Here is a 144179-nt window from a genome sequence, read left to right as displayed (position 1 = left end):
CCTTGCTTCATGAACCCCCATAGGCACGGTTGAGTGTCTTCATGACATAACAGCTGGCTTCCCCCAGAGTGGTTTGTTCTAGAGAAAGCAAAATGGTGGCTCTAATGTCTTTTAGACCCAACCTCAAAGTCACACTCCATCACTTCTGAAATATCAATTTACTACTGGCCAGTCCTAGTGCTTACTTTGAGAGAGAGAATTAGACAAGGAATCTATATCCACAGGGAGATTACACAATGCATACTGACAGGCAAGAATTATGAGGAGCCATCATGTAGGCTGGCTGCCACAGTCCACCCATTGGCCCCCAGTGATTTATACTACTTATGCTACTTTCAGGGACCCTCCCATATGCAAAATGCCCTGTCCTCTTCCAGAAGCTCCAAAACAGTTTTAGCCCATTACAATATCAGCTAGAAATTCAGAACACCTTCGTGTAAATGAGGCCCAGATGCAAGTGAAGCTCTTCAGGTCTGATTCTTTGCAGTTCTTTCCGATATGAACTAAAAAGACCAAACAGTAGTTAAATATGAGTCACTTGTCCAAAACAGTTCTAAAAACCAACAGTCACACATCGGCAAGTCCTTGTTTGGAAATTGAGGCCTAGGAACAATTTCTCTAGCCCTTGGTTTCACCATTTGGGCACTTGGTCATCTAAGCATTCTTCCTTTAATATAAAAGTAGCCCCTGTTTGAGAATGCCTAATTTTCTCAGCCTGTGCCCTGCCTCAAGAAGCTTAGGCATCCAAAGGCCTCTTTTCATTTTGTACTACCTCTGTTTCTTTCCGTTCCAGCCAATAGGGTTTCTGTCAGAACATCTCTCTTAAAAGTTTTGTGATTTTCCTGTGAATTTAATTGGGGTCCACACCATTAGACACAACACATGCTTAACAAATCTATTTGAGATAAACCTTTTTCTACCTTGGGCTCCTGCTGAGACTACTGGGAGATAAAACTTTTTAATATTCTTAGTGGCACTTTTTATTTACTAAATAGTTCTCTTAACCTAACCTCAGAATCTATGTCTGGAGCAGTCACATCCCACCATCCCCACTGAGAGTCTGGGATTTTCTACTTAGAATACAGTGGGTAGGCTGAGCCCTTAGAGTCAGATACATGGATTTAAATCCCAGCTCTACTTTTTATGAACTGTGAGGCTTCACTTCTCTGAACTTTTCTCTCTTCTGAGATAACAAGAGTTCTGCCAAATAGAGGTAAAAGCAGTTAATATACAAACATGGAGTTTAGCAGAGTACTTGGCACATAGTAAAGATTCAGTAAATGGCAACTCTAGTTGTTCTTTTGTCTGTCTGGTTTCTAAACCTCTGATTTGGCTGGCTTAGTTCAACAATCAAACCTTCTCTCAGTGCCACCTCATAGGGCTCTCTGATCCCAAGACCTCACACAAGCAGATGTCAGAAAACCCAGCCTGGACTGGTTATTTCATCTGCATGAAGCTCAACACCTGGCATGGATGCTTTCACTGTAAACCAACTTCTATCCAAATATTTTATGGCCCCTCATGGCCCCTCAGGAGGAGTGAAGCTCAAAAGACCTGTGGGGCTTGTTGACCTGGGGCCTTCAGCCCCCCTCCATCTGCCAGGCCAGCTGAGGACTCCCAGAACAGCCTGAGGTGCTCCACCCCTAAGCAGCTGTGGGGGGGTTGGCCTTTCTCTGCCCCAGCCCCCAGCAGCTGGGCCATCTGCTCACACTAGGGGACATAGCAGTTCATTTTGAGGGCAGCTTCCTCTGTTGTCCAGTTAATTCATTCATTCCACGTGCAATTATCAAACACCTACTAAGTGCCAGATTCTGATCAGTGCACTAAGAGTGCAAGTTTTGCTCTAAAGAAATGCATACTTTGATGGAGGAGACATTTTTAAAAGAAGAAATGATGAGCTAGTGTGATTAGTACCACTCCCATCCCAAGACCTGCCACACACATGCATCTGAGGGAACTGCCATGTGTCTAAAACATGTCATCTCCTTAGTCAGAGTTCACTGGACTTGGGTCTCTTCACACAGATGGGCCCAGGAATACCCACCTAGGGATTTTAACTTGAGATCAAAGGGTGGCTGAAACTGTAAGATGATGAACTCAATAATTATCACAAATCAGGTTCCCAACAACAAAATGTGGGGCTTTTCAAACACGATGCTCCTCACATCAAGAGGTGGATCTGGCCCTGGTTTAGCTCAGTAGATAGAGCATCAGCCTGCAGACTGAAGGGTCCAAAGTTCAATTCCAGTCAAGGGCATATGCCCAGGTTGCAGGCTCAGTCCCCAATGGGGGGCATGCAGGAGGCAGCAAATCAATGATTCTCTCATCATTAATGTTTCTATATCTCTCACCCTCTCTGAAATCAATAAAAGACTTTTTAAAAAAGTAGATCTGTGGCTCCCCCCCTAGAACTTAAGGGAGTCGTTTTTTATTAACTTAATGCATAGACTGTGACATAAGTATCTTCAAGATTATCTTTAAAAAGACCTTCCATCTTCCTTCAATCTCTTTTGGGACACCAACCTTTGAAACCCTGAACTATCACGTAAGAATTCTGGTTACCCTGAGGTTCCTATATTAGAGAGACCACATGAAGAGATCACAGAATAGTAGAGAGAAATGTCATAGGAGACCCAACTATTCTAGCCACCAGCCCAGGTGTTAGATATGCAAGTAAAGAAGATGACTTCAACTTCAACCAACATCACTCTGCAGCCACATGAAAGAACCTGAACATGAACCAACTAGTTGTGCCAAGTTCATGCTCAGAACCATGAGAGACAGCAATAACAAATGATTATTGTTGTTTGACATCACTATTAAGGTGGTTTGTTATGGAACAAAAGTTAAACAGAGATGAAGGGAGACCTTCCATAGTGAGAGAGGATGAAGCTGACATGCTGGAATAGATGGAGTGATGGAGATACTGCTTGAGTCCTGGGTCTACTTGTTTGGAGAACTCTTGTCTTTGCCCTTCCTGAAATGATTCCTTAGATTCTTTGGAACTCTTCTTATTAGCTAACTTAGTACATGTTAGACTTCGGTCATTTGCAACCAAATTAGTACATGTGATTTGGGATAAGCCAAAAGAGATTCACATGTTTAGAACACACATTGTGGGGGTGGAAGTAGTGAGGGATGAAGGAGAGAAGTTCAGGACTACGAGGATTTTTGTTGTATTCAATTTATATCCTACCTGTCTCCACAAATGATTTGGGAAGACTACCAAGGACTTTTGACTTTATTATAAAGACAATGAGGAGCCAGAGAACAATTTTAATCTAAAGAATGGCAGGCTGAGACATGCATTATGGAAAGGTCAACCTGCCAGTTTGGATGATGTGTTGGAAGAAAGTGAACTGGTCTATCGATGTGATACACAGAAGAAATGATGAGGAACTTAGTCCAGGTGGGGAAACAGGGTGGGGTGAAAAAGTATCAAGAAATAAAATGGAAAATCCTTTTTGGGAAGAAGGATGAGAAAAAAACAAACCTAAGATAATTTCCAAGTTTGTGTTTTGAATACCTGAAGAGGAGATGGTACCCTAGCCAAGATTTAAGAGAAGGACCAAGTCAGGATATAAAGGTGATGACTTGAGCTTGTATATGCACATCTCAAGGTGTTTATGGGTAATTAAGGGGGAAAGAGCATTCATTAATTTATCTATTTAACACATTTAACTCATGTTTTATATCAAGGTGTTAGTGAGCAAAATGGATATAGTGTTTTCCCTCATATATTTTACAGTCTAGAAGAACAGATAGAAATTAATTAAACATATGAATATAGAATTATAAACTCTTAAGGAAAAATATTAGAGTTATGATGGCACATTACAAGGAAACCAGATGAAGTCTGGAGATATATATCAGTTACTGTGGTTGCATAACAAATAACCCCAATACTTGGTGACATTTATTATCACTCATGGCTCCTGTAAGTCAGGAATGCCAAAGAGGTACAGTGGTAGCAACTTGTCTTTGCTGCTTGATGTCTGGTGCTTCAGCTAGAAGACTTGAGAACTGGGGGTTCGAATCACCTGAAGGCTCATTCACTCAGATGTTTGATGGGCACAGTTGGCTTTCCAAGTGAACTGTCTGAATGGGCTAATTGGGCTTTCTCACAAAATGAGCAAGTAGTAAGTGAGGGAGGGGGGAGAGAGAGAGGTTGCCTCATATGATTCAGCCTTAAAAGTCACACAGCACCACTTCTGCCACATTCTGTCAATCAAGGCAGTAACAGATCCATCCAAGCTCGAGATGAGGAAACACTTGACAGAGTGGTGTTAATACACAGTGGAAGAAGGGCATGTGGAATGGGGAAATACAACCTGCCACACTGAGGTCTCATTTGGGCTGAGATCTCAATGATGAACATGGGGAACGTAAGTCAAACAGTGATGGGATGAAGATGACAGATTAGGGGCAGTATTCCTAGCAGAAGGAACAGCATGTGCAGAGGCCCTGATGTATAAAAGAGTACGATGTATTTGAGAAATCTATGGAAGGCCAGAGCAGGTGGAGTGAGCTGGAAACACACATCTGAAGGGCCAGGAAAAGGTAAATGTTGAAAACAGAAGTGTGGAAGCCCAGGGTAGATGGCTGTGGAGGGAACCACAAGGGAGAGTGAGTAGAAAGTCAACAGCAAGTCTCATAAAAAACTGGAGTTTGCTTGAACATAATGCCCTCTGCCAACTTCCTACTGCTAAAATACGGTCAATCTCAGAATTTGTCTTCACTCTCGACCACTAGAAGCTGGCTTCTTTGCTTTGCTATCTGATTGCCTAGAGTAATAGCCAGCCTCCAAAATGGCCCCTGATGATCCTTGCCTCTTAGTATTTACCCCCTTTTGTAGTCTTCTTCAACACTGAATCAAGCTGACCTCTGTGACCAAAAGAATACCACAGAAATGACAGTGTGTGACTTCCAAACATAAGTTACTACACTACATCTTCTACCTTGGCTTGCTCACCCTGAAAAACCAGCCATCACGCCATGAAGTGTCAAACAGCCCTCTGGAGAGGCCCATGTGGTGAGAAACTAAGGCCTCCTGCCAATAGCCAGCACTAACTTGCCAGCCTTGTGGATGAACTCCTTTGGAAGTGGATCCTCTTCTCTAGTCAAACCTTCAGATGATTCCATCCCTCTAGTCTTTAAATCTCAGGCTGAGGCCTCAAACATCACGGAGCAGAGAAAAGGCATCCCTGATGTCTAAATTAATGACCAAAAACACCATGTGAGAAAATAAATTATTGTTGTTGTTGTTGTTTCAAGGCATTGACATGCTGAGGTAATCGGTTACACAGCAATAGATAACTACTGCACTAGCCCAGCCCTTTGATTATCCCACTTTACCTCACATTTTCCCTGAATATAACCAGTCCCAGGAGACTGGGCTAGAAGAAACCACTCAATTCAAAGCTTGGCTCCATTTAGGACTTGCCAAGCAGTTTATAAAACACCTTCTCCCTTTGCACACCTCTAGTGACAGAGAATTCACTACCTCCCAATGCAGCTCACTTCATTTGATGCCTGGCTTCCATCCTAATAGTGCCTACTTTCTCAGGAGCTGTCCCTGACCCAGTGCTGAACCCAGACCCCCTCAACCCTTCCCCAGCCAAAAGATCAAATTACAATTCCAAAAGGCATGCTTGACTTGGAAACATCAGCAAGAAAGTTCTGTTTCCCTGTATCTCTAAATGAAGAAAGACTCCTTGTCAGTTTGGAGCAATTAGCTGTGGGAGATGATGACAGAGTAGTGAGAGTTGCTGTGAGGGGGCAGAGTGACCCCGGAAACCCCAGCTCAGACAGACATGCCGCAGATGGCACAACGAGATAACGCCTTTCATGTTTCAGAAACCACATTGTCAACAATGTTTCCAGACTCGGAAATTAGCTGAAGTCATCAGGAGTGCCTGGCAGCAAGCAGCAGGCACCTTGGTGGGGGCCCCTCGTTTGACGTTTCGCATTGGTGCAAGGAGAAACTGGCAAGGTTCACAGAAAAGGTTCCTGGGCCTACCATCTCCAGAGGCTGTAGAAAGGGTAAGCCTGGGGCATGCGGAGGCATTTACAAGGGTCAACCTTTCAAAGCTCCCATCTTGTAGCTCCTGATTTAATAGCAGGAGATTAACTCCAAGACTCAGAATGCAACCTCCTACCCCTTGCCTTGTGCATTGATGTTTCCTCTTTAGAGGGTTACAGAAAGCAAAAGTGATTAATCCAATCAGCCATGTCTTAAAAAAAGATTGTATTATTTTTAAACAAAATTATCCTTGTTAAAATAAAAAAATGCTCTCTATGCTAAAGATAAGGCTCCATCTGAAGCAGTCTATGCCAACCATCTGACCTTTCCATTACAGCTGCCCTGCTTCTGGCATCCCCCACCCTTAGATGAGCCAGGAAACAGAATCAGAGGTTAGTACCCTACTGCCCAGGACACTCATAACTCCAGCCAATTGCAATGATTGGCGATGGGGAAGGTTGAGAGTTAGCTATTGTTGCAACCGCGGTTATGCCCTAAGCAAGCATAGATGCAACGTAGAGTTAAGATTACATATCTTATATAAAGGATAGATAGTTTGGGAGAAAATGCATCCCTGTCCCTTCTGCTGAAGCTTCTTCTTATGTTTGCTCAGGAGGGAATTGGAACTCTCACCCTAATTGCAAAGTCCCATTTACTAGAGCAAAGCAAACAAGTTATTCCCCCTAGGAATTCAAAAAGGACAAAAGCTAAACTTGAACCTGTGTCTCAGAAACAAGATTTGCAGAGGATGGCAGGTAGGAAGTAGTGCAGTGAATATTCTCTGGTGTTATGATAACTCGGGTCATTAAGACTCAGCCTGAAAATTCCAAGCAAATTTACACATTCAGCAGTGAAAGTTTGAGCCCCAGGAGGTATTTGTGACCTTTGCCTTTCCAGTCAGGGTCCTGGAAATTCTGTGGCTCCCTTTACCATTGCTGGACACCCAGCAGCTGGTAGACCACTCTGGACAGAGGGATGAAACCCCAGGAGGCAGGGTGAGAGGGAAAAGTGGAGCTGAGGATTTTGCCTGAAGAAAGTGGTGCGAGCAGCCTCAGGTCTTTATGAAGCTCAACCAGCTTGGACCCACTACAAGGCCAGCTCCGGGCATTAACAGAAGGTGAAAGGAACAAAATCCAAGAGAAGGCAGCCTGCCTCTGGGGGCATGCAGGGTTAAGGACCTGTTAGAGAAAGTCTATTTTATCCTCAGTCAACAGTGGCTACAAGAGGAAGAAAATGCTGTGAGTTATTTCCAAGACTCTCCCCTTTGCACAGTTGCTTTCAGGAGATAAATGTCAGCCAAACCAGTCTCTACTGATGAGTCAGAGATGGACAGGGGAAAACCAGCCTTGATTTCCCTCTATAAGCCAGATTGCTTGCATATATCATGTAAGGTTATCCTTTCAAACAACTTGTGGCCAAAGGGCAATTAAAACAACAGGCATCTGAATGGAATGACAGTCGTATTGCTCTGGTAGAAAGCACGCTTGAGCTGCCCCAAGCATCACCAAAGTCAGCTGGCCACGCCTTAAACGGTTCTTGTCAGTCACATTAGAGTTCAAATTAATTGCACCTTGATCTTGGGGAAGAGTTGTAGGCCCCTGGAGAAGGAACAGCCAGAGCCCTGTGAGTGTAGGCAAGCCCCCTCACACCTCACCTTCCATACAAATTCACACACTGGGCCACTGGGCCACACCCCAGCCCTGCCTGGCCAGCCCTCCAGCCTCATCTCAGCTGGATATGTGGAGACACTCCAGTCTCTAGACCTCCAAGGGTACGCTGAGAATGGTTGTGTCTTGGGGGTTCTTGCTCCTCCTAGAAGCTGACAGTGAGTTACAAGGCCTGGGTTCAAGAGATGCCTATACCCCAGCCTGGGGTTTCTTCCAAGGCCCCCCAAGAGTGGACGGCTCAGACAAAGCTCCCACCGGCCTCCAAAGCCATGCAAGAGGCAGACACACAGGCCTGGCCCAGCAGTTTCCAGCTGGGAGGCCTGTCACACCTGAGCAGACCCAGAGGTACCAGCTTGGCAGTTGGGCCTGGATGGCAGTGCCACTGCCGGCTGATGGATCACTTTCCGATGAGGGTGCTGCGCAGGCTGCCAGCTGTGCCAGCACAGGCTCCCGATCAGCATGGCTGCACTGCTCCCCGTCCCTCCCACAAGTGCCGGAACTGGGAAACAGCACAGCCCAGCGAGCAGCAATTAATCTGTGCAAGGAGACAGGCTGAAGACAGAAGACAGGATGGGGCCGCCAGTGAGCTGATGTGCCCTGTCTGCTTCCCCGAAGGTCAGCCAGGCCCTCAGACAGGCAGTCTGCCAGGCTCAGGTGTGCAGACCGCTCGCAGCTCCATGGGGAGGACACCTCAGGGATTCTGGCACACTGTGAAGAGCACTGAGGAGAGTCAGGAGATGCAGGTTGGAATCCCATCTCTGCCACTGACCAGCTGTGAAGCCTTAAGCAAAGTCTGTCACTTCTCTGGGCCTCCTTTACCACTTCAGGGAGCATAACTGCAACCTCTCAGAGCTATGGTGAGGAGCAAAGGAAATGACTGTGTCAAGTGCCTGACAGGCAACAAACTGTCCAGCTAAGACTCTGGGCTTCTCTCAGGAGAACCCCACATGTGATTACTAAGCAGGCACAGGGCACTTCCCTCAGGCCAATGAGGTCCCAAAGGGAAAAAGGGAAGGGTGGGAAAGAAATATTTTTCCATGATTCATCAATCTGGGAACAGCCAATGACTGCAAAGGAAGAAGGAGCCCCATGCAGGCACCTTGGGTCCAGCTGGTCTTTTGTCTCCTGCCTCACCCCATATAGTCCTCAAACCCCAGAGCCTCAAGAGGTAACCTTCAAAAGAGATGCCGGGCCACATCCCTGTCCTATTTTTAAAGCCCCAGGTGTCTCCTTCATGCTGACAGAGCAAAGTAAAAAGGCCTCAGTGTGGCATTCAATGTCAGTTCCAAATCTGCTGAGTCTCACTCCTCACCATGAACTCCCTCTTCCAGCCCACAAAAAAGCTCACCATTCCCAGAATGCACCAGGACGCTGCAAGACTGGGCCTTTGCATGTGCTGGCCCCTACCCAGAAAGCCCACCCTGTGCTCTTATCCCTCTAAATCACTGTCCCTCTAAGGCCCAGCTATAGGAAGACGTCCCCTGGTGCCCCTGGTCCAGGCATAGGTAGTTACAATCTACCCACTCAAAGTTTACATCATCTCCACAGTCTCCTTCCCATGTTTAGTGACAGGGAACTCACCATCTTCAAGGACATCTTATCATCAGCTTCTCGGATGTCTTCAAGTACTACAGTTCACCAGAGATCAATGGTTCCCATCTCCTCAGGCCTCCTGACTTCATAAAATAAGAAAACCAAACATCCTTCCCAAACTTTTTAAAGATTTTTGCAGGAAGTAAACAGGCTTATGTTTTACTTAAATATCTCTAGGTCTGACGTGCTCCTTCCACTGAATTCCCATTCTCTGCCCTGCATCTCAGCTCTTGTGATATTTCTATTAACATTCCCTGAGGGTGAACTGGTTTGGGGAGTTTACATCATCCTGTTCATTTATACAAAGTCAAGAGTCAACTAAAAGCCTAAACCTGCTGTGCTAAGCCAGGACACCTCCATCTGCACATGGGCTGCTGCTTCTGCCTCCCAGCACGGGACACTACACAAGGCCTCTGCTGTCCCCACACCAGTGGCCAAGATCTTTTGAGAAACTGATTTTTTCATTCAGCCTCTTCACACTTTTTTCTCTCTTCCACCTTTATTTTGTATGCAAATCTATTGCCTCATCTAAATCATTTATTAAAAATAGTCAATAGGTGAGAGTTGAGAAAGAACCTTTAGGCCCTCTAATAAAGACCTCCCTGAAGGATATCCACCCATTAATCTGCTCTCACTAGGAAATCTAGCTACCAATCAATTGGGATCCAGGTAAAAAATTACTAATAAATATTCAAGGAACAGAAAGGAGGCCACTTCTGATGAGAAACTGAGATGCCAAGGCACTCAGCATATTGCCTAAGATCGCTCTGCTGACAAATGGTGATGTCCAGGTCTGAACCCAGAAATTCTAATCTAAGAGCCTGCACTTGCCACAACCACACTGAGAGGTTCTTTTTACCTCCTTCCACACAGACACTGCTCACTTGCTAATAACAGTCATCATTGACCTTTTCCAAGGGAACTATGGGCCTCCAGAAGAGCCCCTGGAGATGCAGGGACCAGGAAGCAATGTTCACTGACCTGCCCAGACCCCAAAGGAGACAATCAAGAGGGAGTCACCATCCAGCTACAGCCACTCATCTGGGATGGGCCCAGACTAGGGTGAGGCACCCAGGGTGCAAAAATTAAGAAGACACCCACTCTTAATGCTACTCCTGCACTTGCACAGCTTGAGAGTGGGACCACCTGAAATTCTGCACCCTGAATACCTCATTTGCCTCACTCTAGTCCTAGCCCTGTGTTGTGTCAGAAGCAGAACATTGCCCAGAACCCTTTGAGGTGTGGGAGGTTGTCGTTTCAGTGGTCTCCCACTGGCTCCCACTCCATCTCTTGGCTACATCTATTAAGTTCAGGTAAACTGAGAACCAGCGAGGTGTTCCCTCCACCTGGGGCTGAGGTTCTGGCATACTCAATTGGGACTGTGTCCTAATGCAGCAAACTTCTCTATCCATGTGGCTTCCCCTGGCCATGAGCTCACAAGGTATGTGTGTCCCTCAGGACAAGAGCTCTTTTATCAGCAGATGCCACTGCATGAGCCAGAGAAGGAGGCAGATGACAAGACTGTAAAGTCATGTTTCCAAGAATGCCAACCAGCCTTATCTGACACCACATTTGGACTTCAGGCCCCTTTTCCAACTTCCCCATTGTTTAGTGTAATAAGCAACAAGCTCATTAATAACCCCTCCCCCTCTTTGAATCCCAGCCACAAGGGAAACCAGCAGGTGCAAGAGGCTCACAATTAGTCCTTTATAACGTGTGGTTGGCAACGAACCCACTCGGTGTCTGGAACAACAAGGACCTGGCTGCATGAAGTATCCGCAGCCACTGGAGTGATTAATGGCAGGGTCATAGAATGGAGACAGACTATGTTAACACTTATGAAGCCACTGAGCCCAGAATTCTTAGAAAATTGAAAACCTAAGAAGGGGAAGCACTTCACACACTCTAGAAGAAAATGGTAAACTTCTGTCTCAGTCTCCCCACCTGGGTCTCTGGTGTTTCTCCTCAATGGATCATACCCCTATTATCATCTCCATGAAGACACCCCAAATCTTTGTGTTCTACTTTGTTCTCTCACTTCTGCATTTCCAATTGGCCCTAGGATGTTCCATTGGCATCAGGCCACACTAAGGTCATCAGAACGTAGGCACCAGGACCTTTCCCAGATAAGGAAGCATGAGGTTCAAGGGGAAAACATGAAGTTAGAAGTATTGACTGTAGTGGAAAGGGGAGTTCTCAAACTACAGTTGAGCAGTGGGGATTCTCCAAGGACATTAAACAGGTGTAGAAATCATGAACCTATAATGAACCCAATCTCCACTGTTGTGTGATTTCCTCAATCAAAGAATGTTAAAGGTCAACTAGGACTTGCCAGGGAGTCTAGCATAAAGGTCATAGAATAGTAGATGACCATGTGGCCTCGATTTGATATGGAAGAGAGAAGATCCAGGAAGAGGTGGTAGAGTGATGAGAATATGAACATAAATGTTAGGGGGACAGAGTAAGACTAAAAAGGCAAGTCAATGAAAGTGAGGGAAAGCAAGAGATCCTTAGAACCTAAGATTTCACAGGCCAGTAGTTCAGACATACTGACTAGGTCCAGACTATAGCCATGGGCTTGGATGGCTGTCAACAGAGCCATTACATTGCATAACTCTGGGAATACCATCCATATAGAAATCAATAAAGCTGTGTAATATGGTGGCCCTCATAGCTGAAGAAGAGTCAGTGAAGGTCATTGGAGATGAAATGGCCAAGGATCTATAAGGCAAGGGCAGTAGATGGGAGGCTATATGAGCACAGAGGATGCCTGGATCAGAGAGGAAGACTGGGGTGCAGGGACAGCATGACTTTTGCCCCAAGTAAGCCTGATGGCTAATACAACTCTACCAATTACTTGTTGATGCCCCTACAGTAAATAAATCCCGCAGCTCCTCAGGCATGCCATTTTTGATGCCTCGTATTTAAAATAGAATTGAGAACTTAGATTTGGGACAGTAATAAGAATTTTAAAGGTTTGTTTATGTGCAGTAAGGGGCTGTCCTTGAGCTTGATTGCTATCAGATGTTTCCTCCCTCTTGCCCTGCTTTGCTCTTTAACATAAAGAGAGCTGACCTCTGACTCAGCTTCAAGGTCAGATGGTTTCCAGCAGGGTTGATAGCAAAAGTACCAATCTAGTGGGGTAGTTGTTAATGAGGAAAGCTATGCATGTGTGTGGGGTAAATGGGAAATCTCTGTACCTTCCTTTCAACTTCACAATGAACCTAATACTGCTCTTAAAAAAAAGTCAAAAAGACATAACAATTAAAATCATCTAATGTTCTGCTGCTTAGAAATAAACACTAATACTAAGTTAGTATTCAGCCTTTCAGACTTTCCCCATATATACTTAAAAAATGGTGATTACATTATGTATATATTGTTGTATAATCTTTTATCTCATTCATTTAACACATGGTGAATATCCTTCTGTTTTAAGTAAATATAGGGTCACATCATCATTTTAAATGGCCACATAGTATTTCATCATTTGCTACCTTTATTTATTTTGTAATGTTTCTTAATGGCAAAAGCAAGTCCAATACTTCTGGACCTTTAGGCTGTTTGCAAGCTCTTGCTGTTAAAAACACTATTGTGATGGAATATCCAGGAAGATACATCTTCTGGCACTTGCCTAATTATTTCCTTAGAATAAATTCTTCAAAGTGAGATTGCTCGGTCAAAAGAAATGTACTTTTCAAGGGCTTTTGTTACATATTGCCAAATTGCTTTCCAGAACCACTGTATTAATTTGCAGTCCTAGCAGTAATGCATTGGAATGCCCTTTTCTTGATTTCCACGTCAATACTGAGTATTGTCAATCTCTTAAATCTTAGCTAATTCTAGCAGTGAAAAATCACACTTCATTGTTTCAATGCACATTTCTTTGGTTCTTAGTGTGTTTAGACTTTTTTTCTTTTTTAAGGAGTATTGTTAGAATATCTTCTTGGAGCCGAAACCGGTTTGGCTCAGTGGATAGAGCGTCGGCGTGTGGACGGAAAGGTCCCAGGTTCGATTCCGGTCAAGGGCATATACCTTGGTTGTGGGCACATCCCCAGTGGGGGGGGTGCAAGAGGCAGTTAATCGATGATTCTCTCTCATCAATGTTTCTAACTCTCTATCCCTCTCTCTTCCTCTCTGTAAAAAATCAATAAAATATATATTTTTTAAAAACAATATCTGCTTGGAGACTCTGATGGGACCTCCAGAGTGAATAGGAGATGATTTGGTCATTTATTCATTAATTCAACACATATATATTTGTATCTAGCATGCGACAGACCTAGGTGTAGGTGATGAAATCACATCAGGGAACAAGACAGACACAGTCCCTGTTCTACAGCCCACAAGTCGTAGTGAGTGTGTGTTTGGTGGAGGGGTGTGGTTGGTGATGGAGACTTGGATCTTAATCCTGAGGACATCCAGTGCTGAAAGCAACAGCAAAGGAGTGACAGGAAACAGTGACTCAGTTATAGTAAGTGCTGCCCTAATGGAACCTGACTCAAAAGGAAAAATCAGTAACACAAATTCTGTCTTTATTCAAATTTTGATATTTTGTTCATCATGGATTTTTTCAGGAATTCTTTTGTTTTTTGAATCAGGTCAGAAAATACTGTGCAGATTATTCTCCACATAGGAGAGTCTTGGCCGAAACCCCATCACTCTCCAGAAATGTTTCTGAGTCACCATTCTTGTATATCAAGATCACACTTGTACCAAAGGTCCCAAATGTCACTTTTTTTAAATCCAAAGGCTTATCCTGTTTACTGACCTAAAATAAACCTTGAAGACCCCACACCTGTTTTGTCATTTGTGAAATAAAGATAAATATTCACTTTACAGATGGACTAAAAGACAAAACTGTGACGGGTTGGTTTCCATGTATATTCAGTGTATATTCAGGCAGGATAAGCTTGACAACAACAAGTCCAAAATATCTGAGTTAAAACAACAAAATGTTATTTCTTACTACACAACCCATATATCATAGTTCAGCTTGGGCCTCTTTCAAGGACCCCTTCACTCAAGGACCCTCATAATCCTCACTCAAGAACACAGCCTGAGAGAGAATCCAGGTCTGAGATTCACTTTGTCAAAGCTGGAAAGAAAACATGGCCTCTAATGCTCTAGCTCTTAAACCTCCCACCTAGGAATGGTCCGCATCACTTGGCTCTCACCTCATTGGCCAAAACAAGTCACCTGACTGCTCCTAAATTCAAAGGGGATAGAGAAATACAATTCCACTAAGTGTCTAGGAGGCGGAGATTCAGAAATACTGGTAAATAGCATTAGAAAATGTTTTGTTTTTTTTAATAAAAGTACTTGTCTGAAGCCCAGCTCTATGGCAGACAGGCTTAATGTGTCAGTCATTGTGCTAGGTAAAACTTACACTAGGAAATCAAGTTAAGTGATGTTACCAAAGCCCTGCAGCTAGTGAGGGGCTAGAGCCAGGATTTGACTCCACGGATTGTACGGTACCCATTATGTCCATAACTGCTCACGCCATTCTGTGGTTGCTTAACTTCTGAAAGCCTGTTGCCTTCTCATCTTCCAGAAGTAAATATTAACTCTTGGGATTCTTTTCCCAGGAGGGAGGGGTGTCCCTGCAATGGAGGCCTCGGGGCTCTGTGCGAGGAGGTGGATGTAGTTTCCAAAGCCTGGTCAATAATGGAACCTGGAGGGGCCCTGGAGCTTGTCTTGTGGTCACAAGTTGGGAGAGGAGTTGGTGAGAGACAAGATGCCCAGTGTATTCTGTAGGATACAGCTGCTCCCTGGGCCATTTGGGTATTGGAAGACACATGTTCCTTCACTCAGCTATTAAAGGTTATGCATGCTTATCTATGTGTGACAGACAAGCCCTCACACATTCATGCAGCTCCCCTCACCATAATACATGCATGCAGACACACGCACACACATACAGAATCACCTGGACCGGTCACTCCCACTTGCACTCACAGCATCACACTGAGTCTATGCCACATGCAGCATCATGTGTACTTCACCCCTTAACACATCCAAGTGTATTCTGCTGAACCCTACAAAATTGCCAATCTGTCAGCAACTTCCTTTGGCTCAAACTAACATACACACATCTACATAAAATCCCAGTTATCTCATACATGTGCACACAACCACACATGCACACATAACAGCCCATACCACAACATGCACACACACAGAGCAAGTATGCCTGAACCGCGCGTGCACAACTTGCTGCTGGTCCCCCACCCACTGCCTGACCCAGGCCATGTGCTCCAGGCAGTGAGTTCAATCACTGTCACTGCCAAGGCTGCTATTAGAGCACAGCTCTAACCATCCAGGAAATCGGTGATGGGCTTGGCCTCTGCAGCCTGGCTTGGCCCAGCAGCTGTGCTCAATGTCAGCCCCACCCCCGTTCCATCCACTTGGCTAGTCCTTAACCTCAAACCCCACTTTCCCGCTGCCCTCCTCCTGCAGGCCTGATGCTCACCAGCTGAATGGCTGCCTAGATGTCAGGCAATGGAGCCCAGCTCTCTGCCCTAAATACTCCGGCCCATCGTAAATCTTTGCACAAAAAGTGACTGCTACTGGGGCTTGGGGCCAATGTCGATGACAGAGAAGTCCCCTGGGGCTCAGAGGGGCTAAAGGCGTCTGTGGCAATATTTATTAAGCACTAACTCTGGGTCAGGCCCTGTGCTAGGCACTACAGATAAGATGGTAACGAAAAACAGGAGCAGTTTCTGATTATATAGGTCCACATTCTAGGGATATGGGGGTGCGAAGGTGGAAACAAATACTTTAAAAAAATAATAATAAATAAATAAATAAATAAGCACAAATAAACATAACGTTCCAGCTCTGTGAAGTGGCATGAAGCAAACATGGTTCAGAGCTGAAAAGCTGGTAGAAGGGGACTCTCAAGGTTCAGAAGAGGGAATCCAAGTATGCTGCCAGGCCAAGGGGACCAGAAGCAGACATCGCAAGGCTAGCTGGAAATAGGTACAGGATAGAGAAGAGAACAGAAGCCAGTGTGTCGGGGAAGAAGTGGGGGAGGGGGAGGAGCAGTTCTGGTGACCTCCTGAGAGAGACATGGCTTTCCTGGCTGGCTTTTACCTTCTTCCCCTTCCTCCTAGCTGAGACCGGCCTCATCCTCACCCTGGAATTCTGTCTGCCTCTCACGGCTTCTCTGAGGCAACATTCCATCAGCCCACCTGCCTCTCAGGATCGCCATCCTCTTCCACAGCACTGGCTCTTCCCTCTCAACCTACACAACAGATCAAGTCTCTCTCATTCCAAAGAAAGAAAGAAAGAAAGAGAGGGAGGGAGGAAGACATTCTTCCCTACCCGTGAATTTTCTTTGATCTACAGTAGCATCTCCTAAGATGTGGCAGATAGGTAAGGTGCATTCTATAGTAACACTGCCCAAAGTACAGTCCACAGACTAATGCTGTCCACAAATAGGTAAGGACAGAAATTGAGAGCAATTTGACAGAGTAACTACATATCCATTGAATCTAATAAAAAGCGGGCCTGTGTTTTATATGTCTTTTTTTTTTTCTTTTGTCTTAATTTTTCCACTAATCTATTTTCTTTGTGTTGCATAAAAGTATCAGTTTACAACAGGTTGAAAATAAGAAGAAAAAATACAGGCCCTCCTACACAGATGGTTTAAGGAACACTGTTCTATAGGAACTTGTTCTGTGATATGTTGCAGATAGAAATAAAATTAGGATGGGTGATATATGAGTAATAAAAGTTGGCACAAAGGGAAATTTTTTAAAATTCCATAACCCAAAAGAATCAGTGTATTCCTCTCTGAGATTTACAAATAACATTGACTTAGTAAAAGCATTTTCTACAATATTATCTCAGAATCCTAAGGTTTAAAAAGAATCATTTTAGGCCTCAAAACCAGCATCCACCAGCTTATTTTTCCCAGCTGTTTCCTGGCATTTAGTAGGTGTTCAATAAATATTGGTTTGGATAAACCCGCTGTACAAATTGACTTCCATTCCGGTTATCTATTGCTACATAGCAAGCCACCTCAAAACTCAGTAGTTTAAAATAGCAACGTTTCATGTTTTCATGGGTGGATTGGGTTCAGTGGGGTGGTTCTCACTTGGGGTCTTTCATTCTGTTGCAGTTACATGGAGGCTGGGACTGTGGTTACTAGTGTCTGAAAGCTTGACTGGGTATCCAAGGTAACTTCTTCACTCATATGTCTGGCACCTCAGCTGGGGTAGCTGGAAGAGGCAGGGACCAACCACCTGGGCATTTCTCACCCACATGGCTGCTCCAGGTAGCTAGCTTGGGCTTCCTCATAGCATGGCGGTCCTGAGATAACAGAACTTCTTGCATAGCAGATGGCTTTTCCCCAATGCGTGTATTTGGAGAAAAAGAAAGTAGAAGGGACCAGGTTTCTTAAAGGCTTGTCAGGACATCACTTCTTCTATATTCTATTTGTTGAAGGAGTTGTGAGTCTCATCACTTCACCTCTCAGTAGAAAAGTAACAGAGTAAATGAAACATGTTTAGAGAAGTTAAATAATTTGCTCATGATCATACAGCCAAAAAGTGACAGAAATAGGACACAAACCCAAGTCTACACGGATGCAGAGCTCAGGCTTGACCCAGCATCTCTGATCCATCTCAATTATCCCTCAACCCCAGATACTGTTTGTTCACACTTCACTCGTCCTCATAAGACACCTGGCCTTCATGGCTTTTCAGCATGAAGCAAATAGACTAATAGCTCCTCCAGGACTTTTTTTTTTCCTTAAAAACAATGCCTTGTTCACCTGCAGTGACTTGGGAATAACCTGGAAGCTCAAGAAATGCAAGTCATATTTCTGCAGGGAGCCCGGGAGGGACTGCCAAAGGACCAGGGTGAGCAGGTAATTAGATTGAATCCACTCTTTGGCTCGGTTTCCTTCGCAAGCAGACTAGCTAGTGAGCAATCCATTCTCCAGACATTAATACATCACCCGGAGCACCGAACCATGATGGACGAGCTGGGCCATCAGCAGGGCCCACGATGGATGGGTGTCATTCATCACTGCAGGGAGCCGATGGAGCCATGAGTTACTCGGGCCATGGCACCTTCCACCCCCATTGGGGCCAGAGCCAGGAGTAGGACAGAGCCTAGGGGAGGGTGGCACAGAGCTAAGAAGACTTCTCTGGGAGATGTGCCAGCAACCCTGGGCACATTTTGTCTGAGCCACTCCAAAGTAGGGAGATGTTTAATGGAGTTTGCAGCTGAGACAAGGAGCACATAAGGGAAGAGAAATGCAATAAATAAGATCACGAGTTTTAGAAATCCTGCTTGCCTGGTGGGTGTCTTTGTTCTCTCTTTTCCGTGCTCCATAAGCTCGAGCAAGGCATTCACCTCTCTGAAGCTCAGTTTCCTCATTTCATTCCAGGTGCTCCTTCACAATTCTCAGTTAAGGAGGGCCATGTGAAAGTTCAAGTTAATGAAATATACGTGCAAATAGCAAGAGCCACATTTGACTGAAGCAATGAAAGACCCCAGGCGATTCTCAGCCATTCTCTTCCCCTGCCATAACAGCCAAGAGGCCTCATGTTAAGATATCAGAACCACGGAATCAGAGTAGGCTAGACGGCTGGTAACCTGGAAGACAGATGCCCTGGAGGATTGCACAGACTCACAGCTGACTCTGAATCAGTGAGACATAAACATCTGTTCAGCTAGGACCTGGCCAATAGGTCACTGAGGATGTGGGATGTTTGTTACCCAGCACAAATTAGACTGTCCTGACAAATACTCTGCATCAGAGGGCTACAAAGAGCCAGATAGTAAATATTCTAGATCTTGTGGGCCATATGGTCTCTTATATTCTTCTTAGTTTTGTTTTGTGTACTCTTGAAAAACATAAAAACTCTTGTTAGTTTGTGGGCCTACAAAATAAGCCACAGGCTGGATTTGGCATACCGGCTAAAGTTTGCCAAGCCCTTGCCCTACAGTGTAAGGCTGCCATAGAGAATTAAATGAAATGTAAACCTAGCATTTTTTAATGTTAGCTGCTACTATTTTTAACACTAGTAATAGTAATTATCTGTAAGTAGTATATATTTATGCCAGGCTCTGCTCTGCATATTGATGATTCGCTATGAAGGCTTCCCTGGGGGCAAGTTGCTGCTGTTTATTGTGGTGGCACAGACATCTTTTCTGCCAGAATGACTGCGGCAGCCCCTCTGGTCTCCCACCTTTCCTCTTGCCCATCTCCAATCTGTCCGCCATGCTGTGTCCATGGGGTACTTTGCAAAATGAAAATAAAACCATGCTAGTCTCCAAAAAAAACTTCTCATTACTCTTAACAGAAACTCCAATGCCCTTCATCACCTGCCAGGCCCTGAATGGTCTGATCCCTGCCTACCTCACTCATTGCATAGGGTGCCACTTTACCTCTTCCCCCCCCAAAAAAAAAACCACACTGGTCTCCTCTCAGTCTCTGTCACACATGCCCTTCCCACCTTGAAGCTTCTGCCAGTGCCCAGAATGACCTTCCTTCATCCTTCATGCCCAGCCCCTTGGAGGTTGTTGGAGGAGCCTTCACTGACCTCCCTCCCAACCCCATTTAAAAAATTCTTCACTCCACATTGAGTCTCATCACCGTGTTTATTTCCTTCTTAGCACTTAGCACAAGTGAAAGAGTCTTTTAATTTACTTGCTTATCTTTTTGTTTTTTTACCCCTACAAGTGAGCTCCACAAGACCAGCATCTGTGTTTGTCCACATCATGACAGTACTCCCATTGTTCAACACAGTGCCTGCCACACAGAGTAGAAACTTAATAAATATTTGTTAAATGCATAACCCATAGCAAGAAAACCTCCCACGGAGGCCCACAAGCTCCCCGTGCCCCCATTAACATAACCCTGTCCCACTGCACATCACCACCCATCCAGTCATGTGCTCTCACCACCGACAACTTCACGGGGCCACTGTCACTCCAGCTGCAGCTCTCTCCCCACACTGACTCCTGAGAAAACTCCAGAAGCAGAGAAGGTGTCCTCTGCGCCTTTGTGTCCTCAAGGCTCAGGACGGCGTCCTGCACTGGGCAGGTGCACAGCACAGGTTGATGAGGATGCAAAAACTCCACTTCAAAGCAGTATTGCAGATAAGATTGGAGGGGGGGGGGGCGGGAAGCAGCAGAATCTCACTGATGTCATCTCAGAGTCACATGAAGGACTTTTAAGAAATCAAGAAGAATACTAGAGGAGCCAAAACATAAATAATGTATTGATTTTTCCAAGCATAAGAACGTCAGGTTCAATCTCGAGAAAAATTCTAGACCTTCCTGTTAACTGGTCAGTTGGCAACTAATTTACAAAGAATGAGGCAATTATCAAGATCTAATGTCCGTCCCTAGAGAACGTCAGATGAAATTATTCTAATTTTCTTTTTGACAAGGTGCCCATGCTTGACCTAATAACATCTGTATTTCAGACAAGTGTCTACTTAACAAATATTTATGGAAGGGACACCCGAGGCAGGCTCTGTGCTTGTACTTCAGACCCAGTGTGAATAAAATGGGCAGAACTCGTGTCCTGGTGGGGGCTGCATGTGGGGTGAGGCTCAGCCAGCACACAGCTAAGTAATATCAATGCCAATGAGCTCATGGAGGAAAACCAAGGCAAGCTAAGGAGACTGGCTGATGAGGAGGTCAGAGCATTGAGTAGGGTGGCTTGGGGAAGATGTCACAAAGGGAACGTTGAAAAAGGTAGAGGAGCCACGCAGATACCAGACTGAAGAAACAAGGGGTACGTATCAGGCTGTGTGAGGGGCAGCAGGCCCATGTAGCTGAAGCAGAGGCGGGGAGGGGAGGGGCAGTGGCAAGGTGAGGGAGAGGAAGGTGTAGAACAAGAATTTGGCTTTAATTAAGAATATGTAAGGCATGTAGCCTGGGTCTACCTAAGTGCAACAACTCGGAATCAAGCAAGACAGGAGAATGTGCCCCTTACATGTTTCTTGGAAACATGAATGAAGTAAATAAATGAATGAGAGACTATGGTAAAAGAGACAGCTTTAAAAATCAAAGACTTGAGTCCAACACACAACTCGTATGACCCAACAATTCTAGTCCTAGATATATACCCAACAGAGAAATGAACCAGACTCACCAAAAGGCATGGCAAAGAATATTCACAACAGCACCATTCACCATCGCCAGAAATGCCCATCGCCAGAAGAATGGTTAGGCACACTGTAGTGTATTCTGTAGAAAACGCCAGAGCAGAGAACGAATGCGGCACAATTTCATGCCATAATATGTATGCATCTCACAAAGATAATGTAAATGAAAGCAGCAGGAGTTTTATACCGTATGATTCCATTTACATAAAGGGGGGAGGGGGAAGGAAGCTGGGCCTGGGGAGGCACGAGGCTGATGACCTGGCTGTAGCTCTGGCCCCAGGAAGTGAGGGCCGCAGCCCAGTGTCCAATGCCCAATGAGGAAGAGCAAATTCAGCTCCACTCAGCCTAGATCAACATCCATATGGGTCTAACTCAGATCCAGACACCGGATATTGGCTGGGGATAGAGAGACAGGGTCCAGTGGGATGGGCAGGTGCCAAGTGAGGGCCAGGAGTCAGAGCCCAGCCAAGCAAAATGGAGTTAGAGCAGGATGCCAGCACTGGAGGTACCCTAAGAACTGATCCCTCCATCGACTAGTAAGTTGTGCATGATGCCACGGAGAGATGGTGCTGTCAGCATCCATCAACGATCCAGGGTAGTTGAGGAAGGCTAGGACCTGCAGACATTAGGTCACGCCGGGACTAAGGGCAGCAGGCTGGAGGCCAGGAAACAGAGACAGCGGTTCTCCTATTGGCCCTGTTCACATGGAGCCACGACCTGGATGAGACTTGCCAGTGACCCTGTCTCTGCTGGTGCCCACCACCCACCACCTAGTTATTGGAACATTACTCCAGGAAGCTGGCAGTTGCAGAGAAAAGCCGAGTCACATCCGTTTGCCAGGGGGAAGAATTCCTACAGCAGGAATCTTGGAAAGCCATCCTTGGTGGCTTAAGTGATGCAGGCCTTCCTACCCTGCTACAGAGCCACCTGCCGCGGCTCTCAGCGTCTGCTCCCCGCACCTGACTCTAGCTCTCTGGCACCTCAGCCAATGGTCATTCTGCAAGTGGTCCCAATGGAAACAGAACTCGCCAAATGGCGGTTCATTGAAACCGCTTCCGGTGTGTGTTTTCATCCCAACTCTAGGGCATTTCCAAAACTCAGCAGACTTTTCCACCTCGGTTGCTCCTGACCCAGTTTTCCAGTCGCCCAATCAAAAGGGAAAACTCAAAACCCAACTTCTCCCCTAGACGTTAGGATCTGGGCTCCCGCCTGCTCGCCGGGAGGCGGGCTTTGCCGCTGTGTTACTTTTGAGCACAATAAAATGTTCAAAATCATAACAAAGGTTGGCTTCTGTGGTTCCGCCTGCTGAGGCCTCACAATGCTTGCTGTCGTAGAGGGGCTGATTACCTAACTCCATTTATCAAAGTGTCACTTCTCTGACAGGCCCTAATAAATATCCTGCCAGAGACCCCGCACCTGGCAGCCGTGCCACTCGGCAACACGCCGCTAACCTAATTTGCTAATTGCTGCTTTCCCCATTAATTCTAGTCCTGTCTTGTTTGGTGTTGACATGGAGGAAAAAGAAATAGGGTGGAAAAAACAGACAAGAATGAAAATATCTCGGGGTCCCCCAGCATCCAGCCCGCCCCCCAACACCTTCACAAAGCCACTGGCACTCACACCTAAATACCAACTTCCTTGCCCTCTTTTGCTCATCATGGCTGGAGGATGCAACATTTAAAGGTGCAGGGTCCAATTTCCCAAACCAAAAATCAAGGCACATGCCAGAAAATGGGATACAAGGCTAACAATGGGACAGTCAAAATTACAAGGGACCGATGGTCACTGTTTCTAGTCATTCTAATCAATATGATTGTTTTGGGTAGAGAAGAGATCTAATAAGGCATCAAGGGGTTAATGAGTCCAGCCCATGAGTTCTTGAAGATGGCCACATCCCAGAGCCCTCCAGCTGGATGATCCCTCATTCCAGCCTTTCTCTGTCACAGGGGAACTCTGCCTCCCTTTAGGTGTCATTCTAAGCAATGATGCACAAGATCTGACACAAGGATAATGCCAACCAGGACTGACTCTCCCGACCACCTGGGCGAGTCACACCCCCTCTTTCTTCAGCCCCTGAACTCCTGTTGGATCATAGATCATTACAGATGAGCCAAATGGGCTCAAAGGCCTGTTGGAGAGGCAAGGGCAGGAGTGGAGAAGATTCTAGCCACAGCCAAGGAGGAGAGAAGGCACCCTTCCTTCTCTAAGATGAACAAAAGTTCCCATCTGAAGATGAGAGGTGGCTATCTCACTCACCCAGCAGTCTAAACATGACCTCCTTTTTTGGTTCATGGGAACCTTGGGCATTCAGCTGGTGACCTAACTTCCAGGAAGTAGCTGCTAGAATCAGTGGTAGAAATTGTTCCCAGATGCAAGGCTATGTGACGAGTGAATAGCGCAGCCTTCTGGGTTCTCACCTCGACCAGAGTGAGTGAGCTCTCTGGAAGTTCATCTCTGGCTCCAGCCTGGATAGTGAACCTAGTTCTTCGTCCCCTGATCACAGCACAGACCATGTATCCTGGCCAAGAAGGGAGGATGGGCTGAGATAGGGAAATGGAGGTGGGGGGGGGGGGCTGAGAAGGGGATGGCAGAAACCAGGGAGAAGCCACAACACAAGAGTACGTCAACAAGCCCTTCATTCCTGGGCTCTGTAGCCAGATTACAACTGGACGAAGTTTAGGTCACACACACTGTTGGCAGAAGACCAAGGACAATGTCCACCAATGCAAGGATGCCTGTGTGCATGTGCACACTTCAGCCTCATAGTATCCACAGATGTGTCTACATGTATGTTCAGCTGTGTGCACAAAACTGTGTGCCAGGCATGTGTGTTGCTGAACAAAGCTGATGTGAGCATGTCCCAGAATAGCTCTGTCCAAGCATGTCCATATAATTATCCATCTACATAAGGACAAGTATTCCTGGACAGAGAAATGAAGACATCTGTCTTTGTATATATGAGCAGACTTATATTATCAGACATTAGATGCAGGCACTAACTTTTATGAATGTTTCCATATTCCCACACTCAAGTCTCAGAGCAACTGAGACTACACCAGGACTGAGACCATATGCTTGGAGTATCCTCAGCCTTCTGCATAAATCTAAAAAACTTCCATTCCTACTTCTAAGCCCAATCCCCGGGTCCCCCTCCTTCCTAATTCACCTCGCTGAAGAGTCTATCACAGGACTTCCGTTCTATAATAATTTTCACCACACATTCCAGTTATCCTTGTGCACACAATTCCCTCTTACTGGTCCCTGACATCCTCTTGTGTCTTACTTCTTTCTGTACCACAGCATTCAGTTTCTGACAATCCGCAAGTGGAGTAAGTGTTTGCAGAATGAGTTATTGAATATGGATCTTATACCCAGGGCTGGGCACTGGGGCTATATGTCCTTGAATCAAATGCCAGCTGCAGTGTAAAACAAAGACATTTGGACACTCCTACTCTCACTAGGTCAGTGGAAGAAAAGAGGGAGGTGTGCCTGAGCTTGTTTGATCAAAGCAGGCTATAAAAGCCCCTGGAGTCTCCAAAGATGTCAATCAGAAGCCATCTCCTCTCCTTTCGTCACAGTCTAGAATGAGGTGGTGGCAAACTGTTTCTTCAAAGGCCAGATAGTAAGTAATTTTGGCCTCGAGGGCTTCTACTCAACTCTGCCATTTGAAAGCAGCCATAGACAATACATAAATAGATGGGCGTGGCTGCAGTCCAATTAAACCCTGTCTTCTACCAGCTTCTGGTCTAGAATTTTGAAGTAAAGGGAAGAGAGGCTCAGACCCCACCAGTGACAGCAGTGGCCTCTGGTTACCAAAAGGGCCTAACCCATCAACACACATTCTGGAAACCACTTGGCCAGACCCCACCCCACATTCAACATCAGGCTAGAGCAGAGACCAGCTGGAGGCCGAGGACAGGGCTGTGTGTGGCTGCCCAGGCTGTGCGCTGCACAAATCCCCGAGGTACCATTCATGCACACTGTGACATGAGTGGTGCCCTCCTTGAGCTGGACAACCTCCTTGAGTGCCAACCCTGCCTGAGGGTCAGCCAGAAGCCCCAGATTTGTGTGGAAGAGTCACCGGCTGGTGGGGGCAGCATGCTCTCTTGGGCTGCTATTTCACTAGTTCAGATACTGGGTGGACAAGGGTGTCTCCCCCAAGATAAGGGCTGTGAGCCACTGCTTCTTTGGTAACAGTTTGATGTGGTGTGGAGGAAGGGGGTTCACATTGCATAGTTTGAGAATGGGGAGCGGGGGTGCCAGGGCTGGAGGAGCAGTGATATGAGGAGCTATGGGGACTAAGGATAAGCTGTTTGTGTTGAAGCTTAAAGGGCATGTGATACAGGGCTGCTTGGCCCAATAGCCTATGCTGTGAGCCTTCTGGTCTTGGCCCAGGGTTGCTTGGAGAGCCCGGGTCAGCAGAGGCCTCTAGAAGCATCCAGCCCCTCACCCACCTAAAGAACATGAATCAGGTCAGCGGAGGAGATAAAATCCACCTGCATCCTTACAGGCTACAGGGCCCAGCCCCTCTGAACCAGCTCAGAAACCACCCCAGAACTCAGCCCACCCCAAAAGGCCCCCAAGCTGGCCTCAGCTGGCCCGAGATCCTTCCCAGGATTAGCCTGCTGCCCAGATCACAGCCATTAAACTCCGCTGAGCTTCTTTCCAATAGCTACAGATGAACAAAATATTGCCCTGCTCCCAGTTACGTTAAAAGGGCCTAGTAAAGAATAATGGCAAAGATGCTCGCAGCCAAAAGCTGCTCTTGATGGCCCTTTAAGCGAGATTTACGGCAGGCATTTAGCAGTGTCCCTGGAACATTTGCTGGCACCGATCGGTGGGAAGGATGTGCGTGGCGCCTCCCCGGGCTAGCAGGCAGGGCCATCCTTCATTCTGGGCAGCTCTGCCTGCCCCCTGCATCGTGCGGGCTCCCCCACGGCCCTGCCCCAGCCCATCAGGCTGCTGTCTGGGCTGCTCACTGATAATTCTGGCTGTCCGGTGCCTCAGGATGGGGCCAGCTAAAAACTGTTCTGACACAGGGCCTGGGAGGCTGTGAGACCTGATAAACTGAGGCAGGAACAGGGGAGAACGCATAAAAGGTAGTGGCGGAAGCTGGGTGATGACCTGGAGAACAGGGGCCCTATTGCTCATTCATTATGTATTTCTCAAGCTCCTACTATAGGCCAGACAAATTTGGTAGATGCTACAAAATTAGCATGTTTGTTTTCTGCCCCTATGAGACCTTACCGAGAGGGGAAGAGAATAAGTAAGCTACCAATAACAATCAAATGCGGAGCCCAAGGGGAGCAAATACGTCCAGGTTTGGAGGACTTTTCTAAGACACAAGCCATGAGCCACGTGTGGCTATTGAGTGTTCGAAGAGTGACCCCTGAAAACTGAAATGAGCTTCAAGCATAAAAGGCCCGCGATATTTCAAAGGCTTCAAAATATGAGAGAATACAAAACATCCCACTCGTAATTTCATATTGATTACATGTTGAAATGAGAAGATGGGGCATATTGGGTTAAGTAAAACGTACTATCAAAATTAATGCTACCTGTTTCTTTTTCCTTTTTATAATATGACTACCAGAACATTTTAAAATATTGGGTACCATAATCGAAATGATGAATAAGGATTAGCCAAGTGAGGGGATTGGAGTGCAAACCAGCAACTGAAGGCTTAGTCATAAAATTCACCCTATTAAGTCAAAAGTCTGAATACAACAAATAAGCTGAGCTCCAGCAGAGAAACTGAGGCAGGAGCGCCATTGCCAGCTTGAGCAAGTACATTCATTTCCCAAATACAAAGAAATATCTAGAACAAAAATGTCAAATTGCTTTTATTGTATATGTAACCTCCAATAGATTTATAGCGGCGCCAAAGGCACTGTGTTGAGCAGGATTCAGAGGTGCAACGGAAATGAGTGATCATGAGTGATTGCTGTCTGCCACGGAAGCATGTTTTGCTTGGTATTTGCCATTTGATCCAAGTTTAAATGTAGGTTTGATTAGATTTATATCAAATCTCATAACCACCAATAAGGCAGTGTCCAAAGCAGACCCATATCCTGGAGCTGAATTGACATAGTCAGCAGCTCATGGGAGTATGCAGGGAACTCATTTGACATCAAGGAGACATCATGGCATATCCTCAAAAAATATACCGGGATCTCAGGCTGCACTGAGAGAGGTTACAGGGAGGAGTCCTGCTGCTCCATGCCAATAAGACCACACCTAGACTACACACTTCTAAGAGACGTAACTGTCGGGTACACTCAGAAAATCATTCCCAGCTTAGAGAGGGGTCACAGAACTGTGTTATGTGTAGGTCATTAAGATGAACAGGTGGCTGAACATGGAGAGCCAGGCGGCATGATTATTCTCTCCAGTATAGAATTGACTAGTTCAATAAACATTTAGTAAGCACCTACTCTGTTCCAGGCACCAAGCCAGATGCTGGGCAAACAACAGTGAATGTGGGGGTTTTTCCATCGGCATCTCCATGTCACTGACTCCCTTTCCCCCCCAGCTCCCCCAAGGATGACCTTAAGGAAATGCACCAACAGACTCCCTTCCTCTCTGGCTTCAAGTCGGACTCAGCCAACACGAGATCAGAAGAGCAAGGCCATGGTATTTGCCAAGTTGCTTTGAATTGGCTCCACCATAGACCTCAGCTCATGCCAGGTGGCCTTCTCCTTACTGCTCTCCTCACTAGCAGTCCCTCCTTCTGACCTCAAGTCATTGGGTTAGTAACAGCTTCTTAATGCTGCTAGTCCTGAGTGCTGCACCACCCCTTACTGGTTCCCTTAAATTGCCCATGTCCTTGTAAATAGTCCTTTTATTGAACTCAAACAGTGGGATTCAAGTATGGCATCTATTTCTTGCCAGGAATAAAAGAGGCTTGGTCCCTGCCCTAGTGGAGTTTAGGTAGGTGATAAACAGGAAAACCAATTGTGTTAAGTGTCATAAAGATAAAGACTTGGAACCATAAGCAGATCGGGTGGGAGCACCAAGAAAAATGGAATGATCAGGGAGGCTCCAGAGGATGTAGCATGTAAACTGAGATCTGAAGGATGAGAATGACCTGAGTAAAGAGCTGTTCTGATGTAATCTAGAGCCAAGGAAATAGGAGTGAATTTGGCCCAAAAAAACTTCTCTCATCTGGAGTAAGCAGCCTAAGAAAATGACAAGTTCCCCCTCGGAGATGCTCTTATAGAGGTCAGAGGGTTCTTTGGTGGCAGTGACACCAGAACAAGGATTTGTCTGCTAGTGCCTGCAGCCACTTGTCCTGGAAGCCTCTCCCCACCCCTCTTGTGCCCAACCTGAATCTTGGTGCGATACCACACTCCTGCCGTGAGTTGGGAGAACAAAGATATGAGTCCCAAATTGTGTGTGATGGAAGGCAGGCAAAATTCCCACCCTTCTACATGGAGGCAAGGGGAAGAAGTGAATGTCAAGTTCATGAGTAAAGGGAGTTTAACACACAGTAACTGTCTGGGCAGTCAGGTGTCTGGAAGCTACCCAAGTCACCAAGACTTTGAGGAAAAAACAAGGAGAATTCTGCTTCTATTGAGATAAGGAGAGGATCACAGATTTCTTTGTTCCTCCGAAACTGGAACCTCAGGGATCTATGGTTCTCAGCCCTGGATGCCCATTCAAATCATCTAGAAGACTTTTGGAAGTACCAACGCCCTGCCTCAGAACTCATGGTGTAATCCACCCAGATCTAATGTAGTCCAGATTGAGAACCATGGCTAAAAGCAATTGAAAGGGCTGAAACCAATAAAGAGAAAGACCAGTGTGATATCCTACATTACAGCTGAGGAGACTGCTGCCCAGAGAGGACCATGCCAGCAGAACTCTGTAATGGCCCTGGTCTGCTATATGGAGCCTTCATCAGCACTCCGAGCACAGCAGTAGGAGTTTTGTGGGGCGGTTCTTCAGCTTTATGAAGGAATGACTGACAAATAAAATTGTAATATCTGAATCCAATGTGGAAAGAATCCCCACCATCTAGTTAATTAACTCATCCATCACCTTTTTTATTTATTTATCTAACCATTTGTTTTTCTGGTGGTAACATGTTAAGTTCTACTCCCAGTACATTTCAATAACATAATAAAGCTTTATCACTAAGGTCACCGTGGTTTACATTAGATCCTCAGACCTTATTCATCTTAGAGCTGAAAGTTTGCATGCCTTCACCCACCTAGCCCTCTCTTCCCCACCCCCAGGAGGAGGAGGAGTTTTCAAAGCCTGTGAGAGATCAGTGGTTAGAACCTGCTCTTCAGGCTTAGCAGGAGCCCTAGGGCCACACCTCCTGGGCCAGGCTGTGCCTCCTCCAACCTCCAGCCTCTGCCCCAACCTCCTGCTTCTCTGCTCCCACACTCCTCTGAGCATCTTCAGGCCCCAAGGCATGAGAAGGAAAGGCGCGTTCCACTCCCATTGCACCCACCCACGTGGAAAAGAGGGCCCCTGATCGGGTGGGCTCAGGCCTTCCCAGCCGCTCGCCAGGCTTCTGGGGGAGCCTCAGTAACTCTCACCGCCCAGCCCCAGCTACCGGCCTCAAACTGTGCTGCGTGTGGGGGTCACCTGGAAGCATCGAAAACTGCCACACCCGGCCCCTTGCCAGACCAGGTACATCAGACCCTCAGGGGACCCTGTGTGGACGGTTTTAAAGCTCCTCGAGGGAGTGGAGCGTGCCAAGTCTGAGCCCACTCTCTTGGCAGGACAGGGCTGCCAGCAGCCTGCTCAGAGTCGAATCAGCTCTGCGAGGTGGAGCCAGGCGGCCAGCCTGCCAGCTGCTCGCCCTCCAAACCCCACCCCCTGCTGGGCTCAGCGCAGAGCCAGGCCGGGCCTGCTCCCCCAGGCGCCGGGTCCTCCAAATAAAAACAGCGGCCAGAGTTCAGGGCCCCCGGCGTTCTCCCGGTAAGCACCTTTTGTTCCAGGCTCAGAGCTGTTAATTAGAGAGCCGTGATTAATGAGGAGGCGCTCCTGGTCCCCATCTAGGAGGAGAGGTCCTGGGGATGCTGACTTTGCTGGAAGAATCTGCAGTCAGATTCCAACTGGAGCTATTTATAGTTCAGGCTCTGGCTGGGTTGGGTTGGGTTGGGTTGGGAGGAAGGTGCCCCTCCTCCTTCTCCTCCTCCTCCTCTTCCTCCTCCTCCTCCTCTTCCTGTTCCTCCTCCTCCTCCTCCTTCTCCTTTTCTTCCTCTTGCTCCTCCTCCTCCTGTTCTTCCTCCTGGCTTCTCTCCATCCCCCCTCCCCCACCACACCAGGATGGAACATGAAGGTGGAAATATTTATTGAGGAAGAATTTTTAAAGGAGTGAACCTTAGTAAGTATGCATTCATATCAATTCATCTGAACATTCATCCCCTCAACATATATTTATTGAATGCCTACTAAGCGCCGGGCCCCAGGCCAGCTGACACGGTCAGAGCTCTGATTAAGAGTGGTCGTCCTCTGTTCTGGTGGTTTCCACTCCGGGGAGGCGTAATTACCAAGGAAGTCTGCAAGTACGTGGACAACGGTCAGCAGAGGCCAGTGCTCAGAGGAGTGGACCATGGCTCCGTGCAAAAGAAAAAGGATTCCGTGACCCTCACCCCGGTGCTGACCAGCAGATCACCACCATCCTCACCTTTAATGAGGAAGCAGGCTCAGACATGCTGAGTCAAATAGGACTTGCCAGTGCGTCCCAAACTCATGCCCCCATCTTCCTGGGCACGTGGCTGGGTGACATTTCTCCTGGGCTCGCACTCCGAGCTGGCAGAGTCCCGTCCCACGGAACGGAACGAGAGAAGTGCTGTGCCCCACTCCCCAGTGGCCTCCGGCCGACGAGCTCCAGGGTGACCTTGGAAATCACGTGTTGAAAGTGCAGATGGCTTTGCAGAGAATACCCTCCAACACCCTTTCACACGCGGCCTTCATTGTGCTGGAGCCCCGGAGGAGTCAGGGTTTGCCGGTTACAGCAGCTAGCATCCCCTAAGCCACATGTGTCAAACACAAGGCCCGCGGGCCAAATCCAGCCCGCCAGGCCTTGCAATGTGGCCCGCACCGCGCTGTCATCACTGCACTCCACTGTCAGTTTATGACATTGTCAGTTTATGACTGTTCAGTAAACCATTCGGCCCCCGATTTAGGCTGGATTTTAGATTTTGGCCCCTTCTCTGATTGAGTTCGACACCCCTACCCTAAGCTAATACGGCAGATCTGCTCCAAACACTGGGTCTACTGCCCCTGAGAAAGAGTCACTGGCTCCCAAAACATTTTGTGAGTAGGCACCTTCACTGGGGATCAATGTCCCTCACAGACACCTGCTCAGTTGGGTCTTGCTCACAGGTCACTGCAAATCAGCCCTGAAAGGCTCCCACCCGCCCTGCTCCTACCCCCTCTCCCCTCTTGCAGCTGAAACCAAGGTGGTCCATCCATCACTGCACTAGCTGGGGACAGAGGGGACAGAGATGAGGGGCAGAAGAGGTAACACTGGGCACTGTGGGGAGGGACAGCAGGGAAGGAGTCTTGGAATTAATTAGAGCAATAAGACCTGGCACACCTCCTGGAGATATAGTGGGGGGGGGGGGGGGGGAAGGGATGACATGGCCTCAATTGCCTCCTCCATAAAATGGGCACCTAAAAGGTCCTGGGCACTGACACATGAATGATAAATAGCTTTAAACCCACCTGCAACCGGCAAGTAGATGGGATTGGGGAGTGTTTGCAGAAGGACCTGTGATTGTGAACAGGTGCTGGGCCGCCGCTGGATCGGCCAGCTCCAGAACCGCTTTATGTTCAGACTTCTCCTATCCAAGCTAATCAAGTCTCCTCATTGTCTAAGACAAGTCTAGCTGAGCTTTTTGAAACAAAAAGCATCCTGACTCACCTATAAAACCAAGCACATAAGGTCTCTGTGATTCTATTTCCTCAGCTGTAAAATGGAGACAGGATTCTTTTTTTTTCCAGTGAAGATACCTGCTAATGGGATAATCATAATAATCATGCTCACCATGTCAAACTTCTGTGGGGACATCGCTAGCCTGCATTTTAAAGAGCTATTCCAGCCTGGCCAGTGTGGCTCAGTGGTTGAGATCGGCCTATGAACCAGAAGGTCACAGTTTGATTCCCAGTCAGGGCACATGTTGTGGCTCCATCCCCAATGGGGGATGTGGGAAGCAGCCGATAGATGAGATTCTCTCTCATCATTAATGTTTTTCTCTCTCCCTCTCCCTTCCTCTCTGAAGTTGATAAAAATATAACTTTAAAAATAAGACGTAACAAAGCTACTTCTTCCCCAATACAGCTGTCAGTGACCACAGAGCTTATTTTGCTCTTTTATTTTACTCATCTTTTGTAGACACCAGACCCTGTTTATGTGAAATAATTCTCAGAAGCCAGTGAATGTAACTGGATAAGTTTTGCTGTTTCTAATCTCAGACATTTTCTGAGGAGACTGGTCATGAGGCCACCTCTCCCAGCTTTGTTCTGCTAAGCTCTGCAGGGTGGGCTAGGTGAGGGTTAGGGTTAGAGTTGGGGCTGGGGCTAGGGTTAGGATGAGGAATTTGCGGGAATTAGACCAGAGAAGTAGAAAGAGGGGGAGCTGTGCACTGTGGGTGCGGCCTGCCCCCAGCTGTGAGGGTGGATTTTGTGTGTGGCCCTGACTGGGCTAAGGGACTCCCGGAGAGTTGGGAAGCACCATTTCCAGTGTGTCTGAGGGGGTCTCTGGAAGAGGTTGGCATCTGAACCAGTAGGCTGAGGAGAGAAGGTGGCCCTCACCAATGTGGATGGACATCCTCCAACCTGCTGAGGGCCTGGGGAGAGCAGGGAGGGAGAGGAAGGGTGGACTCACGCTCTGCTTCAGCTGGGACATCCATCTCCTGTCATCACACAATCTGAGGGAACATCTCAGACAGACAGAACCAGAATCGGGAGGACACATAGACAGGGCACTGGTAGCATCTGCTGGGCTCCCCTCCTTCCACACCTGCCGTCCTGGGCCTCCCGGAGGAGTCATCCATCCATCCTCTCAGCCCCCTGAGGCCCTGCCTTCAAGCTCATGCGGGGAACCTGGACTCAGAGGCACACTGCCCTGGTTCACAGACCGCACGCAAAGGCCATGTGACCTCCAGCAACACGCAGAGCCTCCAGCAACACGCAGCCTGGGGTTAATGGTCCCAGGTCATACAGTCGGTGTGAGGGTTGATTGAGACGCAGCATGTACCGCTTTAGCACAGAGCCAGGCACACAGTGAGCACAGCGTGTAGGCTGACCCTGCAAGAGGGCACCTGGCTAACCTGGCGTCAGGGGCAGCTGGAGTCCAGCTTGGGCTCCACTCCCCCAGCCACCCGCCTTGGCTCAGAGGGAGGAGCACCTCTTTCTCGTTGGCCAAACAAAGGGGACCCTTTTATCACCTGTTTGCCTTGAGTTGGTGCCTTTTTCTAAATCTCGCCAAGGTGCTGTCTGAGCTACCAGTGGCCCTGATCTCATTATGATTACTGCTCCTCTTCAAAGTTAATGAATTCATTGGAGTTCACTTAAAGTGCAGGAAACATGGGCCATTGTTCAGATAACTGCTTTGCCTGACCTGAGGCATTTTTCTGGCGGGTCAGGGCAACTCTAGAAATGATTTTGGTCAAGGCCCCCCAGGCCTCTCTAGGGCAGGGGTCATGGCAGATCCACCTGCCTCAGGCCCTGAGGGAGCCCCCGGAGCACTGGGGTCTGTGACTGTGCCACCCTCAAGTCCCTCCCCACACTCCAGTGGGGCAGGCCAAGAAAAGGCCATTTACTGAGCTGCCAAAGAAACAGTTCACCCGGGACTTCTGCAGAAGTGTCTCTTCTCTTCAGGTACCTGCGTCCTTGATTTCCGGTGAGGAGATGGGGTCCGGGGACTCCTGGGAAATGACCTGCACAGTGGAAGAGGGAGAAGGGACACATGAGCTGATCAGTGCTTCCACGGTCCCAGCTTCTCCCTCAGTGTAACTCACCATCCAGCAGGCTCTGTCCGCCCACTGATGCTCTGTGAGGTCCCAGTCCAGCCCCAGACACAATCCATCTCCTCTCCTGAGTCGTGGAAGGCTCAGGACTCAACCCCTCCAATCTCTCTACGTCCAGCCGAGCTTACCCTCAAAACCCCTGTTTGAGAGTTCAAACACACCACATAGCTCTGCCAACTTCACCTTTTTCCGTACACCAGCCTGAGGCCCCAGTCTCATCCGGGATTTAAAATGTATAAATCCTATTTTGGCAATTGAAAGAGACCTTTGCAATTTTCTTCCCCTGACCCCCAAAAGCCTTCATGAAACATCTCCATGAAATGCCACCGAGAGCTTCCTGGAGTTCCCCTCCGTGTGCATACATGGAAAGATACATCTCTCACCCGCCAGGGCCCAGCCCCAGCTCTGCATCGCCCAGGAGACCGGAGCACAGAGCAGGAAGCAGCACACTCACCCTGGAGGACTCACACTGTCCCCATGGAGTTTCCTGTGCCCTGATCTGAGCCACACCTCCCACTCTGTCCCTGGCAGGCAGGCGCAGCACAACTAAATGAGGCATCGGGGCAAGACTGAGCCTCTCAGTGCCAGCCCCCCACCCCACAGACCACCCCAAAGTCTGCACACTCTCTCCTCCCTTGGGCAAAGCCTCCGAGAGCCCAGCCTAAAGGCAGATGCTACCTGGCTGGAGCCCTTTTGGCACATACATGCTAGCACATATGCACACATGCATAATGACCAGAAACTATACACACACAATCACCAAAGCCCTAATAATAGGGAAAGGGAAAGAATTCTATGAGCTTCCACACATTCATACCACTAACACACATATATATTTACCCACATACATTCATATGACCAAGACTACACACGTGTGCCTGTTCCCAGATACCTACCTACACACAGAGAGAGGCACAAACAGAAGTGCAAGACCCTGTCCCTGAACGCCTGGCCTAGAGGTATGGGGAGATAATACACTTGTGTTGCTTTAAGCCACTAAATGCATGGTAATGTCATACAGCAATAAGAAACTTAATACAATAGGAATTTACCCCAAAATGGTGATGCACCAGGTACTTATTTTCTTTATCTCATCCATACACGTGCACATGCATGCACTGGGCTACACACACAACCAACCACACAACACTCACATGAAAGCACATGGATGCAGCCAAGTACACACAGGCCTCCTGGGCACGCACATACCCACCTACATTCAGGGGCGGCTCTGAGAGCCCAGGTGACCAGGGAGTCCTTCTCCAGACCGACTGGGGGCTGCGGACACTCCAGTGCAGTCACAGTAATAAGCTCCTTAATTAAAGTCCTCTCGCCACTCACCGGCCACGAGGACCCGCACACCAGCACCGAGTTTGGATCCTGGGCATCTCAGAGGCTGCAGATGGGCCAGGAGACACGGCCCGGAAGCTGGGTCTGGGCGGTAATTAGGGATGGGACTCAGCTGAAGAACTCACAGCCAACCAGCCGTTTCATTTTTCTCTTCCAGGGAAGAAGGTCCTGCCAACTCCAGGGCTCTTCCTCTCCATGTCCTAATTATGCCTCTGGCTCCGGCTCCCCTCAGTGCTCTGCCAGACCCGGCATCCCTTACACACACACACACACACACACACACACACACACACACACACACACACCATGGAAGGCTGGGGCTCAGGGCCCTAGGCCAACACAGGCCTGCAGCTCCCATCACCATTGCCTGGCCCAGGGCCAAAATGGGAACTAGCAAAAGGACCTCTCCCCCACCCTCAACCGCCTGCCCAGTCCCAGCCCCCACCACCTCCAAATAAAGCCTCTCCCTGCGCAGCACCTCCAGGAAGCCCCTTTGCCTCCAGCCTGTCGTTTGCTGGGACTGCCATCGCAAAGTACCGCCCACTGGGAGGCTTCACCAGTCTGGAGACCGGAAGTCCAAGGTCAGGGTGTCCGCAGGGCTGGTTCTCCAGAGGGCTTTGCAGGGGTGCCTGCTCCAGCCTCTCCCTGGCTTCTGGTGGTTTGCAACATTGGATGTGCCTTGGCTTCCGATCTCTGCCTTGATCTTCACAAGGCATTCTCCATGTGTGTCTGTCCCAGATTTCCTCTTTTTATAAGGACACCAGTCATATTGGATCAGGGCCTGCCCTAATGACCTCATTTAACTTGATTACGTCTGTAAAGACCCCATCTCCAAATAAGGTCACATTCGGAGATACTAGGTACTAGGACTTTAGCATATAAATGAGGGGCCCAGTTCAGCCCCTAACATGGCCCTGTCCTTCATCACACATGCTCACACCTCATGACCCCATACATGGCTTCCTGCCACATGATCTGGTTTTCTTGGGGACCTAGCAATGTGGCTTTCATTCCACAAAGATTTTTCCAGGGCCTGCAGCCAGATGGGATGAATGACCCCACTCCCCTGGGAGCACCCCCCCAACATCTGCACTGTGAGCCACAACCTCTTGTTTCTCTGATGAACACCCCTGGCATGAGTCTCTTAGAATCTGCATTCAGGGGCCTCTGAAGGATCCTTTCCCTGCAGCAGCTCCAACCCCTCAAGCAGGGATCCTTCTGATATGGGGACTTGTCTTGTCAAGATATCATCATGTCTAAATCGAGGCTGTGTCAGCAGGCCCATGAAAATGAATAATGGCCGCAATTATGACCCATATAACAGCCCAATAAAACCTAATTAAAATGATCCACATCCCATCTGCCAAGCACAGGGCAAAGCAGCCAGGAAAGGATGGAGGCCCAGTCAGTTCAAGGGGAGCAAGTAATGTGAATAATAATAGTATGTATATTATAAGAAATATATTATATAATATTAACTTATAATAATGTTATTGTTGCAGCTAACATTTATTATATGATCACAGTGTGGCAGCACCTGTAGCCATAGGGGCTGTCCCGGACACACTGGACATGTATCTTCCCATTTAACAAGTTAAGTGCTACCAATATCCCCATTTACAGAGGAAGAAACTGAGGCACAGAGAGATTAAGGAACTTGCTCAAAGTTACACTGCCCGTAGCTAGTAGAAATGGGAGGTCAGGCTCTGATGATACCTGGCCTATAATAGGTGCTCAATACATATGTGTTACATGAATGAGTGAGTTGGGCCAAGGTTCTTTGTCAGGCAACCCAAGATACCATGCAAACAACCAACACACATTTACTTGGTACAAACTAAATCAAGGTGTCCTAAAAACAAAGTGGGAAGAAACAAAGCCAATCATTGAACTATGATGTGATCATTGCTCTAATGGGTGCATATACACAGTGAATACATGGGCGTGGAGAGGGCCTTTATTCTCCTCAAGAGATCAAGGAAGACTTCCCATACGTGGCAGAACCAAAGCTGGTCTTAAAAGATGGGTGAGAATTCGTTGGGCAGATAAGTAGAGAAAGGCATTCCAGGCAGAGGGAACAGCGTGTGCAAAGTTGTAAAAGGCTCAGAGCCCAGCATATTTGGGGCATCTCAGTTACATAGCATGAAGGTTGCAATGGCATACCTGGTTGGAGTGTAGCATGACAGGGAGGCGAGTGACAAGAAAGCCAGCAAGGTCAGCAGGCCAAGATCACCAAGCACCTTTCAGGAATTTAGATTGAGCCATCCCCGTGTCGAAGACTTGAAAGCAGGGCAATGATCTGGTCAGATCTGCTCACTGGAAAGGTCCCTCAGGTCACTAGGCAGAGGTTGTCTTGGGAAAGCAGGAAAGCTCAAACCCTGGGGCATTTGGACATAGCTCCCACTGCAGGAGCACTGACTGCCAAACCTTTTTATTCGAGATGAACCTTGAGACAGCCCAGATGGGCAGCTGACCACCCTGGCATGACAGCCAGAGCTGGACTGAAGTCTAATATGAGAGCGGGACACTCAGACTATCTCTCAGGGGGTTTCCATGTGCTTCCACTGCTCCCACCCCCCATGATGATGACTCTTGAGTCCCGATGTCATCACAGGTCCCTACCTCCCAAAAGAATGGCAGGATGGTACACGTTGTCTCCTGCCTGAAGGCCTGAAGTTCAAGAAGGGCCTGACTTCCCCAAACAAATGGGTCTTTGAAAAACCAAGAAGTACAAAGTCACAGGCATATGAGAGATTGGTTTAAAAAAAATTATATATATATATATATATATATATATATATAGCTGTTGTTGCCTTTGTCATTTCAAGCGATGCTGCCCTTTGACCTAGGAAGAGGTTCCAAATGCATAAAAAGAGCAATAATCTCCAGCGTCAATGTTTTGATAAAATAAAGGGTGGGGATATATATTATAAATACCACCTCCGGGAAGCAAAGTCAGAAAGTTATTAAACATTCTGTCACAAGCTCGACGACAGCACTGTCCACCCCACCCGGTTCTGAGCTCCTAATAAAGGCAGCATCTTGAAATTTGTCAGTCTTGGATGCATAATTTACTAGTCCAAAGCAGCAGTAATACATTGCATTTTCATAAGGGGCTCTAAAGCCGTCTAATTTCCCTGAGTCTCGGGACAACAGGCGGCTGTGGCCGCTCGCAGAGGGCCCTTTATGCATTATGGATAGAGACTTTGCAATTCAAAGTGACAGCTTAGCTTCCCCATCACCTGCCCCAAAACCCCAGATCATATTGGAAGGCCGAGAACTAAAGGATGGGTCTGCCCCCAAAGCCTACAGCCATTTGTTGCCCAGAAGAGTGTGTGTGTATGTGTGTGTGTGTGTGTGTGTGTGTGCGTGTGTGTGTGTGTGTAAAGGGGGCACAAGAAGCAAAAATTATTGCCTGGGTCTCACCAAACATCATCAAAAAAAACCAGCCTGACCTGTCACTTGGTAACATACTTGCAAAATAAGGCAAAGTGCAGGTTGGCAATGAGTAGATGGGACCCACCACCCTGTGACCCATGCCTACCACCAATGTGTGCCTCCAACCCAGAGATTACACAACCCTGGCTTCTCTGAAACCTGTATGTATAAAACACTATTGGGCCTCCTTCCTTCGGGGCCAGTTGTCAGTGGACAAAGCCTCAGTTGCCAGAGAAGCATCCAGACATCCAGGTAGCTAGGTCTCCACAATGGCAGGTGTGGTCAACTCAGTCAATATTAGGAGAATTGAGAAATATCAGTAACAACATCTGAGAAGAAGAAGAAAGAGAAAATATCTGACTTTACCTTATAATCATCCCTACAAGAGTGAAGCTGGTTCTATTCATTCTCTCTGCTCTCAAGGGGTCTCCAATGCCTTGGGGGTGACAGACAAGCACCTAGAGGAACAGAAGAGAGCACCTCTTCACAGTTAGCACCTCTGGGAGCAGGGACAGACCGACTTGGTGAAAAGACCTCAACAAGCCACTGAGATAGGCCGTGAGGACCCAAGGGCATGGCAGGGAATCAACAAAGAAAGTAACTGAACTCTGCATGTGACAAGGAAGAGAGTGTTTCTTATTATTGAGAGGAAAGGGTAGGGTAGGAGGGGGTAAGAAAGGGAAACAGTTGAGAAGGGAGGAGATAGAAAGATGGAAAAAATGGCACCCTGGGACATTGGCTGAGGCCCTGAAGATGGAGTGGCTTGAAGTTAATTTAAGAAGAGGTTTTCCTGTCATGGCCAGTTTTTCTCAGTGGTTAGAATGTCAGCCCACAGACCAAAGGGTCATGGTTTCAATTCTGGTCAAGGGCACATACCTGGGTTGCAGATTAGATCCCCAGCCCTGGTTGGGATGCATGCGGATGGCAACCAATCAATGTGTCTCTTCTCTCTCTCTCTCTCTCTCTCTCTCTCTCTCTCTCTCTCTCTCTCTCTCTCTCTTTCTTCCTTCCCTTTTACTTTCTCTAAAAATAAATGGAAAATATATCCTCAGGTTGGTGAGGATTAACAAAAAACAAAAGATGTTTTCCTGTAGTGCTAACCCTCAGCCCCAAAATGCACCTTCACTTAAGTTCTACAACACTTGACACACTCATGGAAGGAGTGGGGCTGTTTGTGGACCTCAAGGAAGGGACTGAGTTTTCCAATTAGGTCCACATGTGTTTAATCAAAAACCTAAATCCTGAACGCAGGCGGCCTAAGGCAGAAGTGTCACAGAGAATGTAAGACTCAGAGGGAGAGGAAGAGAACCTGGGAGGGTGTGGGGTAAACTTTAGACATAAAATAGGGGCTCTGATCAAACATACCTAGAACATGAAAGACCAGCAGAGGCCAGCTGACATCTGGGCTCCATGAATTACCTCCATCCTGAGTGTAGTATGATGCACACAAGTTTCAATGGGACCCCCAAGGAAGGAACAGATAACTGTTGATGTGCACCTTGGCAGATGGGTAAAATTTCTTAGTCCACAGGGCCATTCATTCAGGAAATGACATATTTCAAAACACAGAGTTATGAATGGACATCATGATTAAGAATGGTGACTGGCCGAAACTGGTTTGGCTCAGTGGATAGAGTGTTGGCCTGCAGACAGACTGAAAGGTCCCGGGTTCAATTCCAGTCAAGGGCATGTACCTTGATTGCGGCCACAATCCCAGTAGAGGGTGTGCAAGAGGCAGCTGATCGATGTACCTCTCTCATCGATGTTTCTAACTTTCTATCCCTCTCCCTTCCTCTCTGTAAAAAATCAATAAAATATATATATATATTTTTAAAAACAATGGTGACTGGTGCAGGGACCTGGAAGGCTGATTGAATACATGGCGGGCGGGTAGACATGGAGTGGAGGGGGGCAGGCCAAGGGAGATCAACATCAGCTTTCAGAGGAGTTAGATCTCTGTCCAGAATAAAGTGAGGGGTCCTTAAAGGATGTTCAGGAGTCACCTGTAGTGGGCATATCTGTGCTACAGAAAGTACAGAAAAAAAGAGAGTCTGACATGCGGAGGCCTCACCCAGTCATCATCCGAACAAACAAACAAACAGCACAAATAGAACAGACAAGGACCTGGACAATCAATGCTCAAAACAGAGCACAAATGGCTAAGAGTATCTGGAAACATCCTCGGTGTCATTAGTCACCACAGCAATGTGAATAAAACCATATGTATGTAGTAATGGGATAAAAACCACATTGGAGCGACAAGCACTGGCTTCTGGTCCCTGATTCTGAGGGACTAATCTCCTCTCTGCTTCGTCATCAAAGAGAGTGAAGGGAACTGACAGGGACCAGGGATGGCAGGTGGATGCTGACGGCCGGTACGTGTGGTTTCTGGCCCCCAAATGCCTGGCTGCACAGAGGATCCCATTGCCCCTCCAAAATTCCTGCCCTAGAACCCAGCCTCAAGTCAGCCCATCCAGGGTTGCAGACACCTTCGCTGCCTCCGAACTGGCTTGCCCCCCAGCCGGGTCGCCCTGCAGCACCTCCATATCCAGCTGTGGGTTTCATGGAAGATCCAGTGACTGGACAAGAGACAAGAGGACATTTCAAATACGCCGACCTCCAGGGATGGAGAACGGGGGCGACCCTGTCCTGCAGCCTCAGACCCAACAGGACGCACAGAGGAGGGGGCGTCGTCTGAGCCACCTTTGCCTCCTCAGCATCTTGCTTCTCAAAGGACAGCCTCTGGACAGCAGCCTGGCTACAGCAGGGAGCTTGGTGGAAAGGATGAATCTGGCCCCTCTTGGACATACAGAACCAGAATCCACATGTACCAAGATGTCCAGATAACCTGTGTGCACCTGCCAGTTTGAGAAGCACTCTCCTCACACATCCCAGCTTCTCTCACAGGAATTAGAAGCGGGAAGGGGGCAGGAGGGAGAGAAGTACCCCTCTCTGCTAACAAGCACAGACACTCAGGGGGCTCATGAGGCCTCAGGCTTCCTCCCACCTGGTAAGCGTGGACACTGCTGGGACCCTCGGGGTCACTGTGCCGCCTCTTCGCCATCGCTTGGCTCAATGATCCCTGGCCTACAACCATCTATGTGGGAGCCTGCCTTGTATTTACCACCAGCCCATGCTTCCCGCCAGCCCGCCTTGGCTTGTGGGCATCCCAGACCCCCAGCCCCCTTCTGCCTAGAGCGTGGGGGCCATCCCTCCACCCCAAACTTTTGTGTCTTCGTAAAATGTTTAGCGAAAAACTGCCGACTATGTAAATCAGAGATCATTAGAGGTTGGGTTTTTCTTTAAAGAATGGATTCAGCAAAATGCTGTTTTCTCCCGGCGCTGGGTCTCTATTTAGGGGATTGGAGCACTGTTTATTTATTTATTTATTTATTTATTCATTAGCTGGGCCCACAGTCAAGGAGAAAGGAACAGGGCTATTAATCTTTCCTGTCATCCATTCACAGATGTGGAGTTCACACCACAGCAACTGTGAAGTCAGCAGTACACAACCACAAGGTGGAAATTTCAAGAGAAACAAGCTTGGAGGAATAAGAAATAAAAATAAAGAGGAGGTGGAGGCAGGGAGGCGGGGGAGAGGGCGACACAGCCAAGGAGCATGTTTCAAACCCAGCCTCTGTGCCTCCCCGGGCGCCTGTGTGTGCCTGAGAGCAATCTTGTTCCCAGCATGGAGGTGCCATTGATATGTTAATAATAATTTCCTTTCCTCTTCCTCCTAAAGAAATGAAGTTTGCAAACTGGTCCTGATGAAGCACAGCTGACTCTGTTTGTGTGTGTGAGTGTGTGTGTGTGTGTGTGTGTGTGTGTGTGTGTTATACAGAGACTGAGACAGACACACACACACACACACTCACACACACACTCCCTCCTCTGCCTGTTATGACATCTACTTAGATTCTGGAACTCTCTATGGGAAGACAAACCAGGAAAGGCTATGACAAGGTCTAAGAGAGCATTGCAGTCCCTTTGGGGAGTGGTGTGACTGCCAGCTCCAGGGGGTGGGTGAACAGTGGCCAGGCTGCAAGAGGGTTGCACTTTGTTGGCGAGAAACCCAGAAAGTCACAGTGTCTCCCACTGGGGACTTCTAAGCACTGTTCAGTGACCTTGAACCATGACTGGGAAGTATGGCGTAGATCAGAGACCAGCCCTCAAGCTTGCGAAAGCTGCCATCTTTTAAAGCCTGGAGAGATGGACCGGATACTCTCTGCCTCAGTTTCCTTCTTGCTGCCCTCCTGCCTTGGAGGCTGAGGCCCTGACCCTGCAGCTATTCGCTTGTCAGCTCTCTCCCCACTGGCCTGGCATGGATGGAGGGCAGAGCCTCCAGCATGCATACCCTATTGGAGTGTCCCAGAGAGACCTGATGCTGTCCCCATGGCTCAGGCCAGGCCCACTGTTCGTTGCTCCCAGCCTGACCCAAACCTGACTTCATCCTTTGCCTTGAGGTCTTGTCATTCCCCTGGGGTCCTCCTCCCCTCCCCACCCACATTCCCCTTCCCCCACTGGTCCTAGATGCTGAGTCTCTGGCCACACAGCCACAGGCTGGAATGGCCTCATCTTAGATGGGAAAGGCTGAGTCCGGGTTTGTGTGGAGCAGACCCAGGACCGCCCTGAACCACAGCAGGGGATGCTGCCATTCAGAGGGAGCCGAAGTCAACTTCTCTCGTCAGAACGTGACTCCTGAGGGCATAGCGACCATGTTTATCATCCCTGTTCCTTGACACTTGGTGGATGTTCAGTGAACATGTGTGGAATTCTGGGGACTGGCTGTCTGGGGGGAGCTGGGGTTTGGTGGAAAGTAAGCATAAGATACACCTTCTCTCCTGGGTGAAGGAAGGGATGAGACCTATGCTGGTCAATGGAGGGCTGTTCAGCAGGATTCTGAGGCTGTGGCTGGACGAATGGAAAAGTTTGGTGATCCCGTAGCAAGCCTGTCGGGGGTCGAAGACGGGAAGCAATGATGCTGTGGTCACACTCGGGCACTGAAGGTTGGCTGCCCTGGGTCACAAAGTTTTTTGCAAATTATATTGACCCCAGAATAGGTAGGCACTGAGGGCAAGGGCCACAGCTTTGATGAGGAGAAAGGAAAGTGGGTCAGACCTGGAGCTGGTCAGGGAGCCCTGTCCCAAGTGCTAACCCCACTGGAAGGCTGAATGTGGGCACAGGATGCTCAGGAACTGATATATTTATTTTATTTTATTTTATTTTATTTAGAGAGAGAGAGCGAGAAAGGGAGAGGGAGAAACAGACAGAGAAGCATCAATATGAGACACAACAATTGGTTGCCTCCCACATGCACCCCTACCAGGGCCAGGGCTTGAGCCCACAACTGAGGTATATGCCCTTGACTGGAATCAAACCTGGGGCCCTTCAGTCCACAGGCCTCTCTCTAAAAAATAAAAAGCCTATTGCATAGTGGCTGTCATCAGTAGTGCAGGGCTCCCTGGCCAGGGCTAACCTTGAGTCAACTGCTTTTGGCAAATGAAAGAGGAATTAATGGCCTTGATTTCGTGTTTGCTAGCACAGTCCAGTCTTACAGGTGTGAACCAGAGCCTCTGAAACTTACAAACTGGATGAGCCCATTGGAATAAATCTTAAATAATGCAAAATTTTGCTGTCTGATAGAAAAACTTGATGAAGAGTTGTTATGATAGATTTTTGAGGAAATGGTGGTAATTACTCACCTCCCCATATCCACATCCCTGTGCAATTTTACTTTGCATGTTCTCCCCTCAAAAGATAAAGGAAATTCCCTCACCCTTTGAATTTGCATGGGCCTGGTGATTTGCCTGGACTAGGGGATTTCAGAGGGTATTGTGTTGTGCCACATCTAAGTCTAGGCCTCAAGAGACAATATACACTTCCCTGTTTGTTCCTCATGTGAGCAAGCCTGGGCTGGCTAATCGAATAAGAAATGGCAGAAGCACCAATGAGTCATCCCATTGGAAGTAATCCTGGACCAGTTGGTCCTGCAGTTAGCCCTGAACACGTGAGTGAGTCTGGTCTAGAACAGAAGAGCCACCCTGCTGAGCTAAGCCCATTTTGCTAACTTGGAGAATCATGAGTAAAGTAAATTGTGGTTGTTTTAAACCAACCACTCTCTCAGTTTTTGATTTATGCAAAACTGATATAGTTGTTATGCAGCAAAACTGATATCATTGCTATTTATGAAAATGCATTAAGACCAACATACACCCATCAGGATAGCTATTGCAAAAATAATAGAGAATAGCACATGTTGGCAAAGAAGTAGAAAAACTGAAATGCTTGTATATTGTAGGTGAGAATGCAAAATAGTACAGACACTGTGAAAAACAGTAAGCCGGTTCCTCAAAAAATTAAAAATAGCATGTCTCTTTAAATATTATGTCCCAGGCCCCTCTCTTGCCTCACCCTCAGGCCAGCCCTGCACCCTGCATTAAAATTACTTAAGGATCTTGTTAACAGCATAGTCTTGGGCCAAATCCAGCCCCACAGAATCAGAATATACACAGGCAGACATGGGACTTGGAAAAGAAGTTCTCATCCCCATTGATGCTTCTGTTGTCCGGCCAGATCCGGGGTGAGGATTGGCCCTGAGACGAGGCTGTCCTGGGTACTTTTGCAGCATTTGCAGAACAAGAGGATTTTGCAGAGATGGGCCTCCCCAACCCCAACAACCTTCATCATGACACTCACATAGGATGTCATTTGTTAAAAGGAGGTCTATGGGTTAAAACAAGAAGTTTGAGACTGCCTTGGTTAGAAGTGGAAGTGAAGAACTGGAGACGCTTGTCAAAAAGCAATGACCTAGTGACAGGGGCAGGTAGCCGGATCCTGGCTGTCCCCTGCTCTGCACTCTGCATGCCATCCCCTGGGTCTGACCTGGGACAGCCTGAACTCCGCCTCCCTGGGGCTGGCCTCACTCAGAGCCTCTCTGGGGTGGGTTGGGGGGCAGGGCAGAAATTAAAGCTATACCTTTGTCTCCCCCTCCCACTCCAGAAGATCTGGGTCCCCAGTTCACGCCGGGAATCCTACTTCAGGATTTAGTGGTTACAGAAGGAGGACGAATTCTGGGGATGAGGGAGATTTCATTGTGAGCCCACCGGGCCCAGCCCAGCCAGAGACCTCCTTCGGGTCCCTTCTCCTCTGACTTCAAAAGCCAAGATTTAAATATGTTCTCATTTGTTAAAGTAGTTTTCTCGTAAACTTAGAAATTTCTCCAAATTTTCCTTTGAATTATTCTTTAAAAGGTGTTAAAATATATTATTTCAATGTTTCTAGAAAAATGCTATATTCTTTCCAGGCCATCGTTTTTTTTTCTTTTGTTTAATTTTTATTGATTTGAGAGAGAAAGAGAGAGAAACATGATGTGAGAGAGAGATCAAACCCGCAGCCTGGGTATGTGCTCTGGCTGGGACATGTACTGACTGACACTCCAACCAACCGAGCCACCGGGCCAGGGCTTCAGGACATCATTTCTGATCTAATGCTGCTGATTTTGCAGAGCGTGGCTTCATTTCTGCAGCTCAGTGATGCAGCCCTGGAGATAAATAGCTGAGGACTCTGTGACAGCGGAGTTATTGTTTTGTTTTGGTTTGTTTTTTTTTAAGAAATTAACCCCCCAAAAGCGAAGAATTACAATGGAGAGAGATGGCACCTGCACGATAACCAATGATGAAGGAATGTTATGATCACACAGAGCTCCATTCAAACGCTAGGAAAGGAAAGATCGGCTCTGGAAGTGCTCAGAACCCACCCGTGGCCCCCACCAGCCACAGCCCCTGACACTTAGATTGCACTGGTTTGTTTCGTTTTTTCATATTAAATCAGAAATAGATTATATCTCCAAAGGAGACAGGGAAATGATTTGACACTGTGTATAATCTAATTCAAATCATGGGCCCCTAATCGACATTTAATTGATGCAATAATGTTTGTTCATGATGGTAAATAAACAAAATATATAAACAGAAACATCTTTGATGTTTAATGACTGCTTAGCAGCTATTTGGGTCAGAGCTACTGAGCTCTAGCAAACAAATGCTTAATAATCAATTGAAATGCATTTCTCTGGTTATTGCCTTATTAAGTCAGGACCCACCTCCAGCTGCAGAACGTTCCCTCCTCAGGGAAGAAATGGTTAGAAATGGAAGAGGCTGCAACGGCAGGTCCAGGGTTAGCTCTGAGTTAAAACGAAGGATTCTTCCCTCCCCGCCCTGCAATCACGTGGAGCTCTTCGGACAGGCTTGCACGTACCCCGGGCTTTCCGGAGTTACAGCCAAGCCTGTCTCCTTCCCAGGCTTGATTTTACACTAGAAAGCCTCTTGGGTTGCCTGCCTTACGGGATAACGCATGTAAGGAAAATAACCCACAGAAAGCTCTGAGAGCAGTGCCTGGCCTAGTAAATACACAGCAATGGTCAACCTAGTCATAACCCTGACTTCTCACTACACTTCTCACTACATAGAGACGTTCACTCTCTGTCACCCCTTGCCTGAGGTTTTGTGGAGGAGTTTTTTGTTTGTTTGTTTATTTGTTTTGTTTTTTGTTTTTGTTTTTTCATGAAGTAAGCCTCATTTATTGGAGCCCAGATCAGGCCACACCCTGCCGTTCCACCTGACAGGTCCATCAGCTTCCAAGCCATGCCCAGGGCAGGGCCACAGCTGGGGGTAGCCCGGTCTGCCATCAGCCCTGACCTCTTCTTGCTCCTTCTTATGCTCCTGGCTGCTGACGATTTTTGTGTCACCTCTGGCCCTCACGCTTCCAGAGGTGGGACCTTGTGTGGGACCCTGATCCAGGCCTTGGATGTGCCTGGATGTGAAGGTCGTATTTCCTGTTCCTGAAGATTCCTCCCAGAGCCCAGCTGAGGGCGGAGCCCATCAGTAACTCCAGACATCCCTTCCTTATCGCAGCCATCTCCCTCGAACCCCGTGGCCAGCCTCCCCTTTCTCTCCATTCTTCACCCCTCTTCTCTTCTCTCCCGTCTCTCCCCTCCACTCTTCTCTCCCCTCCCTTATTCTCTTCTCACCCCTCCCCTCCTTTTTCCTCTCCCATCCCCCTCCTCTCTTCTCTCCCCTCCCCTCTTCTCTCTACAGAGTAACTGGAGTGTCTACCCAGGGAAACTCAGGGGAAGCAGGAGTCAGCTGCCCACATACCAGAGATGAGGAAAGAAGAAGGGAAGGATGACAATAACAATGACCATTTGGTGACAGTTGAACTTTGAAGAGAGAAAATAACGCTCCCCTCACCCCAGGCGGATAACAGTGGACTGGAAACCCATTGGACTCACTAACCTGTGCTTGATGGTCCCAGGGCGCCATCTTGTGGCCAATCCATGTAATGATCAAAGGGGCCCTCTAGTTGTGGTGTCCTAGAAGCCTGCTAAGATCCCTGATCCTTAGCCAAGGCTCACGTTGTGTCCAAGCCCTTCCTTAGACCTTAGCAGTCCGACTCTTCACCCTCAAGGAGGGATGGCAATAGAGTGAGAGCATAGGGTGGAAAGAGAAGACAGGCCAGAGCGAGGGGACGGGAGGGTGCCAGGGAGGCCAGAGGGTTCCTAGACCAAAGCTGGTCTGAAAAGGCAGGCTCCTGAAGACAGGATACAAGAGAAAGAAAGCCCCACGTGAACAGAAAAGGCACCGCTACAGAAGGGGCCCAGGTGGCCTCTCCTGGACACTGCATTCCCATCTGGGGGGGGGGGGGGCAAAATTCGGGCGGGGAACAACGAGCTGCTCCTCCTCTGCCTCACCCCACAGTCTAGGCTGATGGGTGGCAGAGGCTGTAGGGCCTGGCCCATCTCACTCTGAAGACCCACCACACCTGCACTCATGCCATGGTCCTGCCAGGCTTGGGCAACCCCATTTCACCGATGTATTCCTTTCATTCCAAGTCCACCTGCTGACCTTTAGGGGCGGCTATTAAACACTCGGTCTTGGAGTCAGCCTGCCTAAGCTGCTACCTCTGCACCTTCACTGACGTGTGACCTTGGACAACCTCTCTCAGCACCCATTTCCAGATCTGTAAAACAGAGAGCTGATAGTACCTCTCTTCAGGAGTTGTCACAAGGGCTAAGTACTGTCGTGTTAGATATTTACACGCAAGAGCTAATTTAGTTCTGAAAACACCCAGGGGCCGTGGGTACAGTCATCCCCATCCTAGAGATGAGAAAACTGAGATTCCGTGAGGCCGACCTGGCTGGCCAGAGGCCACACTGACAGTAAAAGGCAGAGACGGGACTTGAACCCTTGTGTGTCCAATCTGAAGGTTTGAATGAGTGTTCATTGACTCTCTGCTCCCGTCTGACTGTGAGCTGCTTGAAGGCAGATATTTCATATGACCTTCTTTGTTCCCCCTAAATTTTGCTTGGTGACTAGCACATGTCAGGGGCTCAGTACATATATGTTTATTGATTAACCATGTCAGGATAGAGGCGCCAAGTCCACCATGCTTGCTGGGCAATGGATGGGTGAGTCCCAAAGCCACCACTGGCTCAGGACACCTTAACCTCTCAGCTTCCCCCAAGACACCAAGCCCTTTCCTGTCTCCCAGCCTTTGCACGAGCTGTTTCCTCTGATAGAACGCCCTTCCTTCTAGTCGCAACCTGCAGCACTAAAACCCAAGCCAATGTCACCTGCCCCAGAGGGCTTCTCTGGCCTCCAGGTGCAGCAAGGCTCCCAGGAGAGCCAGGCAGGCCGTGGCTAGGCTGTGGAGCACATGGCAGGATCCTCACCTGTCCACACACACACACACACACACACACACACACACACACAGCAGAGACCTCCTGCGGGGACAGATAGAGTCCCCCTTAGGGTAACCACACAGCAGCTCAGCAGCTCGGGGCACTGGGGAGTGAATGTAGGAGGGAGGCTGGAGGAAGGGATAGGAAGGGGAAGGAAAGAAGGTGGAGATGAGTGAGGACTGACCTGAGGAAGGAAGGAGGGAGGGGAGGGTGGGGAGAAAGAGAAAAAAGAGAGAAGGAAAGGAAGAGAGAAAATGGGGGAGGAAAGGAGAAAGAAGAGGAGAGGAAGAAAGGGGAGAGAAAGAGGGGGATGAGGAAAGGAAGGAAGAAGGGAAGGATGGAAGAAGGGGTGGAGGAAGGGAGGGAAGAAGTGTTGGAGGGAGGGGAGGAGGGCGGGAGAGTGGGATACAGCTGCCCTACTTCTAGCAGTCACCTTATGGGCCTCCCCGCTTGGCAGAGAGGAGGGGTGCTCCTGGTGAGGCAGGCTGGGCCTCCAACCAGCCACCTGGCCCTCCCCCCGCCCCCCTCCACCAGCTCCCTCCCGCACCCGAGGCGGGCGAGTGCGGCGCCTGACTCCATTCTCTCCAAGTCGGCATTTTTCTTCCTGTGCTGGCACCGGCCTGGCTCAGGGAGGAGCACACCTGCCCACTGTGCTGACACCGCTTTTCTGAAAACGGGAGGAGGGAAAGCAGCCTGGATGCTGCTGGGTGAGGCTGGGAAAGGGGGCTCCGAGGTAGCTCTAACGGTGGTACCCAGAGAGGACGGGGTCCCCTCCACTAGCCCCTGCCAGCCCACAGGTCTCTCCTCCTGCCCACAGCGCGCAGTGAGGATGCTGCAGGCGGAGGTGATGGCAGGAGGGGCAGACGGGGCGGGCAGACGGGGCGAGGGGCCACGGGAAAGAAGCCCTGGGCCCCTCGCTGGGACACATGACAGAGCCTTCCCTGCTCAGCTGCAAGCAAACCTTCCAGAAATATTGCAAACAAATGGCAACCAAAGTTCACTGGAGCAATTTGACACAACAAAGTGCCCTTTTAAGAGCATCCTATTAGCCTGCTGGTCCCTCTGCGGGTGATTTCTTTGGGTTTTGTTTCTGCTAAAGCGAAGTTGGTGTCCTCTCTTCCTTGAAGAGATGAGGGAGAGCTCAGTTCCTGCAGCTCTGGGGGGGGGGGGGGCGGGGGGGAGGAAAAGGAGAATAGACAAGTCCCCACCTGCACTCCACACGGACCCTAAAACTTCAAACCAAACCAGCAGGAGTGAGAGGCACCAGAGCAGTAGCAGCCTTTACTTCCTGAGTAAACACATCCCAAAATCCCAGCAGGAGACTGCTATCCTTTCACAGGGGACTGCTCAGAGAGGTGAAGTAACCCTCCCAAGGCCACACAGCCAGGGAGTAAGAGATGACTTTGGAAATACACACAGCCCACGCCTGGGTCCTGAACGCTTCTGGTTTTCCTCTTTTCCTCTGCAGGAGGTCCGCTGGTGCGAGTGGACCACGCCTGGGGACAGGGACTGAACTGGGAGGAACCAAGAGGAAAGGACCAATTAAGTCCACCTGGAAGCAACGGTAGGCCAGTCAAGCAATCGCTGGCTGGACTGGTTCTGCGTCACGTGTGTCTCATCCCAGCTCCAAACCTGCAGCCCCGTGACGCTCTGCAGCCTGAGGGCTGGTGGGAAGCAAGGCGTGGGCGCAAAGCCAGTGAGTGAGTGCCTTTGGGACAGAACCCACGGTGAGGTCAGAGCAAAGCAAAGGCCATGGCCTGGGGCAGGGCAAGCTCAGGCCTCCCAGGCGGAGACCAGGAGAAGGAGGTGACACCCACCAGAACCGCCCTCTCGGATTTCCGGATTTCCGTAGGAGGACCGCCTAAGGATCAAGGACACTGCAGATAAATGGTGGCCTGGCGTAAGGGCCCCAGAAACCTTCCTTCAACCCTTTCTCCAAACAGAATCATGAAGACCTACACATACAGGAGGGGCTGCTTCACAGATGAAGTCGATGAGTCTGCAAAGCTGCCTGGTGAGGAGGACATGGTGGGTCTGCACGTGGACAAGGCACCTGTCTGATAGCTGAGGTGACTGTGCCCTGTGGACAGAGCCCATAGGCGCCAAGGTGCTGATAGCAACATCTGCATTCCCCACAGGCTGCGCTGGGTCTCTGGGGAGGCGGGTGGCTCAGACACTAAGAGGACACAGCACCTGCTCTGGGCACAAGACAGGAAGTGTGAGCTCCTTTTTGGACCACTCCCAGACCTTAGGCCCAGCCCTCTCCTCGCTTCCCCACTTTGGGATCTCCAGCTCCAGAGAGCAAATGCCTGGACTGCCTCCAACTGGCCCAAGTCCACTCTCCCCACACACATCACCGGAGGTCAGAGGGCATAGAGTGAGGAGGAAGCTACTGTGAATAAGAGAGTGTCCCACAGGACAACAGAATATTAAATCCACTGTTCTTTACCATCATCATCACCATCACTACCACCACCACCATCATCACCATCATAATCATCATCACCACCGTCTTTTTCATTGTCATAATTAGCATCATCCTCATTATCATCGTCCTCACTGTTTCTGCACCAACTGAAAATTTCTTTCTCCATAAATTTTATTTGGGGGCATTTGGTCTTTCCCTGTAGAATACTTTTCCAATTTTCCTTTTACTGCTGACATCTTCTCCACAACATAAAAGATATTCATATCATTGAATCATTGTTCTCTCTCCTTTCTTGACAGGATTCTGCTTCATTCTGAGATCATATCCTTTCCCAAGTTTTTGCTGTTAAAATATCCTTTCTTTTATGAACTAGTAAAAATGGTGATAGCTGTTTTATAAATGTCCCTCTCCCTTAGAGAAGACATGGCCTCCCTCTGTCCCCATACCACATGAGCAGGGAGCAGGGAACTGAGAACCTGGAGGCAGGGCTGAGACCTGCTGGGGATGCTCAGAGAAGGAGATGGCATGTGAAGGTAGCTTTCAGGACAGACAGGAGCAGAGTCCGGGTGAAACCTGAGGTCTGCATGCAGTTGCCTGTGCCACGCAGCCTACAGGAGCCTGAGCTCCCAGGAAACCTCAGGCCATCCTCCTGCCCATCCTCCCAGGGCTCAGCTGCCTCCTGACCTCCCTCTCCTCTCCCCTCCCTCCAGGCAAGGTCCCACACTCTCACCCACCCTCTTCCCACACACACCCTAGACATCAGGGCTGGGGTGATTACACTGCAAAGCCCTGTGTCGCTCAGAAGGAAGAATCAGCTTGTCTTCCCTTGCTAAGTGATGTGTTGAGTCTCAGTACAAAAGGAAGAAAGAGGGGGTATTGGATTCTCCCTCTCCTGAAACTGATGAGATGCTAAAAAGGTCAACTGGTCCCCCAAGCCCCACCCTGGGCCTGAAGGCCATGAGCAAGGAAGCACACACAGCACAGCACGGTCCAGGGGTGGCAAAGAGCTGTCCAAGGGCATGGCACGTGCTCAGAGGCCAGACAGCCAGAGTTCTGTGCCATCCGGTAGAAGCATGGAAGGGGAGCAGGGGATTCCAGGAGAGGGAATACAGGGGCACTGGCCTGGAGGCACACAAAATGCACGTGGAGCTGGCGAAAGGCCATTGGGCAGGTTGGAGGCGGCTGCCAGAGAAGGAGTTGGGGTTCCCTGATCCTCGGGCCAGGCCCGGGGCTCCTGGTCAGCACCGGGTGGAGTGTGGGGGGAGGAGGAACTCACGTGTGACTAACTGCAGCAGCCTCTTCTCACAGAAGCCTTGAGCAGAATAAACAGTGACCTGAGCCCAACTCCACCTCCAGCACCCAAGGCCCCCTTTTCCTACTCCCAGGCGGTCTCCTCAGCTCCTTCCTCCCAGCCACCCATCCTCCTGCTATGCTCCATGCCCCAGGAGGGGTGTCTAGGCCTCACCCCTCACTGCCCCTCCCACAGACCCTGTCTTTCTTCCTGAGCTGAAATCCTGCCCCACAGACACCCTCAGGAGTCAGTAGGCTGGCTCTGGTCAATGATATTCCGGGTCCTTGTGAGCACAGAGTGAACAGTCTCTCCCTCCCACGGCGCTCAAGGGGCCTTCAACAAGCCAGGGCTCTGCAGGCGTGGACAGGCGGCCCCCAGGCACCCATCCTGACCCTGGCTCCCAAGCCCGGAGAACCCCTCCTTCCCCACGTGAGGGCTCCAGGACAGGGAGGGGGTGCTGAGAGCAGAGAGCCACACTCAAGAAAACATGAGGCTGGGGCTTCTTGATTTGGGTGCAGGGAGGGGAGGGTGGAGGAAGGGGCCTGCTGGCTTCCCGGGTTCTTAATTTGAGGCTCGGAAAGGAAGAAATAATAACAACAATAACCACCCCGCTGCAGCCACAGCACTTCCCGCGGCGGAGGCGGCGGAGAAAGTGCTGACAGGGAAGGCTGACAAGCCCGCGCATTGTAATTCACACCATAACAGCATCTCCGGGATCATGGATTTCTCATTGAAAAATTATGTGATGTCTTTTTGGAAACCCAATACTGAGTTATTGATATCGCGGAGGCAGCAGGCTCGCCACTTCCAGCTTATTAGCTTTATACTTTCTGAAGGACTTTTTTTCCCCTCTAATTTTCAACTCCGTTTTCCCTTTTCAGTTTAAATTGGATCATTGTGCTTGAGTGAGTGGCGGGGAGCGCTGTTTACCTGGGGGTGGGCGCTCTCAGAGCATGTCAAGACGTGTGTGTGTGTGTGTGTGTGTGTGTGTGTGTGTGTGTGTTTCTGAAAGGGTATAAGTGAGAGGGGGTGCATGTGTCTCTGTCAACTTATCCTGGGGGGGGGAAGGACTTCCAAATCTGTGTACCTGCCGGCATGACCATGTGCAAGTGTGTGCTTTGTGTGTGTGCCTTTATGTCTGATAGTCACACATATGTGAGTGTGTGTATCTTCACATACAACTGCAGGTGTGTGTACAGGCAGGCATGTGTGTAGGTATGTATGAATGTGGAGTATAGGTAGATTATGTGGGATGTGCCTATATCTCTTTAAATCTTGCAGCCACATGTATATTGGCATGGGTGTCTGTATAGTTGTAGATGTATGTGTAGGCATGTAAAGATACAGATAGGTGTAAGCATGTATGGATATACACGTATGTGCAGCCATATGAATGTGGGTGTGTCTGTATGTCTATCCACATATCCAAGTGGGCCTTTGAGTTTTTGCATGCCTGCTCATATATGTATACCTATGTGTGTTTGTGCCTGTCCTTGCGTAAGGCAGGATTACCATGTTGTTGAGAACAGGGGTCTGGGATCACAAAGTTTGGGACCAATGCTAGTTTGGCCTCTGGCCATCTGTGTGGCCCTGGGCAGCTTCGTAACCTCTCTGGTGCTCAACTCATCTACGATGAGGGGATCGTGGAGATGGGAGGGGTAAGTGAGCTCGTGCAGGTGAAGCCTGCAGCCCCGTGAGCGCTCAAGTCACATGAGCCATTACACGGTGACTATCGGCACGTGGTGGAGGTGGCGGCCTCCTGGGGGAATGAGGGTTTGTTACCTGCTCTTCCCTGCGTGAGCTCCAGGATGTGATCTGAACCGGCTTCGTGCTGGGACCTTCACACAGGCCCTTTGCGAGGAGGCTTCTGGAAACGACCGCCTCGGCTCCCTTTGAGCCATGCTGCGGGTGACAAGCCCCCTGAGGAGCAGTCAGTCCAGTGGGAGGTAGGCGCCAAACAACCACCACGGTGCCCGCCACCCAATGGGAGCAGTCCGGGCCCGCTCCCCCTGCTTCCTCTCTTCCTTCCCTCACACCTGTGGCAGGAGGGACGCCCCTTGCCTTAACCCCAAATGGCACTACCAGCCCTTGGGAAGCAGGCTCTCTGGCGTAAACCTGAGAGACACGTCTTAGAGTCAGGAGGTCAACAGAGTGGTCAACCCTCAGGGTGGACACCCAGCCCCACTCTGAGCCCAGGCGGGATGGACCGGGACATAGCTCCAGGGTCTGAGCTCTGAGCTTACTTAGGGAGTGGGGGACCAGCCCCCCAAACATTCCTGAACGGGTGGCTGCTCCTGTACAGAGATAACCCAGCACCCCCACTAATAGGGGGAAAGAAAACTGTTCTTTTTATTGGGTTCCTGCAGATACCCCAGAGGGGAACACACACACACACACACACACACACTCACACACACACAAACACACACACACACACACAACATTATTCTTTTTCATTTTATTTTCTTTCTTCTTTCTTTCTTTCTTTTTTATTTTTTATTTTTATTTTTTTGTCTTACAGAGAAAGAGAAAGCCCCAAGCATTCCACCCCAACCCCTTTCCATGGAAAAGGTATTCATGCTGTGCCCCAGTAAATCTGTGTGACTGAGTGAAAATGTGTTCTTTTTTTTTATTATTAGATGAATTGCATCATTAAATTACATTATAAAAGCTAAAAATGCACCATTAATTTTCAAAAACAATAGTAAATACATCTCATTTCTAATACATGATTCTGCATTTAATTTTTGCCTGGGGCCTCGCCTTTTTTTCTCCCCAGCCTCACTGTCTCCCTTTATGCAGACTATATAAATGGAGCTAAATTGCCAAAGAAATTTTTGCCAAATGTCCATAATGTGAAAATAAATGAATTTCTAATTGGCTGTTGCAAAAAGAAAAATTACTTTTTGATCTCAGCTCAGCCAAGCAAAAACCTACCTAGCTGGAGGAAATCAGACGCAGACTCAACGCAGGCAATGAACAGAGACAAAGGGCGGGCAGAGCAACTCTCAAAATGCAACCGCTCCTCCCTCCTCCCTGCCTTTTCCCGCCTCCCAGGAAGTCTGGCCTGAAGCAAACCCACCCCACCGAGGAGCCAGGACAGACCCACTGAGGGGCCAGGCCAGACCCACCGAGGGGCCAGGACAGACCCACCGAGGGGCCAGGACAGACCCACCGAGGGGCCAGGACAGACCCACCGAGGGGCCAGGCCGGACCCAGCCTCCCGGAGCCCAGGCCTCCACCTTCCCAGGGCCCTGGGCCTCTGCTCCTTCTCTCTGCAGCCCTGAGCAGGTTCCTTAACCTCTCTCAACCCCCGCTTCCTCGTATGTAAAATAATCATCCATCATGTCTGTGTTTTGTGGGATTACCAGGAGGTCTGATGGGTGGAGTTGTGTTCCCCTCAAGTCCCTGTGCTGAAGTCTCGGCCCGGCCCGCAAGGCCTCAGAATGTGACCTCTTGGGAGAGGCGGTCAAGTTACAATGAGGTCATTGGGGTCGGCCCTGACCCACTAGGACTGGCGTCCTTAGAAGAGGAAGTCTGGACACAGAGGCCCACCCGGAGGGAAGACCACGCGAAGAGACACAGGGACAGAGGCCTCCTGCACGGCCCTCAGAAGGAACCCCGAGGCCACCTTGCTCTGGGGCTCCCGCCCTGCAGGGAATTTCTGTTACTCACTCGCTTTGCTGCGCAGCCCCAGCAGGCCGCTAGGGAAGTTGGAGAGATTAACAGACACTGCAGACATCTGCCAGCCAGGCTGACAGCTGGCTCTTCCCACCATGATGACCCCAAACAGATAGAGGGATTGGGGGTTAAGCTCACAACTTGACATGGACACTTGGCTTTGCCTTTGCCGCCAGGACCCAGCGCTTTGGGAGCTGGAGGAGCCCGTGGGAGGTCACCTTGTCCCTCTCAGGACCTGCTCTGGGCCGGCCCTAAGCACCGCTCCTGACCACGTCCTACCCAGCCCCGGATCCAGTCCTCCCAATAACTGGCCTGACAGTTTAACCCCTTCAGGTCAGGCTGTGTACACCGTGTCCGCCTGTCTCCTACACCCGCCCTCCTGCCGCACACCCCGGGGGTGACTTGCTTAGAAATGGATTTCTATGCGAGTTCCCGCTTTTCTTTTTCTCCTTTTTCCCCTTTCTCCTTCCCCCTGCATTTTGAATCTATACCCAGAGCCTCGTATATGTCCCTGCTCCGGGAGTTGTTGTCCTCCTGGTTTTGATAACAAGCTCAGAGCCAGTGGAGAGGGACGCAGAGCAGGAGCGTGGGAGGCAGGCATGAGGCACAGAACAGACCCCAGGCCCCGTGACACCCAATGTGGACGAAGACGGGCGCTCCAGGTGGGAGGAAGCCATGGGGTTCCGGGACTTCTATGAGCTCAGACAAGGAGGACATCAGCCCATGGAAAGCAGATCTGAAGACTAGCCCAGTGTCAGGTGCCACCTGAATTCCAGAAGGGCAGGGCCTTGGGTGGGACAGGGTCTGTCAGCAGACTTGAAGACTCATCGAGGCTTGAAGAGTACCAGGGAGGAGGTCATGTGTGATGCCCACATCCCTGACTGACCGAACCTCTTCTGGCCCAGGTGGGCTTGATGTGGGATCTGGAAGGCTGAGCTCCCACAAGCAGCCTTCACCCCTGTGTGGGGGTTACTGAGCATTCGCGCTCCTTCTGGGGCCCGCAGGTCAGCTGCCAGCCAGTTTCAGGTCCCAGGGCTGGAGCTGCTGGGAAGGGGTTTGGAAAGGAGTTTGAGCACGCGGGGTTTGCACACCGACCTTCCATTGATGAGAACTTGGTACTCCTTCAGAGCCGCTTCTTAGCAGGGCTGACTCTGAGGACGCAGGGCTGAGAGACACTCCATCCCCTAGAGCCCAGGTCCCTGTAGGGTCTCCTTCGGTCCTGGGAGCTCTGCAGTCTTGAGTTTCTGTCACTTGCAATCAATGAGTTCTGTCCAAACGCCACACTTGAGTTTCATCTATGTTCTGCTCACCCCCTTGCTCTTATAACAACCCCACCCTACTCATGCTGCCTTGAGGGGTTCTGTTTGTTACCTGAAATGCAAGAGCTTCAGCTCAGACCCCAGACCATTCCCCCACCTGAAACCCCTCCCCAAACCCCTTCTCAGCAGCTCCAGCCCTGGGGCCTGGAACTGGCCGGCAGCTGACCTGTGGGCCCCAGAATGTGCCCGAATGCTGAGCCGTGAGCCAGGCAGTTGGCAAACACAACCTCTTTCCCTTTAGTGTGCATATTAATTACCCTGAAACAGGTGCAAAGTCAACCTCGTTTATTATTATTTCTTCCAGCCTGTAATGGCAGTGGCTGTGGATAAATCCTGCTAACCCAGGGAAAGGATTTATGGCCCCAAATTTACACCAGTCACTTAATCATAGCACCTTTGCTGCGGACAGACTTTCTAGAGAACAATTTGCCCCACGATTTGTCAGAGGGAAAATGGCCTCATATAAACGTTGGGAGGAAATAAATGCTAATCCAAAGCTCCGTCTTTCATTCTCCTAATTGCCCAGGGAATTTAAAGGACACAAACTTATTTACTCGCAGCAGGAAGTACGCTGTAATAAAGCATCACCACTGTGGTCTGACATCAGTCCCCACAGGGCAGGAGGGGCGGGGGGGGGGGGGCGCGGGCGCGGAGGTCACTGGGCAGGGAATGGTTGGGCGCAGCCCCTGGCATGGAGACGGGTCGTGGCTCAAAGACTCTCCTGCACTTTAAGGAGGTGAACTCTTATAGCTGAGTCCATTCAAAGCAGGTAACTGGCTGGGCTGACATATTAGTCCTCCCCCCACCCCCAAAACACTCACACCCTGGGCCTCCCTCACCCCTAAGTTGGCCGCAGGAAGGGTCCCGGGAAAGGGGCAGGTTAAGCCCCCACGCTGTCCCAGGAGAAGAGGAGGGGGACTCAGAGGCCAGCAGGAGAGCTTCCAAGCAGCAGTGCCCACAGGGCGGAGGCATGGCCCTGCAGCTCCACAGTGGCATGTGGGGACCTCAGCCTCCGGGCAGCGAAGGGGGGACCCCAGGAGCTCCTGAGCAGGCACGTGGTGAAGGAGAGATGCAGGAGAGCCTGCTGGGGGGAGACTGGCTCACACTGCACCTCCTTCTTCCTGGGAGACTCGGTGGCCTGCTCTGGCTGGTCTCTCTCTGTCCTCCGTCCTCTGCAGGGGCCGGGGGCCCTGTTCCAGGGGGAGAGAGACTCTCCGTGCCCCATGGCATCGTAGCCAGGGCTGCGGAGAGGTCCTCCCATCCCAGAGAGTGTGAGCCCCATACCCCACAAGGTGCCCTTCTCGTGGCCCAGTGTGAATGACGCCAGGAAGAGCTGGGCCCTGGAAACCTGGGCAGCTGCTACAGTGCACTTGTCAGAAGCCGTCTAGGGACAGAGACGTGCAAGGACCCTCCTACCCCATCTCCGCGCTGTCCCTCCAGTTCCCCTGGGCATGAAGGTACCTGCCCAAAGGCACTGAGGACAAGGATACTAGGATCCCACCTCCAGACTCATACCCGCCCTACCAAGCCTCTGCACTTGTCTCCCGAGTCCTCACTCACCCTCCTCTCCCAGTTCTGATTTAATTATATTCTTGCAGATCATCCTCAGAATGGTAGAGAGCATCTGGGTTTGAATTCAGACACAGCCACCAGCCAGCTTTGTGGTCAGGGGTACAATCATTAGCCTTCTTCCTCCACATTACTCATGCTGGGCCAGACCCTGGGCCATTTAATCCTTATAACAAGCTGGATGATTCGGGGTTCTCCAGAGAAGCAGGACCACCAGGACATGCCCACAGATGGAGACAGGGTTAGGAATTCGCTCACACGATGAGGGAGGTTGGCCCGGAGCCAGTGGTCATTCAATCTGAGTGCTGAGGCCTGAGCACCAGGCGAATCGTGGTGTGGAGCCAGCTCAAGGGCAGGAGAAAATGAGGCCCTCCTCCGTGGAGGGACCGCCTACTCAGTCTGCCCAATCAAATGTTTATCTCGTCCAGAAATACACACACACACACACACACACACACACACACACACACACACACAAGTCGTGCTTAATCTGGCATCCTGTGGCCAGGCAAGCTGACATAAAATTAACCATGGCCCATGCCAAGGAGGTGAGAAGCCTGGTGTCCTCGTTTCAAGGGTGAAAATTGAGGTTCAATGTCTTCGTGGTTTGGGTTCCCCCAGAAAGAGACCCTGAAGCAAGGATTGAAGTGCGAGTTGATTGATGTGGAGGGCGATCCCTCAAAACACTGCTGGGTGAGAAAGGCGGTGAGGGAGAGGAGGAGGGAAGCCATAGAAAATTGTGGACACATTGTTGAGCAGGTGCAATGCAGGGGCCACGGGGTTCCCACGGGCCTCATGGACATCCCACACCCGAAGGAGGGCAGCGGGGGCACGTGCCCAGCCCCTGTCTGCCATGGCGGAGGGCTGCTTCCAGAACACAAGTCTCCGGTACCTCTGACTTCCTTTGCGTCCTGAACCCCCAAGGCCAGGAAGAGTGTGCGGGACTCTGAAGCACTCAGCTTGTCCATCCTGTTGAGGGTGGAAGTTTCCAGCCTGCGGTGCAGGAGGGGATAGGAGCTGAAAACAGCAGGGCGGACCCCCGATGGGGCTGTGCTGTGGGGAGTGAGGTCGGGGCTACTCCTTCAGAGCTGACTGGGAGCAGAGAGACCAGCATCCCAGGCCTGGCCCAGCCTGGGAGCTCAGTTTAAGGCAGGAAAGAGGGGCTCCTTACCGCACCCACCCCCCTCGCCAGCCCCTCGCAGCTCTCAGCCCCTGGTTGCTCTCCCAACCCTTCAGCCACCCTCCCTTCTCCTCCTCCCGGAGTCACTCACTTCCCAAGACAAATGGCAGCTTCCCCCTGCCCATCCATCACTGCTCCTGAGCCCATCCATTAGCGGCCGCTCCCCCAGCCCGCCCCCAGCCCCACCGGCCTTGCTCGGGGAAGGGGTCCATTGATCAGAGGCCCATCTGCTGCTTGTCACATCCTGGCAGCCCTGACAGCAGGAGACAGAGCTGTTGCGGGCCAGGCCAGCCTGAGGCCAAGGGAGCGATGGGGCTGCCCGCCCTCAGGATGGGGCTAAGGCCAGGGCCCACCTGGGAGGGACAGGGTGAGCGCTCCCCAGACTGAGGCTGTTGTTGGGGGTCCTCGGGGCAAAGAGGAAAGTCAGTCCACAGGACAGGCTTGCAAAGGCTCCTCCAACCTCTTTCCTCCTTCCCTCCTTAACTCCCCCCACCCTGGTGTGCAAGGCTGGGAGGGGCCTGACCAAGATACTGAGGGCCCTTCCCCTCTCAAATCTAGCTCTCCCCAACCTTCTCCATCTCCCTCCTCTCCATCACCTCTTCTTTTTGCCCACATGGTCTCCTGTTTCAGGGCCTTCCTTCATGATGTCTCCCCACTTAGAATGCCTTTCCCACATTTCAATACAGGTCAGGCTTCACCTGGTCCCGTGGGTGAGCTGCCACAGGAGAACAGGAGATGGTGCCAGAGGAGGACCAGGCAAGTCCCCTTGGGGACGGAGAGGGGTGTGCTGCGTGGGACCTGCAGGGAGGCGGAGATGCCCTGAAGCTCCAGGCTCCTGTGCTTGGGACCCGCCCCTGCGGCTGCACCAATGCCTCGCCAGGGGGCAGAGAGGAGCCCGCAGGATTCCCAGCTGCTGGCTTCCTCACTTCACCCCGCCTCCTCGAACCTGCCTCCCAGACCAGCTCCTCGAGCAAATAGGATGGCGCCTGCCCAGCCTTCACACTGTGTGTCCCCAGGGTCAGCTCCACTCCTGGCCCTGGAATCCTGCCTGGCTCTCACCCAGTCTCACCTTCCATACGGGCAGTCCATGGGACCATGGGGTCATGCCCCCTAAGAGCCCACCCCATCCTCCCAGATCACCAGGTACCTGCACCCCAGAATCCTCTGCCCAAAGAGCCCCAAGCTCACTCCCAGGGTCTACACAGGCCTCCTCCCGAGAATTTTCTCCCAAACCACCACCCCACTGGCCTGGGGGAGGAGGCCCGAGCAGCAGTTGGGGTGGAAAGAGGTCAGACATGAAGCTGAAGTACCCACTCGTGTGCACACAACTCGCTCACGGTGCAGGGCAGAGCTGGGGGAGAGAAGGGGCGGCGAGAGCCTTGTTCAAAAAGCAAGGTAAATGTTCCGCTGAAAGTACTCAAATAGAACACGTTTCCTTTCTCCCACGGTGCCTTCTCTGCCTTGGCCTGCGTGGTGTTTTTATCTGCTGTTTACTGTCACACCCCTCAGGCACGGGGACTGTCGCTGGGCAAGTGCAGACCCTCCCGCACACCTGCTCAGCCTGCTACCTGTCCTGCAGGCCCTGGACCCACGCACTATGCGCCATGGTTGGGGGTGTGGAGGTCAGTCTCCCCTTCCCTCAGGCCTGCAGCCTCAGCCCACGTGTAGACAACATACTGGAAACACTAAGGACTCAAAAACCGTTAGCAAATATCATTGCTGTTGTTTGCTGTAGCTCAGTGGTTTCCACCCAGGGATGACTCAGCCCCTGGAGGGCATTGGGCAAAGTCTGTAGACATTTTTGGTTGTCTCGCCTGCAGGGCGAGTGAGGCCATGGAAGCTATTAAGCATCCTACCTTACAAAAGATAACCCCCGCTCCACCCCCAAATAGAATTGCTTAGCTTAAAAGGTCAATAGCACAGAGGTTGAGAAAATGCAGAAATAGAAGCTATTTAAGCTCCTCTACCCAAGGGAGGGAAAAGCTACCAGCTCCTAATCCTGCAACTTGAGTTTCTACCACAAGGTGGCGTCTGAGCTAGCTTGTCTCTTTCCTATACTAGTGGATAATTCAGAGCCCAGATTAACAAAGCATTCCCTTCAAATCAAGCTTTTTTTTTTTTTTTTTAAATCAAAAGCCATGCCCTGTAAAATAGCAATCCGTGCTTCAAAGAGCTCCAAGAGGCCTCCTCTTTCTGCAGCACCTCCACCGCCCTCTCCTTTGGGCCTCCTGATATTCCCACTTCACAGAGGAAGAAACTGAGGCCTGCGGGAGCAGTTCTCTCCAACCAGAGCCTCCCTAACGGCAGGATCACCTTGCTGTGGGGGAGGGGAGCCTTCCTGGCCTCGGAGTTCTGGTTGCACTTGGTTTCAGGCCCTGATTTCACAAACTCTAAGAGTCTAGAACCGTCCCTGTGTTTGGGGACACACCCCCTCCCCCAGAGCTGGCCCCCTGTGGCCTCTCTGTCTCTGTGCCCTGCAGGGGCCCCCCTGGGCGCTGGAGGCTCATCCCCTGAACCAGGTGGTTCCCAAGCATGTCTGCAGGTTGGAATCCCCTGGGGAGCGGAGAACGTGCCGGGGCCTGGGTCTGTGAGCTCATCATGGATGTCCTCGGTGCTCTGGGGCGCAGAAGGCAGCCAGGCCTTCTCTGCTCCTTTAAAACCAATTCCATTCTTTCACGGCTCTATAAACTTTTCTGAAGAGCCGAGGGTCCAAAGGAACAACGGGTCTTCCTCTAATATCTGGGACCCACACGCTCATACCTGTTTCCAACCAGCAGAGTGTTCACCCCACTTTCAGGCCCCGCCATGACTTTGGGTCTACCGCAGGCAGGCTTGTCAAGGAAGTCTGTGGGGTTTTTCCCACAAAACATTCTGTGCTCTTCCTGAAAAGACAAATTCTGACTAAACAAATGTCTTCATTTGTCACCGTTATTTACTAGAATAAAGTAAAACACCACCCTGAAAGGAGGGCCTCCAACAGGGCTGCATGGGGGCATCCCCTGCTTTTAAGAAAACCCCAAGGCCCCAGTTCATCAGAATAGTGCTGTCCCTGGGGGGTTCGGAGCACTCTGAGCGGCCATGTTTGAGAACAGTTGGTCCAGATCAGTGTTTCCCAAACTTCTCTCATGATGAGAATCACCTGGTGGAGTTGTTAAAACACAGATTCCTGAATCCCAACTAAGAAGTGCTAAACTAGAATTTTTGAGAACATATAGGTAAAATTGCATACCTAACTTAGTGCTCTGTATATAACATCTGTCTTAGAGCACTAGTTAAGTATACAATTTTACCTATATGTTCCCAAAAATTCTAGTTTAGCACTTCTTAGTTGGGATTCAGGAATCTGTGTTTTAACAACTCCACCAGGTGATTCTCATCATGAGAGAAGTTTGGGAAACACTGGTCCAGACCCTGCTGCCCTAAGCGTGGTGGCCCCTAGCCGTGAGCATCGGCACTACACCGACAGCGTCATCATCTGCATGTTAACCAGATGACACCTGTGTGCATTCGAATTCTAAGAGCAGCGCTCCAGAACCAGGAGGAAGTCAGAGCACACACCTGGGTACCCCCCGCCCCACTCCACAGACCCTCAGCCACTAACTCTCCCAGCCAGCCCACGCTCCCTCCTGTCCCCCTCATGCCCGAGCCCCTCCTGAAAACAGTGTCATCTAAGCATCGCTTGTCGGTGGGAGCTGGGGCAGGGGAGGTGGGGTTTTCATAGGCACAGCATTTTCCAACCATTTTATCTCATTCATTTACTCTTGGCCACTCTGTTTGTCAACAAATGTCCCAAGTGCTGTGCTGGGTGCTGGGGGCTGGGGGCTGGGCGAGCCACCGTGAACAGGACAGAGACCCTGTCCTCGTGGACCCGTGAACCTTGCCTCCTGATGGGTACTCCGGCAAAACACAAGGGAACTGCCAAAGCAGCTCTAAAAATTACAAGCCGGTGAGCGCAGAAGGGAAAACAACAAAAGACTGGGATAACGAATGAAAAGGGCAGCCCCTTAGAGGTGGGCAGGTGGCGCTGTGACCAGAGGGTGACCTGGATGCTGGCCGTGAGGAGGAGCCAGCCTTGGGAGGCGCAGGCAGGACGAGTGGTGGAGGCGGCAGGTGCAGCTCAGGCAGAGGTCCCACCCTGGGTGGGTGCCAGGTGTCCTGGACACAGGCACAGGGCAATGCAGCTGAAACAGTGACCCGGAGGGCAGGCAATCCAGGAAGATTAGAGAGCCGGCAGGGAGCAGCCCTGGGAGGGGTCAGATAGGTAAATACGGGGACTGGCCGGATTTAGGATGGCCTTAGGAAGCTCCTTTTGGCTGCTGGGTAGAGAACGGGCTGGAGACCACCGGTGTCCGAGGGAGAAATGGCAGCTTTGCAGGCTGCTGGGGCCGCAGTGGCAGGGCTTGCACCCTCCCCATGGCCCCCATGCTGTGATGAGCACACGGGCACAGGGGAGCGGGCTTAGGGAGGGGTAGGAACACTTGTGTGCATTCTCCACGGGCTAACGGGATATCTGCTCTGTTTTGAAAATGCTGAGGTAGCCCTGGCCAGGTGGCTCAGTCGGTTGGAGCATCGTCCTGAACACCAAAAGGTGGCAGCTTCGATTCCCAGTCAGGGCGCATACCCAGGTTTCAGGTTCCATCCCCGCTGGAGTGTGTGTGGGAGACAATCCATCGAAGCTTCTCTCTCACGTCAAGGTTTCTTTCTCGCTCTCACTCTCTCCCTCCCTCTCCCTAAAAATCAATTTGAGAAATCACTTAAAACGCTAAGTTACCAACATGAAAAGGCTGAGTCTCTGGAGCCTGTTTCCTACCTGAGACAGATGGCCACAACAGAAGACAGGTGCCCATTTACCTTCAATCAGCGGGACAGGACTGCTGGTGAAAAACCTATTTTGAAAAACCTACTTAGGACCTCTTCTCTCCATAGAGCCTCACCTCCGGGCAAGTGCGTCTGGAAGCAATAGGAAGGAGGGGGCTGCAAGATCCCAGGATTTCTAGCAGGACAGCTGAATCACAGAGCAAGGCATCCTTCACATGGCAGTCCGTGCCGGTGGCGCCCCCTGGAGTCCTGTGATGGTACACAGAGACGCTGACCAGCCCAAAGCGGGCAGGGAAGCCAGGTTGCTGTGCTTGAGGGCACATCTTGAGAAAGAGCCTGGGCTGTGAGAGGGGCAAGAGAGGCCAGTGGTTTGAGAGGGTGGTGGGGCCAGAGAGAGGCTTCCTTTGCGTTGGGAGAGGCTTGAGAATGTCCACATGCTGACAGGGAGGAGCCAAGAGAACCCTCAACAAATCAAGGGGCATGAGAAAAACGAGCACATCACCGACACTTCATTTGGCATTTCTTTGATGACTCGTGGATTAGGGTTCCACAGGACATGGAGATATAGCTATATATGTATGAAGCAAGGTTTACTTACAATCAGGAGTTGGCCAGGAGACGAGGGAGCTGCAGTCAGCTGGGTGGTGGAGACCAGGAGAGCCCATGGTATGGGGCTGGTCTGACAGCCAGCAGGCTCAAGACTCATGGAGAAACGATATTTCAGTTCAAGTCCAAAGGCAGGGGAAACCTGTTTACCAGCTCAGAGGCAGGCAGGCAGGAGAAGTTCTCTGGTGCCCTCGGGCCTGCCACAGCCCCCTCCTTAAATCTCCTCGGCTGAGTGAGCTGGGACAGGTTTCCTGAGAGTCGTCTCAGGGAACAAGCGGGCAGCCCAGCCCTGAGGGTCTATGGTGGACTCACTCGCTCCCCCAAGTGTGTCTAACTAAGTCTGTGTTCTGAGAAGGCTCCAATCAGCCCACAGGGGTCACCCTACGCTAACCCCACCCCTCTTCATTGCGATGATAAATCTGGGCCCTCAGTTGAGCCTGGGTCACCTTTTTAAAAAATTGATTTTAGAGATAGAGGAAGGGGGAGGGAGAGGGAGATAGAGTCAAGCAGCTGCTTCCTGTATGCCCCCTCCTGGGGATCAAGCTCAAAACGCAGACATGTGCCCTGACCAGCAATCAAACTGGTGACCTGGGTCACTTTTTTTTTTACTGCCTCTTACTAATGTGTGATCCATGGCAAGCCAAGTCAGGTGAACTTTCTGGGCCTCACTTGCCTCATCTGCAAAGTGGGTGTAAGACCTTGCCAGAGTCCACTCCCCAGAACTTACTTCTTCCCAAGCAGCGGACTCTGTCTCAGAAGGATTAAGTTGGGCCGCACATTCCTTCATTCTCTCTCACTCAGGGACCACCTGCTCCCTGGCTCCGCAATGCTGACTCCAGGCTGGTTAGACCATCACCACCAGGTTAGAGCAACTTCCTTCTCTTTTCTCCTGTTTTCCAGCCTAGGGGATTTTTAATCAATTTTATTGAGGTAGCCTATCTAATAAAGAGGTAATATGCAAATTGACCATCACTCCAACACACAATATGGCCGCCCCCATTTAGTCAAAGATGGCCACCACAAGAGGCCAGCAGGGGAGGGCAGTTGGGGGGGACGGGACCGGGCCTGTAGGGGAGGGCAGTTAGGGGCAACCAGGCTGGCAAAGGAGGGCAGTTGAGGGCACCAGGTTGACAAGGGAAGGCAGTTAGGGGTGACCGAGCCAGCAGGGGAGGGCAGTTGGGGGTCACCAGGCAAGCAGGGAAGGGTAGTTAAGAGCAATCAGGCTGGCAGGGGAGCAGTTAGGCATTGATCCGGCTGGCAGGGGAGTGGTTAGGGGGTGATCAGGCTGGTAGGCAGAAATGGTTAGGGGCAATCAGGCAGGCAGGCAAGTGAGAGGTTGTGGAGCCAGCAGTCCTGGGTTGTGAGAGGGATGTCCAATTGCTGGTGGGATTGGGCCTAAGCAAGCAGTCGGACATTCCCCGAGTGGTCCCAGATTGGAGAGGGTACAGGCTGAGCTGAGGGACACACATCCCCACTCCCACCCCATGCACGAATTTCGTGCACCAGGCCTCTAGTAACTTACATAAAACAAAGTGTACACATTCTAGATTTGTAAGTGAATGACTTTTGGAAGTTGTTATGCTCATGTAACTCCCACCCCAATCAAGACCGCACACTTCTGTGATCCAGAAGGTTCCTCGAGTCCCCTATCAGTCTTCCACCTGCCCCTCCCCATCAAACAGCCCCCAATCGAATTCCTCTTCCCCTCAGCTTAAGTTTTCATTTGCTTTTGTTCTTGCTGGTATGTTTCTTTTTCCTTTATTCTTTAGAGCACACAATATTTATTTTTTTACCACCTCCCTCCTGCCACCATTGGTGATAATGCTGACACAATACATGTTCACAAACACACACCTACACATACATATTTACACACCCACACTCTCACACACTTCATGCAACGCACAAAGTAAATTACATATACACACACATATGTGTGTTAGGTTAAGGAAACTTTTCCAAGGCTCAGAAATATCGGTTAAGGTAAGGCAAAAAGAACAGTTTTGTTTTTAGGGAAACTCTTCACCGCACACGTGTGTGTGCGCGCACGCGCGCGCGCACACACACCTCAAAGCCACCTCCTGCTCCCCTGTCAGAGCCAGAGCGAGAGGAGAGAAATCGGGATTCTTGTCCTGTCTCAAAAGTAAAAGGGACAAATTAGTTTCTTGTCAGCGCACTGCAATAAATACATTGTCATTTTTATCCCCCCGTGAATCATGGGCTCCATTTCTCCCATAACTATTATACAGTCTGCTGGCACTATATCATTTTTTGGTAATTTTATTTCCGCCAATTGTTTTATGAAATTTTTGAGTTTTATGGACACTAAAACAAATCTAGCCTGCGAGTGTTATAGCCCTTTAAATCACCGGCAGGAAATCTCAAGGTTCCTCCGGACTGTGGTGGAAGGCGGCTCTGGGGAAGAAAGATGGCCCCTCGCTTATAAACTGAGCAAAAACCCAGAGATAAGTTTGTAAAAGGGACATAGATCACGGAGGGCGAGAACTGGGGTGTAAAACATCTCCCTGCTCAGCTTCGGTAAGAATAAAATGGGCTTTTATTTAGCGGAAACACCAAAGGGGTTGGGGAAGGGATACACAGTCTGACCGAGCCTGCTCCGCCGAAACGGCCCTCATTCCTGTCCAGTCCGGCCGCCTCAGGGAAGCTGGGCATGTCCATGATGTGCCCACCGAACAGCCCCCTGGGAAATGTCCAAGTCACACCCCTGGGGTGGCCAGTGGGAAGAGGAAGAAAACCTGATTCCAAAGCACATGGGAAAAAATTGGGGAAAACAAAAAACCAGCACGATGAGAATAGCTAAATCAATTTGGGAAGAGGCTTGCCTTAGCAGCATTAAAATGCATTATAAAGCTACAATAATAAAACCAGTCTGTTACTGGCATAAGACTCAACAGACAAATCGATGGGATGAAACAGTCCTGAGCAAGAACCTGGCACATGAAAAACGGAGGATCAATAACGAGGGATGGATTAGCCAGTAAATGCCACCTCTAAGCCGGGTTATTTGGAAAACAGCCCGTTTAGATCTTCATCTCATTCTGGAGCCCAAAAGTAAAAACCAGGTGGGTGAAACAGTGGAAAGTATAAAATAAAGCAATATGAAGCTAGAAGAAAGTATAAAAAGAAAATTATTTGATGCCTGGATGAAGAAGGTTTTGGCCATGACTTTGGACAAAACTCCCAAAGGGAAAGACGGACAGACGTAGTTTCCAAAATGTTTACTTGCCTGTTTTTCAAGGCACAGCCCCCAAGTAAAGGTCAAAAGCTAAACTGACAAAGCCTTTTTGCATATATGACAGTAAAAGGATGTTGATAAACTTTAAAGGAACAACTGGCACTTAATAGAACGAGCAGGTGATAAACACTACGATTCATCAAAGAGTAAAAAGAAGTATCTCTTCGGCATAGGGAAACATTTCCAACCACTCACTGTGATGGTGAATTTTATGTGTCAACTTGGCTGGGTCATGGGGGAAGGGAGCGCTGGGGTTGCCCAGATATTTGGGCAAACATGATTCTGGGTGTTTCAGGATGAGATTAACATGTGAATTGTAGGCTGAGCGAAGCAGATTGCCCTCCGGAATGCGGGTGGGCCTTGCACACTTAGCTGAAGGCCTGAGGAGAACAAAAAGGCCGACCCTCCCCATGGAAGGGAGATGGCTTCCTGTGTGGTGGCCTTTGAATGGGAATATCAGCTCTTTCCTGCCTTCACACTCAGACTGGACCCTGAGTGTGCTCATCCTCAGCTCTCCTGGGTCCCAACTTACACTCACCTGCAGATCAGCCTCCATGATCATGTGAGCCAGATTCTTAAGATAAATAGGTAGATGATAGGTAGATAGATAGGTAGATGATAGGTAGATAGATAGATAGATGATAGATAGATAGATAGATAGATAGATAGATAGATATAGATAGATAGATAGATGATAGATAGATAGATAGATGATAGATAGATGATAGATAGATGATAGATAGATAGATAGATAGAGATAGATAGATAGATAGATAGATAGATAGATAGAAGCATCCAGCTATATGAGTCAGGGTTCTGTTTCTCTGACTCATATAATGTTCCTCAGTAAGCAGAATGAGACAGGGTTTGATGAGGTTAGAGCAAAGTGCACCCAACGAGGGTTCCAGACAGAGTATCCTGAGGCTTGAGGAGGGACAGCACAAAGGTGCACACACAGGCAGGTGTGCACGGGTATGTGCACACACAGCTTTGCAGCTGTGCTCAGGAGCACACATAATCACACCCACCTACAGGTGTCATGGCTCTGAGAGGTCTGTGAGCCAGGCGCGCACAGGCACGCACTCCCACACGAGCAGTCCACATGCACATGCCTTCCAGGTGTGTAACTCCCGACCCTTGTGCGATCACACAAACACACAAACAGATCCACTCGGGAACTGTTGCATTTGTCTCCACTGGGCTGTTTTCTGCTTCCAGAAAGATAAATGTCCTCCTCTCGGAGATGAGCGGCCGACCCCACAAATCACCGCACCTCAGCTCCTGTGCCCTCCCACCCCCAGCCCCCTCCATTACTCATCCAAAGGGAAATGCAAAGAGTAATAATAATTAGACAAGGACAAATCACTGGGCTGGGTGGGGATGGCTTCTCTCAATAAAGGGCCGTTTCCCCGGCAACCAGGACGACAGGTGTTGGGAGGTGGGGGTGGGGGCCCACAATGGGTAAGTGTGGGGAGCTGCAGGCCAGGGCTCAGCCCCTGTGTCTTGTCCAGAAAGAGAAGTTTAGGGAGCCCAGGATCTCCGGAAGCCAGCAACCCAACCCCAACCCCAGGCACGCTCATCAATTTCATTCTCAAGGCACCCGGGCAGTGAAGGGAGATGGATGACCAGCTGTCAGGTCTTGTAGTCTACATTAAATGGTGCAAATCTTAGCATTTTTTCAAAAGCTTATCTTTTGCCTCTATAGAGTTGAAATTTCCTAGGAAACTATTTCAGCTTTAAATATAAATACATGGGCTGGATTCTTGTTTTTAAAAATCTGATCATCTCCAAGTACATAAAGTAAAAATCCCCACCTTTTTTTTTTTTAAGTCCAGCACTATTCCCCAGTGGTAGCATCATTTCCCATTTCTAGAACCTTCTACAGGCACGTACACACACAGATACAGGCAGCAGGGATCTCACAGATCCAGCTCTTCCATAGCACCGCCTGCCACACGCCGCTCTCCGCACTTTATGTCCGTTTGCTCAGTTAACACCCTGATAACCCTGTACAGTGGACTGCTGCGTGCTATTTTTCAGATGAGAAAGAGGAGGCACTGAGTCCAGTGAGGAGCAGAACCAGGGTCCAAACCCAGGCAGTCGGACCCAGAACCCAAACCTTTATCTGCTACCCTCAGGGCCCTCCTGTAATCCCTGTCTTGTTTCCTGCCTTCCTGTGCGGAGTCCTAGAGAGGGCAGAAGGAGGGGGGGGGGGGGGGGTAATGGGCTCTAGGCTTGCTGAAGAGGAGGGGGCCAGGGAAGAGGGACAGCGAGCTGCAACCAGGGGTGCTGGTGCTGGGCCGCCCTCCCCAGCAGCCCGCAGAGAGCTGGCATGAAGGATACCGTTCTTTAACCCAAATACAGATGTTGCGCCCACAAGCCCAGTCTCAATCCTGTGGCCCATTTCCTAACAGTCCAACCATTGGAAAGTGACCGGCGGTCATCCTACTCTTCCCCTGCCCCGACCTCTCCAAGAACGTCAATGATGTCAAAGCCAGTACCCTTCACACCTCTTCTGAAGATCCCATTAGCGCATCATTTTCTTCTTTCCTTTTCTCACTGGCAGCTACCCCTTCCCCACCCCCACAACCCCCCAGTGTCTCTCTCCTCCTGACCAACCAGTACACTCAACCTCCTACCCGCACGGGCCTTCCCTTCGTCCCCCCTCCTTTTCCACATCTGCTCTTCTGCTGCGGTCCACCCAGCCCCTCAGACGCCGTGTGCCAGTCCCACTCCCCACGCCCCGCGGTAATAGCGGCTGCCGCTACGAATGCTGCACCTTTGGGGCTGCAGGCAGACGAAATGGGGCTGTTAGTGAAAAAATGAGCAAGGAAGAGTAGCCCACAAGCACACCTGCTCATCCCTCAAATGCAAATGATGCAAATGGTGTGTGCTGTACATATGTGTACACACATGCATATATGTGCACACATGCCATAGGCAAATGGTAGTGCTATGTCACGTGTCTATATGTGCATACATGGCATGTATACAGTAGATGGTGGTGCTTTAGCACATGCATATGTGTGCACAGGTGTGCTGTGTGCAATGGTGGTGCTGCAACGAGCACACATACCCACACCCACATACCAAGTGGCCCCGGGTCCCGTGGCCCAGGCCTCTGTGAAGCCGGGAGACACAGGCCGAGCAGCAGGCAGCCGGGCCCCCTCCCGCTGGCCTCCGGAAACAAAGACCGTTTAGCAAGAACTCCCCAGCTAAGCGGTTTTTTTAAGACCTTCAGCCAGCAGCCGCCGGGCCGAGCAGAACGTCTCACTTTATTAGTGAGTTTGGCCTTGGGTGTCTGGCTGTTTGATCAATCCTGCCGGGGGTCAGTGATATTTCCCGCGGGCCCCCGCCCCGCCCCCGCTCCCCGCGCACCTGATGAACAGCGCTGCCCCTGGACCGCTGATCACCTATTGATTTTCGCGCAGGAGGCTGCCTCCGCCGCCAGCTGCCATCTCCAGCCCTGTCACCAGGACTGCTTGGTGACTAACGGGTCCCCCAGGCCCCGCCCCGGCCCCCCTCACTGCAGACCCATCCCGCCGGCTCTCTCCGTGTCCAGTCCCTGCCCTGCCTCTCAGGCTGAGTGCCAGAGCACAGACACCCAGGCCAGTCTTTCCTGGTGCCTGCCCGCCCGCCAGCGGCCTGCCTGGAAATCCCAGCCGTGTGGCCTTGAGCACATCACCTCCACCCCCTGTGCCTCGGTTTCCTCATTTGTAAACCTGGGGCCTATTTACGGCAGCAGTTTCCAAAGCATGTTCTGAGTCCCTTCCGGAGTGTCCGTAACGATTGCAACTATGCTGCTAAAAGTGCTGAGATGTCATTTGCCTTTTCCATTTCGAATCAAAATCGGGTTGTTCTCTCTCTCGGCGGAGGGTGCCGGCGGCGGCAGGCCATGTGCTAGTCACACACCTGCGTGCAGGAGCGGCTCCAGAAGCCAGCTTCCTGTGACAATGACATGTGGAGGCCTGCAAACACGCAAAACGTGCCACGCTTCCTTCTCCCTAACTGCTTCGTGGGGGGGGGGGGGGTTGTAGTTATACCTCCTCACCCATTTATGTGAGCACGTGATGTTAATTATTGCGATTTTAAATAAATTATCGACAAATATCATTACAGATTCTCAGCTGTTACAGCTGCTCAGCTGTGGCTCCGCCTGTGGTAGCAGTGACAGACCCGCCCTGTGTGGCCGAGAGCACGGTGAGGTCCTTCACCACTTCTAACCGCGAAGCGAGCTCCTGAGACTGACAGGTTTGGGAGCAGCTGGCACAAGAAGCCAGCACCGTGCCTGGCTGTTATTATTCGTTGTCGTTAGGAGTCATGATCACTGGCGAGGTCGGCACTGAGCTGGGGGTTCTCACGGGTGTGGTCTGGAGGCCCTGAGTGGAGTCTGAGCTCCTGAAGTCAAATGGCAAAGGTGGGGTTCCTTCGGCTGGCTCCTGGCACCCTCCCTGCTCTGCTCCTGGAGCAATCTTCAGCGGGGCACCGGCGTGGAGCCTTGTGCTGTGTGCCAGCTTAGAGCCGCCCAGAGGGAGGCAGTGGGTGCACAGCGGCAGAGGGGATGTGTAATAATAACAGCAGCCACCAGGTGTCCGGTGATGTCATAAGCACTTTAGAAAAGCTGTCATTTGTACCTGGGATTTTATCATACTCGGGTTTGGTCTGATGGCAGACAGGAAGGCAACTGCCTTGAACTGCCCTGGAAGAGGAGTTCAGTCCTCACAGTTCCCAAGAGGAGGGGCACACCCCGCCGTGCAGGAGAGCAAAGGAGTGGGGGGCTGGCCAGGCCAGAGCCTCTCCTGTGGCTTCCCTGGAAGGAATGGCCATGGCTGCGGGCTACAGGGATGTCCTCCTGGTCTGGTCCCGGTGCCTGGCCCTGGGGCGGTATATCAGCTTGCAGGGTGAGGTAAAAGAGATGGTTGGGGCAGGGCTTTAGATGGGTTAGTTTGCAGATGCAACATGCACTCAAGGAGGTTGTTTAGCTAGTCCTGGGAGAGACGGTCCCTCCCTGCGTCTGCAAGTCCAAGTCCACAAGAAGTCCAAGCGTCAACACACACATAGACACACACACACTCACACACACTCACACACACTCACACACACACACACACTCACACACATACACACTCACCCACACACACACTCACACACACACTCACACACACACACACACACACTCACACACACTCACACACACACACACACACACACACACTTACACTCACACACACACTCTCACACACACACACTCACACACACTCACACACACACTCACACACACACTCACACACACACACATGATCAATGCAGGGATGTATACTATTATTGTCTTCATTTTAAAGACGAGTAAATTGAGGCAAGGGCCTAAGTGGCATGTCCAAGGTCCACAGCTGGTACGTGGTGACAGCAGGACTTGAACCCAGGCACTGTGGGCCCCAAGGCCAAGCCCTGGACCTGGCCACACCACAATGCCTCGTGCCAGGGCTGCTTCCCACGCGGGGCTGCTCGCTAGCTGGTTTCCACCAGCCCAGGGCGTGGCCGTGGCCTCCACCGCATGGCCCTGGCACGAACGGGCTCAGCTCCAGCATCGGGCTGTAGCTCTGAGCACCAAGGCCTCTCAGAACGCTGCCTGGTTAGGTGCCAATCTAGTTCCACTACCCAGGCTCTCTGGCCACTCCAGACTCCAGGAGAGACGGTTGCAACGGGAGAAATGTGGGCACGGGGTGGCCTGGGATGGTCTAGACCACCCACTGCCCTCAGATTCACTGTGGCCCCCCTGCTCCTCCCTCCAGGCTCTCGGGTCTGCAAGGCCCCAGATGGTGGAGCAGGGCCTGTGGGGGTGACGCTTCACCAGGGCAGCCTCACACCCCTCCCTGCTCCCGCGAGTTCCACTCTGAAGGACCTGGCAAGCCAGGCCAATCACTAGAACTCCATCAAGGTCAGCTGGGATTATTTATTGGTTATTATCGTGAACTTGACCTCTAAACTGGGGAGATTCATACCTTCCTCTGGGAGTTGGTCAAGATGTGAGACCTGCTCTGAGCAGGGAGGGGTGGGGGGGCGCAGAGCAGAGGACTCAGTCATGGGCAATGGTGGGGAGGCCCTCAGGCCGAGACCACAGCCGCTGGGAGCAGGGTGAGTAGGTGGTGAGACTGCGTTGGCAAGGTCGCAGGTCTGGCGGGCTCTGGGCACTCGCTGCCAGCAGCCCAGGAACACATGGTTTGTTTGAGCTGTGCAAACGCGGGGCGCCAGCGCCCCCTGCCGGCCGAGCGTTCCGCGCCATCAAGGGTGCTGGCGTCAGCGGATCCCGCTGCCCGGCCTGGGATTGGGGGCAGAGGGGATGTCCGTCCTTGCCCCAGAGCAGGCCAGTCCGTGGCTGAGAGCACCGAGAAGCCTGGGGGTGTGGACCCAATGCGCCCTGCACCCTCCTTGGGCAAAGCCTCAGTTCCTCCTCCTTGCAGGGGACAAAGAGGGCGGGGGCTCTCCTTTCCCCACCGCCAGTGCCTCCTCAACCTCTCCCCCAACCGCGTCCCTGAGTTCCCTCCGGACCACACCCCCACCCCACACCCCCACCACCACCATCACCACCCCACGGGCGTGACCCTTTCTGCATTTCCAATCTCAGTATGCTGCTTCTCTGCTTTCTTAAGGCAAAATGGTTGTTGCATAAAACATTGCTTCACTATCAGAATAAATCTGGGTCAGACAGACCCAATAGAGCTGACCAGGTCAGCGCCACGGACCGCCCAGGAGTCACAGGGGATGGAGGCCCCCAGATCTCCAGGCTGGTTACCCAGAAGGCGCCAGGCATCCTCCCCAGGTTACCATGCGGATCCCAGTGCCAGGCTAGGCTTCGGAAGCCCGTGAGGCCATCATGGCCCGAGTCGGGTGTGGTGGGCTGGGCTGGGCTGCGGGGGGCTGCAGGACAATCCACCCCAAAAGCTGGTAGCACAAACACCACCACTGTATTATGCAGACAGATTCTGTGGGTCAGGGCCTCAGGCAGGGTACCGTGGGGTGGGCTTGCCTCTGTCCCTGGATGTCTGGGTCTCAGCTAAGGGTGATTCAGAAGGTGGGGTCTGGCAGGCTCAGTCCTGGAGGAAGCTCCTTCCCAGATGCCGTCTCCATGGGCATCCTGGGCCCAGGAGAGGCCACGGCACTGCAGCGACCTTTACCCTCACTCTGGCTGGAACAACGGGTTCATCAATTGGCAAAAATCAAATGTGGAAACCTTACTCTGCCTGGGCCCGCTCAGAACTGGGCCAGCCATGGCCACAGTCCAGGAGCACCGACCTTGGTTTATAAATCTGGGAACAGGAGACCTGCCCTGTGTCCCTCGTCGCTGGTTTCCACGACCCCACTCACCCCTGGGCCAGTCCCTGCTCCAGAATCTGCCCTCCATCTGAGTCTGCAGCCCACGCCAGGCTGATTTATAACACCTTTCTCCGCGCAATGAAAATTCTAGAGTAGGACTTAAATTTAACAAGTTCCCTGGTGGCCTCTTCCAATTTGCATGTTGCCTCACTAACCTGGCCCAGATTTCTCACCCTGTGAGGCAATGCTTGGAAAACCAGCCCCCAGTGCTAATTAGGATTCTAAATGGCCCGCCAGCCAGTGATAAGGACAGCAGGGCCGCACGGGGGCAGCAAACACAGCTGAAGTCTATAGGCTCCCTGGGTGATAAAAGGTTACCAAGGAGTTTTCAAAGCCTTGGCACATCCTGTTCTTTTTAGCCTCATAATGATCCAGGCCAGTGCTGAGGGCAAGAAGGTTCTGGAAGCACAGTGCCATGAGCTGAAGTAAAGGAACACCAGTCCCTGCATGTTGAGAACACGAATTCCATCTTAAGGATGCTGACCAGCAGGACTCACAATGACATCCTCCGTCCTTCAAGTCCCTGACTTGGAAATAAGGATAACCTGTGTCCAGATAAATCCCATGAGCTCCCATTTTTTTTCTTTTCTTTCCTCCCCTACCTTCTCCAGGCGACTCTCCTACTGTTGGTTTATACGTGTTTTTGCAAACGCATTGTTTCTTGTGTGCACATATTTTTAGTGTCTGTAAATGATAGTGCTGCATCTTCGTTTTTTACTTTTTTATATATTTTTTAATTGATTTCAGAAAGGAAGGGACAGAGATAGAGAGATAGAAACATCAATGATGAAAGAGAATCATCGATTGGCTGCCTCCTGCATGTCCCTACAGGGGTGGGGTGGGGAAAATCGAGCCTGCAACCCAGGCATGTGCCCTTGGCCGGAATCACACCCAGGACACCCTTTTGGTCCACAGGCTGATGCTCTATCCATTGAGTCAAACCAGCTAGGGCTAAAAATACTTTTTAAAAACAATATAAAAAGGAAGCAACTTTATGATTTTAAAAAAAAGTGTGTGTGGGAGAACCTGGACTTTGTGGCCAATTGGGGGTATCACCCTATGCACCAGAAAGTGGCCAATTGGTTTGTTTGCCGATTCCCTGCCGGGGCACATCCCTGGGTTGTGGGCCCATTGATGTTATGCTCTGAGACGGATGTTTCTTTCTCCCTCTTCCTTCTTCTCTCACCAAAAATCAATAAAAATATTCTTTTAAAGGTGGGGAAAATAATGCAGAAGTCAAAGAGATAAAATTAAGGGGAGAAGGATACTCACAAGTGGAAACAACAAATAAACAACAAAGAGCTAAGAGTAAACACACGCTAAGTGAACCCAACTGTACGTCCAAACAAAAAACAAAGCAAGTGGGAGCGGAGAGAGAATAAGTGAGCAGAGGCAGCCGCGCAGGGTCCAGGTGCGGGGTTCCAGAGGCAGGAAGGAGCATGTGCTGCCTTTGAATCATGTCGGGTTTCGCCCATCAGCCCAGGCCCGGGGGCAGCAGCTGTGCTGGACCCTCGCCTGGCTATGCAGACTCTGGGCATCACCAGAGGCCTCCCACCACACCCACTCCCTCCTGGACCTCCCCGCCTCCTTTGCTTGCTCGTTGCCGTCAGTAGAACCTGGGCCAGGGGGAAATGCTGCATCAGGAATCTCTTTGGCAGGCAAGGGGGCAGCCGTTTGAACAAGCCCAATGCCACCCAACAGTGCACCAGGTACCAGCTCCTTGGACGGCAGAATGTGATCTTGTCAGAGGGAGCAATGACTGAGGACACAGAGACAAGCCCTCTCCAGGCCAGCCATGCAGACTCCTCCCACAAAGTGGCCAGCTGTGTCCCAAACGATGTAATCAGTTATTACCAGTTTCGATGACAGAAAAAAATAAATGTAAGCTGACAGGAAGTCCAGAGTTCCATCACCCCCTTCACACAAGTTGGAAGGCCGAGGGAAAATCCAGGTGAATCTTTGGAGAGTGGGAATCCTAGTCTTACCTAACGGAACAGGGAGTGATTCACAGGCCAGGTCCTGCTCGCTTGAATCCTTCCAATTTTTGAAGACAGAGTCCCCAGCTGCTCCCGCTCGCTTGAATTTCAGGTGCTTGGCAGGGCAGACCCAGTTTCCGGGGCCCTGGCGCTTGGTGCTGGTGCTGCCAGCTGGCCCCCAGTCTGCTCAGCCCACTACCCCAGCGGTGCCCAGACTTGGGGATTTCATCAGTCAGCATTTGTTTTTGTTTTGATTGGTTTTTAATTAGGAGGCTGATGTAAGACGGTTAGTATTTTATTGTTCCAAGGAAAACTTTTTTTTTTAACTACCATCGTTTTCTAGAAGAAAGAACATTTTCAAACTAAAGAGACTAGATGGTCTTTCAGGTAGAATAATTTTGAGCCTCATGAAATGCTCATTATCCAAATTCCTCATTTTGACAGAGAAGCCGAGAAAAAATGGTGCCCAGCACCAGGACCTGCCTGGAGCCAAATTCCAACCAGACTGCCCTTCACGCGGTTCCCTGGCACCCTGTCCCGTTCTCAGCTCCACTCTGCAGCCATTTCACAGGGTTGATGGGGGGCACAGGGCTGAAGCCCCCACGTCAGCATGACCATGCGGCCCATCCTGCAGCTACTGGACCAGGCCTCGGAGTGGACAGGTCCGCCGCTTGCCAAGCTCCAGCCACACGGTTCTCACGTGGTGCTCAGAAGCCACTGGCGATGGGGATGGGGAACTGGTCACAGTGCTTTGGGGGAACAGAGTGGGTTTGGAATGAGATCAGGCACGAGGTAGGGTACCCCCTGTGCCAAAACAGATGTATCAGCTGTCACTCAAACCTGATGCTCCTCCTGCCCTCCCAGTGGCTGGCTCACCTTCCTCCCTGGTCTTGATGTCCTCATGTCTTCAAGTCCCATCCCAGCAGGCAGCCTGGCTGGCCCCGAGAATTCCTTGGGAGACCAGCCCTGGGAAAGAACCTCAGGGCATGAAGCACAAGCACAGAAATCTCCCGTCTCAGCCAGGACCCCACTGCCCACCGCACTCTCCAACACAGATGCTCCTCCACCTCTCCCGCAGCGCAAGAAGACACTGCAGATTTGGAGAAATTTCACTAACCATTCTGAAAACCCGGGCCTGAGGGGACTAATTCGTGTGGAACCACTTGGGGACAGTCTTGTGAGTTGCTAGGTGATCAGGCCCTGCTGGCCATTGTCTCGTCTCTCAGCCAGGCGGGGATATCACTCCTTGACGAGGTGTGTGGTTCTGCAGATGCCGGTGAAGGCTGTGGCTTTACAGCGAGTCTCCGTCTGTGAGGAGTGCTCTGCCCACTGTGGACTGCAGCACAGCACAGCTCAGGCGCCCACCCTGGGCGGCGCTGAGAGGTGGGCACAGGCAGACGCGCTCAGGACCAGACCCCCACAGGCAGTGCTGCGGGCTCGCCCACGCTGCACCCCCCACTGCGGTCTCTCATTTTGGATCTCTGGTCTCACTCGGAGGCTGTGGATCCTGCACTCTCCTCCGTCCACCCCAACAGAAGCTTATGAGGACCAACCGTGGCCCTAAATTCAGACTTTCTACAAGTAAGTGCTTCAGACCTCTCTACAGGAAGACCCCAGTGAACACTGGCAAGAATCCCTGGGACTTCGTTTAAACCGGTTCCATGGTTTGCTGTAGAGAGGCCTTGAGAGCGTGTGGTCATGTGACCTTGCTGGGTGGGCTTCCTGGTCTACCTGACCCCTGACGCCGCTGCTGCCATGGCCTCAGGTTTCACAGCCAATGCCAGGCCCTCGCTCGGGAGAATGAAGTGGACAATCTTAGAACACAGACCACGAGAGCCAGCGTGGGAGGGAATACATTTACTTTAGGTATAAAGGTTCACTATTATTAACAGGTTATCACTATAAAATGGAAATAAAAATGGCATACAGGTTTGGTGCCAAAGTGGCAGGTACATACTAAGATCAGTACAAAAATAAACTTTCAAACTACATGTTCTTAAATGTCATTGAAACAAGGTGAGCGCATCTGGCCAGGTCACGTGTGGTAATGCCAACCTCTCCGCAAAGAAGCCTGGGCGGCACTGAAACCAGAGCCTGCTGGCAGAGCCGCCCGTGTTCCTGCAAGAACCCGGCAAATGAACAAAAACAAACGCTAAGTCCTGTTCCTGAGCTAGAGGAGCGGAGCCTCTCCGCTGCGGAGTTCCTGCCGCAGAGGGCCCCTGGGGCTGAGCTAAGGGGCGATCACGAGTGCTCGGCTGGTGGCAGGGGACGTGGTGTCATAATGGGGAGAGCTGGCCCACTCTGAAACAGAAGCCGTTTGCTAACGAGAACAGTGCTTGTGAGTCATCACCAATCCTGAGAGTCTTCTGGCCACAGATCAACAGGGACGTGCGCGAAAGGGGGAACCAGAGCTGCTTGGTCCAAGCCCTGGGTGATTTGGGGGAAATCACAGCGTTTCCAGGGTCTCTGCCTCCAGATACAGATTCCCATCTGGCAGCGGCCCTCACTAGCCGACACAGCCGTGGCCCCAGGAGAGCCAAGCCAGGCCAGCTAGCCCTCTGCACTCGACGTGGTGCCTCAGCCGGCAGCAGCTCCCTCCTCCCCGGTCCCCATTAAGCGGGGCCAGGCGGCGTGCCTGTTGGAAGTGGCATGCTGGGTCGGGGAGGGTGCCGAGACCAAAGAGCAAAGCCCTGCCACCCCGCTCTGCCTGGGTGCAGCCAGGCAGGGTGCCCCAAGCCAACTCCTCCGGATCCCAGCGAGGAATGCAATGCTGAGGGAGGGGAGAGGGGCCTAGGAATGGGCGGCAGCCTCCTCAGAGCAGCTGAAGGTCCACAGGAGCCACGGACAGCTCACCATGCCCCGAGCTGGGGCAGCAGCATGGAGGAGTGGGCCCCAAGCAGCCCGGCTCTGCTCACTGGTCTTGGACCTTGGCCCTTTTGGCTTTTAGGGACAGGTGCTGCAAGAGAAAAGAGAAACTCGTCAGTGGGGTTGGTTAGACAAAGAAACCAGACTTCAACACTAGGCCCATAGAAATAACCAAATCAGAGCTTCCATCCGGTTGGCACCTTCTCGGTTAGTGCGGTGCCCTCAGGCATCTTCAGAAGAGCACCATGAGCAAGAGGGAACGCCTGCAGCGAGCACGCAGCCCGAGGCCCAGCCGGCCAGGGCTCTACCTGGGTGCACAGGCTGTGCAATGCTGTCAGTGAGACTCGGTCTCCCTCTGCCAGCCCTCAGCACAGCAGCCAAGCACCTGTGCCCAGGGACCGGCTCAGGCTGGATGCCACCTCGTGTCCATGACTTCCTTAAGAAGGGCCAGAGAAAGGTAATCTCTCCCGGCACAGGAACAAGGAGACACATCATTTTACCGAGCGTCTCAGATGCAGCAACTGTGATCCAGGCCAGGCCCCAGGAAAAGGGCACCGCCTAGTGACAGGCTTTCCTTCAGAAATGTTGCTCCTTACCAGTACAAGTAACACAAAGCATAACATTATAACCATGGGCATCAGATAAGAGGACTGACGGAGATAGCGTTCTTTACATTCTAAGGCAGCGATTTTCAACCTTTGCATCTCATGGTTGGTACCTTTGCATCTCTGAAATTCTGCAGCACACCAAAAAATATAATCTTTGCTGATCTGACGAAAATATAGGTATAATTTTGAATCATTAGCACCTGACAGCTATCGTTGTGTTGCTGCTCATTTTTTTATTTGACATTCTAAGGGGAAAACTATCAGTGCACCTGACTAGTCAGGTATCGTGTGTTTTTGTTGTTTGTTTTTAAAATATATTTTTGTTGATTTCAGAGAAGAAGGAAGAGGGAGAGATAGAAACAAAGGCAGCACACCAGCGAGCACGACAGAAGGCTGAGTGGACAGGACACACGTGTGAATTTCTAACTGCTTATGCCCAAGAAAGGACCAGTGTAGGCTCTTGCAAAGGTGCTGGTTTAGAGGTTTTCCCCAGACTCCAAAGCTATTTCTAAGAATCAGAGTGGGGAGAAATGTAAGGACTAAAAGGCAAATCTCTGACCAGGTCACCCTGTTTTCCTCCCTGGCTGTGGGTCTGGTTGAATTTTCTCAATGATCTCACTTCACTCGATGTGACCCCTACAACTAACCTTAGACACTCCCAGCCTGAGCTCGGGGTGGGAGATGACAGCACCGTGCCTGCGGACCATTTTTGGTGCTCGTTTCTGGGAAGAATGCTGAGTCTAAACAAAGCCGACTCCGGACCATTTCAGGCCTCTCTACAGGGTGAGAGTGACACTGAGAATCAGCGGGAATGGAAAGTCACCTACGGTGCCAGGAACAGAGCGGGCACCTCAGAGGTGCTGCGCTGTGTTCAACAGGCGCATCTGCCATCCACGGGCACCACTGGAGGGCTGAGGGCTCTTGGAGAAAGCCATTCATTTCGGACTAAAAGTCAGTAGCAGTACCTTTGGACTGGCTAATTAGGAGGGGCTGCGGTTCTTGGCGAATTTCAGGGCCTCGCCTGTACAATAAGGTTGGCGGACCAGGTGATTTCTAAGGGCCCCGGCCCCTCTAAAAATAACTGATCACACAATGATCAGAGCAGAGCTGCCGAGATGACAAGAGGGCATCTGGAGAGAAGAGACAAATGCAGAAATGTGTGTTGTCATTTTCTTCAAACTTCTGGGGCTATTTGCTCTTTAACTTTGTGGGTTTGACCTAAAGAAGCTCTATCTTTGAGCTGAGAAGGGAAAACGACTCAGCTTCTAGGTAATTCTGTTCCGCAGGAGCCTGCCTCTTAGGGTCCTCCTCTAACTGCCTGCACCTCGTTCCTTTAGCAAGCACCTGTAAGGCTGGCCATTCTTCCCAACTTCTTTGCCTTTTAATCGCTTCTCTTGGACTTTCCACCCGAGAGGTTTTAAAGGAAAATACTTTCTTTCACTTTAGTTTATCCTATTTGGTCAGCCCAACATACAGAGACAACACATTCTGCACTGTTATCAGTCCCTGCAGCTGGTCTCATTTGGGACTGAAATATCTTTATGAGGAGATGCTTGAAATGCTTTTTGTTTCATTGGGTAGGATTTAAACATTGTAAGAAAATGTTAAAAAGACAAGTGCCCTTTACATTGCAAGAGAGATGGATGCGATTCTCCCATTTGCAGGGTCACAACTCAGATGTCCCGGGAGCTGAACAAGGGAAGCCAGGGCTGCGCTGGGACGCCTGGAGGGTCCTTCATGCAGGCCATGCAGAAACCAAGCCCCATGTAAGCAGACACTCCTGCTTCTTTCAGGAGAAACCTCACTTTAATACACCTCTCCATGGACACAGACAATAGGGGGGTGAAGGCCTGGGGCGGAGGGTGGGGGCAGGCTGGGAGAGGCCAATGAGGGGAAAAAGGGGACATATGTAATACTGTCAACAATAAATACTTAAAAAAAAAAAAAAAAAAAAAAAAGGAACATGAAATCTATATTTAATGTGAAATCTCCCAATTTTTAAATGTACCAGTCAAGGGTTGAAAACACTGCAGTCTGGTTATAACCCTGATGAAGTTACAGGTTTGGACCTTCCCTCTGAGGTAAGTGATGGTAAAAACCAGATAAAATATCTGATGCAAATGTTGTCAGCACTGGGCAACAGACAGCACAGGGCTACAACCCCGCAGAAGGAAACTCAGGGTGCGCTCTATACTCATCCCAGGTCTCTGCCTGGCTCGGCAAACCGTGGCACGCAGAAGCACATCCTAAACAGAGAGCAGTATGCTGGACAGAGGAAACAGGTCAGAAGAGTTCAGGAAGCCCGAGGCAGCTGGAATTCACAGAAAAGTACAGCTCCAGCAATCTCTATGGGGCCGCCCTTCAGTCTTTGGCTGAGAACTAAGCTGCACATGTGCAAGCCCAGATTCGATAAGGCTGGCCAGCAACAGTGGCTGGGGTGGTGTGAGCTGACTGGGAGAGTCTGGAGGTCTGTACAGTGTGGAGACACTGGAGTTCTGACCAGAGTGCAAAGACCTCATTAAATACCCTAAGCATTCAGTTGAGACAGCAAAAAAGGCCATCATGTCATGGGAGTATGGCTACTTCAGACCAGTCCTACGAAAGACTAAAATCAAGCCTCGGTGACATTAAACTATAAGCAAGTACTTTTACCCAGAATGGTCAGAGGATATGGTAATGGCCATTTCACCTTATGTGCTATTTGGGGGATAATTTCAGGCAGTGAACTGGAGAGTGAGTGTGTGTTTAAAAAAATGAAGAGGCAGGTTAACAGGCAGTTTGGGGGGACAGATTCTGTTAGTTCCTACCGTTCCTTGTTGATAAAAGTGTGGAGCCAGCTCCAACAGCCAAGCAGACTCAATAGCAGTGACATCTCTCATATAATACTTGGAGGTTTGTATAACTTCATTGTAGATAACCCTGAAACAAGAAAGACACATGAGCTAATTTCCTATATCTGCGGATGAGAGTCAAAAATCACCATTAGAGCTGGCCACCTTTACTACATGTGTATTCCGTGTGCCAGGCACTGCATTCACAAATGCACTGCGAATAAAAGTGTCCATTTCACAGATGATACTTGGGTCCTACATGATTTCTGAAACATCTCAGCCATCCCTGACTCTCCTTGGTACAGGAGGTGCCAACCTCAACTCTTCATACACCCCTCTATCAAAGTCCTTCTCCTAAGACACTGAAATCTGTGGTGTCTCTCTCTCCAAGGTCACTATAAATTCACCTGGACCTGAATTCATCTCCACAAGGCTGTGCTCAGTGCAGGGGTTAGTATGTTTGCTGAATGGATGAGTGGTACAGGATCATCGCCATTTGTTAAGGGGCTCTCTGATAGAGCAGAAATTCTATAAATGACCCAGTATAACAGAGTAAATAGCAAAGTGTCCTGGGCACCTGTCCCAGGCGCTGTGCCAGGCAATAGGGGCCCAGAGACAAACAGAACTGGGCCTCTCCTTCGACGCATTACACGGTTACGAAGCAGGAGGATGGCTTACCAGCGAGGGGGCTTCTCTGCATAGAGGACTGACGAGGGGTGGATGTGTAGTTCATGATCGTCACGGATGGTCCTTATAAAAAAGAAGAATTTTATCTGAAGCACATTATACTCTCTGAGACGTGTTTAATATTATTAAAAATGCATGCAGATTGCACCTCACAAGAACAAAACTCTTTCTTTCCATCTTTTCTTGTGCCCTTCAAAGGCCCCTCCCCCACTGCCACCCCAGAAAGTCAAGAATAAGTCATGCAAACAAGGGAAGAAAAGAAAAGCAACACATTTTCAGAAAAAAAGTTTGGAAACATATGGCTCTGCCAGTGCTTATGTTTGTCATTTGTAGGTTCTCTTTCAAAATCATTTCCTTGGAAACAAATACTATGTTATTATTTCTATTAAACAAAACTAAATACTAAAGACTATGGGATAGATAATAATAAGGAACCAAGAAAGCTCAATATTGAAGTACCCATTTTGCTGAGAAAATATTTCAAATTTCAACTCAGATTTGACTCAATTAATTTAAAAAGCCTTACTGAGCACACAATTATCAATAAGATCAGATCACAAGGGAGCATTCACACATTCGTAGATTAGGATGTCACTGCCCAAACCATAATTATAGAGTTTCTATAGGTGCCAGGGATCTGTGTGTCAGGCAAGTGTCTCAAGCGCCATGCGGAGCTCCCTTCCAGGACCTGAGTTCTAGCTGTCCTACCAGGCAGTCTGAGCTGACAGACACTGAACTTCATCGCAAAGGGACTCACGGACTGTGAAGCCTCCAATGTAACCCATATTTCTGTTGAGGACACCGGAGCATTCTTTTAAATGCTACTAGAAACTGCTAATTAGTATTGCTGAGGAGAATGGGGTGACAACGGAGTACCGGTGCTCACTGGAGAGGACCACAGACCTCTCAGCGTAGCCTCCAACATGGACAGCTCAGCGTTGGGAGGGGGCTCCTACATGGGCAAAGAGTCATGATACTGATGGGCTAGACTACTTGGCCTGGAGTGGCAAAAAGAACACAGCAGAGATCAATGTAACGTGCTATACTTAGGTTCAAACAGATGCTGGATGGAGACCTGGTCCCTGTCCCCTTCCCCTCCTCCCCCCCTCCCCCCCCAAAAAAACAGTCCAGTGTGGCCCTGGATTGTTAATAAAGCCCCGTGTCCAGGCATCACAGCTGACCTCAAGGTAGCAGGACTGAAATGTCTTCTGAGGGGAAAAAGCTAATGACAAACGATTAAAGGAGCCCAAAGAAGAGCTGGGGAGAGAGCCTTTTGACTGCTCCCTTATTAAGTAACAGGTTGTTATGATCGCTGCACTTTAAACAGGCTACAGTGAAGTTATGAGACTAAAATGAGCCGAGAGAAAAGACAGACTGAAAGGAACAATTCAAAGTGGAATGATTTAGTTTGGAGAAAAAGTTAAGCTACACATTAGCTTTTACTATATTTAATATACTAAAGGCTGTTAGGGGGGACATCAACCACCAGTGATATTCTTTGCCTAGAAAATGGAACTGCAAGTGGCAGGCTGTAGTCTCGGGGGGGGGGGGGGGGGGGGGAGGTCCAGCACATGAAGAAACACTGGCCAACATCCAAAGACCCCAATGTGGCCACAATGCACCGGGGTAGGTGGTAGCTTCAATCCTGCAATTCTCTAAAATTATCTGAGCTACCCGGTGACAAAAGTAATTCCCCTAGCAAAGAGCATCTTTAACAGTTCCTTCTGGTCCTAGTATTCTACTATTGGAATGGAAATGTGACCAGCCTCCTGTAAATTGTCATCGTTCTACACCATGTGGATGGACTGAATATTTGAGAATCATTTCCATAAAGTTAAGAGACTTTGCTTAAAGCTATATAGCTAACCTTAGCTCACTGTTGGATAAGAGGCACGATACAAATAAGGGGAAATTCTTTAACTTCTCTCCTTTTTCTGTACAGCAGCTTTCTATGCGTTCTGGACATTTTTAAGATTTCTCCTTTAATAGATGACTTCATAAAGTATCACGTTACCTATAAGCTCCAGTAGAATGAAATCTCGCTGCATTGGCAAAGAATCCTGAAACGATGCACCTCAGAACCGGATCTGGATCACCTACACAAAGCAGCCAACAGAAGGATGGATGAGACCCTTGCCTCTGTATAGTCTGTGTGCTCAGGCCTGTGCCGCAAGGCCCACCCCAGGCTGCTTCCAGCCACCTTGCAACCTGCAATGACTGCTGAGAGAAACATGCTGAACTGTGCTGTGCCTTTGACTTGGGACCCAAACCGTCCGGGGCCACAGCTGCCCAGACTACAGCCGGGCACCAGAACTTCAGAGAGCATTCTCCTGGCTGGCCAGTGACCTCAGGAACTCATTTCTAGGAGAGCATCTTGTGGGAATGTTCCTTTCACAAGACACAAACTGGGACACCCACCCTATATTATTTCTGTGGTTATAAGCCACAGTGTGTAATTCTTCACAATTTTCAAATGTTCCATTTGAATGGGTGTCTGTATTGCTACAGTAAACATCCTCCAAGGATAAAGACTTCCATTTATTAGATGATTCCCAAAGGATACATTCCCAATTTTTGTGCAAAGTGTCCTTTATGTGTCTAATGACATACCGTATTTCATCAATTCTAAGACTCACTCTTTTTAGTGGCACACAAAATAATGGGATGCCTTATTCATGATAGCATTTAGATTCAATGAAATATAGTTTGCTGATAAATAAGTACCCAAAAGGTAGTATAACTTACAAAATCATCGACAATGGATGAGAATATCAGTTTCGCTGCATTTTTACCAGCAATGTTTTGACAAAAAGGTACCTATTCCTTTTTAGCACAGAATTGAAGAATCAGAAATTTGTACCTCTAACCACAATCTGACCCAAGAAGCCATCCCTTGTTTCCAACTGGCCATGAGAAATTTCCATGAAGAACAAAAGGGGTGAAAAAATGGTTCTTGGGGAGCAAGTGGGAGGAAATCTTGGATATTACAGTACAGAAGGCCCTCAAAGTTCAATCCTTCCCTACAAAATCTTACTCCTTAGTAAGATTTAATTTCTCTCCTTAGGAAGAATGTACTGTAACTTTTCTCCTGGGAGAGGGGTTAATAATGAAGAATAGGTTAAGAACCACAGACGCAGAAGACTGCACCTCTCTGCTAGGTGCCAGGCACTCAATCCCCAAGTTATCGCTGCCTCCTGGCCTCATTTTTCTCCTCCATAAAGTGAAGATAACACCTGGATTGTTGTGAGCATTAAACAAATTAATATATGAAAGCACTCTGGACCCTGCCTGGCCCATCACAGGAACGTACTAAGGGTGCTGAGAGTACACCTCCAGAGTGCCTGGCACACAATAGGTATTCAAAAACAACTGCTGAATGGAGGAGTAAACGTGTCACTTCCTCAGAAGTGTGGGTTCTGAGCCACACACAGACCTCCCCTGCTGTAGCCAAGTGTGTCATTCTGAACTTAACTTCTCCCCAGGACTGGACATCTCATCTGTGATATAAAGTGTGGGTGATAACCCCACACCTCGCAGAGTGGGAGGACGAGAGAACCGTAGCACCTCTGTCACAGTGTAAGGCAATTAGTGTGTCCCCACTTCAGAGGCCAGAGATCGTGCCTTACACAGCGCTTCTGTCTCACCATGGTGACGGCCCAGGTTAAACACACAGCACTTGCTGTAAAAATATCTGTATTTGAAAGTAAAATGTAACTTATATGTCATAGCCATAAATACTGTCCACTTGAAAGTAGTTTTTCTTACAAAGCCTCCATTCTAATTAACTATAGAATGTGCAATGATCTGAAGGTTAATGATTCTTAAGTGTTCTCAAGGCTTATGAAAATTTTTTAACAATAACCCTCGGACATAAAAATGGACCTCCTTAGAAAAAATATACTACTTTTACCCACAGCTTTTCATCAACTCAGGTCCAGAACACACTGCGCAGCCTCACACCACACCCCGGCATGAGATCCTAACAGTGCAGCTACACCGAGCAAAGCAAGGAACAGCACCAGCAGTGGCAGCTGACTCTTACCTTCACTCGATATCTTGGGCACTTGGAACTTGACAAGAAGCTTTTTCAACTGTTCTCTTACTGTCGCAGCTCTGACAAGACCCTTGTAATTCAGGAAATGTTCCTGACACCACTGAGAGTTCTTGTTGTGCTAGAGAATAATCCAGAAAGGGGGAGAGTGAGGAAACCACAGACAGGTTCTTGACCACAACTAGACTGTGAAAATCCTCATTTTCTCTTCCTGCATTTGCTCACTCCGTGGGGCAGGATCTTCAGACCGTAACTGGCCCTTTTTTGAGAGAGATGCTGGCAAGCTCACCATCTGACTGCTCTTTGATCTCACTCTCTGCTTAAAGGGCAAATTAGATCTTCATGACAAGCAGAGTTGTCAATCTTAATGACAATCTTAAATACCTTCCTACGTGAGTGGCAAACTACCAAACAGAATCACTTCCCTGTGGTTCTTTGTAAATCAGCGTTCCTTCCTTCGTTGGCACTGCTTGAATTTATCACTTTATCGGACTGTAGGCAGGCAATATGATACTTGTCAATTCAGAAATAATTTCCAAGTTACTACTATTTATCCTGAAAGTACAATTTTTCTATCAACAGAACTTAATTCTGTTCTATATTCTAAAGAATGATCACTATGTCTTAGATCAATTATTGCTGTGAGACTGTACCTCAGGAATTAGAGTATAAGCCACGGAGGAAAGCATTTTAAATAAGAAAATGAAAACACAGATGATTTCCCAGAAAGCAGCCACAGAACAACACAACGAAGACCTGTACCTGCATTCCACTGCAGGGGGAGCTTTAGGTTGGGGATGACATACTGCGCATATATAACAAATCTGAACTGATTTAATCCATGATTAATAATCTCAGTAAGAGACCAAGGTTTTTTCTAAAAACTGAATAATCTCCCTTCAGATATCCCTGATAACACAAAAAGTTAGTGTTTCTCCTCTGCTAAAAAAGTATTTAAAAAATGAATGCAAGATACTGAAAATCTGAAATATCTCGTCACCCCTTACATCCATCCTTTCCTTTATATGAGAGGTTTCTATTTTCATTGCCTTCATCATCTTGAGATCTCTCTTTTTAGTAATTTTTGGTGATAACTTTAAGCTATATTATTTGCTCTTACTTCCACAGAATATGAAGAACAATAAAGATGAACATCACCTAAGGCTAAGTACAGGTACGGTACGTGAATATACATAGATCCTCACATAAATGTCTTCTCACAGTGTCACAGCTTATCTGCTGCTGAGGAGAGGTGGCTGTGTGAACTCACTTAAACAGCTCTGAAGAGTCAACTAAACCTATAAGTACACCTAGCCTCACTCATTACGGGAAATGTCACAAAAGTTCCTATTCAAATGCCGGCCGTGTTGTACAGCAATGCTGGGTGGTGAGAGAGTGAGGGGATAGGGGCCAGGAGGGCCGAGCCAGCAACCTGCTGCCTTAGGCTTCACCTCTAGGCAGAGAGGAGTGAGATTCCTGTGTTCTTTCAGGAAAACTGCATCACCATCTCAGGCAGGGGCCCACACGGTTTGGAATACTGGCCATATCTAACTGGAAAGCCAAGAGGCCTCTTGGCCATTCCTCCATGAACCGAACTCCCGGACTTGGGCTCCGGAGCGAACAGGTGTGTGAAGGGGGCCTTTCAAGCAGGAGCTGTGCTTACTTTGATAAATGCCTCGAACACGTTGAGCATAGTGAGGTGGTCACCTTCCTCCACAGCAAACTTCCGGTGCACTCGAATCTGGAAAGAAAAATACATTTAGAAGTTGACACCTGGGAGCCTCTCATACTGGCTCATTCAACATATCGTACAATGAATGGCTCATGGCTTGTAGAGCCAGAAAGACCTGGTTTGCACCATTCTAGCCCCGCCATTTCCCGAAAGACCTCAGATTGGTTACTTAACCTTTCTCGGCCTTAATTTCCTTATCTATAAAATCAGGATATGAAGCCTATCTACCAAGCTCGCTGTGGAATTGAGATAATTCACAGTGAAGTACCTAATATGGTTATTAAATAAATGCTAGTGCTCTTGTCTCTCTCCTCCTCTATGCAGGCAATATCATCTCTTTCAGAACTCCTCCCAGCCCCTAATGGATGTAAGCTCCGGGAGGGCAGGGGCCAACTGTCTGGCACATGGTAGACACTCACATTTCTAGGCTACTGCTCAGACCCCATCCCTAAAGTTTTCCTTCTGTAACATCCTGGGCAATGCCATCCGCTCCCATGGATTCAAGGAGCAGCACATACAATACAACTACACTAATACTTATTCACTTCAGCATTTTCTCCTTGCACCAAACACTACACAATTAATCTTCCTCCTTCCTTCCATTCATTCAATAACAGATATTTACTGAGCACCTACTATAGGCTAGGCACCGTTCTATGAATCTGGGGTATAACAGCAAATAATATGGTGGTGAGAAAAATATAATAAACAAGATAAATAAGCAAAATATTTTTTATACAAGGAGGCAAGAAGTATTAGAGGGAAAAAATAAAGCAGGGGATGGGATATAAAGGGAAGAGGAAATATGTTGTAATTTTAGACAGACTGATCAGAACTTCTGTTTCCTCATCTTGAAAACGAGTTTGCCTATACTGAGGTAGGACTGTTAAAAAAGCTAATAGAGAAGCAAATAAACAGAAAATGGAGAAAACAGCAAAAACCACCTGGGCATGGAAGCAGGAAAGCTTTGTAATCTATGTTATATGACTATGACAATCTATGGAAAATGACAAGAATCCATAAGAAAGGTCTCTCCTTCCAACTACACATCCAAAGGCAGCCTCTCCACGCAGAAGGCTGCTGCTTCTCTGACTCTTCCAACAGCAGCCAACTTTTGAACTTGTCACTGAACTGCCTCCATCATATGCCTCACCTGCACGGCGCTCCTCAGTATCACAACTTTCCTTCAGTCTTTCCAACATTCATGCTTTCAGTCAACGACGCCTGGGCCCAGGCAGGGCCTTGTCATTCCCGATGACCAGAATCATTCTGCTGGGCCTGGGAACTGACTCATTACGTCACTAACATGCCCACTCATTTGCTCCCAGAACAGCCTAAAGGACAAGTTTCCTTACGGGAAAGTCAGTAGGACAATGGTTAAGACTTGCGGCTCTGGACCCTGGCTGTGCAACCATGAGTGAGTCACCTAACCTTCCTGTGGCTCCATCTCTAAACATGATTCTAACAGCATCTACCTCGTGGTTTACGGTCAAGATAAAATGAAAGGATGCACAGGAAATGTCTGTCACATGTCAGGCACACAGCAAACACTCAAATGCAAGCTGGGATTTGCACAACTCGGCTGTCAGAAGTTCCTAGTTGTTTTAATAAGGAAAGCCCAAAGTCAAAGACACTGGTATGAACCGCTTAAAAATAACACTGGACTTACTGCCTGAAATTTCTGGTTGGAGGGGACCACAAAGATATTCTGGATCTGCATCATGGCTGCAATGCTGAGAATTTCCTGAGAACAGCCAAAATTTCCTATAAAACACAAAGCACCTTTGATTTCAAACATGCAATGTGTCAACAAGAAATGAAAGACATTTTTTGATGTTTTCCTTGTACCATGCTGCAAACTAAGATGATATATCCGTATATAGCTTGATTTTTGAAGTTTATAATTTATAAATGCTTCACCCTGCCAAATGGAATGTCCTACACCTGGCCTGATGCCTGGAGGCCTGGAAGGACTCAGAAAGGAGCTGCTCATGAACTCGGCAGCTGTAACACGGAGTGTTATACTCCTGTGAGCCATGGGAGCGGGACTGGCCCCACCACTGAGGGCGGTCAGCTCTAAATCTGCTCCCAGCTCTCTTATGTGGACACCTGGAATTCTGGCAGAAAGCCTGAGAGAGGAAGGGGGCAGGGAATACGTGGTTGTGTCCCTCCTGCTGTTTCTCTGCTCTTGGACCCTTCTCTGAGGTGGCGTGTGTGTAAGGCTCTAGCACATGGAAAACTGAACCAGGGAAGCACTCTGTGGGCTGCAGCTACTGCTGCTGCTGCTGCGGGCACCTGAGACCAGAGGCTGCAGCAATCAGCCCTCCAGGACACAGGCAGTGAGAGCAAACTGCACTGCCTGCCCACCGCCCCCCGGCTTCCTGCCTCATGAGTGGCCCACTCCCAACTCCAAACTCAGAATCCTGTTGCTAAATATAAGTCTAAGGTCATGTGGTTTTCCAAAACACAATTATAGTTAACTTTCACCATGTTTAGTTTGACAAACAACTTTGTAGATTGCCAACTAATGTAAAAGTTAGATAAAATTTAGAAAACATTTATTTACTTTCCCAGGCCAAGAACACTATGCTCTCTAGATGATTTTGGTTTCTAAGTATGAGAAGGTCTTTAGATTATACACTTTTATCCCTTAATTTATATCCTCACAGAAGTCTAAAGAAGTGAGAAGTTGGAACCGTGGTGCATTAGTGGGGGGAATATGAAATGGTGTAGCTACTGTGGAAATGGTATGGTAATTCCTCAAAAACTTAAACATAGAATTATTAGATAATCCAGCAATTCCACTCTAAATATATACCCAAAATAAGTGAAAGCAGGGACTTGAGCAGACATCTGTACACCCGTGTTCCCAGCATTCTTCACAATAGCAAAGGTGGAAGCTCTCTAAGTGTCCACTAACAGATAATGGGCAAATGAAATGTGATCTATATATACAATAGAATATTATTCAGCCTTAAAAAGGAGGGACATTTTGACATGTGCTACAATATGGATGAACCTTAAAGACATACCAAGTGAAAAAAGGTCAGCCATAAAAGAATAAATATTGTATGATTCTACTTATATGAGGTTTCTAAATTCAGAGACAAGAAGCAGAATGGTGATTGCAAGGTCTGGGGAGGAGGAGAAAATGGGGAGTTAGTGTCTTGTAGGTACAGGATTTCATTTTGGAAAGATTAAAAAATTCTGGAAATTAATAGTGGTGATGGTTCAACAACAATGTGAATATACTTAATGCCCCACAGAACTATACACTTAAAAAGTGGCTGAAACTGTACGTTTTTTATGTATTTCTTACCACAATAACGTTCCTGTTTAAAAAAAAAAAAAAAAATCTAAAGGCGTTCGTGCTAGACTCATGAGAAACAAACAGAAGTGCTTACTGAATTAATCAAGACTGACACTGAATCACAAGTTAGCAACATGCCCCACACCCAACAGCGTTAATCAATAGCTCCTTTACTCCCCTAAATATATTGAACCCTCTTCCCCAAGATGCATAGAATTCAGGGAAATAACTCCTCTGACAGACAAAATAAAATCAATGAGAACCGTTGGTCTGCACCCACCTGATTCAAGCAGCATTTTTGCAAACATGGGATTCAAAGGAAACTCTGCTATTCTCATGCCAAGTGGTTCAGTTAGTCGACAGTCTTTGTCCAGACCTGCATGAGAACAACCATCAGAAGGCATGTACCGTTGTGTTGAAAGACATACAGTTATTGAAGAATAAAAGATGATGATGTATGCTGAACAAAGGTATCCAAAGGATGAATCATGCATTACTACACTCAATCTGACACCCGAGCACCATTACATTATAAGAAGAAAAGATCTGCTTTGAGCTCTTGAATATTTAATTTAAAAAACTGATACTTCTCATGACTTCTATCCAAGGACTTCATTATAAGGAAATGGCCCTGCAGCCTCCTCTTGCTCCCACTCTCTCCTTGCCCACAGCAGCCTCATTCTGGCCCCATATTCTCCACAGACTGCTCTTTCCAGGGCCCAGCCACCACACAGTGTGAAATACAAAGGCGCTTCCGGAGGGTCTACAGCTGCCTTTGACCCTGTAGACCACAGCTCCTTGGAAACATTCTTCCCAGGCTCCCAGTACCCACCTCCCCCCCCCCCCTTTCTTCTCTGACACCTCTCCTGCTGCTCCCTGTCACCTCTGGATCTTCCATGCCCCATGGTAGATGTCTCAGGATGACATCCCATGCCCTCCGTTCTTCCCTTACTATGTGAGCAATTACAGACCGGGATTATGAATCTAAACACCTGCCCAGATCTCTCTTTGGTGCCAACACCAGAGCTGTTTATCCAGCTGCTTCCTGGGCAGTCTACAGACTCCTTCCATTCCCCACATCCCTCCTTGCCTCTTTACCGCTGGCCAACATCCAGAAACTGAATGCCCACAACGTGCACTATTGTTTGACTATTGTTTAGACTATTCCCAAGATGTAGCATTAAAACAAATGCTTTTTCAAAGGTGATAATTCAGCTTGAAACTAAATTAAGTTGGGTGTTTCCCTCTATCTTTTCCAGTTAATTTAGGGCAGTGACGAAATAGAAAATATTTTAAATGTCATGCTGATTGAAGGACAATTAGTCCAAATGAAAAGCTTCTATGTACTCAACGTTCTCCCATCCCCATTACAGATAAGCCAGGAAACTTTGTTTTCACAAGTTCCTATTACAAGCTTGAGAACAGGAGATGGAAACCTATCCTGGCACATATTCACTCTGGGCTACTTGATGTAGTCCCACCTAAAGGCCTTTGAAATCACTGAAGATCTTTAAATCAGCAACTGGTTATTCCTTCACAGGGAAGTATCATAAATATAATAAATATAATAAATGAAGATGGACTCCTAACTCAACTCCTACAAATAATGAACACAAAATGGATCATAAACCCACTAAATGTCAGAACTAAAATTATTAAAACGCTTCAAAAAAAGACCTAGGAAAAAAATTTTCATGCCAGTGGGTTAGGCAATGGTTTCTTAGCTATGACACCACAAGTGACAATTGAATTACTTAAAACTTTTGCCCTGGCTGGTGTGGCAAAGTGGTTACAGCCTCGGCCTGTGAACCAAGGGGTCACAGGTTTGATTCCCGCTTAAGGGCACATGCCTGGGTTGCAGTTGGGGCATGTGTGGGATATATAACCAACCGATATATTTCACTATCCCTCTCATATCACTATTTCTCTCTCTCTCTTTCTCTCTCTCTCTCTCTCTCTCTCTCTCTCTCTCTCTCTCTCCCCACCCCCCAACCCCTTTTCTCTCCATGCCATTCTCTCTAAAAATCAATGGAAAAAAATATCCTCCAATGAGGATTAACAAACAAACAAAAAACTTAAAACTTTTGTACTGCAAAAAAGTGAAAAGCCAGCCCTGGCTGGCTTGGCTCAGTGGACGGAGTATCGACCTTCGGACTGAAGGGTCCCAAGTTCGATTCCGGTCAGGAACACATGTCCAGGTTGTGGGCAGCCAATCAATGATTCTCTCTCATCACTGATGTTTCTGTCTCTCTCTTCCTCTCCCTTCCTCTCTGAAATCAATGGAAATATATTTAAGAAGGAAGGGGGGAAAAAAAGTGAAAAGCCAACCCACAGAATGGGAGAAATATTTACAAATCACAGACATGAGAAGAAATGTGTACCCACACTATATAAAGAACTCCTTCAACTCAATAATAAAATGACAATTCCCCAAAATTAAACATGGGCAAAGAATTTCTCCAACAAAGTTGCTCAACACCATTAGTCATTAGGAAAATGCAAATCAAACCCAAGATACCACTTCCTATCCACTAGGATGGCTATAATATGAAAGACAGATAATAAAAAGAGTATTAGCAACTTTTTATTATGTGGAGAAATTGGAAACTACCATGTTTCCCCGAAAATAAGACATCCTCCGAAAATAGACCTAGGGCATGGAAAGATAAGACACCCCCTGAAAATAAGACCTACCGCAACTTTGGGAGAAAAAATTAATATAAGACACTGTCTTATTTTCAGGGAAACAGGATACCATACATTGCTGGTGGGATATCCACCAAAAACTTGTATACAAATGTTTATAGCAGCATTATGTATATTAGCCAAAATGAGAAAACCAACCCAAATATCCATCAACTGATGAGTAGGTGAGAATAATGTGTAGTATATCCATACAATGGAATAGTATACAGCAATAAAAAGAAAAGAAGTATTAATATCTGCTCCAACATAGATGAATCCTGAAAACATGCTGAATGAAAGAAGCCAATCACAAAAGACCACATATTATATGATTCCATTTGTATGAAATGTCCAGAATAGGCAAATCTATAGACATAGAAAGTAGATTAGCCGAAACTGGTTTGGCTCAGTGGATAGAGCATCGGCCTGTGGACTGAAAGGTCCCAGGTTCGATTCCGGTCAAGGGCATGTACGTTGGTTGCGGGCACATCCCCAGTAGGGGGTGTGCAAGAGGCAGCTGATTGATAATTCTCTCTCATCGATGTTTCTAACTCTCTGTCTGTCTCTCTTCCTCTCTGTAAAAAATCAATAAACAAAACAAACAAACAAACAAAAAAACATTGTTCACAGGAATACTGAATAGTGACAAATGATAAAAAAAAAAAAAGAAAAGAAAGAAAGTAGATTAGCGGGACCCAGGCTGGGAGGAGAAGGGGAAAGGGAATGAGGAGTGAGTGCTGATGGGTACAGATTTCTTTCTGAAGCGATAAAAATGTTCTAAATATTCTAAACTTGTGGCAAGGTTGCACAACGTTGTGAATATACTAAAAACCACTGAATTGTACATTTTAAATGGGTAACTTACATCTCAATAAAAATGTTAAAAGCAAAAAAATAATCTAAAACCTCCACTGAAACATATTACTAAAATGGATATTTATTCACTTGGGGCAACATTCACAGAAAAAAATACATATTTCCGGAGGGGGTGAATTTAGGTGACAATTTTCTCGCTCTTAAGTAAAATACTACATTTTCAAACAACAAAAGAATACAGATTCCCCCATAACATGGTGTTTCCTTACCCAGGCTAGATGCTACCCAAATCTCCACAGGGAACGCTGAGCCACAGACTTCAGGATTGGGGGAGGGACAGAGAAAAAGGTCTGGAGTGGTGACACCTGAAATACTGGTATAGAATCTTCTGGATATCCTTAGGAGAGTGCGTGGCTCTGCTGATGGTTATGAATAGCTTCTGATGTACTGATATACTTCATTAATTCATTGTCAGGAGTAGACGTCATGTACCATTAATCACACCTTCCTATTTCTATAAAGCTTAAGAATCCTTAAGAGGATTATTTATGAGGGGAGAACCAATGCCATTCCTAAAGATACTAAGAACCTAAATGAATACAACCTAACACCACACATTAGTGAGCAGATCAGAGAACATATACTAGCAATAACAGACAGGCATACCTCCCAGGGCATAGAGTAACTCCAATGCTTGAACCATCGACTGTGCTGGAGGGGGCTGTAAAAAATATATAAAAATTAATTAATTTTTTCAGGTGACAGACATAAAAATGTGACTATTTCCAGCTCAAATCCACTCTCGCCTCCACGTGGCCCTAATTTCACCTCCATGCTCCTATACATAATACTGGCGCCTCTTAACATGTGCTTCCTATACATCTCAGCATCCTTAATACTTAATCTTTAACCTCAGCTAGATTAAACATTTTCCATGGAGGCCTCATGCTTCCCTCAATCAGAAATGGACTGCCTTGAACTACTTCCTTGTTTTTCCTAAACTCACATCAGACAGTTCTAATTTTCACTGCCTACTCTCAAATCTTCTACTACCTATGACACTGCAATACTCTGCATCACCCAGAGCCCACTCCAAGCCTTGCCTTTATTTTATTCTTTTAAATATATTTTATTGATTTTTTTACAGAGAGGAAGGGAGAGGGATAGAGAGCTAAGAAACATCGATGAGAGAAATATCGACCAGCTGCCCTTGTCCGGAATCGAACCTGGGACTTTTCAGTCCGCAGACCGATGCTCTATCCATCGAGCCAAACCGGTTTCAGCCAATCCTTGCCTTTAAGTGGTAACTGACATGCGGTTGAATTTGAAGTCCTGAAAATAATACAGAATGCCAGATAACCTAAAGTTAAGCAAAGCTACTAGTAATATTGTGACCTTCAGTCTGATTCTCTAGATCTTCACCTCCTTTCCTTCCACAAATCTTTACTGAGCATCTACTAACTGCCAAGCACTATTACTATTTACTGCAAAATGACTTCATTGATAATAAACCAGGAAATAAAATTATAATAGTTTTCAAACTGTGTGTCTTTATTTTTAAAATGTTTTTATTGATTTCAGAGAGACGAAAGGAAAGGGAGAGAGATAGAAACAATAATGAATCATCGATTGGATGCCTTCTGCATACCCCCTGGGATCGAGCCCTGACTGGAATGGGACCATAACCTCCTGGTTCATAGGTTGACATTGAACCGCTGAGCAACACTGGCCGGCTGGTCTAAATGCATTCACGTAACAAACATATTTTAAGTATCACATTGTTTTAGTTCAATTTACAAATGAAGAAAGTAAAATAAGTAAAAGACATTTGAACAGGGTCAAGTAGGCAGCTGATGGATGGCAAAGCCAGAAACTGAATCCAGGACTCTTTTTTTTTTTAATATATTTTATTGATTTTTTACAGAGAGGAAGAGAGAGGGATAGAGAGTTAGAAACATCGATGAGAGAGAATCATTGATCAGCTGCCTCTTGCACACCCCCTACTGGGGAGATGCCTGCAACCAAGGTACATGCCCTTGACCGGAATCGAACCCGGGACCTTTCAGTCCACAGACCGACGCTCTATCCATTGAGCCAAACCAGTTTCGGCCAGGACTCATTTTTTTTCACTCCACCCCACTCACTGACAGCCAAGGAACAAAGTTGTACTTTTAAAACTTGTGATGACTGTACACACACACTTATAAGGGTAAGAATTAGACCTAATTCATTGTACAGAGGACATTCCACAAATCATGGTTGACTAGATCATGGAATTGACTCACTAGCCTTTCCTCAGTGCCTCTGACATCTGGCTTGACAACAGAGGCAAATACACAGCATCTGAGTGGCGGAGCCTAATCTCTCGGGATCTTTACCCTGAGATTACTGAGAGCTGACAAAAGGAACAGCAAAGCACTGAACTAGGTTTTAAATACTTGCAGAACAAAACTAACGAGGTCCTCTCTGAATCCTTCCAATCCTTGACCCCATTTCTAGTCATTCACCAAGTCACCCTTTCATTCTGCTCTTTGAATTTATCATCAATCAACAAAAAAGAACAAAATCTCTCCCCTCTCCCCCAAAGCACAGCCACAGTATTTTCACCTAAATACACATTTACTACAGTTACCAGCATTTCTCTATGGCCTCATCTGATTTGGGATCATATGCAAACAGTTTTAACATAGTTGGAAGGACTAGGTATGTATAATTTTAGCTGTTTTTCCTCACTGTTTGGTTTTCTGTTTTCATTGTTTCTTGTACCCATAGGAACTTCAGTGAGTACTTGGGAGAGCTGAGTTACATTCCAACAAGGTCATACATACTCTGTAAAATATGCAATTTTCTTATTCCTGGGCAACTAAGTTGTTTTCAGTTCTTTGCTACTGTAATTATCACAGCAAAATATACAAAGTTATATGAACCCTGTGATTTCAATAATGAAGTCCAGTGGTGAAAAACACCATTTCAGGGGAAATAATGGGAAGGGGCTACATGAAAATGAATTTGTATGTATTTTCCTCATTTCTCAGTTGTCCTAAGTTTATGGATTTCATCACTTATATTTTTTAATCTAATACAAAGTGATGCTGTAAATATTATAATACATGGACTTTTTTGTCTTTTTTTTAAACTTTCTTTCAGGAAAAATTTCCCTGAGAAAATGTCAGGCCTTGCTCTGGCTCATAAAATAATGTCAGGAAGGCCTCTGTGAGGACTGAAACAAGGGATGGAACCACTTTCCCAAACTAGGTCAGCTCTGGCTCTTCCCCTCTCTCCTTGTGTTTGATCCTTTAACTAACTTAAAGTGGACTTTACAATTATTTCTATTTGCACTTCTCTTTCTTCTAGAAAAGCCGAGCATGTTCTGACATTAGTTTACTGTTTGTGCTGTTTCCTTTCCTTGAGCTTTTTTCTTCAGTGGACGTTAGATTTATTCTAAATGGTGTAGTTACTGAGATGTTGATCTATCAGTGTTGTCATATTGTTTTCCTTTAATCTTAGATGTGGGTTTTTAATAGCTTTTAATTTGCATTTACTTTTCATCTTTTCTTTATAATTTCTTATACTATACACCAATAAACAAAGGGTTCATTTTCTTCACAATTGCTTCCTTTGGGAGGAAAAGTGCTATTTTTCTATTCATTTGCCTAGTTTATGTGACATTAGGGATTTTATTATCCAAGAATCCATACCTGCTATACCACTTAACAATACAGCTGGGACAGAACAAAGAGTTAAAATGCAAGTCTTCAAATCATAAAAATGCAAGACGGAAATATGAGTGAATATTTATGAACTAACTGACCTAGATATGAGGAAGTTTCATAAGCACAATAACAGAAGCCAGAGAGGCAAAGACAGAAAGACTTTACTGTGGAAATGTTTAGAATGTTTGCACATTAAAAAATAATAATAGCCGAAACCGGTTTGGCTCAGTGGTAAAGCGTCGGTCTGCGGACTGAAAGGTCCCAGGTTCGATTCCGGTCAAGGGCATGTACATTGGTTGCGGGCACATCCCCGGTGGAGGGTGTGCAGGAGGCAGCTGGTTGATGTTTCTCTCTCATCGACGTTTCTAGCTCTCTATCTCTCTCCCTTCCTCTCTGTAAAAAATCAATAAAATATATTAAAATAATAATAATAATAATAATAATAATAATAAACTTAAAAACGTAAAATACAAGTAACTAGAAGAACTGTTTGTAAGAAATACTGTGGACAAAGATTAAAAATTTTTAATAGTTAAAGGACTCCTGAAAAATACTAATAAACACTAATTCTAAGAGATAAATGGCTTAACATAAAAGTATAAAGAGTACAGTAAACTTTTTTAAAAAAAACTACCTTATGAAAAACAAAATAATAAGATACAGATGGTAGTTTTTCTACCCTCTTTCTCCTTCCCAACCATCAATCAAACTAGCGAAATGCTAAAAGAAAGTAACGTAATATAGTAGGGGCACAATGAGTAGGGCATTCCTGTGCTGCTGGAGTTTATACCTGGAAAGCAACCTGGCCCCATGTCAAGGACCTGCCAAAGGACTATGCTCTCTGACCCGGAAACCTGCCTTGGGCAATAAGCAGAGACGCAATCAGCCACAAGACCCTTCCCTGCAGCTCTACCAAGGCCTTCTTGACTCCCCCAATCACAATACTCTCACATGCAGGCCTAAAACATCTCGCTGCCCCTCCCGAGCTGGTGAAATCCCATGAGTTTCACATCTCACCACAGGCATGACTAACTGGGTTGGAGGGCCTGCCTTTGTCTCTCCCAGCACTGGGCACACACACTGTAATAACTCATTACTTGTCTCTGTTTCCCAGTGGACAAGGACAAGAACTGATCTGGCTGTATTCCCCCTGAAGTCTGCACAAGGCCTGGTACAAAGCAGGCACACAATATAGGAGCTAAATTAGAAAGGAAATGGAAATGGAAAAGGAAAGGAAAGGAGAAAGAAAGATGAAGAAAAGGGGGGGAGGGGGAAGAAAGGGGGGGGAGAGAGAGAGAGAGAGAGAGAGAGAGAGAGAGAGAGAGAGAGAGAGAGAGAGAAGGAAAGAGAGAGAAGGAAAAAGAGAGAAGGAAAGAGAGAAAGAAAGAAAGAAGGAAAGAAAGCTGACATGCCCTATAACAATGTCCTGACATTCCCCGGCGAGCCCTCCAGCCTCCCTGGCCGCAGACAGAGGAGGACTCACCGACATGAAGTGGAACCTGAGGACGTTGTCAATGCCCAGTGCCTTCAGCTGCAGGATGACAGGGGCCAAGTTGCTCCGCTGCATCTCAGGAACGGTGGACTGAGGCAACTTGTCAAAGGCTTCCTCTGAGGATAGGAAATCAGAACTGTTTGGGATCAGATGTCACAATCAAACGCGATCATTATGACAAAGGGACAGCTTTCCACCTCTAACAAGAGGCTCTAGGATCCCGATCAGATGCATATATTATGATATAAAGTTATTTCATGTTTAAAGACCATTCTACTTAAATACTTTAGCAATTTATATCTTTATAAATAATATATCATTATGGAAGTTTATCCTCTTATTTTTAGGATACTTTTTTTAAAATGTGTTTTTTGTCAGCAAAATATTAAATCAAAGCAACAAGTGTTTGCTGAATCACTATTGATGCCCAGTTACAATTATCTCTGATTGGGATAGAGTAAACTGAAAGGCAAGAACAGTACATATAAACACTAAAGAATAATTTCAAAATACATTACCAAAACAGTAACCAGAATATAATAAATGACCAAATCTTATGAAGAGCAAAAACTGTCCAAATGAAACTCTTCGAATCAATGAACCAAGCACAAACATCACACTCATATGCCAATGGCTGTCCCAAATAGATTAATGAATGCTTACATGCCTGTCCACCAGGAGCAAAAGGTGACTTCTCACAGGAAAAAGCACAAGGCACAGAGGTGCCAAGATGGGAGGGGCAGGAGAACAGGGAGGGAGGGGAAGGGACTTTGGAAGGCCTTCTTATAAAAGCTAGACAGAAAGGTGGGGGAAATGAGGGAGGAAGAGATTAAATCCATTTTGTTCATATTCAGAAAGTTTATGGTTTATATAGAAAATGCTCCACCCTCAAAGCCCTCCCACATCAGTCAACATTTTAACGATGCACACCCTCCTTCACACAGGGTGGCCCAATTTCCATGAGACCATTAAGCTGCAGTAAACTAGAGAAAAAGCAAATCAAAACAGCTCTATCACTGAAGAACTTCATAAAGGTCATCTCTGAGAAAAAACCAATGCTCTCTGGAGTAACTGATACAAACTGTCAAATGCCTGGGTCTAACTGGAAGGTTCTGGATTACAGGCAACAGCAGGAAGTTCAAATGGGATACCGCCTTTGTGTTTCAACAGTATTTTGGGAATAGCTTTTTGGTAGGATAGCCACATTTCCAAATACTGAGCTGACCAAGGGAGAAGCAAAGCTATCAGATAAGAGGACAGCCCCCCTGAGAAGACACTCACAGGAAGTAAATGCTTCCTAAGAGTTGAGTGACACTCAATTAAACCACTGAGGACTTAAGTGTGATGCATTGGGCCAGGAGCTGTAGGAGCCGTAGGCCATTGGTTTTGAGAAGCTTCTGTGATATGAAGGGCCTGAGACAAGACCAGAAACAGTGACTCCTGAGATGAGTGGTCCTCCCAAAGGAAAAGGGAAATTCAGGAAAGGAAGAAGCATGGCCATTGAAATAAAACTGAGGTTGCTTTCTGAGGGAGGTGCCATTTGAGAGAGGATATGAAGGATACGGAGAATGTGTGCGCTGGGCAAAGGAAACAGCTCAAGGAAAGGCATCACAGGAATGAGAGGTGGGTGTGGGAAAACAGAAGGCATGTCAGGAAGAGTGTAGTGCAGCTGTGATGCAGCATAGGGGAGGTGTAGGTGGATTGCAGGAGAAGATAAGCTGAGAAAAAGTTGTGGAAGGTTCTGAGCTCTTAAGGGTTTGAGAGGTAGCATGCTCAGATCTGTGCTTTCTGAAAGTTCATCTAGTAATAGGTTAGCCAAGAACGCCTAGAGGCTGACAGAATGCACCCCATTACTGTCAACGGACCCTCCCTAACCCCACCTCTACTAAAACTGCTCATGCTAAGGAAGACAAACATACCTGCCTGTCTTTAGTCTGTACTCTACTATTAGATTTCTGTGAAGCATGAAATTATGTTAACCATTTCCTCAATAGGGGAGCAGGGGGTTGAAGGGCTGTCAATAAAATCAGGCCGAAATACTAGATTTCAAAATCCTCCCCAACAGGATAAATCGCTGCTCTCTGCTTCCAAGGCTCATTCCTTTATGGCAACCTTCTCACACAATATGTCAATCTGTGGGTCTGCCTCTATCACCAGGCTGTCAATGACCACACGTGGCCAAAGCCATGTCGCACCTAGTCCTAGATCTCCAAACCCTGGCACCGCACCTGGCTCTGTAAACATTTGCTAAAAGAAAGAATGGTGTCAAGGACTGAACAAGGGCAACAGTAACCAAAAAGGAAAGAAGATACCTGGTAAGTGACTGCAAATGGATTTTGGACAGAGAAGGGAACTGAAAATATGTGAAAATCAAGTCTGAACAATTGAGAGAAATCTTAGTGCCGTCCCTCACACAAGAGAAGTGCAGAGAGAGAAAGAGCAGCTCTGGGACATCACTGTCTATAGGGAAGGCTGTCTTCAAGCTGGAGAGAAGGCTCCTTAAGGGCCAGAACAGTCTTGATGGTATTTATTTTGCTCCTTCAGAGCCTAGCATGGTGCACAGTACAGAGCACGAGTAGACCAACTATTTGCTTTCTATCAGTGAGATAGATCTTGCTACTTGAGCTCTGCAAAGATGCTCCGACTAGAAATAAAGATGGCACTCCCCATTGGGGGTTCAGGGATCCCAGAACAAGAAAACAGCACACTGAGAGGCAAAGAGGGAGCAGTAGCAAAGAAGTACTACATTTGGAGGAGCAAGGTGGTGGGGGCCAGGTTACAGAGGAACATGTGAGGGAGGCTGGCTTTTGTGTGAAGTCTTGCGCATTGAGGGTAAATATAATACTCTCCAATGTCCAGGGTGACAGAAATAAAAAACCTTTAAAAGAAAGCCACACTCACCTGTATAAAGACGATAACATTTTCCGGAGCGGCTACGGCCACCACGTCCTGCTCGCTGGTTGGCTGATGCCTGGGACACTGGGACCACTACCAAGCACTCGATAGCTGTCCTGGGATTGTAGGCTCGGAGTTTCATGAAGCCACAGTCGATCACATACACTACCCCACTGATGGTAATGGAGGTTTCTGCCACATTGGTGGCCACTATCACCTAAGTTCCCCAAAGAACGAAGAGTAAAAATAAAAGTTATTTGGTTCTTTTCACTTTTAATGAACTATTTAGTTGGGTATACTGCAAAAGCATAAGTATTAGGGTCAGGGTGAATTCTTCCAGAGCATGTGATTTTAGATAAGTTAATAAACCTCCTGAGCATGGTTCCTCACCAACATAATATTTACCCCCTTCCCAGTGCTGGGCTCTAATCTTGGTACTTGGCCCATGGTAAATACTCAACAAACACTAGTTTTTGCCTTTTGTACAACTAAGATAAATCACCACCCTGTACATGTAAAGTCCATTTATTCAATCACATTCTAGCTATTTTCTGAGAGTTTGTGCTTTGCCAGGCACAGTGCAAGGTGCTGGGGATATATGATGAACAAGAAAGAATACAATACCCCTGCTCTCCCAGAGTCTAGTGTGAGAATGAAAATACAACAGAGTAAGAATATAACATTACATAGTATTTAAGGTGTTTATTATATACTAGTGACCTGGTGCACAAAATTCATGCACATTAAAAGGGAATTAGCTAGAGGAAATATTTTAATAGTGCTATTTGCCCTTTCTCTATAATAGAAGTATCAGATGAAAGAAAATTAGTAAACTGTTTATGAAAATCTCCCTCCTGTCAGAGCCTGGGGCACACCGAGGGACCTAGAGTCAAATCCTTACGACCCGCACACACTTCAAAAATGCAGGAGACCCAGCCGGCCCCACCCCCATCAAGTCCCTCAGGTCCCCCAGCCCAGCACCAGGTGGGTTCATAGTCTCAGGTCCCCTGTAAAGCCCTGTCAGGGCGGGGGGCATGGCCTGAGGTCCCCCATCAAGCCCTGCCAGGGGCTGGGGAATGTGGCCTGAGGTCCCCTGTCAAGCCCTGCCAGACAGAGGGCGTAGTGTGAGGTCCTCTGACCCAGTGCTGGAGGCACAGCCTGAGCTCCCTGTCAAGGGAGGGGTAGCCTCAGGGTCCCCAGCCTGGTGTCGGGACAGGGAACATGGCCTGAAGTTCCTGTCAAGCTCTGTTGGGCAGGGAGTAAGGCCTGAGATCCCGCATCAAGCCCCATGGGGCAAGTGGGGCGGCGCACAGCCTCGGGTCCCTGCTGTTCGGTCATGACATTATGGCGTCCCGGATAATTTGCATATTCCTTTATAATTATATAGATTATAGTAATGGGCTGTGCTATTTTAGATTGGATGGCCAGAGGAAATCTCTCTAAAAGGTGATTTTGAGCTGAGACGTGAGTAACAAGCAGCAGCCAATCCTGGAGATCCAGGCAGAAGAAATACTTGAAAGAAAGGAGAAACAGCCAGTGCGGCCAGAGTCCAGACATGGCCAAAGATGGGACCCCCCATTGAAGCTGGAGGGAGGCAAGGACAGATCATGCACAGTCTCTGGGACCCTGTGAGCTGTTTGCATTTTATTCCAAGTGCATTGGAGCTGCCCCTGAAGGATCTGAAGCAGCAGGGGTCATGTACAGATAGCACTTAGAACTTTCTAAAGGCACTTTTATACCTATCATTTCATAAAAATCTCCCTATCATTTTTACATAGTAGACACATGCTATAAAACCATCTGTCTACAAATCATTATTATTTATGTTTTACAGCTGAGAAAACCTGGCCTTGAGGTTGAATAATTCGTCCCAGAGCATAGTAACTCCGGAACAGGACCACAGCCTCCTGACTGGTTGGCCACAGCTCACATTTCACTGGGAAGATTCCAGCTGCTCCCTCCCACTGGCCGGAAGCTCACTCCCAGTGGCCAGAAGGCTGAGCACTTTCTTCCAAGTGATCCAAATTAGGAGCGGATTGTCAGACCACCCCCCACCTACTGTATTCTTTGTCACCTGCTAAGTACAATAGCTACTACAAGCCATTTCAGGCCAGTCCTGGGTCTTCCCCATCCAATGGAAGGGAAATGGGGTAAGGCCCAGGAGGACAATGAGCAGGAAGCTGACTGGCTGCCTGCTGGCTCCTTCAAACCAATGCTTCCTTCCCACCACACCCTTCCCCACCCCAATTTCAATGCTAAATATTTTTAAACCACACCTTAAATTAATTAACTTAAACCTGGCACTACAGGCAAAATGATGCTTCAAACCAATGGCTTAGGAACTACTAGTAGTAATAGATTTATTGTTCCCACTGATCACAGTCCACCAACACGGTCCTGCAAGCCAAGGCAGTGTGTGTCATGGGGAAATACTAGGCAGGCAGGAAAGAGATAAGGAGAAGTCACCTGCTCTGGTAATTACTGTCAGAGTGACCCTTCTGTGGAGCAGGTTCAGAAATCTTTGCAACACATTATGTATTGTGTGCTTTTCAAAATACTGCACAGAGCCGAAACCGGTTTGGCTCAGCGGTAGAGTGTTGGTCTGCGCACTGAAAGATCCCAGGTTCGATTCCGGTCAAAGGTATGTACATTGGTTGCGGGCACATCCCCGGTAGGGGGTGTGCAAGAAGCAGCTGGTTGATGTTTCTCTCTCTATCTCTCTTCCTTCCTCTCTAAAAAAAAAAAAAATCAATAAAATATATATATATAAAAAAAATACTGCACAGAAACATGGAGCTCTTAAAGAAACCTGCTTGTATAACAAGTTTTACTCCAATGTAAAAAAAAAAATTCTTTCCAATGCACAGCAAAGGGGCCCCAAAATGATCCTAGTTGTCTGCAAACACCCGTGATCATCGGGTTGGTCTCACCTTTCGGACACTGCGGGACACCCTTTCAAACACTTTCATTTGCTCAAAGGAAGGCAGTCCTGCATACATGGGGAGGATCCGGAGGTGTCTCTTCATCCCAGTCCGGCCTAGTGCTCGAGCCTGCTCGATCAGCATAGACACAACGGTTTCTACCTCTTCCTAAAACATCAAACCAGGAGCCAAAGAAACCAAAATCAATTTGAAGTTGAAGCATATGAAAGATACGAAAGTTGGGATCAGGATTTTAACTATGGTCAGATTCATGACTCCAGTGTGACCACATTCTACTCTGGGGTGGTATTTAATTAAATGCTACCCAACAATGCTGCCCATGAAGTGAAAATTTGCAACTGTCAGATTAATAAACAACAATTATATAACTCAACTCTGAGGTACTGTGACAAACAAAGCAATGCATACATATGAACAAGCTGAAAAGATTAGTAGCCAAAACCGGTTTAGCTCAGTGGATAGAGCATCGGCCTGCAGACTGAAGGGTCGCGGATTCGATTCTGGTCAAGGGCATATACATTGGTTGTGGGCACATCCCGGATAGGAGCTGTGCAGGAGGCAGCTGGTCGATGTTTCTCATCAATGTTTCTAGCTCTCTATCCTCTCCTTTCCTCTCTGTAAAAAATCAATAAAATATATTTTTAAAAAATAATAAAGAAAAGATTAGTAAACTGTGGAAAATGCTCAACAGTGGAAAAGATTCTAGCTGGAGGGTAGCTCTGAGCAGTGTTACCACCCTGAGTGAGCACTTGGGCTTGTTCAATTGTCTTTCCAGTGATGTGCCCACTTAGCACCCCCAGGGTAAGCTGTAAAGGTATCACTGGAAAAGAAGCCTGCAGCAGCAACCTGCACACCCAAATGTACCCAATGCAATATTCAATTTTAGTAAACAGCTATGGAATGAATGTGTAATATACCTTGGAATCAACTAATAAATTTCAAAGACATTGGCCCTTTACAGACAGAACAGGCAGGAGCCAATGACTCTCTGACTATGTAGTCAGTAGATGAATGACATCAAACCAAACCATTTTTTTTTTTTTTGCAATTAAGTAACCACAAAATACAATAAAACATAAAATAAACAGCTAAGCAAAGTTACAGCTTTCTATATTAATTCTGGTGCTGCCGTAACATGTCTGTTCATTACAGAGAAAAGGTCCATTGGAATTACCTGGCCAGTAAGAAATGCTAATATGTCTCCATCTCCCTCTGTCTGGTGAATTTTCATGACGGTTTCCACAGTTGATTTGATGTAATCTGGAACAGGACTGAAAAGATATATGAGTGGAACTCATCACTACAATACACACTAGTTATAGATCCATTACCCTGGTAAATCTGGCAGCAGAATCTCATACAAGTTAGTTTAGGCCTGCCCAGCAGTAATTAGTATATGAATAAATAAAATAAGCATTCACTTTTTTATTTTTTTAAATGCAACATTTAAGAATAATTCATAATTACATGTCAGCTATGATTTTTTTTTTTTTGCTTTATTTGCAAAGAAACAAAAACAATAAACCTATGCAAATTGATGGGCTATCTTTAGCATGCAAAGATGTCTGGCCAGTGAAAACAGAGGGCTATTCCCAGTGCTAAGCCCCACCCTTTCCATTTTCCCTCCTGACTATTGGCAGCATGTCTGAGGGATGGATGGAGCTGATGGGTGCACGTGCTGTCCAGTCAAAACAATTCAGAAGTCAAGCCCCCAACTCTCTGTATTTACCATCCACTGTCTGTCTTTCCAGTGATGCACTATAGGAATTAGGATGACCCCCTTCCTGTCCAAGAGGGCTCCTCCCAAAACTGTCAACCAGCCATTTTGCTAGGATGTAGGGAGCTGAAACCCAAATGATTTAAAGATATATGAGTGAAAATGACAGCTGTCTGGCTAATCTCAGTTCTAAAAACTATCAACCCGTCCTTCCCCTCTCCTTGTTACCACTTTGCTCTTTCCTACTGAGCTTCTAACTAGATTCATAAAAACTTGCACATTAGTGTCAAGAGTTTAAACTAAATTTGGTAGTGACGTTGAGTAGGATTCCGGGACATCCTATCAATGACAGGAGATACAAAATAATGACAGGAGACAGAGCATACCCCTCCGCACCAGCCTGGCATATCACCCTTAGAAGACATGCAGTTGCTTCTCATTCCACAATACAGGCATAGCTTTCTAGGCACCATCATTAAAAAAGCAAGTATCATCAAACCTTTGTAGATAAAAGATATCCACAGGAAATGTCCGCCCTTCCACTGTAAGGATCACACATGTATCCCTGGTTGGGTCACTGGTTTCATTTTGATTAAAGAAATCCCGAAATTTCTAAATAAAAAAAATAAAATAAATAAATTTTTCATTCTTTTAAAAAAATAATTCATGATAATCCATGGGAAAAAAGAAAACAATACAAAAAAAGAATACAGAGCAGGGAGTTGGCAGTAGAATACAGTAGGATAGATATATAATACAGACTATGGGTTGCAAAATAGTTATTAAAAACTGTATTTTTATTATTGCAAACTTGAGGGATCACATTTCAGTATGATCACCTTTACTAAGGTTTGATAAAAACAATAAAGGTTAGATGTCAAAACTGTATTTGCTGACGTTTGCCCCATACCCTGTTGAGAGAAGTGGCTCTCAGCAGTTCCTCCCAAATGGGTAGCCTCATCCTCCTCTATGGCACTTGATCACCAGACTGGCAGTCTATAGGGAGGCCCGGAAAGAGCGCTCTGGCCAACACTGGGGCAAGGAGGCACTACCAAAGATCCCCTCTTAGGGAAGGTGCCCCAAGGCACACAAAGAAGCCGAGCCTGAGAAGAGCTGAGAGACCAAACCAGCTGGACAGTGAGCGCTGGATGGGAAGCTGCTGTGCCAGCGGCCCAGGGGGCACAGGCACCCCATTAAGTGGAGTGTGTCAGTGACCTTCCTGTTCCCCAACTATATTCCAGTTCCCGGGGGCCTGCTTGGGCGTGAGTTTTTACCCTCCCGTGAGGCCTAACTACGTGATCACAGGTCCTGTCTTTACTTCCCCAGGTGTCATTACTCAGCATGCCCATGCCTGCTCCTGGAATCTGGGAGCCCTGGGATACACCGAGGAACTGCATCAAATACAAAATGAATGGGCTCGGGGGAGTGCTTCTAAACTGGATTTAACCACCAAAACCTGGGATACTACACATTAACCTCAATGCTGTGTTTGAGAAGAGTAAGCACAGATAAAAAAGTGCCTCATGCCAACAAAAGAACTAAATTGTGTTATGAAGAACCATAAGGCACTATTCTTTACTTTGGGCAAAATTCCCTTTGAGTAATTTCAGCCTTTCTGTGTCCTATGAGTACAGAGCACAGGCATGCTAGAAGGGATCCACGAGCAAGTGAAGAGAGACATCCTGATGTCCCAAAAGAATGCCAGGTGTGCAAAGAACCAATCACAACATGAACTGAGGCAGAATGACTAAATGGCCAGAAAAGAGCTACAAGTACAACTGAAAAGAGTACGAGGTCAATGACTGGCTCTTGGGGAAGGCAGCATGGAGGGGCAGTCTCCCTTGGCTACGCCTTACGGATGGCCGGGAAGTAGACACCCTTTCCTAGGATGAGAGCAGAGTGGACACTAAGATGGAAAGGGCCCCTGACAGAGCACAGAGTCCAAGGTTTAGGGCAGGCCAGCGGTGAGTAGCCCTCCTGTCTATAAAATGAACAAACTGCTACCTACCCTGTAAGACTGTTGTGCAGTTCAAATAAAGTGTGACTAGAATGGGTGCACAGTGAGTGTCTGTGTTATCACTCTAAAGGGGCCCAAATGTCACACTACATGGGCACTTTCTTAGACAAGACCAGGGCAGTGAGGAGGGCGTATTATCAGACCTGTTCTCCGGGTGCCTGGCTCTGGTGGTCATTTTGGAGAAGGGCGGGTGTGATAAGAGAATGGAGGCCAGCAGACTGATTGAGGGAGGTACTGTAATAGTTCACAGGAGAGGGAATGAAAGCGCGGACTCGGGCAGGGCCGTTTGAAAGCCAAGCACTCCAAGGGTAAAGACTGACAGGACCTGGCGGTCAGGGTGTGTGAGCACATGCCCGGGCAAGCTGGGGAGGGTAGAATTCTTACCCAATCACATCCCCAAGCAATGAAATCCTGAGCCTGAACCATCACGACAATGAGAAAGGGACTGCCACAGAGAAGCCGAGTGCCAGGGTGATAGGAGTCCCAGGTCTATGAGTTTGAGTGGTCTGGCAGCTTAGGTTAGAGCGCAGAAGTACAGTCAAGTTCACCTCCAGCTCAAAGGAGGTGGGCTGCCTAGAGAAGGAAGAGTGGCCAGTAAAGCAGCCCGAGGGGAAGCCATCAGGGAGGCAGGAGAGAGGGGAGACGGTGCAGCTCCAGGAGCTGCCGGCGGAGGAGGAAGATTGTAGGAAGGGCTTGACAGAGGCTTTTTGGAACAAAAAGACAACAGGGAGAAAGCTGATGCCTTAACAATGTTGCTGGAGTGGGCAGCTACCCCTCAGCTGCTCAGGAATATGTGTGTTAAAGAGTAAAGATGGGGAGTTACTTTTTCAAGAAATAAAATTTATCATTAACTGAGAAGGCACAAGATCTTTTTTTCAAATAAGAATATGACTTATTTAATGGATTTCATTCCCGTAGTCTACACTTCCAAAACAAGAGGTATTCTTATTCACGGATTTAAGGACTTAGAGTTAGAATGATAATTTACAGTAAAAAAGCATTATAAGCATAAAGTAATAAAGTAACATAAACACAATACATCAAATAAGCAATAAGCATGTAGTGCTGAGAAAATTGTATGCTTTTGAAATAAATTCTGGATTTGGAATATTCTGGAACAATCATATTAAGTTCACTTCCTGGCTCCACATTTGTTGTTGTATTTTAAAACATTTGCACTTGCCTTGTGTGGTGGGTATGAAATGCAACCACTATACTTGGGTATTTACTTAAATTTAATTTGATCTAAAGTTCCCTTCATGAGGCTATTGGAAAAATCAATCTTAGTTATTAATAGGGACACACTCCAGGATTATGCAGAGATCCTAGTCATCTTACTTATGTAAGTCTCTGAGATGCTCATTTTACCCTGGACTCTAGAAATATGCTTGATTTCTTCATGAAAGTAGATCTGTTTCTGTACAAAATGAGACATTAGGTTCTATATTAATGCAAAGAGCTGTGGCATGTAGGTCACAACATACATATTCCTGCTATTTCATTGGGGAAAATCTACTTATCACTTTCAGGAACTTCTTACACGTCATTTTCTTAGTCTTGGCAAAGACACATAAACTTGTACTCAAAACCTGGATACTCAGTTTCTTAACCCCTTACGCCTCTGTGCCCATCATCTCTTCTTGGGTTTCTCAGCTATGTTTTAAAAGGAATACTTCTTATGTTCGCTGAGAAGATAACGGTAGCCTCAGGTCTCCTAGATTCAAATCCTGCTTCTGTTGGTAGAGCTGGCATAGAGTGGAGTGGGTATTTTGCTTATTTTTTTCTATCCATTTAGATTCCCTGGAAGGCACAAGATCTTAATCTTTAAGACCTTTGCCTTTTATCTTTATTTGGAAATATAAAATACACACAGAAAATTACAGGCTAGAAAGCAAATAAACATAGTATCAACAGTGTATACATTTTGAGGCAGAAGGACAGAACAGAAGGAGTGAAACAGGCTCAACACACCTGGAAAGGGGGTCGCACTGACATGGACATACAGTAAGAAACAAAGTGACATAAAGAAAGAGGACAGCCTATGAAATGGAATGAAAATGACGTGGACATCTGCTGGGTTGCCTTCCCCACAGCTTCCTTCCCTGGACACAGAAGTGGCTTCCAGCAGCCATGTCCATCTCAGGTCCAACAGGCCTTGGCCCACACGGATTAGTCCCAAGTGAGTATCTGACCCCAGCTGACCCCAAGTTCTCTTCCCAAGTTCTCTTCCCAAGCTGGACCTGTGACCAAAAACTGTGGGAGTAGTCAGCAATCCCATTTTCTGCCACGTGGATAAAAGCAAATAAAAGGAAACAATAGCATGTGATATACTACTGGTCAATAAATACTTCATAATTATACCTGGTCATGTTTTCTGTAATTGTTTGCTTAATTAGGCTTCTATTAACAAAGCAACTAAACAATGTGACCAGCCCAGTCATGCTTGCCTCTGCCTCCCAGCTGCAATCACTGCTGAGCCACCTGGGCCTTGAGCAAAACCAGAGCGGGTGGCATCATCTACCCCCCAGGCAGTAGGGACTGGAATTAGTTGGTCACCCACAGATCCAGCAGCTAGGGGACCAGGGATTAGTTCTGGCATCTCCTGGACCTCTTGGTCAAATGCTACCTAAGCCACACCCTTTCCCACTCCCACGCCCACTCCTATTCTTCCTCCTTCGCCCTCTTCAGCTCACTCCATTCCTCTTCCTCACTCACTCTCACATGGGAACTCGTAAACCACGCCCCACATGCACCTACACTCCCACAGAACTGATTCTCTCCCTGAGGTCCTCCCCTCATGCACACAGACTTCACCTTCACCCCCAGCATGGGGCAATTAAGGAATAAAGGGGTGAGTTGCCCTAGCCCATCAAAGGCCGGGCTAAACAATGCTGAGGTCCTGACATGCCTGCATCATAGTATCCCCACAGCATCACAAATTTCCTACATTCATTCTACTTTCCCACTTAAAGAAACCACTTTCAGAAAGTCAATCTATCTCAACTACTGTAGGCAGGACTAAAAGAAGCTATTTTTTTTTTTTTAATTTCTATGTCACATCAAGGCAATTATGAGCAATAAGTATTATTTAACAGTTGTTCTAAGAAAAGATTCGGACTTCATAGTTTTCAAACAAAATAAAAACTGTTGGGAATACTTTTTACAAGGGAAAATAACAAAGATGAGATGTGAAATAGAGATGTTTTGTGCAAGTTAGCTATGGAGGAGGTAACAGGAGAGGTCAGGTATGGTCCTCAAAATAGCATTCTAGCAGGTATTGTGGGTGAAGGACATGAGAATTAATTAAAGAAGGCAACCAAGGAGCTTTGCCCCAGAAGTTATCATGGGCAGACTTAAGACACCAGCCTCCTACGGCCTAGTGAGAAGATCTGCAAGCAGCCTGGGTGCACATGCAGACCCCTCTCTTAGCTATGCTGGGGTTTTTCTCTCTCCCAGTTATTTGGATCCTAAAGCCACATGAGGCCAGGCCCTTCTCAACTGGATTATAAAACTGGCCTCTTAACTGCTATTTCCACATCTCTCTGGTCTCTTCTACACAGCACCAGAGTGCTCTTCCTAGAATCAAGTCAATATGATCAAGTCACATCCTCAGACCCTCCCAAGGCTCCCGACCAGGCGCTGGATGGAGTTCTTCCTCCTCTGGTTGGTTTGTAAGGCCTTCCATCATCTGACCCTTACCAGCCTTTCCATTTTCATCAGCTTAACAATAACCCACAAACTTCGGACCAACTAGCCTTTCCATTTTAATCTCCATTGCCTCCTATTCAATCAAAACTCATTCAACCCACAGCACCTTTATTATGCCAGACACTGTTGAAGACATTCACAGTCCAAATCTTCAGGAAGTGTACGTTTCATGATGGGAGACACACAATAAACAAACACTCGATATACACCTAATGTTAGTTCTAAACAGAAAAAAAATAAGAATAAGAAGCTGGATAGCGACAGGGCCCTAATTTAGACAGAGTGGTCAAGAAAGACCTCTCTGAGAGTATAACCTGGTCAAGACTAGAATGAAATGAGGGTGAAGCCATGAGAATGTCTGAGGGAAGAATGGTGTAGAAAGAGGGTTTTTCGGAGGAACAGCAAGGGGACCAATGGGGTTGGAGTGTAGGGAACACTGGAGAATGTGGAAGTCAGAGGCAGATCACCCCGTATTGGGCGATACAGGTAAGACTCCCACCTTACACCTGACTCCCAGCCCCATGCACACATGCTTTCACAGCCTGTGCTCTGTGCAAAGCTCAGGACGCCCCTCCCCACCCCTGCCCATCTGACAAACTTCTGTGCATCTCTCAAACCCAACTGGATGTCCCTCCGCTGTGAAAGCTTCTGGACACCTTCCAGCCAGCTGGAGTTAGGAACTCTCTCCTTGGCTGTCTCAGCACCGTGAACATGCTGAACTGTAAATACCTGTTTATTTTATATATATGACAAGGGGTCAAAATTATTTGTTGAGATGAGTTGCTATTTGAACTTAAATATTAGTTAAGAGAGAATAATAATATAAACTTAGCCATAAAAAAATGGACATTACATGTACAGTAAAAACTTCAATTGTACAAAAATTCTAAATATAAATGCTAGCCATAAGTAAATGCAATAAATATAACCTCATACTAACAAAAGTAATAAAAAGCTGCCTGTAAGAGGAGAAACAGTATGTAGAGTAACAAGACAAGTAGGTATTATGAACTCAATTAATTACAGGTTGATTTCCACCTACAGGCTAAAAAGGAGTATCCTCTGATCCCCCGGAATCTAGGTCATCAGATGGCCCCATAAGGGAGGGAGGCCATTCTGCCAAAGATAAGCGCTTGTAGAGATAACTTTCCACAGTCACGGCCAATGATTCCAGTGTCTACGGGGGACAGGGGAGAGGGGAAATGTTCTTACCTCTGCATCCAGAGTGGCTGAAGCCACAATCAATCGAAGATCCCCTCGCTTTTTCTGAATCTAAAAATGAAGGCATCATAAAACAGTAACTGTAAAATTTACAGATGAAATTTGATATCTGAAATTTATAATAATTTAGTATGTGTATTTTTGGGGGTAAGAGGGGAGCTTATAGATGAAACAAGACCGACCACAAGTTGATAATTATTAAAATCATAGGTTAAAATAGGGTTTATTATTCTATACTTTCCAATTGCACAAAATTTTCCAAAATAAAGAGCTAAAACAATTTAATAGAAAGTAAAAAGAAGCTTTAAGATTTGAATTTACTGCAAGTAAAACCATTTTTCCTGGCACCTGGGTCTCTGGATAGTCAGAATCTGTGTATACAGGATGGGAGAAAACCCCACCCTGTATATAGATAAAGTATAAAAAATTACTTTAAAAGCAAACAAACAATAAACAATAACACCAAGTTAGAAATATGGGCAAAAGATAGTAACAGTTATCAGAAGAAAAAGATGATCAACAGGCATAGGAGAAATTATCATATAAACTATAACAAATATATATAATAACAATGAGATTCTTTTTTTCAACTATTACACTGGCAAGGAAGTGTGTGTTTTTTTGTGATAATATTTAGTGTTTGCAAAGATTCAGTGCAATAAGCTCTCTTATTATATTGTTCTTAAGAAGGTAATATAGGATAAGCCCTCATAAATATCAAAGTCTAAATCTTTGACCAAGAAATAAAACGATAATCGAAATAACAGCAGCAGCTAACAAACGCTGAGTTCTGTACTATTCCAGGGTCCCGGAGGACAGCTGTGTAGCGTACGCACTGTACAAAGATGCCTGCCTAAGGGGGCCGGGCATCTGAAATCCAATGCACCCTCCTCTCACTTGGCTGGGGACATTCTCCCAGTGGGGGAATCTTTTCCTAATTTGCACAAAGGTGTCTTACAGTCTATTTGTGACCCTAGGCCAGATGCCATCCTAAGAATTTCACACTGTCTACTTAAGCCTCATAAAAATTATAATAAAGAGCAGCTCTGAGCTAGAGAACTCTCCTCAGTATGGAGAGGCTCTATCCCATGCTGTACCCACTCAGCACATGTGGCTAAAGAGCCCTTAAAATATAGCCAGTATGACTGAGGTACCGAATTTTGTATTTCATTCTATTTTAGCCAATTTAAATCTAAGGTGGCTAGTGGCTGCCATATATGAAAGTGTACTGCACACACACAGACACTTCTATTATCCTCATTGTAGATATGAGTAAACTCAGCAGTCAGTATTTGAACCCGGCAGTCTGACCCAGGTTCTGCTCTACCACCACTTTCTAGACTCCTGAGATGGAAATTTATCCAAAGAAAATAATCAGAAATTTTTAAATAAAAAATCAGGAATGGGGGAGAGGATGGAGGTAAGGTAGAAACTATAATGACCATGAGTTATAATTACTGAAGCCAGATGATGGGTACATGGGGGTCATTAAACCCTCTCTTTACTCTAGGGTATGTTTAAAACTTTCTATGATAATAAATTTTTTAAAAAGATAGATGAAAAAAAGTAGGAATGCAACAGATTTAATTATAAGGGTGCTCACTGTAACATTATTTAAAACTAGAGGCCCAATGCACAAAATTGTGCATGGGGGTGGGGGTTCCCTCAGCCTGGCCTGCACCCTCTCACAATCCAGGACCTCTGGCTTCTAACCACTTGACTGCCTGCCTGTCTGATTGCCCCTGTCAGCTTGGTCACCCCCTAACTGTCCTCTGGCCAGCCTGATCAACCCCCAACTACCCCCCTGCCAGCCTGATCACTCCTTAACTGCCCCCCTGCCAACCTGGCCACCCCCTAACTAACCCCTGTTGGCCTGGTTCCCCCTAACTGCCTCCTGGCAGCCTGGTCACCCCCTAACTGCTTACTTGCCAGCCTGGCCGCCCCTAACTGCTTGCTTCCCTGACAGCCTGATCGTCCCTAACCACCTCTGCCTCAGCCCCCGGAACCATGGCTTTGTCCAGAAGGAAGTTGGACATCCAGAAGATGTCCCATCAACCCAATCTAATTAGCATATTATCCTTTTATTAGTATAGATACTTCAAATATGGAAACATAAATGCCTGGCAGTAAGGGAAAAATCAAATGGTAGAGATAGTTATATAGCCATTAAAAATAACATCTTCAAAGAATACATAATGACATAGAAAAATGACCTTGAAATAATGTTAAGAAAAATATGCAAGACACAAATTAGCACATACAATCTAATCCCTATTATGTCAAAACAGATTCATTATACACAAAATGAACACAGAAAAGAAAAGAAAACATACCAACATTCCACCAGTGACTTTCTCTGAATGGATAGGATAAGGATTATGGATGATGATTTAAAGTTTTTTCCTTCATAATTTGTTGGATTTTCCAAATTTCTACAATTATTTTCCTAATCAGGTAACAAAACAAAACAAAAACAGAAAAACAGAAGTCTGGCAGCAAAATCATACCTTTTTCAGCAAGCCAATGGCAATGTCTGTGTACAAGGTCCTCTCATGGGCTTCATCTAGCATGATGGCACTGAGAACCAGAAGGAAGATCTCTATGAGCATCCAGATAACCCTTCTCCCTCCCCATAACCCCATTCAGATCATCAAAAGGACATCTAGGTATTTAGCCCGCATGCAATCACCTTGTATCAAAATGAAACAAATAACTCCTCTCTGACAAGGAGGAAACTCTTAAGCTAATAAAAATGGTGACTGCAACTTATGCTGGTGAAGAAAATGGTGTATCTATTGCTCTATTTAAAGAGTTTTACCTCCCACATTGGATTCCAAGAGGATCTAATACATGATTTTAAATTATAACATATCACCCACAGAGCACATACAAATTGGAACAAGGCCAACCACTTAGAGATTTTTAAGCTGCAGAAAGTAACACAAAGGGCCACATGATCACAGCTGTGTTGCATGTGTACCAGGAAGTCAAATGTGACATCCTTTCCCAGAATGCCAGAGCCTAGATGGACAATTTTAATGCCTTGAGTGATAAAGACACACAAAGTATAATTATTTGGACTCTGAGAATTACATTCAATAAAATGCTGCCCTGTTCTGTGCTGCGACTCTGAAGGCACTATTAATCCTGGCACGTAACAGAGGCAAGATACAAAGGACAAGTCCACAGACTGTTCAAATAACATCAGGGATTTTAATTTGCCCTTTTCTGTCTGTAAAGTCTGAGAAAAACATCAAGGGTCTAAACAGCCAAGGTAAGGACAAAAGCTTTAGGGCAGCTGAACACGGATGTGAACCTCAGTTACTAACACAACTGCCTTTTCAATCTACTTATATACTGTACTTTTGAAACATTAGGAAAGTTATAAGAAAAAAACATTTACCTATATTTTGTTAACAAAGGATCAACCATCATTTCCCTGACCAACATTCCATCCGTCAGAAACTAAAAAACAAAAACACACAAGTTTTAGAAATATTTCTTTTATATGTACATTAATGATTTTTTTTTTTCTAAAAAGTTCAAGTGCAACTAAACAACCTCTTTACCAGCAAGTGTACAAGACAATTCCCACAAAGGACAATGAAGAAATGCCCCAACATTTTAGTTATCAAGCAATGGAACCGCTCACAAACAAGACTTCAAACATGGGCTCTCCAGCTGGGGCCTGCAATTCTTTCAGCGGAATTTCACCTGCATTTACTATCTGTACATCGGCCGAGCCTCACTTCCTCTGGGCACCACACCACTGGTACTGCTGAGCAGGCAGTAAAAACAACCTATGTCTGCCCAAGGGCATGCCATGAGAATGACAAAACTTGTTAAAATGCCCCAAAAACTATGGACTTGCAGCTCTTGAGGAGATTAACCTTAGCTTCAACTGATGTTATGAGAGGGAGGTAAAAGGGACTGTTGTGAAGAGTATGGGCTGTGTCAGACTGCGGGGAGTGCAGATCTTGGCTCTATCTTACTAGACCTCTATCTTACTAGTAACCTTGGGCAAGTAACCCCCTCTCTGAGCCTGATTCCTCCTTTGTAAAATGGAAATAATGGAAGTATCTACCTCAGAGGGTTACTGTGAGAATTAAGACAGCACACACAAAGTGTTTAGCACAGAGCCTGGGACACAGTGTTCAGGAATGTCAGATATTATCATTTAAGATTAATGAATGTTTACAAAATGCTTTAGAAATATGCAGCAAGAATGTGATATTGTGACTCTCACCCAAACAGTTCAGTACTTTAGTTCAGTACTTTAACAAGGCTAACTATCTTCCTCACATGCTGTAACTTAGTGTTTTTCCTTTTTGTTTATAAGAGCAGGATACATTCCCGTAATTTTTTTTCTTAGAGCTGGTACAGCTGCCACACAGACACACTGGAGTGAAACTGAGAACCTGCCACCAATGACAGGCCACCGGTTAAGAAATGAGTGCCATGAAATTATGTGCATTTGGTTATATAATCCACTGAAATTTATCTAAAAATTACCTAATTTAAATATATTTAATGGTACAGGACAATATTCCCTTTACCTAGTAAAATGAATGTAAAGGTAGCAAAATACAGAAATTTTGAAAACAAGGTCTCTATTTTTTACAAATTACTACATTGTTCATTTAACTCATCTCATTATTTCCAAGTTGCCTCTGTTGCAAATTGAGAGGTTAACTGAGATTCTAATAACCAATTTTCATTTCATCCAAGCATTCTCATTCATGCTTTTAGAGTACTCTGTGATTAGACTTTGATTCCAGCATAGTGGTATCCAGTAGATACTCTGTTGAGTGGATTGTACATTAATTACTATTGATAGTAATTACTTTATTAGCATGTAGTTTAAAAAAAAAAAAACCACGTAAAATACATTTTCATGTAAAAATTAGAAAGGCCTAAACTAGTAAAACTAAATTCTACACTTATCAATTTATACTACCTTGTCCCTATTTTTAGGCCTTTTTATGGGCAAGTTTCTGTATTTAGACAGCTATGTGGATCGTTGGAAAACAGTAAAAACACATGGGAAAGGACAGCTTTGAGTCCTGGTTCTATCACTGACAGGCACGTGACATTAGGCAAGTTATTCAGCCTCCCAGGTCCTCAACCTCTTCTTCTGTAGAACCAAGGGCTTCATCTTCCTTTCAAGGTCCTTTTAAGGCTTAGAGTCAAGGCTGTGTACCTCCCCGCAGACTAAGTTCCCTGAGGGCCATGGTATTGGTATCGCATCAGCAGTAATGCAGCACAGTTTTAATTCCCCCCCCCCCCAAATAATTGTCTTCCTATTCCCACTAGGAAACGCGGCGTGAGCACCTCACCTTAATCCTTGTAGCCAGCGGGTCAGTGCAGTCGTCAAAGCGGATGCAATAGCCCACCTCATGGCCCAGCACCGCACCCCTCTCATCAGCCACTCTCCCTGCAACCTTTGGGAAGAAAGATCATGCTGAAAATAGAGACACAGGAATTACTGCACAGAGCACACACTAAGGAAAATAGAAAGGTCACTTATTTTTAAATAGTCTGTGAACACAGTGGAAAATGTAAAAGGGCAGGTTATTAAAGAACAAGTGTGATAATCTTTGTGATTTATTAACTTTTTATAACTCACCTCACTCTATAATCAACTTGAGGCAAATTTTAAAAACATATGCAAGAAAAACAGAATCCCGTAAAGATGTCACAAGTCAGGATCAAAGAAATGACAGGTGAAATTCAAAAGATCAAGGACAATGAGCAAACTTTAAAAACATAGATATGCCAGTTATTTAAGCTGAGCTACAAATTCAGCTCTAAATTTCCGGTGGCCGAATCAAAAAGGGAAGCAGAAGAAATGACAAGATCACTGTTCCTAAAGCCTTCTCTATTCTTTCATATACCAACCAGGCACAAATGTTCATGTCTTTATGCCTTGAAATAAAGCACCTTCCACTGGACCATGAAGGCAGGGGTACAGGAATGATCAAATTCAATACTGGGCCAAATTATTTTCTCTTTCGAACAAAAGAATGTTTCCAGAGCAAGATAATCTACAACAATGTGTAACAGTGTCCCAGACCAAAACCATTAAAAGAGGAAATAAGGACAAGAATGAAGATTAAAAAGTAAAAAAGGGCAGATAAGCTGATGAGAAGATTAACCAAGAACCCAAGTTAACATAATAAAATAAAACTAGAAAACGAAGTACATAGTAATATATTATGAAGACCATAAATTATTGATTTTTTTACCCACCCATATATGACAAAAGGTGAGTGTAAGAAACTGAAAAAAACAATCTGACAGCAAAATCTCCGACCTCTCCAAGGACAATCAAGTTATTATCTTATTAATAGAAAATACCTGAAATAATGAGTATATATAAAAGTGAGAGAGCAATAATGTTTGAAATTCAGTTTAAAAGAAAATAAAGAGTGTGACATTTGTTATATAAATTACCTAATTGAAAAAACAAGGGAAGCAATGTTACAGAGATTCCCTGGGGACCTGGCACATATACCCAATGTGAAGCCACTTGCCCACGTAGGCCCTGAGTCTGGGGCTTGGAATGTGGGCGGGCACAGGTGTCCTGAAGCAGAGTTTACTGCTATGGCCACTGGGCCACAGCACCCTCAAGCTCAGGAGCCCAGTGTCCCAGCACGTAGCTCCCCAGCCAAGCACACCAGGCGTTATCTGCCATCAGTGTTTAAGAAATTCAAGAGCAGATGAGGATCAGGAGTGGCTCTGCCTAACGACTTGAAATTATAGATCTGGTAGGCCAAAACAGAATCAATCATCCAGCAGCTGGTCTACACCTCACAGTCTTTCAAAACATCTTATGAAACTAGAAATTCATCCTAGATGGCTCTACCTCTGCAGGTTATATTTCCCGATAACCAGCATTTCACCAGGGCGGTTTTGTTATTGTTTCAATTTCAACCCTATGGATCATTATACAACAAATCTCAGAAAATGGCACAAATGGAGAATGTGTACAAAGACACACTAGGAGTTGATGGGGAAAATAGACTTATAAGAATAAGCATAAATGAACCAATCCTCTCCAAAAAATATAATATACAAGAAGGAAGCCAAAACTATTTAGTCATATTATATCACTGTTTATATACATTTGCTATAAAAATATGTATTTTGTTATCAATCTCTTTTTTGTTATTAATTTTAAGGAGATGGAGGGAGGGAGGGAGGGTGGGAAGAAGGGAGAGAAAGAGAGGGAGGGAGGGAGGGAGGGAGGGAGGGAGAGAGAGAGAGAGAGAGAGAGAGAGAGAGAGAGAGAGAGAGAGAAAGAAACATTAATTTATTGTTCCACTTATTTATGTATTCATTGGTTGATTCCGGTATGTGCCCTAACCGGAGATCAAACCCACAACCTTGGTGTAGCAGGACAACACTCTAACCCACTGATCTACCCAGCCTGGGCCTCAAACTCTTTTTTAAAAACTTTATTTATGACCACACCACTTAATATTCATAATCTACTGGCTTTTTAATAGATATTTACCTCTATTAAGCTCATCAATTGGACAGGATAAATATTATTTTTTGACAAAAGCAAATAAAAAGAGGGAAAGGGATATAAAAAAAAAAAAAAAAAACACTGAACACCTACAACCAGTCAGTACTGTGCTCCAAACTTTCACAATTTGTGTGTCATTAAAGATGCACACAGCCCATGAGGTAGATACCTAAAGAGAGAAAGTGAAATAAGATAGGATCACAGCTCAAGGCAGGACCCAGCCTTGAAGCCAGACCCAGACCATCTGAGTGGAATAAACACACTCAATAGTAACTGCCTCTCACAGAGATCAGGCAATTGCTTATGGCTTAGGCTCTGAGATTGTTTTCAGATTTCAGTCTGCACACAAAGTACTTCTTGAGATGCAGCATTTCAAACCTGACAGCTCTATTAATATTACACTGCTAATTTATACACTTTGGGTTCTTTACATAGAAAGCATGTGGTTTCATGGAAATTATCCATGGCTACAAATTTGGAACAAAATCCAAACTGATTAAGAGCTGGGATCCCAAACCATAAATAGGAAAAATTTAAGAAACTGAGTCATCTCTTGTAATGTGAAAGATTAAGTGGTTTCCAGACTGCTATCTCTATTTTTACACACAAGTAAGACTTGGAAAATGTTTATCAGTAATTTCTAACCTGAAGACAATAAGAAATAAACTTTGGGGAAAAGTATTACACAGTAGTTAAAACCCAGTACACAGCAAACATAACTCAAGGAAACAGAATTCCCTGTCCAGGTAAAGATGGCCCTTTCTCAGAGCTAATTTATAACAACAAAAGAAACAAAACATATTATCAACCAAAAACTCCATCTTCAATGAAAGAAGGATACAACCAGGAGCCCAAACAATTACGTAGGAAAGATGCTGCCAAATACTGTGAGGCCTGGACCTCGAAGAGAAGCCCAGCCTCTTCACAACCAGAGCCGGCTGCTGGCTCCCTACAGGCAGGGCTGACAATCCTTGTATGAGGAAATCAGAAGCGCAGTGGGCGCAGGCCCTGAACACACACAGAATGTCTCGGTGGGAGACCCACATTGAAGGCAAAGAATCACAAGGGAGAGGAATTGAGGAGGAAATGCAGGCAGTCAAGAGCAAGCAGCAAATCCCAAATCAGAGAGCCGAGAATTTCATCTGAGCCATTACAGACCTTTTGAATCATTAAGGAATGGACTGCAAGATCCCCATCTGACCCCCAGCAAAGAAGGATAAGAGATTTGGTGAGAGGCTGCTCATTAACCAGTGCAACCTCACAATTCTGCAGTCACTAAAAGCACAAGCTAGCCAGTGGGGCTCAGGCGGTTGAGCGTTGCCAGGCACTGGGAGGTTGCTGGTTCAATTCCTGGTAAGGGCACATGTCTGGTGTTGTGGGCTCAGCCCTAGCATGGGCCTGCAAAAGGCAGCCAATCAATGTTTCTCTCCCTCTCTCTGAAATCAATAAGAACATTTGAAAAAAGACTCTGCCTAATTTAAAATGCATTTTAAAAAGACTAACACAAGCCCATTCCCTTAAAGCCAATGAAGAAAAAGGAAAGAAATTCATAATGTGCCCTGGCCGGTGTGGCTCAGTTGGTTGGGGAACATGAGCAGGAAGTAGATGAATACTGTTCTCTCACATCGATGTTTTTCTTTCTCTCTCTCTCTCTAAAAATCAATAAAATATATATATTTTTAAATTCATAATGTACAGGCGCCAATTTTATAAAAATAATCAGGTTATAGTTCTTTTTAAACTGAAGAATTAAATTTTTAAGGAGTAATGTCATATTCATTTGGAGCTTTTAGGAAACAAGAAAAAAAATAAGTCACTGAAATAGAAGATACAGATAGAGTCTGCAATACAAAAAGAAAAGAAAAAACAGAAACTCACAGTAACAGCAGCCACTCTTCGAGGCTGGGTCACTCCTACAACTCTTCCTTCAGCTGTCCAGCCAGCTTCTGCAAGGTACTACAAACAAAATCCCATCTAAGTACACATCTGACACCACCTCCCCTGAGGTCACACTGCATTGTGTTAAAATCACTGAGAAAAGAAATGACAGGTGGTTCTTGTTCCAACAGATATTTTGTAAATTATTTTGCAAAAGATGGTTCTGAGACTTGGAAATGTTAGGTAACTTGTTTACGTTCACATCAGAGCTAATAATCAGAAAAACCAAGGCAGAATTCAAAATTCTGACTCCCCAGTCTTAAAAATTTTCATGTACTATGGCTACTTCAGAGCTAAGTCTTCAAACAAAGATTTTTAAAGTACACACAGAGATAGCTCAATGTAAATATCAACCATACAAATGTTTTAGTTAAAATAAAATAATTAGATTTTATATTCATGTATATGATATATAACATTAAATTATATTAGTATACATAAAATTTGACTATATGTATTATCTGATTTATTTATATACTTATATGCTTTATATATTTATTTGTTATAAATTTGATCATATGCATTTTAAAAATCCAAAATAGGTAATATTAAATATTGTTTAAAGTGATTGTTTTATGAAACATTTATTATAATACTTCTTTCTCACTAGCTTTTATTATTACTAATTATTATTATTCTCTAACTGATAATCTCTCAGTAACTTAACATGACTACCTCTTCACATGTGTTCCTCTGTAATTCTATAACAATCAATTTTTATTTACAACTATAGCAACATTCATTTTACCCCGCCTCTCAACTACTATTATTTGAGGATAAAAACTACACATTACACCTCTGTAACTCAGTCCCCATTGTTACTTTCAGAATATGGCTATTAAGTTATTATTATCTATCTATCTATCGAGAGAGAGAGAGAGAGAGAGAGAGAGAGAGAGAGAGAGAGAGAGAGAGAACGCGCACGCCAGGGTCCACAACGTCCAAAAAGGACCAAAGGGATGACAGAACGCCAGGCTGCATGCACAGCAGTCTCAGGTGGGCGGGGACTGGCGAGCTGGCTGAACTGCTGACCTCTGAGAGAGAGAGGCGGGCTGATCAGCAGCTGCTGTGGCTGCTTGTGAGGCCTGAAGAGAGAAGCAGGGGCTGATCCGTAGCCTCTGTGACAGCAGTGGATCAGCCCTTGTCTTTCTCTCTCCCCCGGACCTCCCAAGATGCCGTGCCTCTCTCTTTCCAAGAGGTCAGCAGTTCAGCCCACTCGCCAGTAGCTTGAGGCAGCTCCGCCTCTCTGATCAGGCCTGGAGATAAGCCCAAGACGTTGACTGGCATAAGAACCGGCAAATCAGAACCAAATCTGGTTGAACTGTGAAGGCAGAACCTAAGGTGAGGGTTGAGGAGGAGTTTTAAGGGCAACAACTGGTGTAAGGTGTAAGAAAGCGGTTCAATTTTTTAATGACCGGTTTGGCAGTATAGTGCATATGGCTGGCTATCAGTCCAGATTTAGGGATTATGTATTTTTGTCTGCCAAGAGCACCTCCTCCTTCTGAAAAAAGGCTCCCCCCACCCAATTTAAGCAATCCTATCCTTTATAATCTATCTATACTAATAAAAGGGTAATATGCTAATTAGACCGGGTCAACCAGCCATCATCCAGACGTCCAACTTGCTTCGGACAAAGCCATGGTGGTTGGGGCCAAGGTAGAGGCAGTTAGGGGCGATCAGGCTGGCAGGGGAGGGCAGTTGGGGGCGAGATCAGGCCGGCAGGAATTAGAGGCAATCAGGCTGCAAGGGAGGGCAATTGGGGGCAACCAGGTCGGCAGGGGAGGGCAGTTGGGGGCAAGATCACACCTGCAGGGGAGGGCACTTGGGGGCAAGATCAGGCCAATAGGGGAGGGCAGTTGGGAGTGAGATCAGGCTGGCAAGGGAGGGCAGTTAGGAGAGATCAGGCAGGCAGGCAGAGAGGTTAGGAGCAATCAGGCCAGCAGGTGAGAGCAGTTAAGGATGAGATCAGGCCGGCAGGGGAGGGCAGTTGGGGGCAACCAGACTGGCAAAGGAAGGCAGTTAGGGGTGATCAGGCAGGCAGATAGAGGGGTTAGGCAGGCAGGCAGAGACAGAGGCAATCAGGCAGGCAGGCAGGTGAGCAGTTATGAGCCAGTGGTCGCAGATTGAGAGAGGGATGTTCAACTTCCCATTTAGGCCCAATCCCCAAAAAGAACATATTAATAACTGGCAGTCTGACATCCCTCAAGGGGTCCCCGATTGTAGAGGATGCAGGTTGGGCTCAGGGACTCCCTCCTCCCATGCACAAATTTCGTGCACCAGGCCACTAGTGGAATTATAATAAATCAAAGACTGTTACTTAAGTACTAATCAAAGAAATCATACATTTAATAGTTTAATAAAAATATGTCCAGTTTGGTTGAATACTTCTTCTCTGAGAGAAGATGGTAAAAATGCAAATGATTAAGTCGATTCTTGTTACAAAACCCTGCCAAACAAATCGAAGTGCAGAGACACATTTAAATACATACTCACTTGTGGGATCTGCGTGCTTTTCCCACATCCTGTTTCTCCAACAATCACCACTGTTTGATAGTTTTCTATCAAGTATAATATATGATTTCTAAGCTGAAAAAATAGAAGCATACATTGTAAAGAGCCATGCATTTTCTCAAAAGACCTAAACAAAGCCATTTAAACATTATGAAATGAGATGTTCACTGCAGGAAAGTAAATTTTTAAAAGAACTATCAAAATCTATTTCCAACTCTTAGGTACTGTTGGTGTCAGTATAAGCTAATACAATTCCAGTTGAGTATAAAAAGTTATCAAATATATAACGCACACACATTAACTCCACATTATAGGTAAGGAAACAGAAGCTCAGACAGTAAAGCAAGATCACACAGCACACAATGACGTGTGGGTTTGAACTCCGCAGTCCAGACTTAAACTGTGACCCTCAATGGTGAGGAAGCAACAGTGAATCTACAAGCTCATCTCCTGAGGGTCAAACTGTTTTACATTCACACATACTGGATGAGGTTAATCACCTGAGAAAGAAACCCAGAGACTGTCAGTATGTGACTAAAATGTTTTGGGTCACAACCAACTTAGCTACCCAGCCAGGGCCAAAAGGCTTATTTCTTTGATGCAATAATAATTCATATGAGAAAATAGGATTAAGACAATAGAAAATGGGTAAAGGATATAAACTAATAGCTCACAGAAAAGGGAGTTCAAATGATTGGTAAAGTTATGAAAAATATGTGAACCCATTCATAATAAAAGGAATCACAAAGAAAAAAAATATTTGGGCCCATGTAAACTCTGATGAAATAGCCACTTGGCTAAATTAAGAAGGCTGCCATTTTATATCCATTGGAAAAAGAACATATTAATAAAAGAGGAATTAGCCTGGCAGGTGTGGCTCAGTAGTTGAGCGTCAACCCATGAACAGAAGCTCACGGTTGGATTCCCAGTCAGGGCACATGCCCAGGTTTCAGGCTCCATCCCCAGTAAGGGGCATGCAGTAGGCAGCCAATGATTCTCTGTCATCGTTGATGTTTCTAGCCCTCTCTCCATCTCCCTTTCTATCTCTGAAATCAACAAAAACATTTAAAAAATATTTATGTGATAAATAAAAGAAGAATGATTAGCAGTCTAGACAGCAGAAATCCCTACATGTAAGAACTTGGCAGCTTTCACCCAGCACTGTACAGGTGAAGGAGTCAGGGGTGCTGGGGGCCACACCACTTGTGTCACTGCAGAGGCATTGTGTGAGACAGGTATAGTTCATCATCCTACATCAGGGGATATATGGAAAAAATATCCCTCAAATGGACTTTGGCTCTAAGCTCCTTCCCAACTACAATATGGCTTCCCACATGGACTTGGCAACAGGGAGAAAGTGTGTCCATGGACTGGGCCCATCTGTACTGAAGAACTATGACTCACTATAAACAGACATATTCTGAATTCTAATTTATACTGTGGTCTCTTGTGAGATGACAAGATACTAATGAAATCAACTTTCTGAATGTGCACAGGGTGTACAATAAACACACCAAAATTCTGTCACTGTCTCAGTGGGAGTTAACCTCTTAAACAGAAACCACCTCATATTCCCAGTTAATCGTGTTTAAAGAAATAGCCTTTAAAAAGAAAGCCCAAAATTGACTATATGTTGGTAATCTGTTGAAGTTGGATGCATATAAGTTCACTGTGCTATTTTCTCTATTTTTCTGTATGTTTGAATTTATCCATAATTGAAAGCAAATAATAGAGTCCTAGCTAGTTTGGCTCAGTGGATAGAGCATCAATCTGCAGACTGAAGAGTCCCAGGTTCGATTCCAGACTGAAGGGCACATGCAGAGGTTATGAGCTTGTTTCCCCCCTACCCTACCCCCTGCCGCCAGTAGGGGGCATACAGGAGGCAGCCAGTCAAAGATTCTCTCTCATCATTGATGTTTCTCTCTCTTTATCCCTATCCCTTCTTCTCTAAAATCAATAAAAATAAAAAAATTTTAAAGCAAAGAGGAGGAAAAAAAATCATTCCATTTCTTTCAGTTTTTAATATGAAAAATCTAACTGAAACATAATCTTAAGGACTTGCCAGATTTAGAAGGTTAACTAACACACATATTTTGAAAAGGTAAATCTCTTCAGAGAAGGGTGTCTCTGAGTTCCTTGTGTTCTAAAGAATCATTAAGAGTAAGAGGACACTATACACGTCAGTGCCAAGTATAAAGTTCTTGCAGACAGCTTCAGGTCTGCAGACTGAACATGCTTATTCAATGTACCTTGAACACTGGCAGCTTCTGCCTCTGCTGCTCTATGGAAAGGGCAGCATAGGGATTGTAAACAACGGTGGTTGCAGAGTTTTCAGCTAAACTTTGTCTCTCTTCAGAGATGCTGACCCCTGGTCCCTCTGTACCTGTAACAGAAAAAAATGTTCAGATTCCCTGATACAGTGAACAGAAAAAATGTGCAAAAGTTATAAATTCAAAGACTAAGTATGCAACAGAAGCAATGCATTTGATCTCAAACTACTAAGCGATATTAAACTTTAATTTCAGGAAAGCATCTCAAAAAGTACCTATGAAAATACAAAGCTTCATTCTAAAAACAAAGGAGATACAATCCCAGTGGGCTCCAAAATGGCCACACACAACTGTATATTACAGAAGACAATGCTTTTCATTCAGGCCTCCATGTCCGTATTATTACCCAGCACTTAATAAAAGTGACAGAAACCCAATGGGAATTAGCTGAGGCAAAGGATGAGTCCTTTTACTGTAAGACGGCAGCAAGGTTCAGGGACGACAGGAACCAGGGACTCACACGCTGCCTGGGCTTCCTCCTCCTCTCACCTCTGCACCTCTCAACAAGTCCTCTCAGTCTCTTAGGGTGGCTCCTCTTTAGGAGCTAAAATCAAGGCTGCTGACAGTGCTGGAGCTCAGGCTCACAGTGCTTCACCAATCATTCATTCACTCACCCAACAGGGATGAAGTGCAAGAGATACTGCATGAACATTGGGGAGGCAGGCCCTACCCTCGCGCAGTGCACTTGCTTCTTCTATTCTTCCTGATAGAACACAGTGCATGAATGCTAGGGGAGGCTCTTTTTCTCCCAGCGTAGGTCCAATGCCCAGCCCAGTCCAAACAACCAACATCAGTGGAGTGTGATGCAATAAATGGTAGATTCCATTTGAATCACAGAACTGAAAAGGTTGAATGGGAAGTGCTATTTTAAGAAACCACATACTACACAACAGCTTCTTAGTAAGAATAATGACAACCTGGTCCTCGGGATGGTGAAGAAGAAGGAAGCTATATACTATCATGAAAAAAATGTTCATGGATTTTCAGCCTGAAAAGAAAACTAACTGCCTTAGGAGGAGACTTTCACGATCACTGCCCTAACTTTTTTTCTTCTTCTATAACTTCTCATGACCATTTATTTGTGTGGCCCGAGGACAGGAGTAAGAGTAATAAGTAAATGGCACAGGGTTCAGAATTCAACTCAACATAAGGAAGACAGTGGAAGATATTTCTAAAAGTTAGAGCTATTCAACCTCAGGACATGGTACCTTTGTGAATCAGTAAAAACCCTCCCTAGGAGTTCAAACACTTGCTGCACAGCCTTCTTTTGGGATAATTACCCAGAGCTATTATCTCGCAGGACCTGAACTCAGAATCTGTGATGATATGTGAAAGTACCAAATTCAAAGCTGTTGTCAGTTAATATCAAGCATGTCTCCTTCTTACAAAAGACGTCATGCAGCCAAACCTGGACTCATATGTAAATCCCCTTGCTTATCAACCTGCCATCCACCAATGCCTGCCTTCTTTGGTCTCTCCCTGCCTCAGCTATGGGGCCAGTGTCAGATTCACCCAACAGACTGCAACCCAACATTGCTGTGTTGTTTTTGCCAAAATATTGACCTTTTTTCAACGAGTTAAAAGATAAGATAGGAACTGGAACAAAGTCTAGGCTCAAAAAAAGGTGTCCTTTTTTCTCTTGTTATACATGATAATATTGTCATCACTACATCTTAATAATTTCTGGAAACCTTCACCCAAGAAAACCATTGCTAATAATACCTTATCCTCATCAGCTCTGTTTATGTTCTGGATTCCCTCCTTTTCAAAACACATTTTTAAACCTAAACATCTAGAACATTTTAGCATTGTTCCTGAAATGTCTCTTCCTTCTTTCCACACCAAGGTTTAATCTCCGAGGTGTCTCCTTCACTACCTCACCTCTCCTGGTCCGCCTCAGCATAATATTCTGTTATGAGATCTTTTATAAGAACAGCTGTTGTCAATCAATACCAAGCATGTCTGCTCCTTACAAAAGACTTCATTCAGCCAAACCAGGACTGCTTCCCCCTTCTGTACATCCCACGGCCCATTCTGGTTGCCTATGGATGTTTTTCCCTTGGGAAAATTCTCTATGCTTATGTGAGTAACAAGTTTGTAATTCTGGCAAACCACAAATGCCTTCATTTTCCCACTTGTAAATAAGGATGAAAGTAGCACTCCCCTCCGCCTACCAATCCAACATTCCCTCTCACACAGTTTTTTATTTTGAATGGTGATCCATTAGTGCACTATGAGATTAATGTAGTGGATCAATACTAGCATTTTGTAATAATGAACTAGAAATAGAATAAAAAGTTGTACTGCTGAAATCAGTGGAGAAATCTTTAAAAAATACTGATGCTTGGTTCCTAACCCTCCTGACTTCTGATTTATTGCCATATGACAGAACAGCAAAATATGTATTGCCAAGTATGAGAGAACAGCAAAATATTTAAAAGCTTCTCAAGTGATTCAACTACACTGCAAAATTTGAGAACCACTTACCTGATCACCTAATCCAGAAATGAGTCATTACTGACTTTACCATGCCCTCCAACTGCCTCTAAAAGTCTCTCCAATAAGGTTCCTCCTCTCTGCTCCCATGCCAAAATTAAGGCTTTTAATATTCTTCCTCAATTTTAGTAGTACCTTCTCTTAAGGGTGCCCCTGACTCTAATTTCCACCCCCAACCATTCTGCACAACACTGCCAAAGTTATATTTCTAAAATAAGCCTGATCACCCAGAAGGAATGGCTCAGTGGAACACTGGGAGATCACCGTTCAATTCCCAGTCAGAGCACATATCCAGGTTGTGGGCTCCATCGTCAGTGCGGGGCGTGCAGGAGGCAGCTGATCAATGATTCGCTCTCATCATTGATATTTTTATCTCTCTCTCCCTCTCCTTTCATCTCTGAAATCAATAAAAAATATATTTAAAATAAACCTGATCTTGTCATCCCTTGCTTAAAAGCAATGAAATCCAAATTCTTTAACTTGCATGAGAGCTCTCACAGTGAGGCCCGTCTTTCTAGCTTCATCTTCTGCTATACCCCAAAATACAGGGTGGAGGAAAAGGTTTACAGTTGTAAGTATGGGAAACAGAGTTTATTCTTATGTTATTTACCATTGTATTACTTTCCATATGAACCACTGTAAAGCTACTTTTGCCTCACCCTATTTACCCTACCACATAACACTATCACACTACTCAATTATTTGGGGTTTTTTGGGTCATAGTTGAGGCATGCATCCCACTTTGCCTTTGTTCATGTTGCACCCTTTGCCTAGAGCTCCATTCTCCTACCTCTCTATGGAACAAAACCTTATCTGTGCTTCAGTGTCCACCTCAAAAATATCACTCTTCATGAAATATTTCTCATCCCCATATTCAATCATTCCCTCTCCTATATACTTCCATCTATAAAGGGTAATATGCTAATTAGACTGGATAGACTGGACGTCTTCCAGACGTCCTTCCAGACAAAGCCACGGTGGCGGGGGCTGAGGCAGAGACCGTTAGGGGCAATCAGGCTGGCAGGGGAGAGCAGTTAGGGGCAATCAGGAAGGCAGGGGAGCAGTTAGAGGATAACAGACAAGCAGGCAGAGGTGGTTAGGGGCGATCAGGCAAGCAGGCAGAGGCAGTTAGAGGTGATCAAGTAGGCAGACAGGTGAACAGTTAGAATCCAGTGGTCCCGGATTGAAGAGAGTGCAGCCCAAGCTAAGGGACCCCTGCCCTGTGTATGAATTTCATGAACCTTTCCTCTAGTATAATTATAATGGTTAATATGTGTCCAGTGCTAACAGCTTTACATGTACTCTCATTTAATCTTCAATGCCCAACTTACAGATAAGGTAAATGAAACTTTCAGCACTTAAGTGACTTTGTCAAGTCCCCAAGTTACTAAATGGTAGTCAAGGATGGGCTGTACTGCTTGATTCAAGCACCCATTTTCCTTAAGACCACCTATTTGTACCTCCTTTTAAAATCTCTTCTAAAGGGTACCCAACTTCATAGTATAATTGAGAGAATAAACCTTGAGAGCAAAGCAGAGCCCTGGTCTCCCAGTTGTCTCCTGGACAATAAGTATATTGGTGTTCAATAAGTATATTCTCAATGAATAAACTAAATAATGAAATAAAACTCTTAAGAGTAATCAATCCCATGTTCTTTAACTAAAACAATATACTGGTCTGATTTTCAATAGTTCATTCAGGCCTTTATTATACTTAACACTTTGACCTATTATTAAATACTGATTATGTCTCAGCTTTACCATTTCTCTTTTACTCTCCTCCATATGAATAGAGGGTATCTCATTACTTAATGGGAGCTTAGTTTTGGCCGCAAATAAGACTCAGGATGGATAACTGGCTGATGACTTGAAATGCTGAAACATAAAACTGTTAAGTGACAAACTACAGATTTTAAAAAAAGAATTAGCACATCCCTTATATGGGTTTATCTCCCACATCACTTATATGCCTGGTCAGAATTTCAGGGATCCACTCTAAAATGCCCTTTAAAAGCTTTCCTTGTAGTACCTTCTCCGTCTCATTTCATTTCCGCTGCAACATACTTTGCACACATCCAGACCTGCAGAGGTGCAAGCGGTGGGAACACGAAACCTGATTTTCACTAGAAATTGACGGAAGGGGAGGAACTAATGCATCTAGCAGGGTCTCGCATGTATACATCCCGTAAAATCCTGATGGGAAAATTAAAACAGCCCAAGCAGAGCATTTTGGGGCTGAGATTCGTGGTAACCTGCAAGAAGGGAAGTGCGTGGCAGCCAACATGAAAAAGAGTTCCCTCTCTGGCAGACACTCGGAGTGGACAAGAACGACCCTAAAACAAAGTAAGGCACTTTCCCTTTCCATGAGCACTCCCTCTCTGCCAGACCACGCGTGGTGCTCGTCATTCAAGCCCGCAAGATGCTATTACTCTGCCTGTTTCACAGGTAGGAGCTGAGGCTCCGATCAAAGGCACTGGGCTGCGAGGGGCAGAGCGGAAAATTCGAACACAGGCAGCCTGGCTCCCTCACCTGGGCTCCTGAGCCCTGAGCGGCACCGCCGGTCCGGCCAGAGCAGCCCCGGGGCAGGAACAGGAGCCCCGGGGCAGGAACAGGAGCCCCGGGGCAGGAACAGGAGCCCCGGGGCAGGAACAGGAGCCCCGGGGCAGGAACAGGAGCCCCGGGGCAGGAACAGGAGCCCCGGGGCAGGAACAGGGCACGCGTGGGCGCTTAGCCTTTCCCCATCCCGCCAGTTGGGCAAGAAGACGGGCATCAGGAGGGAGGTCAGCGAGGCCCGGAGGAGAGGCTGAGAGACTGACTCCAACAAGGTCACAGGGGATGTCTGCCCAGGCGGGGAGCGGACCCCCGAACCCCGTTACTCAGGACCCCTGTGGGCGCCGGAGCCCGCAGAGCCGACCAGCGCTGGCCAGCCCGCGAGGCCAGACCTGCAAGCGGGTCCGCAGGCCCCAGGACACCGGCCGCGGGGCCAAGACCGACATCAGGCCGCCGCCCCTGCCCAGCATCCCGCTCAGAGCCTTACCGGGCCGCCAGAACTTCACCGGCCCCACGGGCGCAGCCATGCTGGGGTGAAAGGTGACGGGAGGCTCCGCCCCGCCGCCCCTTCAGCCGCGCGCCGGCCGAGCCGGGGGCGTGGCCCGCGAGGAGGCCGGGCTCACGTGGTGGCACGGCCACGCCCCCGCCCTCTGTACCACGTGACCTGATGCTGGACACACCCCCGCGAGCATCCTGGCCCCGCCCCCAAGCCCACGTGATCCGCAATGCGCTCCGCACCCGCGGGGAGTAGGGCGCGCTTCTGTGCTCGGTGCAGCTTTGCGGGTCCCTGTGCCAAGTGCCCGGGTTCGGGGCACGGCGTGGCCTGGGTGGCCGCCGGTCGCCTCCGAGGACGAGCTTTGGGAAGGGACCCCTGGCACGCAGTGGGCACGGAGACCGGGTAGTTGACTGCTAAAGACTGATTATGTCTCAGCTTTACCATTTCTCTTTTACTCTCCTCCGTATTTTCAGGTCGAAGGATAGTAACTACGTTGTGTGTGTGCTGGTTCAGTTCATTTTTATTGGGCGCCCCGGATACTGCAGTTTTTTTAATTCCCTACTCTCGTGGAGCTTTTGTTCCGTGGAGGCAAACGTGAATAGGAAATACATGCTTTGGTAAACAGGAGTGTTTATTACTACTATTGGTACACAAAACAATGGGAAACCGTGTGGAAGGAGGTCTACAGGAGCCTTGAGAGGAATGCTGAAAAACGGGGGGAAAGGGGGGGAATGGTTTGTAATAAGAGAGTTAGAAATGGGTAGAACAGTTGGGCTAGGTAGACACTAGACCAGTGTCTCCTACAATTTGACTGCTCATATGCTTCATGTTTGTTAAAAATACAGATATTAGCCCTGGCCTGCTTGGCTCAGTGGATAGAGCGTCAGCCTGCGGACTGAAGGGTCCCAGGTTCGTTTCGGGGGTCAAGGGCACATGCCTGGGTTGTGGGCTTGGTCTCCAGTGGGGGGCGTGCAGGAGGCAGCTGATCAATGATTCTCATCATTGATGTTTCTCTCTCCTCCCTTCCTCTCTCTCCTTTTCTCCCTTCCTCTCTAACATCAATAAAGAAATATTAAAAAAAAAAAATACAGATATTAGCCCCCAATCCATTCTTGAGTCAGAATCTTCAGGGGCAGAGGCCTCGAATCCTGCATTTTAAGAAGCCCCACAGATAATTCTTTTGAAACAACAATTTTGAGAAAGAGTTCACTAATCCAAAGGAGACGTAATGAGAACCTATAAATTCAAGTACAGGAACTATTTTATGGGTAGGCAACTAGTTGAAAGGAAGTGTGAGGCTTCAGATCATACGCATTTTTAGAGCTGTGAAGAAAATTCTGCACTCTTTCAGAGAAATTACATAGTCATGGAAAGATCAAGGGTTGGAAACATGTAGACATGATTTGAAATCCTAACTTTGCCATTTCCTAGTTCCTATCTGTCATATTTTAAAAGGTTGTATTAAATGAGCTAACATGTAAAGTACCTAACAATGTAAGACCTAGCATGTGTCCAAGTTCAATGTTAGCTCTCCTTAACTCAAATAGAGCAAATTCACCAGGAGGGGAAAAAACTAAATTTACATGCATACATTCATTTTCCAAATATCTTATTTCCATAATAATAATAAAAATAGGATTCAATAACTGATAATCCCTCTGCCTAGAATTCTCCATACAGCCTTTAAAAATATCCTCATAATGGTCAGCTCTAAGAAGACTTTTCTAAACTCACTATCCGGCTTCAGTATGCCCTCTCTGTATGCTCAGACCTGTATGGTCACTTTCGTGATGAACTTGTTAATATCCAAGTATTACACTGCAAGCTTCTTGAGGACAAGGACCATGTCACATTCATATTCCTAGCCCAGGAACAAAGTGCCTATTAAGTAATGTATATGTGAGCACCATTCATTATACTTATTTCTAGTTCTTCATAACATTGATCCTTGTTTTATTTTACTAAAGGACTGAGTACAGAAAACAGAGTTTATTTATGAACACAAGGGAAATACAATGCATGCCACTTTTATTATTTCTGTATTTTACAAATTACTCATATGGTTTCTATAAAGAAGTCTCATTTATAGAGAGACCATAAAACTAGAAGAGACTTTAGTCAACATCTAATCTAGGACAGCATGTCCTATTCCCCAGCATGTCATCAGTTTGGCTCAAATAAAATCTTATAATTTTTTTAAAAATCTAAATACACTGTTTTATACAAAACAAAACTGAGGCTCATGGAGGTTAAAAGGACTTGGTCAGAATCAATGAGTTAATTTTGCACCAGAACTGAAACTAGAACTTAGGCTAATTTCCAGGCCAGTGTTTTTTTTTCAACCACCTGGACCATTTAAAGCCATCAGAGCTTAGCTCTCCTGGGTGTGAATTAATTTGTCTGTCCCAGAAAATTCTCAAAGCCCAACTGCCCTTCATGGGTTATTTGCTTACAGATGTCTATTGGAGAAAACACCTAAGTCATAACATGATGTTGATGGTTTAATTTCCTGTCAAAAACTAGGGATGGTCTCAGTAGACTATCTTATCCTTCCTAAGCAACTATTTTCAGAAAGAATGGCCTAAAATCACAACTCTAAAATGAAAACCTTCATGTCTTGAGATGACAATCAGAATCTATTTAGTTCATTGCCAACAATTTCATGAAAGTTTGATCATTTTGTCACATAAAGGTTATATTTTGCAACTTCTGAATGATAGGTTTTCTAGAAAGATGCTCCTCAAAATCATGTTTCATGGTACATAAGTTTTTCTGTGCCTATGGTAACTGGTACTTCCTGCCTTAAACTATATCCTGTCCAACATCCTGGCCATGTTTAGGAGGCAGATTTAGCACTTTTCATCTTGGTACCATTTAAGGCTTTTATGTAACAAGTGTTATTCTCACTTAAGCAAAAATGGCTCATATAAAGCTCAAGACTAGTTCTGATTTGAGACACAGCTGCATTTGTGATCATATCATTCTCTCTTCACTGACCCAGGTGTCATGCGATAACTAGATGGCCAGGTCAGTTTAGACACCACATCCTCTCAGCATCAAGCTTCTTTCCAAAAGTACCTGGCCATGTATCCATCCTTGATTCAGTTACAAAAGCCAACAGCTATGATGTGCTGCCTAGGTTACCCAATCTACCTCAAGTCAGGTGTGGTCAGCTTCACCAGAACCATATGGACTAACAGTTGGGAACAGAATGCTTCCTCAGAGATAAATCTGAGGGTGAGAGGATGAGAGGGCAAATGAAAGAATGAAGTAAAAAAATAAATAAAAATGTTCATAACACCACCTATGTAGTCATGTGCTAGAACTCTTGGCTTCCTAAGAAAAATTCTAATTTCCCTTGAGTCTACTTCATCAAGCCACATCAGAGAGAGCTACCTCCCAGCCTGAAGAGGTTGTCCTTTGTAGAATTGCTTTTACAGAATTGTACTATACTGGAATTTTCCACTGAGTCTGAGGTGCAGCCCTCTGAAACTTGTAACATATGTAAACCTGCCTGGTTTGTTGGCTTGCACACAAGAATCAAGTTCACACATGTAGTAACATAAGTGTTTACTTAGCTCCAAGGATTCGGGTCCAGAGATCCACTAAGGAAGTAGACTCAGCCAGTGGGGGAGCCTGTCACGTTGGCCTGAGGAACATGGATGTCTATGAGTTTGATGAGCTGGGGCGGGTCTCCTAAGGTTGGTCTGGAGCTTTCTAGATAGAATGACTCTATGTTTTATTATTCAATCGGGGACACTTGAAAATGAAATGGGGTGTTCACAGGAATGAACTGTAATTCTGCCAGGCAAACGGGGGCATATTTCCAGATGGCACCGGTGAACCTACTGAATAATGTAATAATGTTAATATTGCTCATCAGAACATATTCAACATAAGGCACACGTTCCATGCTCACTTCGTCTAAATACATCTAATTTCTAGGTGTGGACAACTGCCCTTGGGGAGGTTAGTGTTGGAGCACACCCAGATCTGTCATTGTGCTTATTATCAGAATGCTTAACTATCATTTTGATAAGAGGACACTTGTGAGAAATTCTTACCTGATGTTAGTACTGAGGATTGTTCTTCCTATACCTGGATTTTAATCTTAGAAATGAGAGATATTATGAATGGTAGATCCAGCCAGGGTTCTCTTTCTGCCCTGGCCACTGAGAAGCTTCCTGCTCAAAGTAAGTGTGTTCGTCACTGGGGCACACACCTGTACCCTCATTCCTGACTCCAGTTTGTATTCCCCACCCTTGGGTTTTTCATGTAGAGGCAGGAGATAAATGCTTCTCTCTCTCCCCTCTTCCTCTCTCTAAAAACCAATAAAAACGTACAGTATTAAAAACAAACAAAGAGGCTGACGCTCAGGTCCCACCCGGTGCTCAGGTCACGGCTAGCAGGACAGACAGGGGGATGACAGCCGTGATAGAAGCAGGATTAGGAGGCCCAGGCCGCCCAGGACCCTGAAAGATCTGAGGAATCCACCTCCTTGGACAGGGCTCATAACCACCATTGTTGCCCCCCAACCCTCCACCACACACATACACACAGAGGCCTGTGTGTGCACCCAGCCCAGCTATGGCCCTGGTCAGCATCAATGAACTGCCTGAGAACATTCACATACGTGCCTGCCTGTCAGCTGGTATTGGACTGCTGCCCTGTCTGCAGCCTCTGGTGTGACCTCATGACCTTGTGACCCTCTGGAAACACAGGAGTCTACATGAGGACTTCATCACTGAGGACTGTGATGAGCCTGTGTCTGACTGGAACATTTTTTACTTTTTGTGCAACCTCCGCAGGAACCTCCTACACAACCCATGTGCTGAAAAGGGTATGAGATCCTGGCAAATCGACTACAATGGGGGGACCACTGGAAGATGGAGAGCTTACCTGGAGGTCATGGGCAAGATTTTCCTGACTCCAAAGTCAGAAAGTATTTCGTCACATTCTTTGGATTATGCCTCAAGTCCCAGATGGTAGACCTCAAAGCTGAGGGCTACTGGGAGGAACTAATGGACATAATCCAACCTGACATTGTGGTGAAGGACTGGTTCTCCCCCAAAGCAGACTGTGGCTGCACCTACAACATCTGAGTACAGCTGGTCTCAGCCAACTACATCCTCTTGGCCTCCTCCGAGCCCCCACCTGTGACCATCCAGCAGTGGAACAATGCTCAGTGGACAGAGGTCTCTCACACCTTCTCAGGTTACCCTCCAGGCGTCCGCCACATCCTCTTCCAGCATGGGGGCAGACACCCAGTTCTGGGCAGGCTGGTATGGGCCCCGTGTCACAAGCAGCAGCAGCCCTAAGACGACCAGGAACCCAATGGCCTTCACAACTCAGCCCAAGACCATGCAGGGGCAGGGGAAAGGGCAGGCGCAGGGATGAGAACGGGAACGGGAACCAGAACAAGAATGGGGATGGGATGAGGGCTTTAATAACCTGGACCCTTCTGACAGTCTGGATCTGATAAACTTCCACCTGTCCTCTGTCCGAACCAACCAGTGCTAAAGGTCTCCTCCAGGCAAGAGAGGAGCCTGTGGTGGGCAGGGAGGTCCTTGCCCCGGGACCTCCTGCCACAGTTCTAACCTTGG

At 47.1% G+C, this 144179-nt stretch overlaps 1 protein-coding gene and 1 pseudogene across 2 annotated transcripts; one reads left to right on the top strand and one right to left on the bottom strand.

The window, feature by feature from the left end:
• Positions 1-81277: 81277 nt before the first annotated feature.
• DHX35 (DEAH-box helicase 35) lies at positions 81278-138677 on the bottom strand. Its single transcript, XM_084887365.1, has 22 exons — positions 138568-138677; positions 132955-133088; positions 130688-130780; positions 128135-128212; positions 124062-124166; positions 122129-122190; positions 121233-121302; positions 118717-118776; positions 112279-112391; positions 111237-111333; positions 110051-110209; positions 107127-107337; positions 104217-104341; positions 99687-99741; positions 95800-95895; positions 93879-93973; positions 92141-92218; positions 90469-90598; positions 88441-88522; positions 86418-86489; positions 85716-85827; positions 81278-82391 (listed from the first exon to the last, which is right to left on the bottom strand). Exons 1-22 carry the CDS (start codon positions 138605-138607, stop codon positions 82347-82349), a joined length of 2112 nt encoding a protein of 703 aa, XP_084743491.1. The 5' UTR covers positions 138608-138677; the 3' UTR covers positions 81278-82346.
• A 4003-nt stretch (positions 138678-142680) lies between these two features.
• LOC311625138 (F-box only protein 6-like) lies at positions 142681-143973 on the top strand (annotated as a pseudogene). Its single transcript has one exon. The product of its transcript is annotated as an F-box only protein 6-like (transcript).
• Positions 143974-144179: the final 206 nt, after the last annotated feature.

Source organism: Pipistrellus hanaki (genome assembly GCF_964339955.1).
Source record: "Pipistrellus hanaki genome assembly, chromosome: 6".
Taxonomy (NCBI): Eukaryota; Metazoa; Chordata; class Mammalia; order Chiroptera; family Vespertilionidae; genus Pipistrellus; species Pipistrellus hanaki.
Note: the sequence above shows the minus strand (reverse complement) of the source record. Positions and strands in the feature narration are given on the sequence as shown.

What these genes read in the sequence shown, in the direction of transcription:
- DHX35 (XM_084887365.1), bottom strand. Translation starts at nt 138,607, where the DNA reads ATGGCTGCGCCCGTGGGGCCGGTGAAGTTCTGGCGGCCCG. An exon ending in GAAGAGTGGCTGCTGTTACT is followed by an intron (nt 124,167 to 128,134) that starts GTGAGTTTCTGT and finishes TTCTTCCCAAAG; the next exon opens with GTTGCAGGGAGAGTGGCTGA. An exon ending in CATTCTACTGGAGCTTATAG is followed by an intron (nt 86,490 to 88,440) that starts GTAACGTGATAC and finishes CTTTTTTATAAG; the next exon opens with GACCATCCGTGACGATCATG.